A 107,372-nucleotide genomic window follows, 5' to 3' on the forward strand; every position below is an offset into this window, starting at 1 on the left:
GGCTGTTTCAAATCAAAATACTGGTACAGAATTCAGAATATAAGACAACAGAATAATGTGATATTTCAGATCAATTCAGATCAGGCTGAATTAGTCAATGGAAACTGGCATTTTCCTCAAAAATTATTTTTCGTGGTAATTATTGAGTAATGTGAGATCACAATTTGTATGCTTTTTTTGAATTGTTATAAATAATAAAATTTGTTATTCATTTATACACTTTCATTCATTCATAATTTAACGACTGACATGTTGAATGAGTGATTGCATTGCTTTTATTTTGAAGGGTTGCATTTGCACGAGTCTACCGTAACGCTCCGAAAAAAAGACATAGTACTAAAGAAAGTGGGGGGCTGCTGCTGGCAATACGACCCCCATGCCCATTTTTGAAGTATCCGAGTAGGGGCGGGGTAAAGTACAGCCAACATGGCGACCGCGGCCCCGCCCAATTAAGGCTTCAAACTTTTAAAAAATAATAAAAACTTTTTGTGTGTGTGTGTGATGCTTAATTTAAAGACAACTATAGTAAAGAAACGTTATGCAGCACTCAGTCATGCCAGCTCATAAACGGGGTTAAAGTATTGAACACAACCTTCTTTTGGCTTTAGGCTCGCTCTGCAGGTGACGTCACAGTGGGTTTGTCCATTGCTTATAGAGTCAGGGGTTTAGAGCAGAGAGGAGTCGGTGTGCAGGGGAGCGAGAGGCAGAGGGAAAGTTAGTCAAGATGGCAAATCTCACTGACATGGAGTGAAGGGGCACCGCTCCTCCCCACGGGAAAAAACACACACACACACACACTCAAAACAAAGCAAAAAACCTCAGAGTCTGTCGGCCGTCCTGAGAAGAAGAAGAAGAAGAAGAAGATGATGATGGTGATGATGATGAACGGTGCAGACCCCGCAGGTAGGAACTAACAAACTCAACCATAAACACACTCACAGGTCAAACATTCAGACTGAAGTTGTCTCTCTTTTCCCCCCTCTCTGTCTGCTTTGTCCGCTTTGTTAACTTCTCTGCTTCTTATACGAACAAAAATGGGTCTCAGGGGGTTCACGAGAACCATCCTTTGTGTTAAAGTTACACTAGTTTAAGAGCTTTAATTGGAAACTGTTACTGGGCATTTATAGCCGTCGATGCTAACGGTGCTGAAAATGTTGAAACTTGTGTCTTTAAAGCTGCTACGCGGCGACTGTTATTATCGACGATGTATAGATAGAAAAAATAGGAGACACGGATAGGGATTGCATTTATATATTCGTTCGTTTTTTACTTTTTCTCCCCCCCCTAAACTGCTCACACACTCGTATCCGTCCCTGTGTGCTGATGAAGCACAGTGACAGTTTTAGACGGGGGGCTGAGCCTCTGGAGTCCGCTCCCATAAAAACTACATCGCCGCCGTCCACCATTGGGTTAAAATGCGGCACTTTCAACAGTGACCTGTCATTAAAGGACCGGAGGCCGACCGTCGTGTCGGTAACCCGGCGTCCTTTGGAAAATTCCGGGATGCAGCGCCAGGAGCACCGACGTCTGTATTTTTAGGAATGGGTGGATACCAGAAACGAGAAATTGTTTATTTTTGTCTCGGCGGTGAATGCCACAACCCTGTGCGCACAGGAGACGCCGAGGAGGCGACCTATAAATGCATGTATGAGTTTTTTGGTTGTTGTTGTTTTTTCTTTTTTTTTTTTTCTTTTTTTTTCTGGAGGCTGGCTTCTTTAAAACCATCTGCAGAGCTGAAGCAACAGGGACTCTGTCGCATTTCTAGTGAGGCTTTCGCTTTAGATTTTTCCCCGCATGTGTGTAGAAGATTTACTCAAGTGTGCCTCTTTGTCCCCTGACATCCTCCTGCAGACCTGTGAGGGATTCCCCGAAGAAAAATGAAGCTGATGTGACACAGAGTGTGCTGGAAGAAAGCTGACTCATCAAATATCAATCCCTCTGAGAGCCACTAAGCAGCTGAGAGCAGCTGGATCACCTAATGCCTAGCTAGAAGAGCAGCTCACCCCCCCCCCCCCCTCCTCAGCCTCAACGTCGGAGATTATCAGACAGGAGAAGGCGACGCGGAATCCCACCAGCAGGAATATATCCAACACCGGCTGCTGGCTTTAACTCAGCCCAGCAGAGACTCCCGTCCCAGCTAATGATGCACAGATCCGGCTGAACTTCCCCCGACTGACCCCCTCCACACCTACGGGCGACAACAACCACCACCACCACCACCACCCCAAAACCATCCGTTGATTGTTACCTAAAAACTCTCTGAGCACCCCTCAGCCCGGCCCAGCCTGGCCCGGCGCCGCCGCCGCCGCCACAGTCAGCCCGCCTTCATCCCACCTCGCAGACCATGATGTTTCGCGATCAGGTGGGCGTGCTAGCCAGCTGGTTCAAGGGGTGGAATGAGTGCGAGCAGACGGTGGCTCTGCTGTCGCTGCTGAAGAGGGTGAGCCGGACCCAGGCTCGCTTCCTGCAGCTGTGTCTGGAGCACTCCCTCGCCGAGTGCACCGAGCTGCAGGTCTTGGAGGGAGAGGCCAACAATCCAGGTAGGAGAAACCCTCAAAACGCATCATCGCCCGCGACACAGCGGCGATACGTTTACAGACACACTGCTCAGATTCGGTGGCTGCACTGTTCGTTGTGGCAACGCTGAAAATTAAGCGGTTTAACTTCAGCCTCTGTTTCAACTTCTGTGAATCAGCAGCAGTTGTAACAGAAGAGACGAGCGGCACTGCGTTCACTTGCCAGTTCACTCGTGAGGACAAATGCCTTCTAGTGTAACAGTCCCGCACTAAATCGATGTTTTCGAGATCATTTTGGAGGATGCAGTCTGTGGTGTTGGGTCTAAAATATGCTCGACACAATATAATGTGAACATGTGTCGGTGCAACACGGCGCAGTTTAATAATACTACCGGCTAAAGCCTCCAAAATAGAAACACAGCTGAATCAACAGCTCTGTTATTTGAAAAAAGAAATGCCTTAAAATACCATAGCCTCCTTGAAGAAGAGGTTTAACGCGGGGCTGTTACAATAGACGGCCTTCATTTTCACCAGTGTACCCAGTGAAGGCAAGTGACCGTAATTGCCTCTCTTGTCAGCAAGCAGTGCATCTTGTGCACCTGATTAGTTGAGATCGTCCTGTGTTTTCCAGTTGCAGCTGTTAGCATCACATTACTCCAGCGTTTCAGACCTCATCTCTTTTCTGGCCACAGAGACAAAGAGCATCAGACTGTCAGATCTTACAGTTTTGTTCCACGCTTTGCACATCAGTTTATGGAATGAGACACTCCGGGGGGGTGGGTTGGGGGTGAGGGGGTGAGAGGCGGGTGTGTGTGTGGGGGTGGGGGGGGGGGTGGGGAGGTGGGGGGGGGGCGAGATCTCTGGGTGCGTTTTGTTGCATCAGACTGCAGCGTGGCCATGGAAACAAAAACCCTGGCAACGGACTGGGCTCATGAAAAATAGAAAGAAGTGCTGCTGCTGCTGCTGCGGAGCGAGCGTCTCCGTGTGCCTATGGCAACATCTGCGGGCGGTAACACATCTGCTTACTTCCACTGGGACGACATGATGGCACTCACACATAGCCTCACACGACGGAGAGTTTCCACCAAGGTTTAAATGGCCACTGTCTGGTCCTTCTTCTTATTAGATAGAAGTGGAGACTTAAAGTACGCCGTATGAAACTTCTCGGTGGACCCCTCCCAAAGTAAGGGCTTGTTCACGCAGCCATACATCAAAGAAAACTGTGGGGAGGCAGTCGTTCTTACTCAACAACAGCTTTTGTTCGCTCTTTCGCTTTTTATTTTTTTTTTTTGAGAATAGATCTTGGTCATGGTTGAGTCAAAGGGAGACTGCCCTGATGAGCTTTGTGGTGATACACCGTCATATTTCACTCCTTTTATGTCTCAGCTAGCAGTACTCGGAAATTGATACTAAAATATGAACCCTTGTTTCCGAAGCCATTCATTTGAAATAACACCGTCGTTGGCATTCTGTGGTTTTATCTGAATGATCTCCTGAACCGTGCTGATCAGTTGGTCGACACTTCGCTCCGTGGTTGGGAAAATATTTGTCGATCTGAATGTTCAGATGAGATAGATATGACACGATGAATGACGTTTTGTTCATTTTTTTTTTTTTTTGTTCTTCTAATGCTCCGGTTCTCATGTGATCAACTAGTCAGAGCGATCTCTCCGACGGCCTCGTCCCGCCTCCGATTCAATATGCTGAATCTGCTGAAAAGCAGAAGACGGGGCTTCGGCTTGTGCGGCGGCGTGTGATGTTCGCGGACGGCGCAAAGCATTTGTCAGGCAGCTTGTTGTGTCACGGTCCTTAGAATGAGTCTGGTTCACCAGCATAAAGCCTCATTGAGAAATTCAACAAACAAACTGATGACTGCCTGCTCTGTCTGTGTGTCATCAGAGAGGGAAGGCTGTACAACCTGTAAACCACATATGTAGAGTTACTGTTGTATTTAACTTGCTATTATTATTATTATTTTTGTATTTATTTGAATCTTTACTTTCCCGTCTTGTGTGCACTGTCCTCCTATCACACAATTCTTAATAATTCATCTTTTTTTTCCTGTCTGTGCACATCAAAGATCTTAATGCACTTACAAGGCAAACAACACAATGCAGTGGACAAATAAAAGAGTATGACTGTGTAAATCTCTGGTCCAGTGGAACCAGTCTGGAGAGTTGAACACCTCCCTACCTCTCTGTAGCACCAGATTAAATTTTTGGGGGCACACCCTGATGTTTTTGTCACCCGCGCGAGCTCGTGCTTACTTTCTGCGCACTGATTCAGCAGAGTAAGGTGGCCTGTTTCAGCGCTGCAGACTTCACGTCAGAACACATGGAGCTGAAAAGGCGGCCTAGAAGGTTGTCTGGTTACGTGATCCCTCTGGTATGTTGTGGTAGCTTGTTTGAGTGCTTTTGCGCTTGGTTAGGGGCTGATATATCAGTCTGTAGTTTCACTGGAGAAGTACTGGTATTTCATTGATTTCTCGCTGCTGCTATTCAAGGAGGTGTATTCATTATCGTTTTTTACTACTGCAGATGTGTTTTTAGCTTTTTGCGGGACTAAAGGCTCAGGAAAACGTGTCGTTTAGTCAGTGGTTTCATTGTTTGCACGAAAACTATTCAATTGAAAACACACAACATTTGAATTTTAAGTCTCATGAAGCAAAATGCAGTAAACCAAACATCTAAAGGCATTTAGTATCAAATAATTTAGTTTAGAACCAAAACCGCACTGCTTCTTGTAAAGCTTTTCTCCGATCAGGATCCCCCTTGTACGGGTTTATTAATATACTAACTTATCAGTAATGATACTTACAAAGAAAGAGAGACCTGCATGTTCTTTAAGGGTTAACATACAGCTGGAAATCTAAGGCTGAGTGGAAAAGCGCAACTATTTGGAAAGCGCTGTACAAATGAATGGAATCCTCAATGACCTACTTCTCCGGGCTGCTCAGAGGCTGCCTTGTTTTGGGTCCCGGCAAGTGATGCGACTTTATTGGGACTTGAGATGTAATCCTGCTCAATGGGATCAGTATCTCGGCGAAAGCCACGCGCGGTCTCAGATCGGACGTGTTATTATTTAGCTTTCCGCGTTCATTTGGGATTGTCACGGTTCTGTTGACTCTGGTTTTTGGTTGCTTTCAGGAGTTTGTGTATTTTTAAGCCCCGGCCTTTCTGTTTAAATACAGATGTGTAAATACAGACGTATTTTTGATTCAGACAGTCAACAAGGGAGATGCCATCCCAAATAATTTCGAGCTGAATCACCTCAGAGTTTGGCGTGAAATCCGCGAAGCTTACAACAGCGGTATTTGTTATTTTTTTTAAAGCGGGAGTAATATGAAACCTGCTGCATTTCTGTTGTGATTATTCCAAAATGCAGCTTCCTGTTTTTCCTCCCACCCACCCCCTAAGCAGAACAAAACTTCTTTTGAGACTATCTCAAGAGGGACAATATTGGATTAAGCTGAGAGGAGGACTTGAATAGGGAGCCGAGCGCTGTCTGAAGGATGACATGTGCGCACACACTCACACACGGGGTGTAGGGTTAGTGTAAGGGGTGGGGTTAGGACAGGACAGTGGGGCTGGTGTTCTGAATGACTAGCTTCATTTTGGTGTGGTGTACTGCTGACCTGGCCCGCGCGGCTGTTTGAGCTGGAAGGAGGCTCGCGGGGATCTGATATGTACAAGCAGCTGTGTTGTCCGACCGAAGTTGACGGAGGTACATCATGTCTGTATTTGGTACGAGTTGCGGCAGTCAACAGCTCTGTATTAAACTGGAAAATTGATCCACGTCCGTGGGGCGATCCTGCGTTTGAAGATTTTATAAACTACTCTACTTGCAATGTGCCACGCTAGCAGATGGCCGCTGGTATTTTATCAGATGCGTTTCAAACTTGGCTCTAAGTTTAATCGTCGTTGTCTTGCGTAGTTGGAGATAGTAGGCAGCTAAACTGATACCGCCGTAGCATTTGGTTTATTTAGTGAATTATGTTTTAATCCTGTTGACCCTGTTATAGTTTTATTCCTCATCAATATGTAACCTGATAGAAGAATCCTTTGGTAAATCACTAATATTAAACTAATACACAGAAATAACACTCATAAACTTTTACCATGTCTTTACCATGATATCTCTGAGTGAAGGAACAGTTTCCAACTTAAACTTCCATCGGATGACGCTATCAAATTCAACTTTTAAATCTATTCCCGCATAAATTAGGAGGCGCTTGATATTTTTTAACTTGAATGACAGGTTTTAATAATAATGGAAACCCATGTTGTTCAGTTGTATAGGTCTATATGTGCTCAAACCAACTATATATTAGCTATATGTACTATAGAGCTTTGATTCCCACTCATCGGCCACCAACCGAGAGTCAGACAAAACTCATACAAACAGTTTAAAAACCGGTGCTGATGGTTTGAGATTGAGCAGATAAGGGGCGCGCACTTGCCGATTGTGTTGTCGCGGTGGGCTGATTCATATTTAGTTAGTAAGGGTTTGACTTCCTGCTTTTTTTGTTCCCTTCTCTTTCGATTTTCAGGGTCTTTTGTTCATTTCTTCCATTCCCGACAACAGGAGCAGCTATAAGTTGGGTTGGGCATAAACATTGCAACTTATTCCATGCAAACAGCACTCGTGGTTGATCACAGGTACTGATACTGATACCACTGACAGGGGATTCATTCATACAAGGAGTGAAATTAAAGGTTACATAAATCTCAAATATAGTCACATATACATGGGTAATTATGATTTACGAATGGGCACAGTGCAAGCAGGAATTTGTATTCTTTCTGTTGTCAGCCAAAGCACATAAAAGGAACAACGCTTTTAAACAAATGAGCGTGTCAGAGCCTCAGAAATGTCACAACTACACAAAAGATGAGAGCCAGTGAAGCATTAGAATTCAAAAAGCTGTTTGTATGTAGGTCAGAATATGACTTGCAGCAAAAATATTTCTTTTCTTTGGAGCTGTTGGCATTAGCTCTGCATCTAATATGTATAGTTCCGTTTGTATGTATGCGAGATGACTGACATGGAGGGAAAGTCTGCATTTTATAATAGCTGGTATTACTCATTGAATTCCTGTAGCGCTCTTTCCCTAAACTAGGCCTGATGAAAAACCTGGACTGGAAATCAGCATTCCTGGCCGAGGCGGTAAACGGTTCCGGTGTTGGGGATACTGTCTAGGAATGTGGGTACGTCGCAGCACACTTGAGTCAGGCGAGAGTTGAACAGGGACTTTTCCAGTGTGGGGGGAAAAAGACACATTGGAAAAGGAAAGCTGATTCCACCCTCAGTGAAGCTAAGGTCTCCTGAGTACACCACGGTATTAAAGAGGGGAGAGTGAGAGAGGATGGGGTGGGGCGAGGAAAGGAAAAGATGAAGGTTCGGGAATACTGAAACTCATTCACCATTTTCTCAGTCCAGTCTTTGTTTTAAATATTTACTTGTTTTTGAAAGTCTCCTCCTGAAATTTGTCATCCCAATGCCCGGTTAACACCTATTCAAGGAGGGCGTTGTGGATTCTTTTCTTTCTTTGTGGGGGGGTGGGGGGGGGCATCCAGGGCTCAAGTGATTAGCATAAAGCTAACTCTAGCATAGCTAACTCTAGTGTAACATTTATTGGCTTTGACGTTTTGTCTATTTTTGAAAGCTTGCTCAGCACTGTACAAACAACCATTATGACGACGATCTTGAGTCTTGAAGTTCAAGGGATGTGATCACTTTTTTTTTTCATACACTTGTGCCAGTTTGTCAACAGCCTTTGCGACTTTCGTTACCCATTCTGCCAGAGAGGGGGAGATAGGAAGGGAGAAAACTAACTCTGGTTTGGGAGCCAAACTATTTCATCGCACCCACGCATGAGCAACCAGTTTATTTCTGGAAGTTGACGGCGTGTTCTCTGAACTCATACTGAACCTCAGGAATGGGGACAGACAACCTGCCAAAATGAGCAGAGGGTAAAATAAACTAATGCTCATCTTTTCTCCCAGGCCTCAAAGCGAGGGCTTTCCTTTTTATTCGATTCCGGGTGTGCCTGTGGATTTTTCCTCTTCCAGGTTAAAGTGAAAACGTTGTGATTGGCTGGAAAGCGTAGTCTTTGAAGGACCCGTCAGGTCCGCGATGTTCTCGTATGGGACGGACGAGGTGTTGCTGATAGCATGGATTATGTAATGAAGCTCTCCATAAACCCTGGAGGTTTAGTTTCTCACTGAACCTTTCTGTGGGTCTTTATAATGTTGATCCTGGCTTTGCTTTCCCAGCACGTTGGATTACTGCGCAATGTTTGTATCTGTGTTTATTGACACCGAGCCTCTCATATCAGTATGATTGAGTGATCAGTCTGAGTGTTAAGGAAGTGTTTCAAAAAGACACAATATATTTTGAGTATTTTTTTTTGGCTGTTGGACTAAAGGCGTACAAAATTAATAGTTTTTCATGTTGGGGCTTTTGGTCTGAAAACAAATGCTCATTTAGTATTTTTTAAACCTGACAAACGCTAAACTTTGCTTATAGTTCACATTTCTTGCCTCAGATGTTTGCAAATTATGTTGTAGACATCAAGGTTTTGTAAAGTAGATCCCGTCATTTTCATCACTACGGGGATGGTTCAGTCTCTTGTGAATTGATTGGACTGGATCGAGCGAATAGCCAAACTGCCCTAAACCAAACGCTAACGTGTCTCCTGTGTGGAGATACTTTACACCGTGTTACCAAGGCCACGCGTGTGACGTAAGTGGCTGTATTCTTGTTGTGGGAAGAGCTAACAGCGCTAGCGTCATGAAACTGACACTGCTTTATGTACACAGGGTGACGTTTATGTGTGAGTAACTGACAACATTGTTTCGCGGTGTCGTCGAGCAGTGCGCTAATCTGCTGGTCCGCGAAGGAAAAATAAAATGTCCAACGCACAAAGCTTTGACAGTGTCCCTTGGCCTAGTAGTCACTAGTGTTGTTTTACCAAAACTTACTGTTATTATCAGATATGATGTCATGGCTCTGCTACTCTCTTCTCCCACTCCACTACATGACATCTTCTGCGACTTTGGTATTTTTGGAAACAAATTAAACTTGAAATTGCAGAACAAACTGCACTATAAGTCAAGGCATATAATTAATTTAAACAAACTGACACAGTATCTGTCATATTTAAACATACTCCCTGATAGACGTTTTGCTCATAGATGGTGATATGCAACAGTTCAGTTCATCCTACTGAATTGTGAAGGCTAAAGACAATCGAGTATGTCTATGAAGCTACGTTGAATAGTTAAGTTTTAAAGTACATCCTTGGTTAATAAGAGAGAAGAGAGAACGTAGCTGGGTGATTCACATACGTAAGTGCGCGCATGTGTTTTTAAAAAAGAATGAGGGAGGGTGCGAACAGGTGAAGGATACCAGTCTGTCTCATAGATGCACGCTCGGTCTCGTCCTGACCAGACCAGACATAGAGGCGTATAATGTTTCCCCATATAGCCCGTCAGACTCTCGGCCTAGCCCCTCACCATCCCCGCCCCGCTCCTGGGCAGCTGGCTGTGCTATACAGTGCACGTCTTGTGTATGGAGACTGATTAAGCTCTGGTGCCATCCAGTCCCAACTGCACAGGCGAGCAGATCTGTACAGAGACGGCAGCACGCAGCTTTGACTTGAAACTAATAATTATTAACTGCTCTTTATTTAGCCCAATTTGACCAATCACAGTTGTGTTATGATCCTAATGTTGTTCTAGCCAGAAGCTAAACATCTACAGGCCTCCTTAGCTACAATTTAACAGCATCAGCAACTTTATTAGCAATTTAATTGAAATATTGTCTCACTTGCTCTTATTAACAAATCATATCAAATACCTATGTTGTGAATCAGAACCGTTGCTATTTGAAGCACATGACTCAACAACACATAAAACCACAGAAACATCTGTAGTAAACCAGTAAATCTGTGGACATTGTAACGGTGATAAAGCCAAGGAATCTTTTTAACGTGCAGAGATTACTGCAGGAAATCGAGTTTGCCAGCAAAAAACCTTAACGTGGGGCTCCGCTGCAGTCCCAGCTGCGTCTCTGATTGTCCTCTCTGTCCTCACATGAATGGACGATGACAGCGGAGACACAGCGAGGCGCCACCGGCCGCACTCATTTACTTTGAATTGGCTGACGCGCTGTTGGCTGCAGTGGACAGAGTGACATCAGCAGTAACAGTCGCCATGAGGACACCATGGAAGTGGTTGCTGTGACGGACGGACAACAGGAGTCTTTGAGGACCTCGGGGGGGTAGAAATGACTTCATCCAAACCAGGCTCGTCCAGGAAGCGGTGTCCACCCACCTCTAGGCCAGGTGTTACTGTAAGACTTATCGGTTTTCGTGAAATTAAATAAATTAAGTTTTAAGATGAGATATAATTTTATATATATAAACTGTATAAATATACAGTGAAAACAGAAAATCTTTGTTCCTTGTTTGTTTTTGACCAAACCAAAGGAAATGCCAGTTGCCATCTTTAACTAGTGATAATCTCGTGAACGTAAACTAGAGCTCCTGTGGCTTCAGGCTGCCACTGTCTTAGTTTTTTTTTGAATGGGGCCCTCTCCGTGTTTGTTTTGCATCCAGCCTGCACTTGATGCTCGAACGTACATCACATGATGTATCAGACACACGCGCTTTGTTTATCAACTAGCCCCGACGCACTGGCTTGTAGTCAGGAGACACGCCGGCTCTAGTAACAACCAGCTGGTGCGGCGCTACATGTGTTGTTTTCCACACGTGGAGACGCAAAGATGCCGCTCCGCTCCGCTCACAAGGTCCGTCCATCCGCGACTTCAAATGTTTATTCGTCTGATATGAGAGATTCATTTGGTGCCAGTAGTACTCAGCACTGAGATTAAAATGTTCGCGAGCTTCAGATGTTTGCCTTTAATTTATGGCCCCGTATTCAGATCACGATGTCTAATTAAATACTCATCTTGGGTTAGTGGGGTCATAGCTCTTCTTTTAATGCACGGGTATGACAAATGATCAGATGAATTAAATAATGGTCATATATATATTTTACTTGAAGGAGACTTTCATGTTTTTTGACTTTCCCTCTCTTTTTTGATGGACCACGCTAATCACACCACACGTTCCCCTTTGTCCCAGCAGGTATGGCGTTTCTTACGCCAAGGAAAATAATTATCAGTTTATTACGAGTGTAGAAAGAGGGCATAAAACAGAATTAAAGACAAGAGAGAAACGAAGAGGCAGAGGGAGCGTCTGATGGGCCTCCGACTGCCATTTCCTTAAATAGAGTTGTGGGCTTCTCTGGCCCAGTCCTGGCAGAGCGGAGGTTCACATTCCCGGCATAGTTGCGACTGCCACATTCAGAGCCTCCCCAACACTGCGGCGCTACGTACACGTCCACAGGTAGACTGCAGATTATTTACCCAGTCCTCAGCCCCCACCCTGCCTCCTACGCGAGTCACTACTACAGCGGGGGAGAAGAGGGGATGTTGAGGAAAAGGCTTCAGAGGAAGTAGGAAAGCAGGAGGGTGGAGTAAAGGACAGCAAGGAATTGTCCTCCATTCATGCAACGACTCTGATGTTCTGGTTGGAAATTTCCTCCCCTTCGGTGATGCATGTCTTTTACACTCAAAACACACCATGGAATAAATGAGGCCAATATGGAACCAGAGTTTATCACTGTGCTGCTCTTATCTCCACTAGAGCCTGAGCTTTGTTTGCACGTGAGAAACCCTGTAACTGAGTATGAACCGGTGAATTTCATGGTACTTTTTCATCTAGTTATTTTAAATTGAGTATTTGAGGGAAAAAAAGGTTCTTGGTGTCATTGAAGTAGCCTCTTCAGCTTGAACGGAGTTTTGGGGAGTTTGCACGTATTATTGGAGAAATTAATGAATGTGTAGATTTATATATAATGCTTTATAATAAACGTACACTACTCAAAAGAAATTTAAAGTAGAAGAACACTTTGTTAATCCAAGTGCAGCGTCAAGTCAGTTAAACCTCTGGAATATTTTTCTGGTTGGTTAAGTTGCAGAGGGGGTTGTTAATCACTTGCATCTGTTTTTGGGGGTTAATGAAAATGACAACAGGCACATTGGAGGAGCAACAATGACATGGCTCCGAAAGCAAGAATGAGTTTACTGACATTTTTTCCATCTTGGATTTTTCGCACTGTTTTATTTTTTTTTGCCAGTTTTGCATTTGGCTAAGGTCAGTGTCACAACACGTGCTATTGCTGCGTCTCCCAGCACAGTCTGAAGACCATGGAGGAGATTCCTGGAGGCAGGCGGTAACTGGTGGGGAGCTGAACAGGGCCGTACAGTGTCCTCTACAGGTCCTCACGCTGCGAAATGTACTGGCCTGCTGTTCCTTTTTATTTTTTCACTTTGGTTTTCAGGTTGTCTACGAAGCGTTTAAAAGTGTTCCTTTACTTTTTTTGAGGACTGTGTAATAAAAAACCTAAACTCCCCACTAGTCTTTAAGAACTAGAAGAAGAAGCTGCTTGGATGACTGGTGAAACGTCTTTGTCTAAGATTTTTTTTTAGTGATATCCAGTGAATTGGATGACTAAGAATCTTAACATACGCTTGAATGAGGTTCAGAGAGGATGAGGAAAGGTGTCCGACACTCCTCCTATAAAGCAGGATGTCAGCATCTGCTGTAGCCACGATGATGCTTTTCCCTTTCCTGTGGGAGGAGGAGACGCACACAGACGCACACTGACAAACAAATTCAATGTAACATCAGGCAGGTGCTTCCCTTGACGAGAATAAACATATGCACGCACTCATATCTGCTTCTGTTTAAAACATTACGCAGTATAAATAGAACAATACCTAATTTACACACGCTGCATTTACACATATGATTACATGCAGTGTGAAAAACTTATGAAAGCTTTGTTTTTATAAAATGATCTGTAATTAGTTCGGTGTCCTGTCAATGAAAAGGTGTTCCACTTCCTGTTACCTCTTATTCTTAAAATAATAATTATCCGGAGACGTAGGTGACTTAGTGACGCGCAGTTAATTCTTCTACGGTGTTAACGCAGACACCTACGCAGAGACTAGCGCCGTAGCTGACGTGCACCTTGATTAGTTCGCTTGCTAAGTAGCATGTTTCTGCTTTAGCATTTCTGGCTGCTTCTCCATCTCTGCCATTTTCAAATTGAAAAACATAATTGATCAATGGAGACTGGTTTTCAGATTCTTTATTATTGAAAGTGAAGCAGGAACTGGAAACCAAATTAACCAGACTGTCAAAAAAAGACACAGCGCCCTCTAGTGCTTGGGTGGTGTTGCTACAGAGTGAGTGCACGAGTGTAAAGGTCTCACGCGGGCGGAGGTCGCTGCGTCATGGTCCAACAGGACTTCCCTTGAGTCATCTGAACAAAGCAAGTCTCATGCACAGTGATTCCCTGTGGAAGTACAATAGTTTTCCACATTTCCTCTGAATAGAGCATCCAACAGCTGCTATCCATGCATACATCACGCACACACACACGCGCGCCTCAGTCAGCTCGCTGCAGAAAATCGATTTCAGTAAGTGCACGCTTACATGAAACGGATGTATGTCGTTGACGTCCGTATAAATTGGCCGATTGTCCACAGATCGACATCAGGAGGGCGCGTGTGAAAGACGGAGTTGTCCGGTGAGAACAGTGTAAATCCGCCGCCGACTGGCGTCCTGACAGTTTGATTGCCTGTTTCCGCTCATTGAACTTCACCTGAGTGACATGAACACTGACACAACAATTATTTGGACGGACAGGGATGGATTTCTCTCTCCGCGCTCTCAGTTTCAGGACTCTCTCAGTGGACATGTTGTGGTGTAACTCCGACAATTATCCGTTCATCTTACACAAAGCAGGAGACCTGTCTGTGGCGTTTAGTCCTTTATAATCTCGTCTTTTTTCTTTTTTCTTTTTTTTAAATGAGATTATATGTTAGCAAAGGCACCTCCTCTCTCCTCATCCATTTATGTGTCAGTGGGTCATGCTGAGGACACGGCCAGGCTCATACATGTATTATTCATTTTGTCTTTTTCTCTCTCCGTCTTATTTTCTCCCTTCTTGTTTACTGTGTTTACGATGATCCTGTGTTCGTTATTTTGCAATCTTCCTCCTCCCTCTATTCTCCCCCTTCAGTCGAAACCCGATGACGCTGGTGAACTTTCCAGTCCGTTTTTTTTTTTTCTGTTTCGTACCGGGCCCCTTCATTTGTGTGTTAGGGCCTGTGGGAGCCTGCCTGAAGTTCTTGTCAGGACATGGACCCGCTCTTTTTTTTTTTTTTTTTTTTTTTTCCTCCTTCTCTCCTCTCAATCTTTCTCCGCAGCATAAAATATTTGATTGTTTAATCATATAATTTGTTGGACCACAACTCCTTCACTGTATACAACCCCTCTGTGCCTTCACTCTTGTGTCTTTGCCTCGGTTGCTTATTTTACCTTGTTGCTCTTTGTTTTGTTTAGTTTTTAATCATTTGTGGTTTGTTTCTTGTCTCTTGTTGTTTTCTCTCTTTCCCTGTCTTTCGTTTTTTAGTCTCAGTCACCGCCACCAAGAATAAGTCACCAGCAGCTTTATGTTGTCCCATTTTGCGCAATACCACAGATATGATGAGGATGCGTGTCTGGTTAAGGCCGAGGAGGTTGAAAGAGGTTGAAGCTGAGGCGCCACCAGCTGTAACGTGCTAGCAGGACGAGCGTTGTTCGGTCCCTGCGACGGATTCGTTAAACATATAGGATCTGATAACTTGGGTTGTTCGTTGAGGGAATCCTTTAAACGGAGACCCTGATGTTTTTGGAGATGCTGTTGTTGTAGATAATTATATCCCGAGGTGGTCGCACATTTCCCGAAATTAAAACCGCTCCCCACTGTAGCTGCAGATTGTCTTGTCTGACGAAGCTTCTTTGTTGGTTGATGATCAGACCCCGGGACTCATTGTGGGTGAAGTTATTCTCTTAAATGGATGAAAGCAACAATTGCACTTCCGGCTTTAAAGTTAAGAATATGTTGGTATTGCTCTAATATGCGTTTTTATTTTATATACCTAAAATTATCATTTCTGATCGAAAGGAGAAACATTTGAAAGCCTTAATTCTCACTTTTATTTTGACTAAATGCATCAAAACATGACTCTAAAACTTTAGTACACACGAAATTTTTTTCAAGCACATGGTGCCGAAGCCTTGACTGATCAGAGCTCCCGCTGAAGGTGATCGGTGGCATATCTCCGTTTCTGTCGTAGCAAAACTGCACAACCACCGGAATCAGCAGTTGTCACAGTTGTAAAGATAAGCCCATTGCCTGGCCTGCGCCGTGTGTTTTGTAAGTGACAGGATGTTTTATGGGACCTGAAAAAGAAAACTTGGGCCATGTGAAATGGAGCTTTAGTACAGATAGGACTGAGGGCTTGGTCTTTGTGTGTGAGCTTGGATCCATTAGGAGTCACTACATTCTTCAGCAGCAGGCTCGGTGGTGCCAGCACATTCCCCACTGCTGAGCTGGAGAAACCACTTGGAAAGCAGGAACTTTTCCTCACTCCCGCCCCTTACTCCGCCCATCTACTACTTCCTTTCTTGACTTTGCTCTCCTCAAGTAACCCCCACCAGACACTTTGTTTAAACTGTGAGTGTCTAAATTTGCAGCTAAAAGTAGGTGTTGTTTTTTTTTAGCTAGTGTTCGGTGTTGGGGCTTCACCTAAACTCGGGCCTACGCTACGGTCGCAGAGAGAGCCCAGCGGACTCCAGGTCAAGAACAAAATATGCAAATGGCTCAGGAGGTAGAGCGGCCCTCCAATAACTAAAAGGTTTTCTCCGTTGTGTCCTTGGGCAAGACACCTTGCTCCCACTTAAGGGAGTGACTAATGTTTACAATGTAAAATGGCTGAGACTTGCACTAAAAATGCGCAAAACCCAAACATTGCCATAAAAAATGGTGATGGAAACACAGACATTTCGAAAAAACCTCTCGAAAAAGTTTTACGCTCTCATGAGGTGGTTTTTCAGACACATCGATAAAAAGGTGTAACGCAAAAGTGCAATGGAAACACTTTTTTGGCGTTTCCCCGTCACCAGCGTCACCGGAGGTGATGCAGGGGGTCATGTGACCAGTTTATTTGAAGTCCATCCTCGTCAAAGTGAAGTCTCGAAAATTTAAAAGAATTGTGCGTATCGTGATATCGAGTTGCAGCTCATTCGTGAAAATCTTTTCAATGGAAACACATACAAAGCGCATTGAAACTTAATCGAAATTCCAGAAATATCACTTTTATTTTGCGATAAACTGATGGAAACGGCGCTATTGATAAAGTGCTATATAAAAACGATGCGTTATTATTATTTAAGACATGTAATTTCTAGTTCACTGTGAGATTATAACTAGACTGTCATTATTATACTATGGTGGACCACCATAAAATATGGATTAATAGGAAACATTAATGTAAACACTCACAACAACAGCAAGGGACAACAGAAATGTTTCCAGGGGATCCATAAAAACTGATGAAAACTCTTGGAATAAATGTCTAAATATGATTAAAGCCGTAAGTCTCTGGATGGATTGTGTCCTCAGATTATTTCCATTAACCATCTTATAAACAATCAGGATGTTAAAAACTAAGAGAACTCAATTCGTTCACCACTGACGAATACCAAATATCAAATATTTCCGTGATCTGCACCGTTGCGGGTAACCTCTGTCTATAATTTCACTCTGATTTCTATCTTCTTGTCGGTAACAGGAACACGTAGTCGTTTGTGTGTTGAATCAACAGAAGCCATTGAAAGTTGCCAGTAGTAGGACAAAGTGAACCAGTCTCATGTTTGTTTTGCTAACAGGACAGAGGTTCAGACGGCAGACACTTACACAGGAAGCCACACACTCTGCTCACATAGTACAGTACATGCAACTGGAGACTTGTTATGTACCACATCAGTTCACTAACATAGATTTAATGTCAGCCAACTTTACAAAATGTGATTGGAAATTTGTCCGGATGTAAATTGGGATTAAGTGTACATGTACACCTTTCCACACTCATCACGACGCTCTTTATCTCCGTTTCTCCAACACAAAAACACACACAGCTGGTGGGTTATTGTGACTGGGAGTTGAAGTGTGCCTTTACTAACCACTAATATGATGTTATCCGTTGTGCTTGCTGCCTTGTTGCGGCTTTGTGCGCTGTTGACCCGTTTATATTTAGAACGAGAGGAATCATGTGTCTCCACAAGTGTGTGTGTGTGTGTGTGTGTGTGTGTGTGTGTGTCCATCGGGGTTGTGTTTGTATTTGCACATAACCAATGTGTAACAAATGAGCTAAAACAATCACATTGTTTCCACCACTGTGTCTTGTGATCACAGAGTTAGATGTGAGGGGACGTGTTGCGTTCAGGGTCGGAGTTAAACCGGGACATCTGCTGCTGCTCTGAGGTTCCTGTTTGCATGTTAAATTTGAGATGTGATTTGGTTTATATTGACAAAGGCGATCTTCAGTGGTTTGTAGCTGGTTGTACTGGTTTTTAGCAAAAAAAAAAGAGGAAAAAAGCCTGGGACCTGTGGAAAATGTGCAGCAAACATCTCAAACCACTGAGCCTTTGCTACACCCATGTTTGTCACTATTACTGGAGAAAAAAAATGTGGTTTAAAAAGGCTGTGAAACTTAGATGGCTTACTTCTATTAGTATTACCACTACTTTAACCCTAATTTAAAAAAAAAAAAAAAGGAAAGCTTATGGTATTTGAATTACTGTAACTCACAATGGAGAAAAATCAAAGTGTGGCTGAACACTGGCAAGTTGCGATTTCAGGGAAAAAATGCTGCCATCATTACAGTAATCATGACGCGGCGCTGCTGTCGGCTGCCGGTTGGAGAGCGACGCAAAACCGGGGAGCCCCACAAAGGGAGAGTTGTTTGGGGGAATTTGTTGGTAAAAACGAAACTAGTTATACCCTTGAGATGTCACAAAGGTCGTCCAGACAAAAGCACAACTTCCCAGTGTTCAGCCGCACTTTGATTTTTGTCAATAGAGCAAACCACTGTGAGTTACGGTAATTCAGATACCGTGAGCTTTTAACGTATCACCAGCGATACGTTGAGGCTTTAAAGAGTTAAAAACAAAACGTTGGAAAGCCGGCATGAACTTCAAGAAAATTCAGTGCAGGATTTTAAGATAAGATAAGAAAGTACTTTATTGATCCCAAAATTCAAAATTTTCCGTCTGGAGTCATTATGCCCGGTGAAGATCTACCAGGTCAATCAAAGCCTTTGGACTTAATACAGAGATGTTTAGATTCTGCTGTTGTGTCTGTTATTAGATGGATATTGTCAAAAAAGAATTTAACCCTTTAAAACCAAACAGATCGCCTGCAATCCATTAAAGCTCGCTGTATTTAAATTACCATAACTCACATTGGTTTGCGAAACTGACAAAATTCAAAGTGTGGCTGAACACTGGGAAGTTGTGCTTTTGTCTAGAAGATCTTTGTGACATCTCAAGGCTATAACTAACTTAATTTTTACCACAAAGTTCCTCTAAACAGCTCTCTCTTCCTGGGTCTCCCTGGTCTTGCATCGCTCCCCAGCGATGCGGTGCGACACCATTACCGTAATGGCAGTTTTTTTGTGTGTGTGTGGAAGCACAGTTTCCCATTGTTTAGCCACATTTTGAATTTTGTGCGAATTTTATGCGCAGGCGGATGTTTAGATCTTAAAGGGTTAAAAGAAAAAGAAGTGAACGGCGATTTAGGCATTTATCAATACGTTTTTACTCTGACTGGTTGTAGTCCTACCATTTGCATAAACTGTAAGTATTTTATATTTTTCCGTGTTGATTTAGATGCGCCTCATAACGAAATCAAATGTTATCATACTCATATTCTAGCACAGAACCACAATATAAATATTAGTTCAGTTGAGACTTTTGTGTGTATAAATTAGATTTAATTAGGTAGTGAAATAATTGCAAGCAAGCAAAAAATCTAATATCAAATTGAGCCATGTGTTTTGGATAAAATCATTACACATTAGAGTGTGTTTTAGTTCAGTATCTACAGTCTATTTAATAAATTGCATACGTTTAATTACTCAGACTGTGCGTTTCACCCTTCATATTAGCGCTCTCTCAAAAAGAACCCAACACTTTGAAGCCAAAGCGACTGCGGCAGGCCTGCTTTTCCATGTCGATGGCTGATTTCGTTGACCCAGTTACATTATTCTGGGGTTTTCCAGGGATGTGGTCATGTTCAGTTACATGTTCACGTTACAGAGAAATGTCTTAAATTGTAAAGAAGGGCTTTAATTTTCCTCACTTAAGCGTTCGCTTGAACAGACTTGCCTGTGTGAGCGAGAGGGAACGTGTTGCGTTCAGATGTGTTGGACTCTCTTCTGTTGATAAATAAAGCTGATTAAGACGCGAGACGTTTTGGGGGAAAACATGACTCACATCCCTTCAAAAGCGTCCTGTTTTGTGTGCCAGATCCAGACTTGGAATTTGCTGTTTCTACGGTTTCGGATGTCGCTGGTGTCGTCTTAATTGGTAGATGAATAAAAAGGGCTTTATACGCAAATTTAAGATCGGAAAGAGATTTTGAACATCACCAAAAAAGTGAAAAAAGCTCTGCTGTGCCGACGCAGTGGTCAGGTTTTGGGGGAAAGGTGGACGATGTGATTGAAGATTGACAGAGGAGGACTTATTCTTAGAGAGGCTGGGCTGCACCCTTGTCTTGATGCCAGAGTGGGTGTCAGGGTTGGGTTCGGGTGGGGGGGAGGGGTGGGGGGGGGGGGGGCAGTGCCAGGGCAGGATGGCACAAGGAGTTCACCAGCAGACATTGTTCACATCGGGAAAATGCCGTGTCAGCCCTCGGACAAATGACTCCCTCTGTCTGAGGTTTGACTGTGTCTTTTCCAGCGTTCCTTGTCAGCATTGCTCCAGTGATTCATCAGCTCCCAGAATGCCCCGGCCTCTCCCTCTGGCGTGAACAAGCAAAATCGTCTCGTTTTGTCTCGTTTCCTACATCACGGTGACCTTTTACTTACTTATTTTTTTTTTTTGGTGTTTTCAGTTAGATAAGGAGCTGACAGCCTATTGTAAATCCATCCTCTTTGTCAGAGGAGTTACAAAAGATCATAGAGTTCCAGCGAAGTCCATATAGAAAGTCTGAGTCAGAAAGGAAAATGAATTGTTGGTGTTGTTGTGTAACCCCGCCTTTTTACTCCACTTGGATGAGGTTAACACTTTTTCCCCTTTGATGCTCGGGGCAGGAGCGAACCACGCTAAGAGAGGAGTCTGACATGCACGGGAAAACCTTTGAGTTTCATTGTTATGTGGGAATTTTAATGAACACTTAATGGCGTCTTTGGTTGTGTGTGTGTGTGTGTGTGTTTGCTGTTTTGCTTTCCTTTTCCTGTTTATTTACGTGCTCAGCTCCTCATGCAGTCTGCCTGTGTCTCTGCCCGGCCAGGTACAACCACTTGTGTGATAGTATTTCTCCGAGCTGTTGACCTTTGACGTGTGCAGGGTGTGACTGCTTTGACTGCGCTTTGTGTGCTGATAGATGGCTCATATTCGCTGTGAGGTGTGACTCGCTGACCTTTTAACCTAAGCCTGAAGCGCCATCCGCGTTTGTCGTTTTTGTACCTTTTTTTGTTCTGCGTTTTATCGGGGGACACAGGTAATTAGCCAGCAGTCATTTGCTCTTTTTATTGGCTGTGATCTTCACTGGGCTAAAAACAGCAACAACACAAATCTCAGACGTTTGTGTGCACATGTGTGTATATGTGGTATTATTTCCTCTACTTGTGGAACATTATAATTCTATTCATCCAAAACATCTTTGCCAACCAACCATGCCTTAATTGTTTGAACTGTTAACAATTGGAAAAACCACTCGATGTGAACGCGTAAGCAAACTTATAGTTGTTTATAGATATCTTAAGGCCTCTCTTTCACCATCCGCGCAATAGTAGTTTGTTTATGAGCGCCTTGACGTAATGTGGTCTGTTGTCTTTGAATTCTTTGGATAGTTTGGAGGGACGATGCGAGACCTTTCTGGATCACTGGGCAGTTTTATTACGAGCGTCCGCGCAGATAATCAGCAAACGTACTGTATCTGTGGTAACTTGATATAAAATCAGAGTTACAGTAGATTCCTTTACACAATGTGACCCCTGAGTAGATTTAACTCGGGTTTCATTTCAGAGAAAAAAAAAAAAAGAAAAACGCAGCAGGAGTACTCTGTTCTATTTTTAGATATTGCTAACATTTGATCACAGCATTGCTTTTTACCCAAGTGGTGACTGCGGGGGAAGGACTAGTGAGTTGGTTTTTGGAGCAGTCTATTTGGAGAAAATGATTCATTTTATTTTAACCACAGTTTCATTAGAGGCCGATGACCTGTAACTATGAATTGTTGTGGTTTTATGTTAAGATTCTACATAGGGACAGAGTCTTGTTCCTTGTTTCTGCTGAAGCCAACTACAAGTAATTCAGAAAGAACAAATCAATTTTTACAGGATTTTGCAAATATATAGCCACATATTTAAAGATTTTGCAACAGCAAATGCAGGAATCGTTAAAGCTATATCTGTTTTTATGTTTTGAATGTGTTACATTTACGGTAATGGGAGTTTTATTGTCACTTTGACGGATGTGTTGGAGACATTTTTGTTGTAGTTACTGAATCAGAGATGAACGGAGATGATTGGTCAAACTTTCTGGTCTCTGTTTAACTTGTGACAGTTCCCTTAGACTTCTAAGAGTTCACAGTTCACCAGTGTTTCTGAAAGCTTGCTCTAAATATTTATCAGAGTTTTCCAGTCATTTGGATATAAATGGAATCATGGAACAATTCCTGGTCCCAGATAGACCAAGGCTTGCTTCATTCAGAAAAAATGGAGGATTACATCATCCTTGGAACTGAGCGCAGCAACTCCCCAGCTCCCCTCACACACCTCGCTCCGTCATTCCCTCCGTTTATTTCTCAAACCGGTTTCTACCCCCATCTTCCTGTCTCTCCCAGAGCACTGAGCCTCTCTTATTGTGGGCTTTCCGAGCTTTGGGGCAGCCCAGTCTAGTTCGGTCTGCGTCCTCCGTTCACATGAGCCGGCCTGGATCTGAAGGCTGTGTAGCTCGATGTCAGCTAATGGGAGATATATATTTGCTTTATTTGCCAAACATTCTGCTGATATTAATGAAAGGAATCATGGTTATATTTAGGACTGGCTGCTTGAATATGTCAAGGTTTTGCAATGTCTGCTGAAATAAAACCGTACCGGAACGGCAAAAGTGAGGAAATTAAGTAAACAGAGACTCAGGCACGTGCAGTACCCTTGTCATGATATTTTCTTTGTGCAGAGGGCCAGTACCCCAGTTGAAACTACTCCCAAACTGTTCATACTGCCGCCGAATGTCTGGACTAGCTGGTTGGTGGTCAGAGTCAGGTTGTGTCTTTGTTGCTGTGTCTTTATGAGTTATTTTTTTTTAAAAAAATGAACGGAACAAAGAGTAGATGCTAATCGCTAGCATGGCAGCGCTGCCCTTCCAGCACACTGACAAATTGTAAGCAGTATACATTCTTCCATCTCCCTCCGCAGTGGAGGAAGAGCTGTACATCATCACAGTGATCCGCTTCACAGAGACACATCTCACGAGAAGAAAGCGGAGCCAGGTGCATCTTGTCTCTATTTGCGTTGCTGACCTGACCTGTTGGTATCTTTAGCCGTGTCCAAGACTACAGGAATGGACCCCTCATGGGCCACTGACTCTGACCACAATACGGCTCAGTAGCCTCTAAGTGATACAGCTCTGTGCGGCCACAATCCGCAACCGTCAGACTAGAGATCGACCGATATGGATTTTTTTAGGGCCGATACGTGCTGCCAATTTTTCTGAGCTGATACTGCTCCATTTACGTGATAAAAACTGACACAATGGTAACAAAAGTCTCAGTTTAACCAAAAACATGAACATGTGTTGAACGCTGTTAGTGGAGGAGGGGTAATGTATGGGCTGCACATGCGCCTGTCTGCAAATTTTGCTTGGGAAAAAAAATTATATGCATGTGCGTGTGTAACAGGCTGATATCGATACCAGTAAAAAACAGAATTATCGACCCGATATGTCCATCTCTACTTCAGAGAATGACAAAAATAGGAGAATGATGGTGCAGCAGCAGGACATCACTTGTTCACTAATTAACCTACGCATCTATCAATTGTTGCCACCTTGAGTATTGTGAATTAGTATTGTTTGAACTTGACATGAACTTCTTTTGTTGGTTTTTAATGCATGTTGTGTCTTCTTGAACTTTTTCCCGCAGGCATAATCAGCCAGTGGCAAAGTGAGCCGAAGGACCGCGTCATCTCCCTGGTTCTCACCCATCTACCGCTGCTCAAACCGGGCAACGTCGAAGCCAAGGGCGAGTACATGCGCCTGCTGCCGCGCATCCTGGCCCACACCATCGAGCATGGCCACCACCTGGAGGAGTCGCGCCAGCTCCTGTCCTACGCTCTCATCCACCCCGCCACCTCGCTGGAGGACCGCGCCGCCCTGGCGCTCTGGCTCAACCACCTGGAGGAGAGAGCGGCCGCACGGGGGGACTCGCTGGAAAGGCCCCCTCCCGCTGGCCCACACCACCACCATCACCACATCCAGTCCACGCCTCCATCCACCCTCACCTCATCAGGATCCTCCTCCTCCACCAACACCTCTTCGCCAAGCAACGTGTACCCCTTGCATCACCAGCGCTACGGCTCGGACGACCGCCTCAATGGGTGGCAGAGCTCCAGGGATTCGGGGTTGGGCACAGGCTGGCATCAGCAGCAGGGCTGTGAGAACGGACACCTCCCTCTTTACCCGTCATCCTCTGTGCCCGCAACCATTAACACAGTTGGAACTGGCGGAGGCAGTAACACAAGTAAGTAAAGTCCTGTGGGTCCTCGGTGACTTTTACAGCATTCAGCCCAAATTCAGAATGAATGGTTATTTTTTTTTTGTTGGAGCTGTGTTGCAACTATTGATACACATAAAAGACTATATTGTGATATTACAGCAAGTACTTAGATCAAAATATGACCAGTTTTAACCATTTAAAGCCTGAACGGATCCTTTAAAGCACGCTGTATTTGAATTACCGAAACTCACGTTAAAAAATGTTGCTGAACACTGGGAAATTGTGCTTTTGTCTGGAAGACCTTCATGACATCTCATCGGTACAACTAACTTTGTTTTTTTTCCAACAAATACCTCCAAACACAAACAACTCTCTCTTCCTGCGACTCCCCGGTCTTGTGTTGCTCCCCAACCCGCAGCTGTCAGCAGCGTTGCGTCATCATTACCGTAATGGGAACTTCTTCTTTTTTTTTTTTTTTTTTTTCCCCAGAAAGCACAACTTCCCAGTGTTCAGCTTAAATTTATATTTTGCCCATTGGTGAGTTATGGTAATTCAAATACTGCGACCTTTTTTTTATGCGCAGGCGGAAGTTCAAGTCTTAAAGGGTTGAAATTGTCATAATTAGACATATATTTTAAATTTGCAGAAATTGAAAGACCACGAGCATCAGTATTACTTCCTCCTACTTCTCACTGCAACTTATAAGTTTGAATGTGCGACAGTAGATCTTGATTAACTGGAGCAGTTAAGATCAGCGGGGAGATGTTTAAGATAAAATGTTTTGATTTTGTTATTTTGCCATAAACAGTTTGAGTTAGATGTGTGTAATTTTCATGTAAATTAACGTAAATGAAATCAAATGTGAAATCTCAACTAAGTTAGTTTGCTGCCATTTTCCTACATTAAGGAAATATAGAGAAATAACAGAGAATGCATCCAACTAGTGAAAGATGACGGCAGTATGGATGCAGTAAATGTTTAAGTCACAGGTTCAAGCTAATTTAGAATGGACACCAGTACGGGCCTGGGGGCGTGCTCATCTATTTGTATTTGTAAAACCGCACCTGATACCCTGATAATGTGCTGGCCTGACGATAGCCTCCGTGTCTGGGGTGACCACACGACATCACATTAGGGTCTCAGCGTGGCATCAACCCAAACAAGGCAGGATATGACACAGACACAATGTTCTGTGTAGCTTTTTTTGTAGCACGATGACACTGATGAATATTTAAATTTCTTTTAGATACTGGTTTCGTAAATCTATGAAAGACAATTTTAAGACACAAAGTACCCCAAAATTAACACACAGAATTATCTCTGATCTCAAGTGGACACTAAACGCACTAAGTGAACAAAAGCACTAAGACCAACTGCACTCTCAACAACCATCACAGCAACTACAGCGTGTTAGGTGGAAGACAACACACATGGAGGGCACTGGCTGTTGAAATTCAACATAACTATGGTCAGAGCAGGATATTTCCAGACAAGAATTCAAGGGCTCTGTGTTTTTTTTTTTTTTTTTTTTCTGGGAGATGAAAGAAACAGCTGAAGGTTTATAAATAAAGGCACATTTAAAGCCCTCCTCGCTGGTCCAAGAAAGATCCTCTTGTATTTTTGACTGCGAGCAGCTTCGGTCCCGCACAAAATGCCTCAGGATTTCACAACTGATAAACTAGAGTTTCACCGGGCGCCAGCACAGGTTTGATGAGGAGCCGCTTTTAACAGAATGAAAGTGAACGGGAGGCAAAGATGAAGCGGTTTGTGGATTTTTTTAGAGAAAAGTCGGAGGATGATGGCAAAATGTTTATCGGTGCTTATTCCATCGTAGTCTTTCTTCTCTCATTAAACCGTGATTGAGAAAGTATTTACTAAAAAACTATTTATCACAGTCAGTCAGAGTCTTTGCTGTGACCGTCTGCCGTTGATGATGACGACTCCGTGAATATAATTGTCACATCAACCTGTGTGTGCCACTGATAGAACATCCTGACGACCCCCCAACCACCCGCCCACGCTCTCAGCCTTAGTCCAAGCCACAGGCGCACATACCATCCATCCTTTCCCTTGTAAGGTATTCTTTGTGGGAGACTGTATTTAGGGAAAATGGTTAATATTTAGGGACTGGAACTTGAAATGTTAGCTGGGCACCTATTTTAAACGGGCCCCATGAAGTCCTATACATAGCGCCAACAGTAAGAGGACCACATATAGGAGGATAAGGAGACGGCGGTATTGGTGGCAGCTCACCCCGTCAGAGGGGCGACACAAAAAGCTCTTTGGCTCTCCACCTTTTCATTCTTTCACCCCCCTCAGCAAAACCCTAAGATGCTGTAGCTGCTTTTACTGAGATTAAGATTCTAATACTGGTATGTCCGTAGTAACGGTTGCCTTGTTTTGACTCCATCGTCGTACGCCCGTCCTAATGAGCTCAGTCATAAAGATGGAGACAGAGAGTCATTATTTAATCCGTTCATTCGGGAGGTTGTTGCGTCTTGAATCAGTCCTTCATTCACTCGTTTGCTAGGACATTTAAAGATATTTCAGTTTCTGAATAATTTTGCTTAGTCCTGGAAGATATTTTCACTTCATCGCCCACACATGTAGACTAATGTTGTAGTTTTCTGAGACTTGTGTGAAACGTGTCTTGTGAGACTGCAGTGACATTTCTAACAGGAGGATGCAGGGGGGAAAAAAATGGCATATGTTTCAAATATCAGTCTCAGGATTTTATGAATTGATATCAGATCTTTCAAATTAGGAGCGATTTGAATTGGAGAACTTGTTATTTTTAAACCCGAACCAAAATGTACAGCTGTGGACTAACTCATGCACATTCTTTGCTCGAAAGATGAACATCAGCTCGAGTGCCTGGATAATGGCTGACAAGTCCACCTTTGCAGTGTGAGAGGAGCAGAGATCTGACCGTTGCTATTGGCCAATCACACGTTGCAGTTAATAACACCTGATTTTATCACAGGCGTGTCCAGTGGTGTGTAGGAAAGAGGAGTCGTCTTATTTGAACCTAAACTTAGCCATAACGTAGCTGTTGTCGTTGTTGTTGTGTAAAAGTTTAACTCAGTCGACTCCATGTTGGAAGCAGGTTTTCCAGTCTTGATTTCTTTCCAGTCAGTCTGACCTGACGAGTCTTGCTGCTGTTTTGCAGTTCTGACAAGTGGAGGTGGCAGCCAGCAGCACAGTCACCTGAAGCGCTCCGTGTCCCTCACGCCTCCCATGAGCGGCCCTAGCAACCAGCCCCTGGGCCACGTCTGGCTGTCCCAGGAGGACTTGCGCACTGCTAGAGGCCCGGCCCCAGACCATGCGCCTTTGTCGCCCCAGAGCAGCATTGCCTCCTCGGGCAGTGGAGGCAGCGAGCATCTGGAGGATGCTGGTTTAGGAGGAGGTTCTGGTCTGCATCGCAGCTCCTTCCACGAGGAGGGCAGTGGCATGAGGGGTAAGAAAGACCTGTGTTCATCTCTCCATAAGTGTAAATGAGCTATGAGCGGCAAAACTGTACTGTTATCTGAGTGTGGTGCTCACACAGGATTAAATTGTGGCTACAGAAGTTTTCAATGTGACATTGCTGCTGTTGTCTTTTAAGGTAACTTCGCCAGTTTCGTTTTGTGAAGAGACAAATCCAGTGTCTTTGTGAGCACATGAGTCACCAGCATTCCTCAGTGAACCCGTGTTCCCCACTGCAGGATTAGCAGAACCGTCTTCTGTGTTTCAGGAGGGATTTTAAGGCTGTGCCTTGCTTCGAAGCCACCTTTGTTAAGTAGAGTTGTTTGTATAATGTATGGCCCTTAGTAAACGGTGACTACATTGAGCAAGTATGGTTAAATAAGCATGGCATTGTTAAAAAAAAAAAGTTTTTTTTTCCTGAAATAGTCAGGCCTCCTAAAGACTGTGTTATACTGTGTTTCTGGGCGGATATGTTTTTACTGTCCCACCGACTGTGAAGCAAAACTGTTGGTTTTTTATTGCTTTAAAATGTTTAATTCACTTGGCTAAACCCTCCCGAGCATAGGTGCTATTAGACCATTAGAAGCGTCAACAAGGACCACTTAAGGAAAAGTATATGACTGTCTGCTGTGTGGACCTCGTAGGTATTCAGCCCAGAGGGTTTGGCAAGTTGTTAATCCGGTCAGAGCAGTTTGTCAGGGGAAGCTCAGACCAGAGCTGCTGACCCAAGTGACCTTACTCTAATAAGTCTGTCACCCTCTGGACTGGAGTTAACACTTCGTCTGTCCTCTTTTTTTTTTGTATTTAAATGTCTATTTAACACAGTTTTCCAGTTGTCTCTTATTTTCAGTAGTTGCTTCCCTTGGAGGTAGTTACGAGCGTTAGAGAGAATTAACATCCTCAGATTTCACCCTAATTTCTGCAGTCGCTTCGCGTTATGTGGGCTTGGTGGAAACGTAGGGAGGATGCGCGCGGTGTCCGTGTCATTCCTGGTTGTACTGTCGTCAAAAATAAGCAAAAGGAACAATAAAAGATAAAACGTCCCACAACATGTATAAATACCAAACAAATGACGAACCATAAATTTATAGTGTTTATTATTCGCCTCTTAAGTTTGTTGGCCCTGCAGTCCTCCATGTGTGACCAAAGAAACTAAGCCAGCACCAGGTATCACTCTAAACTGCAAAGTAGTACAAAGATGTCTCAGCAACACTGTCAGCAGTTTGGACGTGAAGTCCAGACAAGGTGAAACATCGCAACGATTGAGCGTTTCCAGTCAGCAACGTCCAGCGAAACATTAGGAAGAATTAGTTCAATTGATCCTTCTGCCAACAGCGTTAATCTCTAAACCTGATGTTAAAACACTATATACTGTGTATATATTTGAGCAAAATGGAAATTTTGAAATAGAAAACTGAGAAAAGAAACATTATTTAAGTGGATTTGTGGATTTCTTAGAATTAAAGCTGATCTTTTAAATCTGTGGCCATGTTGTTTGACCCTCAGACGTTCCTGCGTGGCTCAAGAGTCTCCGTCTCCATAAGTACGCCGTTCTGTTCTCCACCATGACCTACGATGAGATGATGTCACTGACCGAAGAGCAACTAGAGACACAGGTACGTCCACGTATACACTCATCTGCCAAATAGGGCTGGGCGGTATACGGGTTCACACACAATACCGGTGTTATTTTTGTTATGTTATTAATTTTTAATATACCGGTGTATTTGACTACATAGCGTTTGGAACGTTGCACCGCGAGACACTGTTTCAGACCGGACCATTTTCAATGTAGTGCTTCTAAACACACATGGACACCAATTTAATTTTTAGAGATAAAAAATGTTGTGCGCATATTACAGTTATTACGGTAGCCGGTCATGCTGCTATTGACATTACAGACGTAGAAGTTCAAATGATTCAAATAAATATGAATAAATATGTCAAAATAAATGAAACTGTAATTGTCCCCGTTTCTTCATTTCATCTTTAAAACACGTATTTTATTTTTTAATCTCGCTGTCTGGGGATTTCCACATCAGCAAACCTGTTTTACTACTTGTGTGGGATTATTCTACAGTATTTACTCATCGTCACAATATTGTAAAACACGTGATTGTGCATTAAAAGAAAAAAATACTGTGATGTACTGTGATACCGTCAGAATTTTGAAGAATACCGTGATGAACATTTTTTGGTGAAACCGCCCAGTCCCACTGCTGAGACATTAGGGACACTAGTGAAAGCTTTAATGTTCAGATGTTCAGTTGATGTTGAAATAGCATCAGAAGGGCGGATGATCATTGTGAAGGCTGTGGTTTATGGTGCTGTTAAACTGGATTGAATTAAAAGTGTTTCTGTTATAGCCCAAAAATTCTGTAGTACTACAAACCACAGCCCCTGGAATTAAAAGTTGAATCAACAGCTCTCTTAGTTATTTGAATACCATAACCTTCATGAAGATAAGATGTAGTGAAGATGTTATATTAGACCATTCTCTACTGAACCTAATGAAGTGGCAAGTGGGTGTACGTGCACTCGGATTCATACAATCTTTATACCAATGCAGCAAATCAGAAGTTAATAATTATTTGCATGGCAACAAAGTGTCAAAAGTTCACTGCATTTTGTGCAACACTGCAAAACACAATAGCAGTTTGAGTTGACAATATTGGAACATGTGACATGAGACAAACTTATCCGCAGTCGCTCTTCTTGTGCAAAAAGACGCTGGGGAGTCTATTCTGAAACGGAGGATGTAGCTAAATTTAACACTCACTGGGAAGCCGTACACTTCCTCCAGGTGCTGCTGCCTCCTCCGCAGTCGGACCCTAATGTAACGCACAGCTACGCTAACACATCCTGAACAGAAGCGCCGAGAGGTGTCCTGCGCAACAATAGGTTTGATGTCTGGATTGTCGGTTTCGGTCCTACGCGGGTAATGAGAGCGAAATCGTGCCATCGGCATCTAAAATTAGTTCAATTAGTCGTAGCCTTGACTTCCCAGCTGAAGATAAGTGGAGTTTCTCTTAGTGGGCGACACCTGCAGTCGGAGCGCATCTTTCTCAGAGAGGCCGGGCACGTGCTTCGCTTCGTTTGAAAGAACTTGTGCATATATGAAAAAGATCAAGTGAGAGCTGATGCCAAACTGTTTCCCTCAACAGAAAGTCACTAAAGGAGCCAGACACAAGATCGTTATCAGCATTCAGAAGCTCAAAGAGAGGCAGCATCTACTTCGCAGCCTGGAAAAGGTCAGTGGGACGTCCTCATACACCACACCCCCCCTTTCTCCCACTTCTCCCACTTCATCTTCACACGAGAAACGTGGTCGTGAAGCTTTTAGTTTTTTGACCTCCACCTCATCTCTTGTCCCTTGTGCGAGAGTCTGTCCTCAGATGGTGTTATGTGTCCGAGGCGGCAGCAAAGGGAACACCTAATCCACGAAGGAGAGTTTTAGGCTCCGCATTTAAACTCCTCCGCCTGCCCCTCAGTTTCTGCCCCCGCTCCGTTTCAGCCTTCAAAGCAAGACAATGGCGCTCAAGGGCACGCCGCAGGAGGGACCGCTCGGGGCCGGCTAAATTCAGGCTTAACCTTTTCACAGACGCTTCATTTTAAAATGTTGTTACCACTACATTTGCTCGGCTTGGGAAACAAGACACCTGTTGCTTAGTATTTTGGGTTTACACAGACTCGCGTACAGCGTCGATCTGTGAAGGGTGGGGGGGGGGGGTATGTTTGCGTAGTCAAGGAAAAGTGGATCACTTTATTCTCTGCTCGGTCACATGGTAGCGTGATCAGTATCTAGGTCAAAAGCAGCGTTTGTTTTATTCAAAAGTTTTCTCTGAGAAGTGAAACTGGATTGTTTCAAAATGTCAAATAAACCCTCGTTAACTCTGCTCCCCTGGTATAATCCACTGCCTCCAGGATGTGTTGGAGGGCAGTAATCTACGTGCCCCACTGCAGGAGCTTCACCAGATGATCATGACCCCTATCAAGGCTTTCAGTGGTGGCGAGGAGGCCTCCCTGCAGCGCCCCCTGCTGAGCCCAGAGGGTAAGAGCGCCGCACCAGGTTCCCACCTGACTGGAGGAGGAGGAGGAGGCGGCGGCGGAGGAGGAGGAGGAGAGGGCGAGTCCGGCACAAGCGTCATCGCCGAGGGGGATCTGCCCGGTCAGTTTACTCGTGTCATGGGCAAAGGTGAGCTGCGTGCATCAACTCTTACGTTGAGGTTCTTGTCACCGTCTGGGAGGAGGTTTTGGTTTTAATGCCTCGTGTTCCCCATCGTCAGTTTGCACCCAGCTGCTGGTGTCGAGGTCAGACGAGGACAACATCAGCTCCTACCTACAACTCATCGACAAGTGCCTTATCCACGAGGTAAACCCCTCCCTCCCTGGATGTTTTCTTATCTTAGTCAGTGGAACTTTTTACTTTTTAATTTACTTGTAAAAGTTTTTTGGTTTCTTCTTGAACTTTGCTCTTTGAGTGACGGTAGGGACATTATGGTGACTTTAAGTACATTTGTACGCAATGTTGCAAGACAGAAAATGAGAAAACTGCTGTTTAAATAGCATCATATTTTATTTATAAAGCGCTTTTAATTAAAGTGCTGTACAGGCAGTGTAAAACAGAAATAAAAGTAACACACAGACTAAAGCAACAAGGAACGTGATTTTTAACAAAAGTTAATAATCGTGTTCTGTATATTAAAATGCAAAGGAAAAATTGTGACACAGTCAGTCTGATGAATTATTAATAATGTCCCAACATGCATGCCAATTAGCGCTGACTGCTCTCCTCAGGAGCAGGGCGTCCTCCTTACATCGGAGTTTATAGGAAATACGTAAATATGCTTAAGCGAATAGTACCCGCATTAGTAATCGCAGTGTCCTGAGCTGCACTCTTCAGCAGTCACGCTTCATTTCACCCCTGATCTGTACTCCTTCTTACCCCCACTTCTCCTCCTCCTCCTTGTCAGTCCTTCACCGAAACACAGAAGAAGAGGCTGTTGTCGTGGAAACAGCAGGTCCAGAGGCTGTTCCGATCCATTCCAAGGAAAACTCTCCTGGACATAGCAGGGTATCGACCGCAGAGGAGGTAACTGTTGTAGTCACTGTAACTTTTGTAAAGGAAAGTGGGAAATGTCAGAATGGTTGTAAATACATATTAGACAGAAGGATGCATCATTCAATGTGCAGCATATATGACATTCCTGATTCCTCTTATTTTTTTTCTGATTGCACTCACTACAAAAGCATAAATACAGATGAACAGAGAAGCAAGTTTTAATTTTTAGACAAACTGTTTCTTTTACATTCATTTGCAGTGTTTTATTTTATCAAGTAAACATAGTTTTCCTTGGCTTTCCTGTGAGATTCATCATTTATCACTTTTCTAACATCCCACCACCTACAGTTATGTCTAACTTCTCGTCTCGCCTTGCCGCAGCCGTTTTGGCCAGTCTAACTCCCTCCCCACCGCTGGCTGTGTTGGGGGCAGCGTGTCGACGAGGAGGAGCCTTCACCAGTTCCAGATGCCCTCCAGGAGCTTGCCGGGTGCCAGGCTGGGCCTGCTGGGCAGCGGGGGGCTGCTGGGACCCACACCTCGCAGCTCCAGCAGCACACCCACCGGTCCAAAACAGGGGAGACATGTGAGTCAAAGCAGCAAAAAAAAACAAAAAAAACAGGGATTTGTTTGATTACTACTGAAGGAAATATGTTAAACTATAACTAGGATATATGAGCACGGTTTCCAATAACATTAGTGTTAATCTGTTTACTGATTTCATATTCATGATAAGATAAATATAAAAAACAGCCCATATTGGTTTAGAATCATCCAAAGAAATCCAGAATCAAAGCTGCAATTTTTACTCATTTGAGAAACTGCAACCCGACCATATTTGGTGACTAATTAATAAAAAATTAAATAAAAACCTTATCAATTTATTGTTTCTGTGGTTTAAAGACATATGTTTTGGTTTTAGTCGTCTTGTAGAGGATTTCAAGCCTTGATTCTCTTACTCGTTCATTTTAAAGTTCACTGTATCACTGCTCTAGTCTAGTGTCAGATGAGGAACTAAAATTCCTTCTTAAATTGCCCCCCGGGGACAAATTAAGTTTTTCTGAACATAAATTGATCTCAGCTGCGTGTGAAGCGATCGTAATGCCGAGCGGTGGTGTTGTGTTGTTATTCTCGACTGTACACGGGAACATTTTGAAACGCGTAGTAATGCATTCCAGGATGTTGACAATAACCTGGTCTGCGAAACTCCCTCTCCGGCGCATTATTCCGCTCGGAGTAGAAAGGCTTTTTAATTCACGTCAAAAGAAATGCAGGCAGAGGACGAGGAGCGGTGGGGGCGTCTGGCCAATGAAGTGAGGTGGATGGAACTCGTAGACAGGTCACCCCACATACCAGAGGCCCTGCGTCAGTGCTGAACATTGAAACAGGAGGAGCCGCGGAGCTGTTTCAGGCCCATCCTGGCACACTTTATTGACCCAGTTCATTGGAAACCTCTCTGTCCCTCCTTCTCTTCCTCTCCCTCCTTTTCTCATCCTTTACAATGGGAGGAAATACCTCGGCCACACTGGACTTTCTTGTGTCAGACTGTAGTGTGTAGACTGGATGAGCGCAGAGAACGGAGGAGAAGGAGGAGGAGGAGGAGGAGGGTGGGAGGGAGGGAAATATGTGAGTCATATTTTGGAAGAGGTAGCTGTGGTGTTGGGAGGAGGAGGAGGGGCGATAGGAGAGGGAGTTTATGTGAGTGTGTATATATGTGAGAGAGGGAGAAAGCCAGTCAGAGGCAGTGAGAACAGTGCACAGGCATTTCCTGTTTTTCCCTGGCCCGCGGCGCTGGAGGGCCGCGAGGGGTGAGGGGGGGAGAGAGAGAGAGGTGAGATGAGGGGAGGGGAGGGGCGCGTGGCAGTGGTGTTGGGGGTATAATGGGCAGGTTACAGTGAGGAATTCATGTGGTGAATGTCTGAGACTGTCATTAGGGGTGGGGCCAGACATCCAGACAGGAGTTTGGTGGGGGGGGGCAGAAAGAAGCTGCGGTCTTACACAACTTCTTTCAAGCCTCCACACTTCAGTGTTTGAAAGCAGCAGGGATGAGCGCTAAATTAAGGTCTTTGACCACCAAATTAGATTTGAGAAACTGGACTTTGCCTTTTGAATGTCTGTATGTGAATTGAACCGAGCGAAGTTCATCTACAAAAGATCTTCATGTTCATCCATTAATACACAGGATAAGATGTTACGGTCCAACTGAAAGCCGACCAGCAGGCTAGCAGTCAGCTAACCGCTAGCAACCAACAAGAAGACACCAGCTAACTAGCCTAGCCAATGACAGTTGGCGGTAAAAGCAGTAGTGATACAACCGATTTCCTTCCCAATTCGATACTGAGTCTAGGCTGGTATCGCGATACCGATCCGATAGCGTTACTGTGAGTAAATACAGTAAATGTGTGTGGTAAACTTAAAAGAAAAAAAAAAGTAGTGAATTCAACTCATAGTTTCATAAAGAATACAAGACATCAGAGTAGTTTATTTATTTATCTTAAACTAGGAAGTATATTAACATAGTGGCCTCATTTACTTTGTAGCTGAGCTAATACAACAACAGAAAAACCAAACAGGATGCAATCACACAAAATATGTGAAAATGTTGTTTCAAACACTAAAAAAAAGTATTAGTAAAGGTAAAATAATAAGACCGTTAAAATAAGTTATTGTTTAAATATTAAGAACTACTATAAAATGAAAGCTTACATCTTAATTCAGACACTGTGTCCTCATCTTGTGTCCTCCTCATCATCAATGTCTCATATTCTGTGTTGTGGTTTAACCTGAGGTGTTTGTTGTGTAGCTAAAACTCAATAGTTTAGTTACTTTCCACTGTGTTACTACATTAACTTGAATGTCTGAAGTATCAGAAGTATCTATATTTAAATTTTTATTTAATTTGAGAGTCTTTGAGAATTTAGAGGTATCGAAAGTATCGGAAAGAACATTTCATTATCAATCCATGCATCATTAGTATGCGACACATCATTTTCATTAAGTTCGGCCCACAACACCTAGAGAAGTCTTAACAGTGAGTCAAAATACACCGTTTCGTCAGTCGAGTGTCCTGGCTCCCTCTTTCCCCAGAAGGTTAGGGGTTGGGATGAGGATACAGACCCTGTTTTGGGTTGGTGATGGGGATTGGAGGAACAGGACTGAACCACGACCCACACACCTAAACACAAAATTAAACTACGAGACAGTTTTGTGGTTTGACCCGCACATGTAGACCAAACCAAAAATAATTAAATCACCTCATTTTATTTTGCTCTGTCCTGTATATAATAGAGAGTTTTTATTTTGAAATAACAAAAATGAATAAGGTGGCAGAGTTCATGGTGAAAGCAACAGTTTTGTCTCTGAAAAAAACAACCCAGGAACTACTGAACATATGAAAACAGTAGATGGGATTTTGGTGATTTTAGAGAACAAACGATCATAATAACTATGACACAGAACTTAAGGATCTTGTTTGCATCCTCTCGATGTTAATTATATGTCTAAAACCTTCTCCTCAGGGCCCGTGGTTTGCCAACCCCGGAGGAAGCAACAGCATGCCCAGTCGGACCCACAGCTCTGTGCAGAGGACCCGCTCCCTACCAGTTCACACCACGCCGCAAACTATGGTCATGTTCCAGCAAGCCGGTAAGAGGCGCTGGGAAATGCACACAAACACGCAGAAAGCGGCAGAAGCAAAGCTAGCACTGAAGTGCCAAAAACTTGCACTAACTTCCACATTTCTCCATCCAAGACAAGTGTAAAGGGGCACATTTTTTAATTATAGTCAAGGTTTTTCCCAGATTTTCCCAGCTGTCTGCAAGGATTCTGCACGGGATTCGGATTCAGTTTGATGCCCTTCATATTTCAGTTCGTTCCACTGAACTGAGCATTTGCAGTAAGAGCAAGTGGACGGCCGTTGTCTGCAGTCGAACCTAAAATAGCGAAGGGCCTCCGTGCACAGGCTGGGTCACAGTAACCATCAGCGCCAGCGAGTGTGACCTGTAGTAGCCTCTGCTGACTGGACCTTGTCCCAGAGGAACAGTGGACAGTAATAGGACAAACTGGGACTTCCTCTCCCCCGCCAGAAATATTCTCCTTTCAGAACGAAGAGGAAAACAGATTTAAAAATAAAAAAAAAAGCAAAGGAGACTAGGTGGAGGAGGGCAAGTAGAGAGAGTATGTGTGAGAGGAAGAGATGGAGGCAGGGAGGGAGGAAAGAGTCAGAGGAGTCTCACAATGAGGCTCTTTGTGCAGCGAGGATGGGGCTCCCTGGCCCACTTCCCTTCCCTCTTCTTTCTTTACTTTCCCATCTCTCTTTCTGCCTCCCTTCCTTTTTCTCCCCCGTCTCTGCCATGCTTCCCCTCAACTGTCCCTTTTTCTTTCTTTTTTTTTGTTGACTCTGCAGAGTCATGCACACATAACAGTAGCGACCATAGCTGGGTCTGAGCCAGGGTCTCTGTGTGTACGTGTGGTATTTGCCAACAGATTTATAAAGACCCATTAAAAAAAAAAAAAAAAGACACATTAAAGAAAACAAGAGTGTGACGGAACAAGTGTGTGTGTGTGTGTGTGTGTTACAGGGGGGTTATTTTTCACTATAAGTGTGTATGTTCATGGGATGGAGGGGGTGTGTGGGCAGGGGGGTGATGGGGGAGGATTTCAAGTCTATAAATAGCCCAGTGTGGACTACTGGGCCTAACTCGGCTTGTCCCTCCGGCCACAAGGGATTTTCGCTGCCCGGCCTGTGCTGAAGACTCAGCGAAGGACTAAATGGCTCCAGAGGGTTGCTAGGCTGCACTGCGGCCCAAATACACCGAAGCCTCGGCCCAACGCACTCTACAACAAAACTGTCTCCACCCTGCTAAGGCTAAAAGAGACGGCGAGCACCTAAGAGTTTTTAGAAGAGACAGATACTGTAACTACAGGTCATGTTTTCCATCACAAATTAAGCCCCATCTACTTAATTGAGACCCAATAGGGAAAACCATAAGTTCATTATGTTCAAGAAAAGCAAATATTTAATAAGAACATGAACGTATATGTGACTGTCCCCCAGTTTAGGGAAGCTTGGTCTGGTTTAAGTCAAAGGTCTTCAACAGGGGGTCCGGGGAGGTACTGCGGGGGGGGGGGTCGCAAAATCTTTGGTTGATTAGACATTTATATATATATATATATATATATATATATATATCCCCCCACAAATATAAAGAGAGTCTATTCACTTTGCTTTAATTAAATAAAATGAATATTTGATTATGTGCATTATTAGTTTAATATTGAATGCAAAATGATAGTAATAATGTATATTGTTTAATATATAACACATATAGTAGGTAGGGGGTCCCTATGTGATCTGTCCATCAGTTTGGGGGTCTATGGCCTAAAAAACATTGAAGACCTCTGGTCTAATTCAATTTGAGTAAATTGTTTTGTTTCTTGAACTTCCGCGTCCCTCATCAGGATTTTGTGTGTTTGTGTTTGCATTCATTTTTTTTAATTTATTTGTTTAATCTCTTGACACTGATTTGCTTCATATGTGTTTTTGTTTCTGTGCAGATCTTCAGTTACCAGTGACAGAGCCAGACATCAACAATCGTCTCGAGTCTCTGTGTCTCAGTATGACAGAACACGCCTTGGGAGGTAAGTTTTTTTTTTTTTTTTTTTCAATTGTTCAACCACAATAGTTTCTCCAGATTAAACCTAGTTTAGGAACACGTCGGTCTTCCCACCAGTCTCTCCGTGTTTCTCTATTTATTTGATTTGATTTGTATTTGTCTCAAACAAGCACAAGCAGCACAACAAACAGTAATAGAGAAAAGAAAAAAAAAATTACACACTGCGATAAAGTGCAAGTTGGAGAAGGGGCTGAAGGAAGCAGAGTTTATCAAGTTCAGTCCTCCATTTCATTGTCACATAACCTTGAGATCCATGAGAACTTTAATCTTTTTAATCTTTTTAATCTTTTTAATCTTAGACGATTAAAACATTCAACTTCAATGTGAAACAGAACCCTGATTATAAACATACTAACAAAATAAAATCCTTTTTAAAAAAGTATCTAATTAGCTGTCTAGCTCATTATAACTGACCAAGACTTTGTTTGTATTTACTTTTAAATTGATTTAATGTAATGCACATTTTTATGTCCTCGTGTAGTTTATTCCACAGTTTTACACCACAACAAAGACATGTACTGCAGTCTCTGTCCTCTTTATACCACCTGAATCCTCTCATATTTGATTTTCTTCTTTCACTGTCAAGGATTTAAGAAGTCAGTAAAGGGTCACAGTAGACTAATGGTTCTCGAACATTTTATTGGGACTTGTGTTAAGTGAAATTAAAAGGAAAACATTTTGTTTTATGCAGATTAAATTGGTAGCTTTCAGAGTGCCAGCGTTTCTACTTGTTACAAACTGCCTTCAGCTTTGAGGATCTGATTTTCTTTGAGCTCTGTTTACAGGAACAGTCGATATTTATGGTGATCACACCAAAACTTTGGATTACACAAGACAAGGACTAAAAACTGTGACCTGTCGTACATTTAGAAGCAGCTGAATACTTAAAAAAATACTGTATTAATACATATAAGTGCAGTATTAGGTAGCTGGATCTTTTTCCAAATGGTCTGGTTGCAGCCTTTACCATAACAAACTCAAGCTGGTATGGAGTTGAACAAGTTGGTCAAGTCACTCGTTCGTGTTTCTGACTAATGGACGATGTTATTATAGAGTGATTTAAATATATTACGCTGACATGCCTATACCTAAATCTGTAATCAAGACAATTCTTGCTTCAGTTTTATTCAGTTCACAAAGGGAAAATTCCAAAAGTTGAGTTAGTGTCTCATGTCCAGTCGTGGTCCCTTTAGTTAATTTTACCACTCAACTCAACTGCTGTTGTGTGAGGGGCTTAAAGTCTGAATATTTGGGTTCAATGACAACTCTGGCCAAGTTTGAGATCTGACAATTCTGGCAACAGTGGAGGCAAGTCAGCCAAAACGGGAAGAGGCCCTGGAGAAAAGCTGCTTTTAGAAAGAACTTTTACAAATGTAATTTACATCATCAGATATGACCTGCAGTTCAACTTTATTTGTAGGAATGCATCACATCACCATAAGTCTCCTTCTCATAGTATGACAGGAAATACTGGGGCTGAATAACAAATGCCAGTTTATTCTAATTCTCATTATTAATATTATTATTATTGATACTATGTACTATACTTTTTTCCTTTTTTCTTTCCATAGCACTTTTCAGTGCTTAAAAAAACATAAAAATCTGCAATTTTTAAAACGGAAACTAAATGCAAAGTTAATAAAAAATAAAACCACAAAACTACAATAAATAACATTAAATTCTCCCATAAAAGTATGGTTTAAGTAGAGATTTAAAGGAAATCACAGCTGACCTGATTTCCTCGGGCAGATCATCCCATATCTGTGGGGCCATAACCACGAAGGCCCTGTCCCCTTTTGTTTTCAGCCAGTAGACATCTGCCCGAGGATGTCGAGGTAAATGACGGCCTGTATGTTGCTAAAATGGCAGTGATATAGCCATGGGCCATGAAAAGATATTTAAAAATAAACAAGATCTTTAAATCTATTCTAAAACATACTGGAGACCAGAAGTTAAACAGTAAAGTAAAACAGTCTCTGTGCCTGTAAAAAGTTTGAACTAACTTAGTAATATGGGACATAAAACTTAGATCAGAGTCAAACCTGACACCATGCGTAAATTTTTCAGGTTTCGTATTTCTGGCGTTTTAAAAAGCAGATACATGTGTCATCAGTGTCATCAGCTTAAAAATGGAATGACACCATGTCGGCTAATTATGTGTCCAAGTATACATGGAGAAAATAAAACAGGTCCTAGAACTAACCCCTGAGGCACACCACGCATCACATTACATAGATACCAATGATTTTAAATTATTCCTTGTATCTGATAAGTATGAGGGGCCCAGTGCCTGAGCCTAGGAGAAACAGTGATTGCAGGTCTGGGGGTACCAGGACTGTGCACATCCCGTTGTTATCAGACTGAAGTCTTTCAAAAATTTTATTAGCTAGAAGAATTTTTACAATGAAAGGTGGACTGGCCTGTAATTTTGAGGCTGTGAGGGATCCAGGTTTTTGTTTTTAGCAATGGGTTCACAAAGATAGTTTTAAAACGATCAGGCGCACACAGCCAGTAGACAGGGACCTGGTAAAGGTGGACACCAAGGAGGACACAACACGGTCCACGTTAGAGCAGGAACCTTCAACGGTTTCCAGGTCATGGACCCACAAACTGATGGAGAGATAAAGAAGGGACCCTAGCCCTAACCTACTATATGTGTTCTATATTAAACTCAGCATAAACATAATAAACACACCTGACATAAACATACATACAAACATGGGGTTTCACCTGGGGGCTGAATAGGCTTTCTTTAAATTTTTGTGGGGGGGGATTAAAAAAATATAAAAATATCTAATCACTCTCACACGTGATACTGTTTCTAAAACAACCGTAATGCGGTGAAAGTGATTAGGAGGATGTGAGATCTCTGGATAAGTGGGGTGTGCGGCGACAGACCTTCGTATTGATTTCACTTTATCAGTGAAGTAAGATAAAACGTGTTTTTATGTGAAAAGAAAACCTGGAACAACTTGGGTCTGTGCAGAACATTTCCGTGTACAGTGAATATCAGTCTGGGTTAAAGTCAGTGCCAAACTCCTCTCGTCCCAAAACTCAACCGGGCAGCAGACAGTGGGCCTCAGTGAACGCCGGACAAGTGCTGCTTTGTGTTTGTGTTTTTAGGTTGAGAGCTGAACTGTGCAGTAGAACCAAGAAGTGCATTCACCTAAAGAACCCCCCCCCTCTCTTAATCAGCATTTATGCCTTTTTCTAGTCTCCTCCGCCGGCTGTCCTGAACCGCCACGATTTGGTCGTTGAAGTCAAGCCAGCTTCAGGAAGTGACCCAAAACGCAGTGTTTGATGGGTATAAGGAAAAGGATATTAGGGTTTGGTTGGCAGGCGGTTGTTTTTGGACAGACCAGTACAATGAACTTAGAACAAACTGCTTCTGGGCTTGTAAACATTGTTTGTTAAACAGCACAGATTACAAAGACAGGGATCAGATTTCAGTTGGTTTCACAAATAAGATGAAAACTAATTTAATTTCTATTCACAAGTCAAGGCTCTAGAGCTCAACTAAATAGAAAATCAGCTGCTTAAAAGTTTTTGTGCCCTTCAAACTTTTATACGTATCTGCATTAAAAAAAAAAAAAAAAAAAAGGTGACAAAGAAAATCTTATCAGATCAATTAGCTCATCTGTTTCCACTTGAGTTATTATATTATTGATATATTCTTGTGTGTATTATGATAGAGGCTCTATTTTTGTGGAATAAAAGTCTCCAGCAGCGAGCAGCTTAATAACATTTTCCTCATCCGTCACACCAGAGGCGGCAGCTGTCAGACTGTTGTTTTCCTCTCAAATGCTCCATCAGTATTTTGACAGATGTGTTGTTCTCTCACCAGGACCGCGTGGGCTCGGACCCCTCGCTGTTCACCAAGTCAGGAAGGCTTTTAGGCTTTTAGGCCGTCAGTTCATGGCTCAGTGAGATCGCTGCTACGCTTCAAATGAGATAAAACTGCTTTCTGATTAGACCAGATAACAATGAGTCATAGTGGACAGCAGCATTCCTTAGAGAGTCTTTTTATTTTTTTTAACGCTGCTTCAAAGAAGTGCACCAGCAGTTCACATTTGAATACAGTTCACTGACGCCAACAGACTGGAGGAAAAAATAAGAAAATAACACAATAATACATTTAAGAAGTCAAATTAATAAGAGCTTTTCTGAACCTCAGAGCAGATTTTAGCTAACAGACGTAAATGAAGGCTGCTCTTAAAGACGAGCTCTGATAGTCACTTGTTCAGCTGTAGTTGTTTCACATGCAACAGTCATATAAGTCTTTGTACATATTTTTTTGTATTGTTTCTTTTTCCCAATCTTACATTGCCTTATATACTATAGCCTGTATTTCTGTTTATGTTTTTTCTTATACTGATATACTGAGTTATATATTTTAATACCTGCTTATGAATTGTTAGAATGACTCATATTGTTCATTTCTTTATTTCAGTCTCCATTGCAGGGTCCATAGCATCGTAAAATGTTAAAACAGAATAAGTACATTAAAAAGTACATCAAGGAGCTCCTGGTTGGATTAAGTGGGGCTTCAATTGTACCATTTCCTGACTTATCTAAGCCACACATACATTTGTACATTCAGTTTCTCATGACTCCCTCACAAACTCTTTTTACTTTATTCCTATCGCTTTATATTTTTACAACATTGCCTAATATTTGCACAAAAAAAAAAAATCTCTTAATTGCAAAAGCCTTTGCATTCAAAGCGTAAATTTGAATTGTGTTGGACCGCTGACGTCTCAGATCTCCTTCTTTATCAGTTTATTATTATTCAGAGAAGGATTCAGTCCCGTCCCAGCATGCACTGACTCTTCAGATTTATTTCCTCGCCATTAATTCCACGCCTGCGTCGACTCTTAAGTTAGATTTATGTTTCTGCCTCTTATCTAATATAAGCTGTGAGACATATAATGACACTTTGTGGTGACGCAGAAGGCAACAACAGTCTGAAAAATTGTCCTCGTCCCTCCGCACAGAAACTCCTCCCTCCTTCCTAGACATCCCCTCTCTCTGTTCTGTGTTGCGTTGCTTTCAGTTCAACATTTATTAACGTCAATGCGATCCACCGAAACTAAACCTCCAGAGTCTAAAGCGCAAAGACAAACTCATCCCATTTTTTTTAGTGGTGTAACTGTAGAAAAAGAGAGCACACAGGTGTGAGCTGCCCCCTGCAGGAGTATAAACAAAGCTTATCTTGTTGCTGTCGCCGCTGATAATGTTGTTACCAAGTTAAACACTGATGCCTTTTTTTTTTTTTTTCTCCCCTCAGATGGCGCCGACCGCACATCGACGATATGAAATGAGGACGCGAGCGAGAGCAGCAGGATGGCGCAGGTTCATGAGGCTCTCTCACCGTACGTCACCTCGAGGTCACCAGCCCTCCAGCCCCCGTCCCCCCCTCCCCCCACCTCGCTCTGTAGCCAATGGTAGAGCTCAGCCAAAGGACCGGGCGGGATCCAAGAAACACAAGATAGGCGATCATCAAACAGCGAACACAAGCTATCACACTGGCACCGTCCATCGGGGTTGAAAACACACACTTCCTGCACCGCCAGCGCGCCCCCCGCCGTCACCTGTGTCCGGGCTGAGGAGAGAGAAAAGCATCGGCTCGGACAGTGTGTGAACAGCGTCCCCCCCCTTTCCCCCACCTTCCCCTCCCCCCCTCCCCTTCCTTTGCCTGGGGGGAGTCCAGAAGCAGCGGTGCAGTCCGGTCCGCCCCGGCAGAGGGAGACGCTGGCCTTGTGGATCAGGGCTCGGTGAGAGACCGAGGCCCCCCCTCCCTCTCCGGCACCGTCTGATCCCCGCACATCGACCACAGCTAGTGGCGTCTTTTAAACCCATGACCGTACCTCAGACCCCAAAAAGAAGACGAGGCGAGCAGAGCCGCGAGGACGCGGAAAGGAAGTTTGGGATTTCCTTTACTGTTTTCAGTGAAGGTCGAGCGTCAGTAAGGATGCTCGCAGAGTTCGGGAAGCCCTCCCGCTCAGCATTGGGTGGCAAAACAAACAAAAAACAAACAAAAAAAAGCATTTATTTGTTTTGTATGTATTTATTGTTTACAAACTGATGCTACTTTCAGAGGGTACAGAAACATGTATGAATTTCAGGTATGACGTATGTAACCCGTAAAGCCTTGGTCTCTACGAGCTTTACGCCCCACGAGTAGCCATCACGCTAGTTTACAACTAATGTGCATATTCTTTATATCAGCGGACAAAGAGACGGAGACGGAGGTGGGACGGGGGTGAGGAGAGGAAGAGGAGGGGAGTGTATGTGAAGAAAGACAGAGGAAGTGGCAGAAGAGAGAAACCGAGCGAGGAGCGATTAGAGGAAGGGAGAGCGCACGTTTTTAAAGGAGAAGGGCGTCAGAGGCCGGACCTTTGATCGGGAGGAGACGATGTCTGATCGTGTTGTGAGTGTTCATGTGAATGAGTGCAGGAGGAAGTGGAAGCTCGGCCACGTGTGGTTCGTCCATAGCATGTACTGTATGAACTCATTTAAAGAGCCCTTTTTCCGGCTCAGCAGATTAAAAATGTAGGTTTTATAAATGCAAACGGAAGATCTATATATATATATACATCAGTGGGATCGGTCTGCATGTTCAGATGCCGGGCTTAGTTATTTTTTCTAAAGCAGGGTGATGTGCTTAAGCTGCATGTTACTACTAAGTCTCTTCGTCGGGGGTCGGGGGGAAGAAGATTGGGAAATGAGGAGTGGGCAAGACTGCCGAAGAAACGGGAGGCGGATCCGGTTTCCACTCAGAACTGGGTGAATTGCAACATTGGAGAAATCACATAGCGTCAATCCATGAAGGGTAGTCGTCCCAGAGATTGTCTCATTAGTGCTTACCTCCACCTGCTGGCCAAACGCAGTCACGGCAGGACAGTCTCACAGGTACACGGATGTCACCGGTGAAACTAAAACCGTCGTGGCTGCAGGTTACCTGTGAGTCTGTTTAGTCACTGCAGGCCTATATGGAATTTATGTGTGTTTTTTTGTTTTTTTTTTCATTTTGAATCTCATGGTTATTCTGTGTCTTAATATTTATCCTCATTGTATTTGTGTCTGGAATAGAGACATTATAAGAATACGTTTATATTGAAATAAGCTCCCCTCTGTGTGGCTTTCAACTGAGCACACGAGTCCTGACCTTGAACGCTGAGGGCTGTTTGTTATTGTTATTATTATTATTGTTTAGTTTCTTCATTAGTTTTTTTTTTTTTTTTTTGCAATTCTATAGTACTTCATCTTTATCCTGCACTTGATGATAATGTGAGACACTAAAATGCATGGAGAACATTGGTGTGCTTTGGACCGGGGTGAGGCTCTGGACTGTACAGCTACTGGATCAGGCTAAAGTGGAGCGTCACGACGCCACGGCAGGTGGAAACGTTGAATCCGGAGCAGAGATGGAGAAACTCCTGATGCTTCTCACTGACCTCTAATGATAGCTGTCTGTGTGAGGGTGAGCGCTGAGTAGAAAATACTCTATTTCCATATCGAGGCGGCCCAGGCTGTAGGATCAAACCAGTGTTTGTGCATGTTTTGGTTTATTTTCTTTGATTTGCACACGTTTTTCCAACCTTCCAGTTTCCGCTGTTCTTTGGGATGATGTTAAATTACAATTATTCTGTAACAGAGTTTAAGCTTTATTCTCATTTGCAGCTGCAGATTTTTATTCTCTGCTGATTGTTTAAAATACAGACATGTATAAAAGGTTTAGAACTATACTCTGTGTAGTTCCTCTGTTCATGGGAAGCCCTGGCAGGTTTGGAAAAACTTAAAGGAGAAGCGGCAGCAAAGTCGGTGTCAGACTTGCGTTAAAAGAACAAAAACATGCATAAACTCTGTCACGGCGCCTGTTTGGTGGTGTCTTGGTTTGATTGTGGCTTCACACACAGTTTGAGATCTGTGCGCGCACGCACACACACACGTACACACACACACACACCACAGATGAAGTGTTTAGTGTGTCCTTTCTGCTCTTTGTCTGTGAGAGTAACTCAGACACTATGTGAACAAATATTCCACCAAAGTGTATTGTGTTTAATCCTGAGTGGGAAACCAGACGTTGAACCTTTCAGCATCAGGATCTTGGCACGTTCAGCAAACTCATTGCCATTTTTTTTTTTTTTTTTTTTTGAATCAGTACTTAAAGTAGAAACAATTATTTATTCTTTTTTTTTCTTTTTTTTGCATAATTTTTTGCAGAGGTGATGCTGATCATTTAGGTGTATTATTATTATTTAAAGTACCGTATGTATTAACATGTTATGGCTGGTGACCATACGTACATCTCAAATATTAACATAGTTATTGTTTACTATTTTTCTGTTTGTTTCGTTGCCGTTGAACTATATTCGTGTTTGTATCGATCAGTGTCATGTTGAGATTTTTTTTTTTTTTTTTATTTTTTTCTCCTCCCCGGTTGAAGTTTCGTTGTTGGAGCTGCTCTCCGTCACAGATGTTCAGTTACAGGTTTCTGAACTTGGTGCCGTTGGCGTCTCACCACCTGACTCCTGCTCGGCAGAGGCTTGTAGGTTTCTGTGCGCGTGTGTGTTGCTTCACAGGACAAGGTCGGCGTCGCTGTATCGGTTTCTTAATTTTAACAGATCCCATGAAAGGACGTTAACTCCCATGAAATGAAAGCTCACTTGAAACAGCTGGACGCTAGTTCTCAACAAAACATAGGGGACTACTTTCAGCTGCGGATTAATACGCGTCTGTTGCACTAGATGGAGCCTCAGATAGGTTAGGTTTGTTTTTGTTTTTTGTCTGTTCATGGGATTTTTTTTTAAATTTTAAGAATCAGATCCGCGGTCATTAATGTAATCAAAGGAATTTTCACAAAGTTCTTTGTGACTTTCATATTGCTGTGCCATTTGATAAAAGGTGTTTGTTAAGGTGTTCAAAAGAAAAAAAACAAACCCAGGACAAAATAAGTGCATAAAGCCCCATAAGGGATGGAAAGAGGTGTGAGATCTCAAGGAAGTTTAGTGGGATCCTAAAAGAAACTAAAAGATCTTAAAAAGCTTTTGCAAGATTTTAAGAAACATTTGCAAATGTTGAGAAACTTTAATCTGAAACTTAAGTAACCGTTTTATCATTTAGTGTCAGATTGACTCTCGTCTGCCAGGTGTAGTCAGATTCATGAGAACCAGGAGTAGATTTACTAAAACTGTGTTTGTGAGATTTTGCAAAACTTTTTCTCAAGATCTTAGTAAAGTGCGTCTTTTTCCCTCCCCTCTTCTGTTCTAGTTTTCCTTTGTGTCACATTTTCTGTTCGTACTGTTCTGTTGGAAGCAGGTTCCAGGTTCTGCTGAGCCCTGGTTTCATGCAGCACCTGTGACGGGTCAGCGAGGTCAGGATCATTACACATCTCTTCAAACCAAATGCTTTTTAAAAAGGAAAGGAAAAAAAAAATGTTTTAAATGCATATCAGCTCAGTGGAGTACTTCTAACGCTGTGTACGCTGCAGTATTAACAGTTAGAGGATGCCTTGATATTCCAAAAACATTTAAAGATCTTTAAGACGAGACGTATATGCTGTTTTGTATCTTTTATTTCTGCAGTTTAGTCGGTTTGGGATGCCAAGACCTTTTTGTTTTGTTTTTGTAAAGTTGGCAAGCATCCGTTGTGTAACTTAAGTGTTACCGCTTGACTGTGCTCCTTTTACTTCATTTAGTTTTATTTTATCAAAGAGCCGATGTCCTGTATTGACTGCAGGCTTACGTATATATTTGACAAAAGAATATTGTATGTTTAATAATAAAAAATAAAAAAAACACAAAACGGACAAAAATTGCAGAAAACGCAGAAAAAAATAAAAAGAATAAAATGGGGAAAAAAAGTGTAATTTATATTTTAAAACTGCATGCACAAGGCTGGGAAAGTCATATTTAGAATAACAAATGGCAGTGCCTTTTTTTTTTTCTTTTTTTTTTTTTTTTTTTGTACTCAGACATTTACCCCAGATGTAAATGGTTTTATATGGACGTTAAAAACTATAATGGGACAGGATGAAAGTACCGACAGCTTCATCGAGTCACGTTCACACTTCAGTCAAGAGTGTTTAGATTAAACACCTTCACTGTGGATGTCTTTAAACCATCCGAGGTAATTCATTAGTTTGATTCACTTTCCAAAATGTCTTTATTTTAATGTCAGTTTGGCTTCAGCTTCCGCAAATTCACCCACACACGTAATTTTGTCCTTGTTTGGCCAAATCACTGATCATTTCTTTTTTATCTGTTCATCTGACAGTTATTTTCTTTAATTACTTAAAACAGGAAATAAGATCCACAAATTTTCCCAGAGATACTCGCTTTAGCGTTCAAAGGATCCATCTTTTGTGTGAAATAAGTGATTTCTCAAATGTCGTAGCGTCACCTGTAATACTGAAGCCAAACTGTAAAATTCAGAGATTCCTCGCTTTATTTATCAAAGTGTCGTTCTTCTGGACAGAGGCGTGCAGTGTGAACGTGAACTCATCTGTCGTCGTCGTTTCTGTGCTCTGTAGGTACTTCTTAATTCTTAATGAAGTCATGAATTATCCTGAACAAAAAAGTGTGTGAATGGCTGTGTGTGTGAGAGAGAAAGAGAGAAAGAAAGAGTGAATACATTCAAGTGTTTTTTTGTTTTTGTTTTTTTGTTTTTTTTTTGAATGTGTCTTCTTGTACTTTTGTCACGATGTACCAGAATGCTGTGACTTGGCATGCCCCCGTTATACATTAAAAAAACAAAACAAAAAAACAAACAAATTTGTAAGTCATTCAGTGTGTCTGTGTTATAAACCATTCAACGTAATTTTTATTTTGTTTTATGTGTCTTTGTAGTTCTATAATGTCACTCAGAAGTAGATTTCTGGATGGTGGTACTGCTCCTGTGAAGTGAAGCCAAAGTAAGTAGAGCTCCCCCTGGTGGCTGGCTGTGGTATACGTCACAAACTCCGCTAAAATACACATCAAATTTTGTTAGTTTTTAAAAAAAAGGTTCAAGGTTGGTTTCTGTCATTTTAAGAAGTTAATATAACATGTATGCATGTTCAAGTGTCATTTTCTTTTGTATAAGTTTAGTTTTAGTTAGTTATTTGACATAGAAACAGGGTGTTGTGGTGACCCACAATAGTTAGCGTAGTTAAGACATTCACCCAGATCCAGAGGGCCTGTACCTTCAAGAACCGTTAAGAGTTAGAGTTTACGGTTGCTTAACAACCAGAGAGTTTATGCCGGTTGCGCGTTATAGTTTATGCAGGTTTCCTAGCAACCTTACTTTGTTAAGTGTCACAATGTGACATATTACATGGCAACCACTCCATAAAGCTGTGAGAGCTGTAAGTATAGTGTAAGTACAGTGTAAAACACAACATTTCCTTGTAACTGGTGGAGATAGAGCAGAGCGTAGCCTTATGGTATTAATTAAACAAATACATGATCGGACTCTGGCTCCAAAATTGCAAGATGGCCCATATCCACAGGAAAAAAGCATCCGTTTAGCCAATGAGAGGAAGCGGAGGCACATTCGTATTTATTATTGTTTAACCAAAAAATAAAGAAACATAAAAACCTAGAAAGAAATAAGTTCCTGAAGCAAGTCAGACTAAATGTTTCAGTCTGTTTCAGTCCATCCACATGAAGAATAAGATTTAGAGTAAATGAAAGTCACACATGTGATGTTATAAAACTGAGCTGCTGAGTCATTCCTTTGTCAGACGTCCAGACCATGAACAGCTCCTCACGCTGGGCCCAGGGCCAGTTTAACCCTGTCAGTGGCCCCGGGGCTAAAATGAGCTGTGGGCCCCACCTCGTCTGTTTCCACTTTAGACCGTATATTGGTTTTCCCTCATTTTTTCTCTGTCTCTCTCTGAGTTTTGAGCTTATTGTGTTTGGCTGTGGAGGTTCGACCAGTGAGTGTCGGCCTCAAAGTGCTCTTGGTTTAAAGGCGGCTTTAACTTTTTAACAAGTTTATCACAGAACTTATTTTATTTTAGTTCCTTTTGACATTGAGGAATTTTACTGCCTATCAACTTTAACCACTCTTTATACCTCTGCATGTGTCTTTTTTTTTTTTTGCCAGTCTGGTTCATGTTTGTTTCTACAAATTGTGCTCCATCTTTATTGATCCAATATAATCAATTTGAATATTGCAGAGATGGAGAAGCAGGTGGAACTACTAAAGCAGAAACATGCTACAACCAAGCGGACCAATCAGAGCTCTTCCGGTCCGTGTTGCCATAGCTACAGAAGCATTAACTACACATTACAGTCTGTGAAGGTTGTAAAACAAGAACAACTGGACGTTAACGGACACCTCTGAGGCTGTTGTAGAACGCTACGGTATTGTATGGCTAACGTTACCTCTCAGTAAAGCTCCTAGCGTTAGCATCTATTGTTAGCCACATTTATCATAACTGAAATTACCTTAAACTAACTGAAACTGAGGCAGATCCACTTTTCCAAACCCATACTGGTTCGTATGGATCATTGTCAAGTCCAGTTGTCCCCAATTCAATCTGATAATCCACATTTTTCCCGGTCTCGCTGTATTTACTGATACGTTTCACTGTGTTTGCCACTGAGGAGGGCATGGCCCAAGGCAGCAGTGACGTCAATGCATACACTCTATTGTCACTATACAGTGTACAACGAGATTGGAGAGCTTCTCCTTTTCAGTGCAAAAAAAAAAAAACACAAGTATGTACAAACGATGAAGAAGAAGGAGGACGGGAAGAAAGTGTAGAAGAAGCAGGAGGCAGAGAGGAGGACGAAGAAGACAACGAGGAGAAAGAAAAAGGAAGGGGAGATCAGATGTGATGTGTTTCTTAACACACGTGTCGGTTGCGTGCGCCGTGAATAAACACACAGTGGTCCCTGTCATGTAGAGATTTATTTTCTTTGATTAAAAAGTCTCTGAATGAAACACAGTACATGAAGTGACAGGCCGTCCTTCTCAACAAGGCCACAAAAACAACACATTTGTTAGCGCTCATCTTCACTTAAAACCTCCCGAAATCCGTTTGGACATTATGGTGCATTGAGATGCAAAAACAAAAAAATGAAATTGCAACAAGAGTTAACACAAAGTCACTCACTACTCAGCTTCCTCACACTCTTCATCAGCTGGGATGAAGAGTGTAAAGACGACAACACACACACACACACACACACATTTCCTTTGCCTCTCATGGAAATGTAAATCTGCTTGTTGGGGTTTCAGTTGTTGTTTTTTTTTTATTATTATTATTATTTTGGCACATGAAAGCGGATCCTTGTACAGGATCATGAAAATATAATGAACAGTGACAACGGTGGTGTCGTTTTCAGTAGCTTCGATTTTAACCCCCCATGACTTTAAAGAAAAGAAAAGTCGAAAAGGAAATGATAACGTCTGAGGTTTCTGAGGTCTGACGGAGTCTTAAAGTTCTGCACGGCGCAGAAACGTGAAGCGAAAAGATCTTGAACAGGTGAAAACCATTAGTTGATGCTGCTGCTAATTAAACCTTCAATAAAACACAGGAGGATAAATCAGACAAAAGTCTTCAGATTAGATTAGATAAATTCTTTAAAACAAAAATCTAACTTTTGGCAATTTTGCTTCATTAATCGCATAAATAATAGAAAGTCAACATGAGTCTCTTCTGCCTTTCTGCTTGAAGAAATTAAGCTTTTCTTGGAATTTTCTAATTTCACTACAAACAGAAACCTTGTAGTTTCTGTGTTATTTGAAAGACATTCTCCATAAAAGACTTAAAGACATAAAAGACTATGCTAAAGGATCGATTAAAGTTGCGTTTCAGTCTTATTTCTCGAGGCCGGAGTCTGGTGTTTGATTAACGACACACACAGACGCACACACACACACACATAACATGCATGGACAAAAGATTAAAGTCTGTCAACTGATTTAAAAGTAAACAACGTGTCAGTCAATGTCCTGAAATCACCGAGGTAACGTTGCACTTTATCTGCACGCTACGACGACGGACAACACAATAAACACTCTGCCTTTGGCGAGATGGAAACACACACACACACACACGCACATGCACACAGACACACACACAGAGACACAAGTGGCACGACACATGGTCCGTGCAGGTGGAGGTAACCCCAGGCAACAGGAGGAGGAGGAGCAGGAGGGAGAGGAAGAGCTTGGTCCTCCTCAGCTCCTGATGAGTGTCAGGAATTCGTCGCGGGTTTTTGGATCTTCCCTGAAAACTCCCAGCATGGTGCTGGTGACGGTTTTACTGTTCATCTTCTGAACTCCTCGCATCACCATGCACATGTGGCTGCAGAGAGGAACAGAGAGAAAGAAACAGCGACGTGGGATTAAACTCTCATTTCCTGCTCAAGTCAAACGTCTCAGACCACATTTGGAGGTGGTCTGGGTAGTCCTGGGCCACATTAGAGACCAACCTAGGAGCAGGGCTGCCCACATATAAGCAGTGTTTTACCTCATTGATTCAGAGGCCAAGGACTCCAAACTGAGGGAGAGATCAAGTAGGGACCCTGTACCTACCTGCATTAAACTTGGCCTAGTGCTATTTATAAATATACATTATTATTATAATTTTGTATTCAATATTAAGCTATCCCTTATCCCTTTACTAAAATGTGTTGGATTAATGTTAATGTGTATTTAAAGAAATTTAAATTTGTGGAGGTAAATTAAAAAAAAAAAATATGAAAAATGTCTAATCAACCAAAGATTTTGCAGTACCTCCACAGACCCCTAGGGGTCACAGGCGGCCTGTTGAAGACCTATGGTTTGTTCATTTGAACTTCGAAAGCTCTTTTGTTTACTTTTATAACTAGCTCATCTTTCTGACATACTGGTTCTGCTGTTGCATCAATAGCTCAATCAGCTGAATAGTCAGGCAACTTCACTGCTGCCGCTATCCGCCACATTTAAATAAATTTTGTTCTGTACAAATAAGACCATTGTGTTCATGTCAGCTGACTGATATGCCCACTTTTTTATTTAGTCATTTAGAAAATGAAGTTAAAAACATTAAGTCTAAATATACATTTCGGGTCATGACTATCATATAATTGCCAAGCTTTGTTGCTGGCTGTGTTGCAAGAGAAAGCAAGAGAAAAGAGATGGGTTTTGAATTTTTTTGATTTAGATTTTTTTTTTTTTTTTTTTTGGGGTGGACATAGTGTACATACGTTGCCTCGATGACGACTCCGACTCCGGTGGGGTGCAGAGCCTCAGTGATCGCCACAGCAATCTGTTTGGTCAACCTCTCCTGAACTGTGGACGCACAACACGAACATGGACAAACAGTCCAGTCAGTGATCAAGGACAATGTTATATAAGCATTCATATCCCTTAGTTTAGTGAAGGTTCCAGGAGTATACTAATATTATCCCACTCAACGCTAAGTCCTACGTACTATTACGTAACTATCAGTGTTTTAATTACTCTTCATTGTAAATAAAATAGTATGTCATATTTACTCTTATGTCCATCTGATTGGACCTGTAGCTCTTTGCTGGAGCACAATCAGTTCGCAACGGAGCGACTCCAGATTTTTTAACTATTAACTAGCAGACATAGTTTTTAAAAATGGCAACTTTACATTAGTTGTCATGGTATACTGACGTGTAATAAGGAGAATTCTTATTGCATTACGACTCTAAGGCACACGCCGCCAATTTTGCTCAGAGTAATCAGTCCACAATGAAGAGACTCCAGAACAACTTTCTAGCACAAACAGATCTTTATGAAATACTGGATAATCTGATCCCTCCAGGCTAAATAATCTGAGAAGTTCAGAAGGTAAAGTTGTTTTACTTAAAGAGGGAATCACGTTTAATGTTTTGATAAATTGAATCAGATGCGTTTTTATGTCAAATCCAGAGCCACAAACGCCAACTGTTTGAGAAACTGCCGTAAAGTAAGGAGTGCTACATCCCATCTCACTTCCCTTAAATAAAATTTGAATACTAAAACACTTAATTGGGCGGCACGGTGTAGTGGTGGTTAGCACTGCCATGCCTCACAGCGAGAAGGTTCTGGGTTCACAGCCGTTCTTTGTGTCTCTGTGGGTTTTCTCCGGGTTCCTCCCCAACCTCCAAAGACATGCTTGTTGGGCTAATTGGTGATTTTAATTTAGCTGTAAGTGTCAGTGTCAATTGTTGTTTGTCTCTGTTTTAGTCCTTCAATAGACCGGTGACCTGACCAGTGTGTACCCCGCCTCTCGTCCATCGACAGCTGGGATAGGCTCCAGCCGCCGCCCCCCATCAACCCTCCAGAGGACAAGGAGGTATAGACAATGAATGAATGAAAAACTGTGGTACCTTGTAGTCGGCGGCTGTAGATTTCAACGATCCTAAAGAGGAGACAAAGAGCATAAGACCCATCTAAACACCATACAGTATTAATACTGTATAATTCTTTGGAATATATAAGGTTATTTGATTATATAGCTCATTATGAAAGCACAATAATCACAACTGTGTAATATAAGTCATGTAGTCTATCAGTAGAAAAATTTCTTTAAGGGTCGGTTTTTGAAGTCTACTATAGGCTAGGAAGAGCTACAAACACACACAGTGCTGAGATGAGATGACTGAGATAATAACAATGGAACCATTTACCGTTTTAAGACAGAAAAGAGACACTTGCTGTAGCATCTAGTTTTTAAAAAAAATATGGATTATCTTTACTACTAAGATCGACCCACCAACACCATTCACATCACATCGGATGTGACAGAAGAATGGTACGAGTTGACTTCATCAGTCTTCACTGGATGCGAGGAAGGACAACATTTCCTAAAATACTCCTGAGGGTTGCTGTGAGACTTAAGCTACATCTTTCGCTTTCCTCATCCATGCTGCCTTTCCTTTATGCGCCCTCTCAGTCCTCCTGCTAACCGTTCGATCTTGTGACATTTTCACGCGGGTGAATCAGGTCAAATTTGTCCAAAGTGGTTTTGCTCACAGAGAAGTTCACCGGGTTGAAGGTGAAGACCGGATTTCATTTTTGAAGATCTGCACGAGCTGCACCTGCTTCTAAATGTCTGACATTGGTGTGGTTTATTGTGGTGACTAACAAATGGAGTTGGGTTTAGCCGCGATAGTTCATGACTGAACTAAGTTTATGAGCAGACGTTTAAAAACGTGGTGGAAGGTGGTCGCCTTGGTGACTGGCTCCTTTCTTGGCTCGTTTCACTTCCTGTTCCTGTACTGTGAGGTGCTGCTGGATGTAGATTGAAAACTCATGAAAACATTTGTTGCCTTCCATAGCTCCGTGTTAATTTTACACCTAATCAACTTTGGTCTGTTAGCTTAAGCTAAGATCTGAATAGGTCCTCTGCTAATCTTAAAACGAAGTACTGGTTTGTTGCTTTACTTACAGTATCATTCTTATGTTTTTTCGTTTACTGCCACACCATAATTTCTAAGTAGCTCCCCCCAGTTTACTAGGAAGAACTTCTTTTGTGTCTTAAAGCTATGAATGGTTTAGCTGTTGTCATCTCAGCTCAGTGTCCAGTGTCAGTGTCCAGTACTGGTTTAGTAAGGGGTGTTAGCACGATAAGCCCAGAGGTATTGGGGTCAGCGGGATCAGATTCTACCCTTGTACACACACAACTTTTATTAATCAGCTTAAACACACACTCACACATACCCTTATGAGGGTAAAGTCACTCACCTGGCCAGTTTGCTGAGTCCCAGGACTCTCTTGTTGGGGAGGTAGCCGATGTGAACCTGCACAAAGTGAAAAAATACAGGTTAGGTCAGATCTCGTATACGATGTCAATGAACTCAGTTCACTTGAAATGTTCTCCTGTAACACAAAGTGGGGCACAAACATGGATTTCTCTAAACAGTAAATAATTAACAACTTATGTTTGCATTGTTTAAAAGAGCCTCTCTACTGTGCCATAAAACTGACTCCAAGTTGCTCTTGTCATCGTGATTTTCAAACAGAGGTGCAAATCAATATTTTATTGTGCAGCAGATAAACATTTTTACATCCAGATGGTTTAATACAGACAATACAGTGTTCTTTTGATATTTTGAGTTTTACCACATAATGCTCTCGCTTTTGTTGCTTTTTGTAAATTAAAAGTGATTTCTCTAACCTAAATAAATTCATTTTAAGTGCTCCCATGGTGTATGTGTCATGAGCACAACTGAAGATTTGAGCGTACTGCAAGTGTCACAAAATATGGTGCGTTCACACCACGAGCAACAGAAGTGACAACTCAGGTCAGTGACAATCTCTGCGACCACACCAGTAGGGGTAGTCCGGCTCTGCCAAGACGTCGACAGCCAGGCAATGCGACAAACTGCTCTTCGGGAAACATGTCTCATGTCACGTCGACCATCCTCCCGAACCCAGCGCGTAAAAACTGCTCTGGTGTTGTGACTCAGTCGCTGAGCTATATGAACCAGCTGCGTTATGACCACCAGGCACCACACAGAAAACGCAAGGGCGGAAGCAAAAGCCCAACACAAAGAGCAGAGCCGAGAATGAGACGCGGGGAGGAAGCATTGGAGTCATCCACCGGAGAATCACCGCTGTGGACGGCCCCAGGCTTTAATTCTCTTACACACAAACACACATATGTGCGCTCCACTCAAATGTCAGACGCAATTTGCGAACGAGACGAGAGAAAGGGCAGCGGCAACAAGCGTGCAGAGATCTCTTCCTCCTCTTTCAGTTCTTTTCTCTGCCTCCATCTCTGCTGCAGCGTCCTGATATACAGACATCAAACAGGCCGACTGCTTTCCCGCTTATCTGCTTATTTGTATTTACTGCCACTTGCTGCAAGTAAAGGGGGAAAGGAAAGAAAAAAAATCAGGGTCACAGCAGCCAATGCATCATATATATATATTTAAACTTATTTAGACATGTTTATTTCGAAGCTTTGGCTCTGATAAAATTGAGTCCTTCAGCGTTCCAGTGGCACAAAGACATGAATTAATGTGGCTTAAAGTTCAACTGGAAATTAAATTTCATATTTGGCCTGTTGTAGTTGACATACAGTGTGTCTGTTTTATACAATAACAATACAATAAGTTGTAAAGATTTTCATTAACTTACAATCTGTTTCCAAATTATTTAACAAAAATTATAATTGAGATTATGGCGCACCAATGTTTGTGGAGACATTCCTGCTCAAAATCACAAGTAACACACAGGTAAAGGGGGTCAGAGACCGGAGACCGTGAAATGGTTAAATTAGAGTGTCAATCCTACTTTCTTTTGATGCATTCACTTCTTTTAACGTGAAATTAACACACGTGGGTGCGTTCTGTCTTTATGACGACGACCAAACCGTGGTTTCAGAAATGTGTGGTTGCAGCAAAGACATTTTACCCTGCGGAGGGAAGCACTGCGCCCTAGATCATCAAAACTGGCAAAAATCCCCAGACAAGCAGCAGAAGAAGGCAAGCAGAGATGGATGAAGATTGTCGGGATTTGTGGACACGTTTTTTTTTTCTTGACAAAAACAAAATTGTCTGCATTTACTGTCAATGTTAGTTTTGAACTGAGGTGTTGTTCTCGAAAAGGACGCGTCTTGAGGACAAATCTCAATTTCACATACAAATAAGAAATAAAAGTTTTAAATGGGATAAACTGAGGGCTCAGGTTTTTTCTAAAGTTCAAATTTTGAATATTCTGCAACCAGTCTAGAAACTTTTATTGCAAGAAACTCAGAAATTCAACTCTGATTTTGTCATTGTCACATTAAGAAAATGTTTGTTAAACAATGAAATATGATCGTGTGACTTTCTTAGCCAGTCACCTTTAAATTCCTGTATCTACATGACACGATCTCCATTTTCTTTCCTTTCATGCCCTGATAAAGGCCACCGAACCAAAATGTTAGCATGTGAATCGACAGTGCCAAATAAATTAGTGAAACTGAGATTTGTCGTCAAGATTTGTGTGTGTGTTACCTCCCTACGAATGTAAGAGTAAATTAACATATCCCTTAAATACACCTTCGATGGCAGATTTAAAACAGATACAGTTTATTAAAATTATTGTTCACCAGGGAGTTTTTACTGAATGTGGGTTGAAAACCCATCAACAAGTCAATAAAGATGATATGCCAGTAATGTCAGTGTCCTTCTTGAAAAACTAACAAGTGTAATTCTGAACCTCTTACTGATGTCAGTTTTCAGCCTAGATTAATTAGCTGCTCGTCAATTACCACTTTGCTCTAATTGGAGGCTGCTGTGCTCCTCTGTCTCATAAACCACTGGTGTCTGAAAACCACATGAAGTTGAAGTTTGTTCCTCATGGTGTAACAATGTAGCTGCTTGTCGTCAGCCTTGTCTCTTCCCTATGATAACACATAGTATATTACAAATACATCTGGGGATTAAAAGAAAAGATTCTTAGATTACACAACATTTTAGTGCATTTTCTGTGCCGAAATTGCACAGAAAGTGGTCTGAAATATACAGAATAAAAAAAATCCTAATCCACCACAGCGTCCCCATCCTGCCTTGCGTCTTGTTCTTCTAATAATAATAATAAATCTTCTGTAAAGTTCGACACCTCAATTAGCCTGTTTCATCAGCAATTAGATTACATTAAATACAAGACCAGGTGTTTTTTTGGTTGTTGTTTTTTTTCTCTCTCTTTGGAACGTGTGTTCTCTGAATAGTTAATATAACCACAGAGTGAACCAGAGCCTGCTATGAAGTGCTCTCGTGCAGCAGACACTGCTTATCAAACAGCCATCGGTTGACAGAGGAGGATGGATAAAGAGGGGAAACTGTGACACTGCTGCTGCTGGGGGTGGACGGGGGAGGTTTAGCGTTAGGTTTAGGGACACGATCAGACCGGCACGAGAGGCGTAGGGTAAGTGTTTGTGTGATTCACTGCTGTCATCAGGGCCCATTTACACCGGTGGAAAAGCATCAGCTGCCAGCCCCTATTGTCTTAAAAGACATGCACCTGCAGGGGAAGATGGAGGATAAAGAGAAGCAGAGGAGAACAAAAAAAAAAAAAAAAAAACAGGCAAAAAGAAGGAAGAGGCCGAATCAGGCTTTAGTGGAGAGTAATGATGTCAAAGGAAATAAAAGCAGATCTCAGCTAATCTGATTGTTTCTCATGTTCTCTGTTGTCCAGAGCGGCAGCCTCAAGACAAACCTTAGAGAGAGAAATGGCTTCTGAGATACACATCTGCTCACATGTTTTGATGTTTCGGACGGGTTTAATTATTTAACAAATACATACACATGAGTGCGATGGCTGTTTACTGACTGTAGGACTTTTCTGTCATGTGTGACATATATGAACAGTGCAGACTCTGCAGCATTCGCAGGCAATTATTTCCTCTTAAGCAACTTGAAGTTACTTTTTTTCAATGCTAAGCTTGGAAACATTTCTTTGGAATGAATGAACCACCTTCCAACACAACCACAACATGGGATGCAGTGTACCCAAAATGCTTGACATTCATGAGCTTACATTTGATCACAATGCTATGTTCACAACACAACAAGCGACAAAAGTGGTTCATATCACTGGATGGCACGACTCATACCACCTTGCTTTGAAAATGTATTGCAGCTCGTGTGGTGAACATAGCGTTAAAGTTGTGAGAACACCACCATTGTTAGCACACATAGGGAATATGTACCATTTCCTCAGACATGTTATGAAATTAATAATATAAGAATTAAATATTAATATATTAGAATACATTAGTCTGCTTCCTTAGATGTAAAAATAAAGTCTACCCCACAGCTTTAACAGTTTAACAAAGCTCCAGATACATCGGTGCATTGAGCTAAATGCTAATGGAGGATACTTAAATGTTCACAAGTCAGAGTAGAACACAGAGTTTGGTTTTAATGACAAAAATAAAATGTCAGTATAATTCAACTTACAGTTGTACACATCCTCTTTTAGCAGGTTAGCATGCTAACACGATTAGCTAACACAAAGCATGAGCACAGAACGAAGCATAAACTTACGACATTAATTCTTTATTCAGTAAATTAGAGCGACACCAGTTAGTCAATCAGTCGATTTGATTATTGACATAAAAATAACTGGAAACTTGGGTTTCACACAATCTTCACACCATTCACCTCCAGTGTTTCTGAAACACGTCTTGAATGTGGCCTAAGTTATGAGAACAACAGTGACACCAGTGACTCTTGGCTAAACTAAATTTTAATTTGTTTTCCCAATGTTTGCTGGATCTGATATTTTCGTTGTTATCCAACATAATTTGACAAAATGGCAGCTACATTTGAGAAGCTAACTTGTGTAAACATAAGGTACATTCTCAAGCATGGACCTCATAAGATCATAAGATAAGATTAGTTGGTTAACTTGACTTAAAATCCCATTTAATCAAATTGTAAATGAATGAATGATGACCTGTGTGTGTGTGTTTGTGTGTGTTTCTCTCACCCTGCCGAAGATGGGCACCAGATGATGTTCACACATGGAGAACATGTCAATGTCTTTGACGATCACCATCTCATCATGGTCTTCATCAAAGATGGCATCGTTCAGCACGTCTGCCGAGGAGAAAGGAAATTAAATTTAACCTTTCACTGCAGCTATTGTATTTACTCATTCCTTTAACCTTACATTTGCCTTTTTCCCCACAAATTCAATGATCAGCGTCTGTTTTCAACTTTTTCAGTTTTAATCATGTCAGCGACGTTTTGCAGATGTTTATCTGCTTTATTTTCAGTCCTCTGTATAAAAACTGATACGGACAGATGGAGCTCAAACAGCCCGGTTCACCTCGACCTTCCCCACTTTATCACAGGCTCCTGAGTTTCTCTGTGGAAAACACGGCCGTCTAATTATAGCTCTGTGTTCATACTCTCCTTCCTGCTGTTGCTTTTTGCAATTTTCTGTTGCCGGCGTTCAATAAACTGCTTTATCTGTTTGTGACGACGTAGACGGCTCTCGCTCTCACCGCAGCAGTTTTTTAATTTCCTGACTGGCTATCTGTTTGAGCGAACAAGGAGGGTGAGGTCACCAAAACAACAGAACACGCCGACTTGTTGCTTCAGGTTCTGCGGTTTATTTTATGACAGTGTGCAAACATGTGGTCTGCGTGTCTGATTATGCAGTTCATCATCTGGGATTTTTTTTCCCCCCTGCAATAGGAGCACGTTTGAGTTTTGTCTCTTGATTTTATTGATGATTTTTGACGGATTTTTCTCTTCACATGAGGCACCGTGAGCCAACACATGAGCCCAGTAGCTTTGATTTATCTGATGTTCATTCATTTTTTTGCTCCATTTACTGTGACAAATCTTCCAACCGATGGATCTGATAGCAGTTGTTCTTGACTGCACGGCAGCTGATGACTCACGATGACAATAAATGTTAGTCGCCATCTTACAGACACAAACTGACGTTTGAACATTTGAAATACTTTAAATCGTGACATTTAGTGTGGTTCATTAGATGTCATCATATTATTTAAAAAAAGAAAGTCTATTGTTCCGGTCTAAGACCAAGTGGTGGAGCTGGTAACCAATGCAGACCATCCACAGACACGTTCTTAAAGGATACTACTGGAACAACTGAAGCAGGTCTGAGGTGAGGGTGGTATCGGTGTCTCCTGGATGCAGTTTGCCCTCAGGTTTACACTGTGGTAATCCTATTTAAAACTAGTATAATCTAGAAGAAAGTAAAGGCTGACTTTGTAGCAGCTGTTAACGCAGTTATTGCCAAATTAATGATGTGGGAAAACAGCAACGCTAGAATGAAGCGCCAGGAGCAAAGTTGAAGTTTGTGTTCGAGCTAATGCTGTAGTTCCTGTTTGTCGTGTGCTCATGGATGCAGAGGCAACAATGACTTGACTACTTTATGGTTAAAGAAAACCTGATGAGCATCTCTTTGACAGATTTTGATCAAACCAGTTCGGTCAATGGAAATAGATTAAAATGTTGTGCTGCAGTAACATCCCTGCCTACCTCTCAGCAATCAGGCTGATGTGTGCAACATTCATTAGCGACGGGAATGGCGAACAACACTATAGGAATAGAGCCCATTCTAGTGTAATTATTACCTACATTTCACTCCACCCACCTTCTCATCACAGCTTCTTTCACTAACAAAAGCTGCACGTCACACACATACACACGCAACCGTACTCCCTGCAGAAAGATAACATTAGTCAACCTTAAGTAGATAAAGGGCAGCTGGTGAGGACGGTCGGCTTGGACGCCCTGGGTGACAGAAAGACGAGGCGACTATCAGGTAATGACAGTACGCTACTCATCATCGGTTGCTTGCATTCAACGGCGCTGCCTTCTTTGTGTTTGTATGAACACATGCTGACATGTATGAAACAGGAAGTGGTGACTGAGTAAACAAAAACATGGCTCCTCTTTGGAAAGGTTTTACGCACTTTATAAAAAAAAATCAGATTAAAAAAAAACTATTCATGGATAAATTATTGCACATCGACAGCAGCACAAACACATTTCGCATCAACTTGACCGCAAGCGTGTATTCATGAGTCACTGCTGTACACATCTTTAAGTGGAGAAGCACACAATCTGCAGTTAAGCTACACGTTTCATAACATGCCCACCTCAACATCCCATAATATTCAGTTCATGATGCTTTCATATCTGAGAAATCTCAGGAAATTGTGTTTCTGTTTAATTTAAAAAAGAAAAAGAAAAAGAATAAAAGGAGGCATTTATTGACTACTGAAACTGAAGCCTCCCTCACGCACTTGCTCTGCTGCATTTTGGTTGGAGGAGGCTACATGGGCTTAGATGTTGCTAGGCAACCAGACGAACAGCTGGCTGCCAGTCCCTCAAACAGACGTTGGGTGCTGGGCTAGCTGGAAGCACGCAAGCATAAATTAGCGCAGCGTTTGGAAGCGCTCAAGACTCAGATTGAAGCTCAGCGTGGTGCCTGTGGTCGTCGCCATCTTGGAAGTCCACACAGTCAGCTAGCAACATGCGAGGACACCCCCCTGACCCTCCGTTTGATATAATTTAGGAGCTGATATAATTTAAAGGTATTTAGAGACTATAAAAGGTTTTTCCACGAGCCTGTGAATATGTTTATTTCTGGTTTTGAGGTGGATATTTTAACATGTAGGTCTATGGAGATTCAATCACATTTTGAGCCGGCCTCCAGTGTCCATTTGAGGAACTGCAGCTTTTGACAAATTTTATATACTCTGATATGTCTGCTTCTTTCGCAGCTGCTTTCTAAAACTGTACAACAACAAAAAAATAATAACAATGACATTCTGTCATTTTGAGATTCTTTCTCCCGCTTTTTCCTCACCATCGTCTGACAAACAATTAAGAAAGACAATAGCATGCTTCAAATTCTTAGTCAAACAGAAACCAGCTCTCGTGCAACATTACAAATCAAAGGTCCTGTTTAATCTCTACATAACTTTTCCTCTGTACAGCCGCATTGGTCATGTGCTCAACAACAAGAGGATTTTAAGCTCCGGTTGCTCAGAAAGCTGGACCCGTGACCCGTGCAGACTCACACACACGTGAACACACTGATCAAACACTTCCTTCAAAAAAAAAAGCTATAACTCTCCACAAACACACAACACTCTGCTCCCAGCTTCAGTCTACATGTGTTTTTTGTGTTCTCTGTTTTCCACCAAATCAGAGGGGAGGCTCCTGTAGCAGCCAATCAACATTGAGATGCGGCACTGTCACCGCTTTGAACTACGCACACGTAAACCGTCATTATCCGCACAGCCCGGGGCTACAGAAGACTGCACGTGGGTGTAGGTGCAACCGTGTCGTATGATGTTGTGCACAACAAGGATTGCAAACATTTCTCGTCGCTAGTGCCCTCACATTTTTCCCATTCCTTCCTTTAGCTTCACAGCATACTCAGTGACCCCCTGCTCCCCCCCTCAACAAACTACCTCCAGATGGAGTTCTGGGAAGAGGGGGCAGATCCACAACTTAAAGCCCTCTAGTGTGGAGAAGCTTGACGGCACACTTCTACCAGTCTCCGGGTGCTGAATGTGACGCGTCAAATATTCATGGGGCACAGGGTCGGCCGGTTTGGCTAGATCAAACATAGAAACCTCAGACCTGTTTTTTATTTTTTTATTTCTAGTTTTGCACTGCTCGACATGAACACACAAGACCAGACAAGTGGTGGCATTCAGGAAAAGCATCTTTGTCTCTACTTCATTGTTTTTGACTGAGGGCCGGCTGCTTTGAATATAATGTTCATAATCACCAGTTGTTCAAACCTCAAAGTAGGATTACAAAATGAGATATGACCCGGGCTGCAACAAGTGATCCTCTTCTTTACGGATTTATCTGGTTAATCATTTGACAATAAACTACTACCAAAGGTTGACATCCTCAAGCCGATTGATTTATTGACTGGCGAACAGGAATAAGGAGGTCATGGGTTACAACATTTCAATAAATAAAAGTGGAATGACAAAGCACGAAAATACAGAAAATATCAAGGTTAAAATGGCAAATGTGCGCTCATATTGACTGCTTTTTGTTTTTGTCATTTTAATTTGAAAAAAGATACTACACAGTAACATTATTCTAATTTTACATATCTGCACACATCTGGAGCCTAGTAACCAATAACTAATGACAGAGAGTACTTTTTCTTTGTGTTTATTTACTTTTACTTTGGCTGGAAACCAGATAACACAGAAGACGAAGCAGGAAGTTTCTCAGAATGGAACAAAAAAGCACAAATATTTTTCAGTGCTCGGACACTCTGACATCCTTAGAGTCACCTCCGTGTTGGCATGAAAGGCTGCGAATGTAGGAAAGAAAGATGTTCCAGCGTTTTCCAATGATTCCACAGGAAAAGGAACATGGTTTTACAAAGTAACATAGCTCAATGTCTGGCTGGATTTGGATGAGTAACTCACAGCTGGTGAACAGAGTCATCTAAAACAAATTTTTAGTTTCCTTTTTTCTTTTTTCTTTTTTTTAGCAATTTGTTTGATAATTGCAAATGAGCTGCAGCACACATTTAACCAATAAAACTGTTTCATAAAACAGTTGAAAAGTTCAATTCAAGATCCTGTTCATTTACAAAACATGCATGGAAAATGTACTCAGAAATATGAAAAGTAAATCAGTATGCTCCAGAATGAATGAACATTTCAAATTACCGACTGATTAGTCTACTGTGGATGTTTGAATTCATTGAAATATAGAAGCTGGTGGATGAACAGAATGAAGTCTAAAGCAGACTAAGAGGAAAATACTCGATTCTTAAAACCTAAAAACCGAATTAAATGTACTTTCCTCTCTGCTCCTTGATTAGAAAACTCAATTTCAAACTTCAGACTCATAGATGTGCGGCAGCTCTCGCTCTTCCCGGTAAATCCAGCAGTGTGTGTGTGTGTGTGTGTGTCTGGAGCTGTCCCACCTGTTGGACAAATCCCAGCCACCTCTGAGCGGCTTTGTGGATTTAAAACTCACCGATAATTTTCTCCTGGTAGCCCTTGGTGAAGAACTGCATGGCCGTGGCGGCCCTCCAGGGAGTTTTCAGGAGCCCCTGCCGCTGCGGGTCCTCCCCGAGCCCCCGCAGGATGGTGGTGTAGGCTGCGGCCAGGGACGGCAGGCTCATCTCGTTGTCCTCCACGCTCCTGGTGCGCTCCTCCTTCCAGCTCTCCATCACCGACGCGCACTGCCGGTGCGACCCGGACTCGGCTCCGGGCGCCTGGGGAGCGGCGCTCCGCCCGGGGCCGCCCGCCGGCCGCTTCACCACCCCGTCAAAGTGTCCGTTGAGCACGGAGCCGCTGTCCCCGCCGTCCTTCTGCGTCTGTTTGGAGTGATCCATCACTTCTTCGTCTGTCTGACACTTGTTGATCGGGGTTGTCTCGCGGACTCCGGGATTTCCAGCTCAAGTCCTCCCGCAGCCTCAGCATCCTCACACTTTATAAGAGCAGGATAATCCAGGGAGCGCTCCTATTGGCTGGCGGCACCCAGGGGGCGGGGCCTCTTCCCATTTGACTCACACATGGAGCTGCGGGGAGTTCAGAAGGTGTGTATAGACACTATGGGCCCATAAGAAGAGTAAAGGTCTCAAACTGAAGCTTGCAACTTTGCTGCCACTCGTTTTTTTTCCTCTTTTGTAGCTTTGCATCGTTCTAGCTCCTTTAAGTATCTTTGTTTTATTTCAGCATGACTCTGACAGCCCAGGATGCCTGTGAGGTAAAACGATCGACACTATGGCACCTGCTGTGCATTAACAAGGCCCCCGGGCTTTATTTTCAATCAGCTGTGGAGGATCAAACCTGACCAAAATATGTCAGAAGAAGGAAAACAAAGAGGATGAGGAGAAGAATGCAGAGAATACAGATAATAAGGAGAGGGTGGAGTTTAAGTTTTATTGAACTGAAAAAAAAGTAGAGGATGAGACAAAGGACTTCACTGACAATTTAAAACTGGTTGAGTTTAAGAAGATGAATAAGATGTCACCGTCCACATGGATTCCTGCTTCATTCATCTACCCATACAAGAAATGTTTGAAGTGGTTGTTTTGCTTCCTCCGTGTTTCTGACCCTCCTGGGAACTGGAATCTGAAGTTTATCCCACCTGGAGAAAGTGCACACGTCCCCTCTTAATCTGAATGAGGTCAGTCTGTTCTGACTGAGGTTGAAACCAGAGGCATTGTTATTCTGATTATTAAATGAATTATAATTTTAAACCTGATCAGATTTAAGTAGTCTGAAATATTTATTATATTAATATTTTTTTTTATAGTAAACCATATCTGAAGGGTTTGTATGACTAATTTCTACAATTTACATTTTTTTTTTTTCGAAACTCAGATTTCAAAAAGCGCCACGCCACAAAAAACAAATCCAGCCAAAATGTGAATACATTTACATTTATTAAATTGTTAAAATAGAGAAACGTGTAAAAACAAACCAGATCTGTACAAACGGTTCAATTTCCAGGATAAACTGTCTCGGGTTCATCAGGAGGGACGCTTAATTTTTGTTAAAGGCAAACGCCGAGAGCTTGGAGGAAGGATCCAGAGACTTCTTCTTCTTGGCACTATTATCATCAGCTTCTACCGTTTCATTCTCCACATCTTCACCTCCATCCCCTCCTTCAGCCCTCTTCCTCTTCTTCAAATCAGCCGTGCCTCCAGAATGGCCTTTGGCTCTTTCTGTCCACGACTACAAAGGGGAGAAAAAAAGAAGCGTTAATTGCCAGACAACCAGGACAAACTGTATTGTTCTTCCGTTTTCCATCCAGGCTCTAAACACCTACAAGACGATGACTAAACCCAAACGGATGCCCAGTTTGAAATTGCATCCTGTCATGTATAATCACTATTGACAGGCTGCATCTCTTCGGCCTGCTGGCTCTTTCCCTCCTCTCTCTCATCCGAGCCGAAACAAAGGGAAACGCTTTCCTGCGACGTAATGGAGCCGGGATGAATCATCATACCACACAAACACACACTCTTCACCTCCCTTTACCCCATGCATATTCACACGAGCGAGCTGTGACGTCTCGACCATTCAGCTTTATGGGATTTGGACAGAATGATGTGATTAGGAGAAAACCTCAGGGTCGGACGTTAACGAGGTTTAGGGCTAAACGCGAGTCTGCAGGAGGGTGGTTTTCTATGTTGTTCTTCAACAACCACCTCACAAAAGAAATGCACTTGGTATTTAAACTGCCAAGAATGGACATGACCAGGTCAACACCTTGTGCTGTTTTTCATGTTGTTGTTTTTTTAGTAGTTCCCAAACTGTTTTTGTGTGTGTGTCTGTGTCAGGCTGTTATTTACTTCGCTTGTCAGTGGTCACAATGTTGTGGCTGATCTGTGTACATTCTGCCCCTGACAGGAAATAGCTGTTCATACCAGCAGGTGGCAGTAGTCTGTGGTAATTATTCAAAAGGGGAAAACGGAAAGAGCTACTATTAGCGTCTGGGAATAACAGTAGGTCTGATTAGATTAGATTACTTTTTGTAATCCAATGATTTGATTGGATGAGGAATACCTGTGATGTTTGGTGTGAGATTTAATTTAAATCCATAAATGTTAGTGTCTTGTTCAACAGGTCACAGAAGAGTTTTCTCTAACAGTTTTTTTAAGCTCCTCCATGGCAGCAGAGGTTCTTCCATTCTGCAGTGAATTTAAACACTGATTTATTTTAACTGCGGCAACAAACCAAACGAGCATCAAGGCCGACTGTGACATCCCTCGTCTTTGGACCAACACCAAAATATTTGGTTGATTAGACATTTTTTTATATATATATATATTTTTTTTTAATTCCCGCCAAAAATTTAAATTACATGAATCCAACATATTTTAGTAAACACAATATAGCACAATATTTAATGGAAAATGATAATAATGTATATTCATAAACAGAACTAGGCCGAGTTTAATATAGAACATATAATAGGTAGAGGGTCACTACTTAATCTCTCCATCAGTTTGGGGTCCTTGGTCTGAAAAACGTCGAAACCCCTGAATTAGAGCAATAGAAACACTTTTTTTTGTATTTATTGGATACTTAACGTCCAAATAATGCAAAAAGACTGAGCTTTTTAAAAAACGGTTTTAAATGTATGTAGTAGAAGGGAAATTTTTACTATGGAGCGTATTCCTCATTTTTTGATGTTGGAAAAAACTGGAAACAGAGATTCAACAAAAATACCAAGTCACACTCCAGCCCAGTGGGTGGCGATAATAAACCTACAAACTGGTTTTCAAACGACCAACCAAAACAAATGAAGAGACGAATACTCAAACATGTTTGATTTTCCTCAAAAGAGCCCGGATCAGTCTGTTAGCAGTTCAGGAAGTGAAAGAATGGATTTATAAACCCTTCATATTACCAGATAATCAGGGCTGAACCTCGGTACCAAGCGATCGACAGGAACTGTTGTAGTCTGAGCTCAACCTCAGAGGCACAGTTTTATTCCATTTTGTGGTAACTTACAATCAAATATAAAATATTTAATGGCTAGCTCTCTCTCTCTATAGATATATATATCTATAGAGAGAGAAAGATGTAGATACATATATAGATGGGACTGATTGATAGATCAGATGTTGAAAACAATCATTAGCTGCAGCTCTTCATAAAAGACACAAAGGTCTAGTGCTGGAGATAACACAGGAAATAAACAGCATTTTAAGATTTTATCTTCTCCGCTGAGGTGAGCACCGATATTAACGGCCACGTGTGGCAGCAACACACTGAAGGACACCTCATCTGGAAAGACTTCTAGGGAGTTGTGTTCAGAAAATCAACTGATTTAGTTGTTTCACTTGTATTCTGATTTTAACCTTCGTTAATAATCTAACCCTTATCAATTGTCCTGCTGTCATACGGGAAGATTTACATCAACATTAATGACTTAAAAAAGAACTTAGTTGGACTGATTGACTCTTAAATGTGCTTAAAAATGTCTCTCGGGATAAAAGTATTTTTCTTGGAATACGAGGTATAAATTTCTCCAAACTACACTTGCATCTTCTTCAAATAATGAATTAACACCCACTGACTCCAAAAAAAATGTATTTAAAAATAAACGACTGGATTTTGCTCCTTTAAAATAACTAAAAATCCAGTTTTCACCATGCTCTCGCAGACTGACCATGTCGCCGTCTCTCCCTCTATTTTATCATAAGATCAATGCTTACACACTCAAACACACTCCACCATGTTCCCAGGCAACGGGCATCCCTCCCCCACCCACTTCCTCTCCCCTCCCTCCCTGTCGAGTGTCATCCAGCTCTGTGCTGAGGGTCTTGATGTATGCAGGGTCAGGACCAGGCGGCCGTATCAGGCTGATGAATGGAGGAGTTGAGCCGCTGACCAGAACCACCGTCGTCATTTATTCACCCGTCAACTGATCGCAGTCGACACCGTGTGTGGACAGATTTGCCAAATCTTTTTTTTTTTTTTTTAATTTTTTTATTAAATTTTTTCTCTGGCCAGGAAATCCAGATAAATCTCCAACAGCAGCACATTTTTTCTGGTCACAAGTTGCTCTGGCGTCTCTGGTTTGGGTGGACTTTAAGTAGTGATGGACGGAAGAGACAGCGTCATAGTCATACACGTCATCCATCATTGAGTTGATTTTGTTTACGACAATTTTTTTTTATGTTTGTATATTTTTTTATTTCCCCCACAAATTTAAATTTCTTTAAATAAACATTAACACAAATCCAACATATCTTAGTAAAGGGATAAGGGATAGCTTAACACTGAATGAAAAATGATAATAATAATGTATATTTATAAATAGCACTAGACCAAGTTAAATATAGAACACATATAGTAGGTAGGGGGGTCCCTACTTAACCTCTCCATCAGTTTGGGGTCCTTGGTCTGAAAAACGTGTTGTAAGTGTTGAGAGTGTTGTAAGAGTTGACACTGTCAAGGTGTTTGACGTCAAAGAAAGGGGCCTTTTCCTATTTTTGTGTGACACGTTGTAGCAGGAATGTGGTTTAGTTAGGGATGTACAGTAGTGGTTATCTTCATAAACAACATAAGTCTAGACATAAGTCTAGTAGTGGTCACATGTATTCTTAGCTGTGGGAAGCTAGTCAATCGGCATGACAAACTCTGTCTTTGTTAACACTATAAGAGATGAATGTTTCTCTGAAGTACCTTTGAGATCCTCCCCACCACTTCGTGTGGTGAAGTGTTGCAGTTATAATTACAATAATATCTAAACTTTAAACCTTTCAGTTTTGATTGATTATTTATTTGTCCAGAGTGCCATCTTTCAGACAATTTCCACGACCACACCACGTTAGAACGATGGTGAATCAGGTTTTAATGTTTAATTTCATGGTGCTCAGGTGTTACCGAGGGCTCGTCCTTTAAATGATCTGATCCATGTTAGTTTTATTTTTTTGGTTCTTCTGTTGCACATAGGGTTTAGTTAGTGGTTTGGAAACAATGTAGCTGTAATATATAAATCACTTGTTAGTAGTTGTGTGTTGGGGTGTAAAAAAAAGCTTTTTATTGAATGTTTCTGCACATCGTATTCCTCACCTTCCTTTTTTAAGTTACGTCCTCAAACCCCTAGACCGGGGCGTAACATAACGTGGGGCGAGTCCGGGATCAAGATTTAGCCCTCTGTTGTTTTTCAGTTAATTTTTATAAAGTATTTGACCATTCAAACAGGACATAGTATTAACAGAACAGCTGCTAGAAGAAAATTACCAAAGAATAAGAAAAGGTATCAGTGACGGGGTCATGTAACCGAGTTTTTCGAACACAAACTTCTCTTTTTGTATCTCAATCTTCATGCTGGTTAGCAGTTTTTGGATTGAGAGGTAAAATATGAGTGCACTCACGCTGTTGGTTTGGGTTGGTTTAGGTAACACTTTAGGAGAACTGAGGTACTTGTCAGCAGTGATTCACTGTGTAAACCAGATTAGACAGGAAATGAGATAATGCATTTACAAAACACACGCCTGACATCCTGCTTTTCTGCCGTCTTTGTTGCAACGTGGACAAACTCAGGGAGCTGTGATATCTGCAGAAATCTGGCAAAGTCAATTTGGCACCACGTTTGGTAAGAGGAGTCAAAACTGTTGGTGGGACCTGGATTTGACCTCGGTAGCATCTACAAGTCTGTGTCATGGTGCCAGATATCTGCGTGAGGATTGAAGAACTGCTTCAAGTTGTGAAGAGAAGCTGAATTTCCTGACAAAACTACAGGTAACACTGGCTGGTAGTTTCTCTATTAATATTTAGATTATTTTTTTATGAGAAGTCAAGCAGTCCTTTGGCCAAAACACTAAAAAAAAAAGTAACTCTTGAACTTTGATTAAAACTTTTTCTCATAATATATTTTAACATAAAAACTTTGAATGGATGAAGTTTGGAGGGAAAGATCCCATTTCAACCTTTTTTTTTTCCTGATACTATTCAACAAACCTTTAAAGAGGAAAGTCGTTTTTTACTATATTGTGTCATTAATTACCAAAAACATCTTACACAGACATATCTCAAAGTGCATTTAACTGAATAAAAACTTTTTAGTACCCAAACACACTCATGGCACAATAAACACATAGGTTTAGTGTTTGAACTTTGATGGCAAAGTAAGGAAGTATTACTTGGACAGGGTTAAATCTATGGTTTTGCTGTGTCATTAACTAAAGGCTGTCTGCAAATGTGCACACTAATAACCTTGACGCTACCTCACGAGGTGTCCTTCCACCACCTCCATCCTAAAGGCACTTGTGTTGTTAACAAGCCTCCCAAAAAAAATGTGACATCATCTGCAAACTGGCAGAATGAGCTGAGTTCGGTCCTGTGCGAAAAGTGTGAAGGGCTCCTTATATTAATGTAAGTATGTCCTTTAGTATTCTTGTGCCATTTCAGGACCTGTGTGTTGGAGCCAGACAGCTGAAAGAACAATTTGACCTACACTAGATAATAAGTGTAAAACAGATCTAGACTGTGTATTCTTTGCTTATTGCCTGGTCTCAATGCCTCGTCTGTACCGTGAAACCACCTGCAGATGCTGAATTAATCAAATAGATGCTGGTTGGTTAAAAGAAATATCCACCACAGAGCCAAAACATGCAAATGAAACTGCATTTGACGTCAATTTATCTCAAGTAGACACAGTGCAGGTTTAATGCTACGATAAGCTGCCATGTATCCACTATTTAAGCCGAATGCTGGGTTTCCACAAGAAGATTTATAAGCAATAATAATTAATCGATGCGGTGCACCAGATGAGACTTTTCAGTAGAGGACACACCTGGCAAGTTTATATTAATCCAAGGGCTGTTTTCAGTTTGTGTCTGCTGAGTCAGTCTCATGTGTTGTCTTCTCATGCACCACACCGAACCTAATCAATTAATAAGAAAAAGTCTAAGACTGTAAGTCTGTGGGGATGTGAGAGGATTTGAGGCGAGCGTGGAGCGCAGCACGGAGTGATCTGCAGCTGATAATCACTGCTGTCTCACAGACTCCAATTGACGCTCCTGTTGTGGACAGATTTGGATTAAAGAAAGCCTCAGTGCTGCAACGTGACCTTGAGAACCGTCTTACTGCATCTCATTTGTTCACCTAAATAAAATCAACACGTACGTTTTATTCGCGTACCTTAAAATAACGTCTTAAAACTTTTCAATTCATCAAAAAAGACGAGTGTGACAACTAACGTAAGGAAATGTTTGAAGATGAGGTCGGTGTATTATGTTGGCAGAAGCATTAATGTTTCATTAATGTTTACAGTGAGTCTTTCAGAATAAAATGACTATTGTCCGTTTCTCCATGTTCTCCATGTTCTCCATCTCCATGCCATTAGTGAGGAGGGTTTGGTTTAAAAACAAATAAATACATTTTCCATTTCAAATCCATCTAGATTTGAAAGATCTGATATTAATTCATAAAATCTTTGTACAGATGTCTTTTTAAAATACAAGCCATTTCCTGAATCCCCATTATAAATCTCCCTCTATATACCCTCTACATCGCAGTACTCCCTTTATACCCCGGTATACCCTGGTATTCCCCCCATACCTCGGTATACCCTCTCCCCTCTCTAGCCTGGTATTTCCCCCTGCAACCATCTGTTCAACCAACCAACTGTGAATATGTAACTCCACAATCGCAAGAGCACAAGAGCTGTGATTGTTTTGGATCAATAAAGACAGAGCATATAGAGGAAAGGTTAACTGAGGGGGTTCGGAGACGCAAAACATTTGCATGACTCGTCTTTGTCCCACATTATTTTAAAAGAGTCCTTTTAGGTTGGAGAAACAACAATTATTTTCTCAACGATGACAGAAAATCAGTTTCTGCTAACTGGGTTAAGACAACAAATATCTGAAAGTGGCCGTTGCCTTTTAGATTTCACAGAGCGAAAGGAGTTAATTTTGAGTTCAATAATGAATTAGAATAATTGTTAACCCTTCAACTGGCCACACGGTTAATCTTATTTGTACCGTGTGAATCTGTACAATCGCGTGAACTTTTTACTAATGATATATGAAATACTCAGTTTGCAGTGCACACTATTAATATAGATTAAAAATGAATGATATTTAATCATGATTAATATTATTTCTTAGTGCGGAAGTCAAAGGGTTAAATTTTAATTGAGTCAGTTTAAACTTCACACTGATTCCTCAACATTTTTTTTTTTTTTTTTTTTAATTTTTCTAAGTAACATGGTTTGATTTCCTACCAGTCGCTCCTCGGAGGACAGCGCCCTGAAGAGTCCCATGGCCTCTCTGATGACGTCGGCCTCTTCTAGGTCCGGGTGGTCGGCTGTGATACTCTTCCTGTTCTCCTCCAACCACAGCTGGAAGCCCGTCTTCGACCTGAAAACAATAAAAAAGCTGCCGTTAAAGAAAATAATAACCTGCACATGGACAGAAACTCTCAGCATCTATTAAGTGAATATGAGACCAGCTTTTAAAGGTCTTACCTCTTGTTTTCAGTGTTTTCTGCAGGTGGGGCTGGAGTCGGGACGTCTGGCTGTTTCTGCTGATCTGCAGTCGGCTCTGTGTTCTCCCGACTCTTCTTGCTGGTCGTCTTAGTGCTTGTCATCTGCAGCAGAGTGGACTGAGTCTGCAAGGAGAGGAGTAAACAGCTCAAGGTTTAGTTACAAGACATATGAGAAACCACAGTGCCACATGACGTGCTGCATTTTTGAGGGAACCTTTGTTTTGGGTCTGGGGGCCAGCGGTTTGAGGATGGGGTTTTTGTTTGTTTTCCCTGCAGAGCCCATGTGTGGAGCCGACTTCCTGCTGGACGTCATGTTGTCCAGGATGTTTGTCACTCGAGGTTGATGTGATGAAGCCGCAGGTTTCCCCGCACTGAGGACCTGCACGCATACAGTTTAGAGGAGAACTTTGGTCACTTTGGTTCCTTCCTATTATGTGGTTCACATTTTTATAGCTCCAAACTTTACATCCACAACCAAATAATCGGAGCAACGATGAACAATGTTACTGTAAAAATATTTAAGTCCTTACCTTAAAAGGATTTGCACGTCCGGCTTTACCAACTGAAAAACAAATGTGAGACGTCAGGAGATTGCATTTTAATCATTTCCTATCCTCCCGCTAACATGATCACCATTTACCATCACAAACATGTTATTTTAAACAAAATTAAGTTTCGGAAGAAGATTGATGTGAAAGCTGCAAAGATGGTTTACTTGGACAAATGACTGACATTAGATGGGCAATAGTTCATTGGTCTTCGATGTGAGCAGCAAATATTTGAAATATCTGGAAAAAAAATGTCTTTATCAAACTTTTAAGTATCTAACAATTGAAGAGTTAACTCACTCTGTGTAAGAGACGGCATCACAGGTGAACTTGATTCTTTAGCGAATGGATTAATGGCTGCAATATGAAAACACACAAGAGACAAGTTAACTGGTATCGATACTGGATGTCATTAGATCTGTAAACATGTTGAAGAAAGATGAAAAAGAACTGACATTTTTGGGTTTCTGTTGCCTCCTCTGTTTCCATCTCCTGCCCGTCGTCTTCCTCCTGGAGCTGTTCCCCTCTTTGCTCCTCTTCCTCCTCCTCCTCCTCCTCATTATTATGTCGGCTGCTGTAACGTCCTCCTGTGGCCTCAGTCTGTTTGTACCTGTCCAAACAATATGGAGGGTGGGTGAGCGTCTGTGGTCCCACTGTCCAATTCAGCAAATTAATCAGCATCACTCAGGAGTTTATTAATTAACAGTAACCTTTTAACAGGTTAGGGCATAGTCAGGCCCAGATCTTCTCAGAATACGACTCTAATAACACACTTTTTGGATTTCATTCAGTCCGCGAAAAAAAAAATTATTGCCTTAATCCGACTTTAACTGGACAACTTGTAAACACGTTATTCCGACTAAAATTGGAGTTCTCCTTATCCGATAAAGACACGCAGATAATGTGATTTTCCTCAGCATGTATATGTTTAATCATGTGCTAGCATATGACCCTGGAACTAAAACATCTTAGAAAGCCAGTTGCAGAAGAAGAAAAAGGTAAACAGAGCCGGTAACCACCTGAGAGATCGTGCTCTTATCTGCGCTATAAGTAGCGCACACATTACGTGCAGGATTAAAAATTTTGTACTATTATCCATCTTGTCGTTGTTTGAAATGCCGGCCTGCCGCATTAATGACTCGTTTATTGTATGACCAAATAGGTCGACCGGAAAGGGGGCCGTATTAACCCGCTGACAAGACACATATTGCCACCTAGTGTGGAGGAGGAGGACATGTCCCCGTCAGTTATTCGATTCTCTCTGTTGCATGTGAATGCACTGATTGTGCAGCCATCTGGATCGTCCACCAACCGCTCATTTTGTCATTTTGTTGTAAATACACTAAACTCCACAGCGCCCAGATAACATGTATGACTATGACGCCCTTACCCCTATGCCCATCGCCACTTTAAACCCACCCAAATGGTTTGATTGGACCAGCAGATCTTAAACCATAATTAGTAAAGGTTTGCTGGGTGAGGGAAGTTGGCCTGTTTCTGGTCCGGTTACACAGTCAACATGTCAAAAACCAGTTAATCAAAGAGCTGCTTTTACCCCGAGGTCCTCCTGACGCTGGAGTAGTCCGGCTCCTCCTCCTGCTCCTCTGGCTCTTCCTCTTGGATCTGGTTGGCTTTCTCCAGCGCAATCTCACTGAGCCGCTGGGCGAGGGCCATGCGTCTGGATCTGGACGCGTATCGAATGCCAAGAGTCACCACGTTCTGGGTCATGAGCTCCGCCAGCTCCACGCAGCGGAACTCCCTCTCTAGCTTACAGGACAACTGGAGGAAATCATGGTATCATCATGTTATGCATCAGCAGACTCTGAACACGTCATGGGCAGGAAACAAAGCCTCTCTACCTTTAAATTGGTGGACGCAGGGTCGCTCCGAGTGTTCAAACTTACCGCAAACATTTTCATGAGCAGCTCCTGTTGCTCCTTCTGGGACCGGTTCTGTCCGTCCTCGTCTATCTCGTAGCCGCTGGAGGACAGGAAGCCGTAGTGGTTGTGGAAGAGGACTGAACGCCAGAACTGCTCCTGGAGGAGGACAGAGGACGACAGGCTGCGTGGTTCACATGTACACAACAAACAATCCCTAACACCAAGTTCATATCAGATCACACAGCAGATTTATTATCATTTTAGCTCTACTCTTTAAAGACGAACCCTTTGGCTGCCTCACGTCTGTTCATTTACCTCCATCTGGCCCTTTTCTGTGGTGGTCTGACACAGAGGCAGCTTGAAGGGCAGGATGGCCACAGCAGGTCTGGGGAGGGTCGGTGGATACCTGGAGCCTTTACATGGAATACACCTGAGGGGACAAGAAGAGACGAGACATCGGAGATCAGGATCAAGACTCAGGTGAGTAGGTGAGAAAACAACAACACTGATTAAACCTTTTGCGAATTTGATGAGCAGCTACCCCTAGAAAACGGTCGTAGCATGAAGTTCACCTGAGCTGCTGAGGGTTCTCGTGCACGCCGACCACCCAGTAGTGATCAGACTTGCTCTTGCAGGTGTCCTTGGTGTTGCACACTGGTGTCCAGGTGTTGCCCAGCGACCGGTTCAGCATCCGCACCACCCCCTCTGAATCCACGTAGCATGGGGTGCCTGAAACGCATTAGCACAACAGCCCAAGCTGTTCAGCTGCTTCTGTCCACTGAATATAGTAAAAAAAAGTGAAACGTAAACACAGAAATGTCGCCACACTGACCCTCTGCAGTGAATCCCAGCCAGGACAGGTAGGACTTGTGAGAGAGGGGGAGGGGCTCGCTGTTGATGAGCTGTCTCGTCCTTCGGCTCAACTGCAGCAGCTGGACGCCCAGAGCCTGTTCTCCATCAAAACCGGTAGCTGAGGATGTAAAATGAGAATAGTCAGACATTTATTCCAGCTTCAGTTTCAGTTGCCTTCAAAGGCTCTGACATCAGCCATAACAATATGACCACTGACAGGTCAAGAGAAGATTATCTGCCACCTGTCAGTGGGCGGGATATATTAGGCAGCAAATGTCCTTATGTCATAAACAGAAAAATGGTCAAGTGGAAGAATTAGAGAGACTAAAGACCAAACGGGGACAGGATCATGGTCGTACCAAGGCAACACTGTTGCACCTGGCGGGAAAAGGCAGGTCCGTGCGGTCTAGTCCAACCAACAATGGACAATCACACTTTCTTTCTCATCATGAGGATGGCTGAGAGCCTCTTTTTCCATGTAATGAGTGTGTATGTTTTACTCTGTGATTTTGTAGCATTGTAGATCACGACTGGTTTCAGCCGAAACATGTCGCTCTAATAAAAGTTATTCAATTTGGTTGTTGGTGAAGTTGTGGCAGATGTACAGTTTCTTCTAGAGCAGACTGCAGGTTCCAAACATGGTGAACTATAGGTTGTCAGGCACATGGTCATTATGTTATGGCTGACTGGTGTATATGAGAAAAAACAGACATAAGTAAAGCAGACATGACTCTCACTGACAATGTTGCCCCAAAAACAATGATGAAAATGAAGGCAAAGAAGAAGCAGCAGCAAAAGAAGAAGCAGCAGCAGAAGAAGCAGCAGAAGAAGAAGAAGAAGCAGAAGAAGAAGAAGCAGCAGCAGAAGAAGCAGCAGAAGAAGAAGAAGCAGCAGCAGCAGCAGAAGAAGAAGAAGAAGCAGAAGAAGAAGCAGCAGAGGAAGAAGAAGAAGCAGAATCAGCAGAAGAAGCAGCAGAAGAAGAAGAAGAAGTAGAAGTAGAAGAAGAAGAAGAAGAAGAAGCAGCAGCAGCAGCAGCAGCAGCAGCATCAGCAGGAGGAGGAGGAGGAGGAGGAGGTATTCGTGTATGTGTCTCACCGCGGTGGTAGACGATGAGCAGCTGCTCTCCATGTCCGGCCATGCAGACCACGGGCCCCGGCAGGCTGAAGATTTCCCTCTGGACTCCTCCGATGGAGAAGAGTCTCAGCGTCAGCGAGCTGGTGGCGACCGCCGCCCAGCCCTGACCCAGACACATCGCCTTCACGTCCTCGCCCTTCGGCAGATCCACCATCCACTCCTTGTTGGTGTCCCAGGACGAGAAGTGGAGGCACTGCAGCTTACTGAGGAGAGAGGGGAGCAGGTTCACTGGAAGAACTGATAAAAAAAATAAATAACCACGCGGCAGGTGGAGAGGAGGTTTACCTGGCGAGCTCGTCCGTGCTGGGGCAGGCCAGCAGCACGGCCTCCTGGGAGAGAGCAGCCATGGTGTGACCCAGGGAGTTGGTGAGGTGCATCGCGTGGTGCACGGCGGAGTCGTGGAACTCCACGTCGATGGCGTTGTCCTGGTCGTCGTTGTAGCCTCGCACGATCCCCACGGAGTTCCACATCTGTGGTTACACGTCAGGCGTTACAACACGTGAGGCTGGAAACCACTCACAAACCTTCAGCGTGTCCTCGGGCGTCCTACCATGAAGCGGTGTGTGAGATGCGCAGGGGTTGAGCCGGGCTGGAAGGCCTTCTGCGGAGGAGTGGGAAGAGGCCCCTCGTAGACGGGATGCCCAGGTAGAGCCACGGCGGGCACCACGGCGCTTCCTGCATCGTCGTCATCCCCAAATTTGTCCTGACCGAGCTTCAGCGATCCAGTGTCTGAATGAAACAAATTATATAAATTGATATATTCTGTCTGATACCATTTAACAAGCAAAGACAGACCATAATCTCAAGTCTTCACCTCCTCAATGTTAAGAATTGCTGCTTTCTGTTCATTTATTACTTTTGGTCTGTTTAGGTTGTGAAGCGCATTTTACCATTTTATGACTCAGCGATAAAATAGTAAATAAACAAAAACCTGTGGTTCTGACAAAACAGATTTTTTTAGAGCAATACAAGGTTTTATCATTTAGAAAAAGAGCAAAAAATATGAGAAAATAAATAAATAAATTAAACAGATAAGAGCAAAAGCTAAAAGCAGAAATATATTGAGCATGATTCAATTTATAAAAGCAATAAAATATTGTGAATAGTTTTTTATAGCCACCATTGAACAAATCTTAACTTTTGTGTCATTGTATTAAAGTTTGAGTCTTCTTACGGATTTCATGTTAAAATATGACAGTATGAGAAACACTATGGCTGTTAAGGAAAGTCAGAAAAAGGATTAAAAGACTATTTAGGATGAAATCAAATGCTGAAAATGGTTTATAAAATTCTTCATTGTTTTTGTTAACTCTACACATCAACACTTTCTAATAATATAAAGTCGTACAGTTCTTCAGCCATGATTCTACTAACTCTGGACTCACTGAGAGCAGAGCTGCCATCTTTAGACTGTAGGACAAATGAACTTGTACACGTTGTCGTTCAGAGAAGCACTCATCTCATTATTTTCCGACATTTTAAAGACCAGACCAGTCCCTTAGATGACTCAACGGCATCTAAAAAAACGTTCACCCACCTCGTGAGTTTTCATCATCCAGGATGGCCCCTCTGTTCCTCACGCGCCCGGTTGCGGGCACCAAGAAATCGTCGTCATCGTCGTCGTCCCCGACAACCGGCTGCTTGGCTGGCGAGTTGGTATCACTCCGACCCTCGTCCATGAGTCGGTCGTCGTCATCGTCGTCATCGAAGAGGGCGTCGTAGTCTTTGGCCGCCTTCTTCGCCGGCTGAAAAAAGTTGAATCAGAAGCCGGTGATTAACACAATATTTTCCAGATGGTTTAGTTTTTATTTATTTCATGCTGCAAGGGTGAGTACTTTACAGAATCACACTGATCAGCATGATTTGACGTGTTTGTGCCCTGCAGGTAATCGGAGCGGTACCTTGGAGGTGTTGGAGGAGTCGGAGGAGTCGGCTGAGGAGGTGCTGAGTCCGTCCAGTAGTCCCAGACAGCCCTCGGTGTCTGTGTAGGCGATCTGGTTTCCTGACGGATGCCACGCCAAACCGCACACCGTGAAACCTTTCTCATGCTTCTGCCTGCAACATTTCAGATCATCTCCATTTATTTAGTCGCTTTCTTGCAAGAAAGTACAAAGGAAGTACTTTTCATACTTGTCGACCAAATACTGAGCTCTGATTTGTTTTTATTATCTGGAGTTTGTGGAGAAGGAGGAAAAAAAGGGAGTTGAAGGAGGTAAAGAAAATGGATGAGGGGAAAAGAAAGAAAAAGAATAAAAAGGAGAATGAGAAGTATTTGGCAGAAGAGGAGAAGAAGAAAACAGACAAAGGAGAAGAATGAGAAGGAGGAGGGAAAAGAGGAACGTAAAAAGGAAGGAGACGAAGCAGTAGGAAAAGTGAAAGGAGGAGAAGAAGAAAGGCAAGAACAGTAAAAGGGAAAATGAGAAGCAGTAGAAGAGGAGGAGAAGAAATAAGGAAAAAAAATGCAGGAGGAGTAGGAGGTTGAGAAATGAGAAGAAGAAAAAAGAAAATGATGAGGATGAAGAGGAGAAATAGATGAGAAGTAAGAACTATACGGAGGGGGGAGGGAGGGCGGAAAATAAGGAGAATGAAGAAGAGAACAAGGAGGATGAGCAGGATGAAAATGTAGGAAAGGAAGAACAATAAAAAAAAAGTTCTGATCAAGTCAGTCAACGTCGTTCTTTAATTAATAAAACTCGACTTTTAAAGCCTCAACCAACAACTCGTGGCTGCTCATCGTGGTTACAAACCTTTCCACGCAGAGTTTGCTGTCGACGTCCCACACCGTCAGTAAACCCCCGACGCTGCCGGCCGCCAGGAACTGACCGCACGGAGACCACGCCACCACGTTGATGGGCTGCAGACCAGAAGGTAAAGAGAAACCTTTAATAGCGCTCAACAGGGACGTCTGACGCCTCACATGGAGGAGAGACGACGCAGGGGATCGAAGTAAAGTGGACGGAAAGGAGACGTCAGCAACAGGAGGTTGATTTTATGAAGCCGTAACTGTCGACAGCTCAACACTTCCAGTAAAAACAAAGCATCAAGAGGGCTGTAAAAATAATGAAAACTTTAACAAATCCAACATCCGATCTTCGACCAACCGCGGGGACGCCTGATATAAGGAGCTGGTTTATCAGCTTTAAGGTGAAAAATAACAATATTCCTCCACGTGACCAACATTTGACTTTTTTTAAATCAGTGGAAGCAGTTTATGTTCAGACATGACGACTACGAGGCATGAAAGATGATGCAATAAAAGGAAAATGTATCTCCACATGGTAAAATGAAACATATACCTCAACAGAAGAGACGATTAATGACCAGGCATAAGGGACAGATTAATTCCTGCCTGTTCATCATGAGTTTGAATGTGTGTTGTAGATGTTACATCATGTTGTGGTTGACTGGTTCACATACCAGTCGCTTTACCCCAAGAAAAAGCAGAAACAATTGCAGTTGTTTTTATGGACGTCCCAGGCATTTTTTATAAAAACTTCTCCTTAATCTACCGTCAAAGCCGCCGAAAACAATAAAGAAGAAGACAAAGATTAGATAAGAAAAGACTTTATGAATCTACAGGGGAGGAAATTTCATTTATTTAAGATCAGGGTCAGGATAGGGGGCAAAGAAACTTAATCGGGACGTCCCTATTTTCTACATCGTAGCTTAAAACTGAATGAATAGAGGGGATGAAATGTGGATTCCTATAAGATTGCTGAAATAGACAAATACAGCCTACATTGTTTGATTGATTTTACACTAATTATTGTTTGTCTTATAAGAGGATCTTCCCTGGGATGAGTGCAGTTTGGGCCTAATGAGAGCCAACATGTACTAGTGCCCATAGCCAGTTTTCTTTTTTTGCAAATTAAGTTGTCTTTCAATACATCTTATAGTATTTAGCTTTTTTTTTCGTTTGATATTTTTTTGTGTTTTTCTACAAATGCACATTATTACACATCAGCACCTGCACTTGACATGGTTTTCAATAAAAAGGAAAAACGGTGAATCCTGGCTCTCCTTCTCCTTCTTCAACCACTGGGCCAAACCTTACAGGAAACTTAACTCTGAGACAGCGATTCCCAACCCGTGGGCCCGGCCCCCTGGTGGGCCATATTAGAAGTAGGCCATCATTTCATTTGATATTTGGGGTTCAGTCATGTTCTGCGAAATCTTAACATGATCCACTGCAGTTTTTATTTTAAAAGGAAAAAAGCCAGAAATGAGAGTGCAACATTTTAATTTTGTTTCTTTGATGTTATTGCTTTTGTTTAAATTTAAGTTTCATCTGGTTGGACTCGATCAAAATTTACATCATCGGGTCTGTGTTTATTTGTAAGACTATCACTTTAATGGGTTTCTCTGGATATTTGTATTTAGTTTCTGTCCTCCCTCGACCAATGGTAAAGCGTCTTTACAACACGTGAGTGTGAGAAAAACAGTGAGGGGGAAAAGCAGAGAGAAGTCAGCGGTAAAGAGAATTAAATGGATGCCTAACAAGCTAACAAGCCTGTTGTTCAAACGTATGCTCTAAACTCTAAGGAAATCTCAATGTTTGATACACTACTTGAATGACCATTTGAATGTTTTTTTTGTTTTGTTTTGTTAAAGTTCATCAGTGCAATAAACGATTTGTAAAAAAAAAAAAATCGTGCCAAAGAATCGTGACCTCCATTCTAAGCCTCATCACTGATACATGGTGACACTCTATTCGACTGCTGTTCTAATGCACGTCGTGGCAAAAGAACCACTGAACCACCACTAAACTGCGGTTCTTCTCATATGACAGTAACGGTGCTGAAGTTAAATATATTTACCCCTCAAGTATTTGTCAGTAATAAAGACAACATGGGAGAAAATGCGAATAATTCCCCTGCAGGTCCATTTAAGATGAACCTCTAAGTACTCTGCTGGGGCTCCTAATTATTTCCTAGATTCCTGGCAGAGAAACACATCCATTGAGCTTTTTAATCAGTGTGTTGCTCCTGTTGACATCAACACTGACTAAATAATTACAAAAATTTCCTCTTCAACTGTGTGTAATTGACTGGACCTCACCTGTGTCAGCAGATCATCAGACAGAGTGCTCACATGATCCCAGGACTCGCGCGCATACAGGTGCACCTTGGTTTCTACAGGAACTGCTAAAAACTGAAACACAAGCGTAATTATTTATTATTATTATTCAACGGTGAATAAAATACTGTCTGTACTGTAAACTGACTGAACACTGACCTTTGCCGTCCCAGGCTGCCAGGCCAAGCGACACAGGCTCTTGGCATTAGTGACGTCGTTCGTCTTCTGCAGCAGAGGCCAGCTGATCACCTGAGTCTGTGAGAGAAATAAAATCCATGTATGTTGATCACATTTGGAAAAACTTCCCAGCTTAAAAAAAAAAAAAAAAAAAAAAAAAAAAAAACAGTGGCGTACCTCCTCCTCAATGTTCCACACCACAACGGAGCCGTCACAGCTGGCAGAGGCCTGAAAGCAGAGACAGACGTGATGTGTGTCCAAAAGGATGGTTAAAAAATTAATTCAGCGTATTTGAGAAGCTGAGACACTCTGCGCTTCATAATCTATGATAACTGAATGTCTACAATCTGTAAAAGAGTAGATGATGCAAGATACAAGAAAAAAAAGTCTGATCTGAGGATGATGCGAATTGATACCGGAATCGTTTGAATCGGAAAATATGTTATCCTTTTAAAACCCGGCCCCATTACCCACCAAGAAGTCATCTTTAGGGTCGAAGGTGACGCTGAGGACCGGAGCCTCGTGACCCCGGAGAGTTTTCTGCTGGCTGCTGTCCGCCACGACCACCACCTTAACCATGAAGTCACTGAGGAACAGAGGGGAACAGAGAATTAACATGTGCAAACGGACACGTGTGGGCAGTCTGGAGAAAGAGCCGAGGGAAAGGACAGCTGTGAAGCAGCACGAGTGCAAATTGTCAAATCAGTAAAAAAGATTTCCTCAGACACCTGAATTCTGATCATCGACATCACAACTGAAATTACCAGGGTGAAAATAGCAGCATCAATACGGAGCCATGCTCCGAGCTGCTATTGCCGTGATCAAGCTGTTCAGTGCAAATCGATACTGGCAGCCAACAGACGTTTATCTCCAATCAGGGCTAATCAAAAAGTGTTGCTCTCTCTCTCTGAAGTGGAAATATCATTCAGTCTGGTCTAGTCGCAGCATGACAGAACACAACAGGCACGTGTTACACACGACAGCCTCGCCACCAGCAGCTGAGGAGGAGAAGACGAGGCGGATTTGAGTAAAAGTGACATTCGTTCGTCTTTCAACTCATCTCAGGAGAGCAGATGAATCCGCCTGATCAGCTTATGAATTAAAACTCATCTCTGGGCAATCAGTTAAAATCCAAAGGTGATATGTGCACTGATTTTTCTCTCTGAGTTTTCACTTAATCTACATTTGCCACCAACAACCTAGAGAGTTAAAGACTTAAATGACATAAATGAAGATAAAACTGCAAATAAATGAGCACTTTTTGTGCTGATTTTTACCACCTTCTCCTGCTTCAATTCAAATCCTTTTCTATAAACACATGTCGAGAAAGTTCCAGTTCAGCCTACTCTTCCTCGTACCTTGATCCAGCAGCAACTCTGGAGCCGCTGCTGTTGAAGGCAACATGTGTGGCGTTGGTGGTGAACCGGGTCAGGATGCCGTCCGGGTCGCCGTCGGGAAACGTGTGAATCTGCACCGTGTTGTTGGAGCTGGCCGTCACCAGCTTTCCGTTCTGCGGAGGAGAGGGCAAATGTTTAATCCACCACCGGCGGGTGCTGTTGCTGTGACGTCAGCGAATTCAGTGAAAAAGGCCTCAAGGAGCCGGGTGGTGACCGACCTTCAGCGCCAGAGAGTAAGCCTTCTCCCCGACAGTGATGAACTTCGGATCGTCGTCATCCAGACCCTCCCAAATACGAACATCTCCATCATTTCCACAGGTTACCATGAACCTGTGGACAATTTTTTTGAAAGGAGAAAGTAAAAACTCTCAGTAAATTTAAATGAACGTATTAATCTGTCCACGACTCCTCTGAGTTACTGTTTAGTGAAATGTTAAAAATATCATTTATTTTTAGCTGACATTCACATCAAGGCCAAGTATGAAGATGTTTGGACATTAAGCATTTTTAATGCTGTGGGATTTTCTTGACACGACATAGTGCACACTGATCAGCCATAACATTATGACCACTTACAAGTAAATAAGACAGATCCTGCACCATGGGTGACGTCTATTAGGCAGTAAGTTAACATTTTGTCGTAAAAGTTAAATTAAACTGTAAAGGTGACCAGGTAGCGCTTGTTAAATGTTTTTAAAATTCGGGAAGAACTTAATTATCTTTATATGGACTTTATAATCATCGCCGTGTTAATCTACTCTGACATGCACATGAAATTATCTGTCAGATCACATTTTCTTTAAATATGAACCTTCATAGGCAGACAAGCCTTTCTAACACTTAACACTTACTTTCCGGTGTCATCGTAGCAAACCTCGGTGTGTCCCTCCGAGTGGCCGTAGCGCATCGGCTTCCTTTCACAAGGCATTTTCACAAACTGATCACAGACACACACACAAAAAACAAAACACAGTCAATAAATGTAATGTCAGCATTACATACGCCTGACACGTCTATACGACAGAGTCAGCATCTGGTAACTTGCTACTGGTAAAGATAAATGCTAGCTGAACACATGAGCTAATGCTATCAAAACAGGGTAAATGGCTCCTTTAAACTGCACGTCTGGGGCGATAGACGGTATTTACGATGTTAGACGTTCACCTTGCACTGACCGTACGCGTTATCTATACAGCAATGACTTGAAAACAAGGTATGAAGGCAGCTTACAACTTCTCCGATTGACTCCTCTTCTCCTGGATCTCCCGCGCTGTGTTGAAAACAAGGAACCGCAGCGTCACAACTCCCGCCACCTACGTCATGACGCTGCCGTGGAAACCCCTCCCACTTCTCAAACTACCAAGCGGAAGTCAGATTTATATATATTTTACATTTTTCATTTTCGGCGCAAACTTGAGGATATTGAGACACATATTATTAAATATTAAAACATAAAGTTAATTTGAAAAACTATTTATTTCGTTTTTTTTTTATTTTAACCCACTAACTGTATTTGATTTGCCCTGCCAGGCTCTCACCACCAGGTAGCAGGTAGGACATTTTCTTTTTGCATTTATTTGTCTTATTCATTAAATTATTCCGCTAACTAAATTGAAACTAAACTAAAAGTTTTCACGATACAATTTAAGGTGCTTCCTTTGATAAAACAGCTTCAACGACGCTAGTCTCCTTGGTATAAAATCGATATATATATACATATATGCATACATCGTTTTCTGCGTAGAACATTTCCCGGGAAATGTGAGAAAATAATTGTAAGATGAAAAAAAATATATTTTGATTTAAGGGTTTGATTTTGGGCGCTTGGAAAACAAAATAGTTGCTAAGGCATTTTTCTTTGGTAACCATGGAGATGATGGAACTATTGGGAGAAGCGCTACAGGCTGACGTCAGTGAACAAACCAGCGTACATTAAATGCATTGTCGCAATACAAAAACAAATAAATATATAATAACTTTATTGATTCAGATTGAACTTTTAAGTTGCATTCTCATGAAATTATTTTTAACCAACAAACTATATTAAGTTACAGGAATTGTCTAGCCTAGTCCACTGTCAGTCATAACATGACTGAGAGTGTTCCCACATACACCAGTCTAATTACTCATGAATTTAATTATACTAACTTTGAAATTTGCTTTCCATCGATGTTGTTCAGGATACACATTCCTTCATCTCTGATGCATGGTCAAAAACTCAACTACTCAACTATTTTTTGCACATCTACCATTTTATTTTGTTTTACTTGACTATCATCAGCAGGGAAAGAGTCTGCAGACCCCGGAGCAGGGGAAGTGTGATTTTGGAGCTGGAGTGGCGGCTGTCAACACAGAAGCTGTGGTGGCACCTGCAGACCTTGGAAAAAAAAGAAAGCTGGTGACTGACAGACCGAGAGACAGGAGCCTGGTGTCAAACACGCTCAGGTACTGGAACTGAAATCTAGACATATCAAAACGTCTGTCCATTACTACCTATGTCATTACAATAATAGAACTTCCCCACCGACTTTTAGGGTTCTGGAGAGATACTTTTGTTGATTCAAGTCTGATTTCAGGACATAGGCTGCATACGGGATACTGACTCATTCAGAGTCTCTTATCTAATGTTATGTAATTATGTTATCTCTACGTGCATGCCGTTTCAGTATAAGATTACTCACACTGATTTTTTGCAAGCTGGTCATCTCAAGAAGCATCTCATGTAGCTCTTCAGCAGGATCACAAGGTGGTCCTTGTGATGTTTTCATCAATATCATGATGAAAACGAAACAAGTTCCTGAAACTAAGGCCATAATGTTGCATTCGTCAGTCTTGTATTAAGTACTCAAAAGCCATACCTGAGTAAAAGTATAGATAGAAAGATATCTCACTAGAAAATGACTTTGGTAAAAGTGAAAGTCTATTAGAACATTACTTGAGTAAAAGTCTGATATTTACTGTATTTAAGTATCAAAAGTACAGTGAATTATAATGTACTAAAGTATCGTAAGTAAAAGTAAAATGTATATGTGAAATCGCTGTTAGAGAGCAGTCAGTTTTGACTTTCTAAAAACAGTTTATTCTTCATGTGTAAGGACAGAATTTTACCATTACAAAAAGTAAATAAAGTGTTTCCAGACAGCTTTTTGTTCATCCTCAAACAGAATTGGTTTCCAGATTTTTTACCATGTAGTCTCACTAACATTAACTACACAGTCCTGGAGTTGCCTTTGAAATAGCCAAGCTGATCTCATGATGATAACATTAGTAGATGATGTTACCTGAATGCTGCAGCTTGATTGTGTTTCTGGACATTTGCTGGTGCTGGAGTGACATATTGAATGAAAATGTTTTTGTCATTTAGCCTAGCGCACTGACTAAAATGTGCTGGTCAAAAGATTTGCTTTGGTGTTTTATAAAAACAATACAATTCAACAGTGCAAAGGCAGCCCTTAGTTATTTTAAAGTGCCAGATGGTTTTATTTGAAGGCATTAGTTTTACTAGCGTACCTACTGAACTGGCAAATGTGTGTATGTCTGAAGCATGTAGTTTTGTTTAGTTTTAATGGGTAATGATCAATATCTTCTTTTTAAATTGAAATTAAAAGACAATCTTTGCTGTAACAGAGTTACATACACTAGTAGCCGATCCTGCTTTACTTTTCTTTTATTGTATTTTTATCTGAAGAACTTGTTTCATTTACTCTTACGATGACATTTTGTTTTTAGGTGCCGTTTTTTTTACACTACAATAGGACCTAAAAAGAACCATTCATTTAATTATATGGTTCACTAAGTAGTTACATGCACCTCTTGGCCTTTTCTCACTCTGCCAGAGAAGACGGTACACTGGCTGGCTCTCCGCCTGTTTGAGCAGCCGGCATCTCTGGGGAGAATTTGATTAGTGCAACAGGAAGTCTGTCGGCAGACAGCTGGTGTCTAAACATCGAAACACTGAGCTTGAACTGGAATCAGAAGTGAGTTCAGACTCTGAACAGTCCTGTGACACGACTGCATGAAGGAGGCACTTGTTTCATTTGTCCGATTTGGATATCAAATGTATCATGGATCAAACGTGAAACTAAATATTGACCTAGAGCTGCTGTAATATGATGCTCTCTAACCGGATCATACAAGGCGACATTAATATTTCATGTATGTGGTTCAAGAAGATCAATAGATGTGACTCCCGAGTCTGTCCATCCTGCAGAGTGAGCATGTAGGCAAACGCAATGGTAGCACAAATAAGTGTGAGGGTATTCACATGTTTTGAAATAGTTTAATTTTTGTTAAATAATAAATATTATTTTGATTTTTGGAAATTGGAAACGTCGAATCATTTGCCAGAAACATATTTAGAATGATTTAGTACACGATAAATAAAAGGATTGTGTAAAGAAAATGGAAATAGTTGATGAACAAAGCATCTTAAACAAGATGCGATTTTTAACTTTTGTCATGGCCAAAAGAAACAATGATGACCCAAAAAAATAATAAATCCCAGCCACATTCATGTTATAAGTCTGAAGTTTTATTGACCCGCCCATTCACCCTGGTCTTGATTAAACCTGATTTCCTCCTTTGCTGCTTTAATCACATGTGGTCTTGTTTTGAGACCTGAAACTCATCACGTTGGGGTTGTATTTTGAGACAGAACATTCTTCCTGCAGGTATGTAACAAATCCTTAGTGTCACTCTGCAAACTAGGCTATAATCGCTGATATCTAAACAAAAACTGCAACATTCATTGATTTTCTGTAACTGCTTGTCCTCTGGAGGGGCACGGATAAGCTGGAGCCCAGTCACCAAACCACTGTGCCGCTCGAAACTGTAACAGTGAGGAAAATATTCACCAACATGTAAAAAAAGAGACCCTAAAGAAAACCTTTTATGCCTGAAACCTTACAATAAAAATTTTCATGCACATTTTGTTCTTGTGCACCTCGGGGCATTCTTTTCCCTCTGCTTGTTGGACAGAGAGGAACAATGAGACGCAGATCAATTGAGAAATCTGAAGTCCTCTCGAGTTCCGGGAGTAAACAGTCCTTTTTCATGCCCTTATCTCTCCGGTTTTGAAGCTGTGACATTTAGAGGTGTCCTTTGCAGCGAGCGGAATGATTTGTTTTCGCAGCGATAATTTCAAAGGCAGCATTTTCCATATCATTAGCTTGTCTAAGTGCGACACATCCCTCAGCTGCAGCGTGAACAGACGTGTTTTAGGCCTGACTTGTGCATCACCATTAAAATGCTCCAAAGATGACAGGAAGAAAAAACAATAATAATAATAAAAAACAAAAACTGATAGCGTCACACTACAGACTCAGTTTAAATAGCATTTATTGGTTTGTGCATCAGTGTAGTGAATATAATATAAATCGGAGCCATCAAAGTGATTCACATACTTTGAAGGGAATTCTTTGTAGCTTACTCCCCTCCAGCATGTAAACAGTTAAACGGGGAGGCACAGTTGATGTTAAAATACCGAGTGGCGATTGGTGCAGCTGTGACGCCATCTTGTGGCTGCAGACAGGAATGCAAGAAAGTGTTTTGCACTATTTTGTCTAGAAGACAAATATTCAGAAGCACACTGGAGAGGTAAAAGGTTACAGAGATGTCTAAACATCTGTTTGAAAGAAAAGTTATTGATTAATTAATCATGTATACTTGATGCATATGGAGTCTCTGTACCTGATTCTATGCAGGGAAATGTCATGATTAAACACGACAAGAGGTTTTACTCTCCATGTGTGCCAGGAAAGGTGCACACATGATGGGGAAAAGAAGTAATGTCTTGGTGATTTTAATCACTTGATTTGTTTTAGAACTTTTTTGTTCAGTTCTGAGTGTCTCCGTCATCTCTAGTAACTCCTTTCTTATCCTGTGAGCTCGACTGAATAAATCCAAGTTTTAAACAGCCTGTAAGACTGAAGGAGACGTCCTGTCCATTTTTGCTTTAAACGTCGACGCATCACGATCAACGGACATTCTTGACTCTTCTTCATCCTTAAACTTCAAAGGTGCCGGCGTAAGGTGCCTTTGTTTGGCCTGTCTTATGAGTTTCGGACATTCACATGGCACAGGCCCCATCGCACTTAATGTGGTACTGTCTGAGAAAGTCCCTGAGCTGTGGGGGCAGCGGCAGGCTGTCTATGCCCTGGTAAGTGGTGCAACTGCAAATCACGGCCCTGCACAGGTGCTGGAGGGAGAAAGGGAAGGTCCTCGGCAGCGGCTTGGAAAGCAGGGGCTCGAAGAAGAGGCAGGTGGCCGGGTCGCTGTAGTGCCTCAGCAGTCCCGTCACGCTGGGGTCCTGGTACATGCACGGGTCGCGCACGTCGAAGCTGAAGCGCTTGCCGTTCTGCTCGATGCGCGCGTGCAGGGAGCGGCTGTAGCGGCGGAAGCTGACTGAGAAGAGGAACTCATCCTGGGCAGAGTCCCGGAGCAGAAACGTGCCCTCCGGCTGGCCCTCCAGCAGCTCCTCCGCCTCAAAGCGGTTTAACACCCCCCAGTAGCAGGAGCTGTTGTTGATCTGGAGGAGATCTGGGACCAGGATGTAGTCAGTGTGGCCGCAGCTGCCCGCCGCCCCCCCGTGAGGACAAGAAGGGTCCCAGTCGTCCAGGCTGGTGCTCCCGGGCCCAGGGGAGCAGCATATGTCCTCCCAGGAGAGCGGGGTGTGTGGCGGGGAGGTAGAAGAAGACACACTGGCTTTCAGGGGAACCTCCATGTCTTTCAGGGCGTTCGGGTGGGCGGCATGACTTTTTATCAGGTGCCAGCATCGGGCCATTTCAGATTTGGGCGAGAACGGACACTTGTCCTGCATGAGCTCCGAGACGTGGATCTTTCGTTTGGACCAGAAGAGCACCGAGAAGGGCCGCGAGGAGCCCGGCGGGTGGTGGTGGTGATGGTGGTGGTGGTGGTGGTGGGAGCGCAGGGGAAGACACTGACCCACGGCATCCTGAAACTTCTGCCTCAAAGACCGCCGAGACAAGGCCTTCCTGCACACCACGTCGATGTCCCCGCACGTCAGCGCGTCCCCGAGAGCGCTGCAGCTGCACTTCCTCTCCCTGCGTCGCCTCGGACACGACGTGGACCTCACACCCAGCTCCTCCGCCGCCTCCGCCTCGGACCCTCCGGGGCTCGACCCGTTGCGAGAGCTCCGAGAGCGTTTCTTCCCCCGCCAGACGTGGCTGTCTGCGCTCCAGCTGCGGAGGCCACATTTGGGACGAGTGTCTGAGCCACGTGGCTTCTTCTCTGACATGTCTGCTTCCTGCTTTTCCTCTGGGACAAAGAACAGACCATTGGTTAAAAGGATTATGGGAAACTGAATAAAAAGACTTTTTTTAAAACTTTTTTTTTTCTCACCACAAATCGTTCAGCCTGAAAATATCTTGTAATGCTTCGATTATTGTCCAAGAAACAACCATTTTAGGACGATTCACCATTTTATTTGGGATCTTAAAAGCTGCCATAAACTCATTACAGCCACACTGGATTTTCACTCTTTAACAATAAAATAAAACCTTTTAGAGCAGCCTTTAATCTGCTCTTGCAGAACTGATATGTAATCGTGTGCAAACCCATGGCTGATGTGGACTCCTACTGATCATCTCCAGTGGCAATAAATCTAATTAAGAGCCCAGAGTTCAGAAACAGCCTGAAGATGGAAACAGATCACTTTCAGCCGAAACGCAGAAAGTGCTTTAGAATCTACACAGAAATTTGTTTCGAGTTTTGCAGAGATGCTCGCTGACAATGCACAAACACCCAGTCTGATCGAAGTGAACAGACTGTGAGCAGCAGGAGGTTTAACATCGCGGGCTGCTAATCGCTCTCTGTTGTCAGTAACTCTGCAGATTAAAAAGAGATTATCTTACCTCGCAAACAGTTTCAGAAACAGAGCTCCATGTCATGACCACTGCATATTAGCGGACGTGTGTGAGCAGCTCGCAGCCTCTCTTCCCTCTGACAGCCAGCAGCCTGCTCTGCTTCCTATATAATTACGATTCGAAGTCCCCGAGGGGGGCAGCAGCTTCCTCCCCACCAGGGCCAGGGCCGGGTCTGAATGGATGGACGAATGAATGAAGGGAGGGTGGGGCGGTCTCAGGTTAATGGCGGGCACGACATCCTCTTCTCCTGCCTCGCATCCTCTTTTACACGTTCATTGACAAGTTGCAATCAGATGGGTTCTCTTTGTCTCTTTATCTATATTTACATTATTAAACCATTTTTAAGGAATAAAAGTAAGTTTATAGTGGTGAGTAATAATTAACGCAGGAGAAGGTTAGTAGGCACAGATGCAACTTTTGGTTTTATTATGCAAAAAACAAACAAAAAAACAAGTAAAAAGTATTCAAATGAAAGAAGTCTTTCTTAAAATAAGCACAATTCTTTTGTTTTTAAGAGGAGGGAATATAACTAGACTCCAAGAACCCACAGATACCTCAAATCTAGGGATTTTAGACTAAAAACAAGATTTGGATTGACACAGTAACAGTATTTAAAAATTTTACAGTCCTTAAAATCTAATATACGCAAAGCAACATATATTTATTAAAACCATTGCAGCTACACTAATTTAATGAATTTAAGTTTTGAGTTAATTTAGTTGTAGTGTTCCTCTTTTCCTCTCGTTTTTTAAATATATATTTTTTTTAATTAATAAGCTTATATTGTTGGTTTATTGCAGTTTATTGTTTTCTCTTGAGCTCCTGGGTCAGTCTATCTCTTTTACCAGCAGTCTGCCCGTGGTCGATGGTCTAATTAACGATTGGGTCCAGTAGAGGAAACGAGCAAACACTTTAAAAAGCTTCACTTATTGATCGTCCGACCCTTGAGTTTCCCAGTTAAAACTTCCAGCAAGAGCTGCTGAAAGGACCCCTCCATCGAGATGATGTCATGCACACAGTGTCGAGTTGGACACAGACGTTTCGGAGGATCTATAATTCATGAAACAAACAGACTACATCTATCAGACAAATAATATTACTCCCAGTTGTTTGGTGTGTGTTCTTTGCTGTGCCCCCTCGGCTCTATCAGAAGAGGGAGACTCATCAATAAACGCCTGGCATCTTGGATAATGTAGTGGCGCTGAGCTTCCTCTTCGCTGAATATTTAATACATCTTCACATAATGACGCAGCCGAGCAGGTTAAAAGCGACGCATGTTCTGGCAAAAAAAAAAAAAAAAGTGCAAACTTGACTCCAGGAGATCTAAAGTGATCATTCATGCACCTCTGTGCCCTCTGTGGTGCAGATTGATATGGTGTGAATAAAGATTTAATGGGTAAAACAAGACAGCAGACACCCGTCATAATGATTCTTTGAGTATAAATGCTCTTAACATGCTATATGACAGGGATCAATATTTAATACGTCCCTGTTTCAATGCTAAAACAACCCTGACCAGGCATGGACTCCACTAGACGTCTGAAGGTGTGTGTGTGATATCTGTACCAGGACGTTAGCAGCATTAGCTTTTAAATGCTGCCACTGGCAAAGTGTTTCCACGAGGGTTTGGACTAGTTGTTTCTGCACATCCCACAGATGCTGGACTAGATTGAGATCTATGGGGAATTTAAACACCAAGAACAAGAGCTGCAGTGGTGGTGATCTGACCCAATCATCTAGCCATCTAGTTTTTCAAAGTGACTCAAATCATCCTTCCTCTTGTCCTATTTTCTGCATCAGATGGCCGCCTGATATAATCGAGAAAACCAGATATTGTGCGACATTCACTTCCCCTCTCTGTGGTAATAATGTTATAGCTGACAACCATGTTCACTGTCTCACTGTAGCTTGTTAGCACGCCATTAACATCAGCTATTTAGGTGTAAACCTCCGTGATCACAATAGTATGTAAAGGCAGCACTTTGACTATCGGGTATTTCTGATGTAATCTGAATACATCAAGCTGCTGTTTCTAGGCAACACTTCCATCGCCTCTTTCACAGATTCTGAGAAACTCGCCATTTACCGCACAACTCTTCACTGAGTGGCAGCACTAAACGACCGGGTAGAATAATGGATTAAGGAAAAACACTTTCTTTCTTTCTTTGTGAGGACGCTCCTATTGACACTATCCATTTCCTAACCTCTTACCTCAAACCTAAACATAACCGTTACACTAAAACAAGGTCTCAGCAGAATTTAACCCTCAAAAAGTTACGTGGCCTAAAAAAATATGTTGTTTTTGCAGCAGTGGAAGATAATCAATGGGACAATGTTAGTATATTAACACTGGGCTCCACAACTTATACAATAAAACAACACAATAAAAGCAAGACACACACAACTACACATTCACAGTTTTAGGCATAAGACAAATTTACCAGATGAAAAATGTGTAAAAAAAAAAAGAAAGAAAGAAAAAGATTTTGAATTAAAAACTATTTCATAGAGTCTGTTAATAATATACACTTTATTTTGTTTTCTGTTATTTTCTAATATGATTTTAGACAAAACTACACTTTATTTACTACTTTAATTACTAAATCAATTATGAAATCATGAGTTTTGAACCTTTTCTTTTCTTCTATGGTGTTTTGGACTTCTTTCCTGTCTCACTGGTCTCGCCTCGACTTTAGTCTGTACCAGTGTTTCCCCTGGATGTGTTTCACAGTTTCTTAAAGCACTCAGGTTTCGTATTTCTGACGTTTTAAAAGGCAAGTTTATCTGTCATCAGTGCCATCGGCATAAAAAATGAAATGAGAAACCATCCCGGTTAATTATGAAGCAGCATACACAAAGAAAATAGAATTGGTCCAATCCCTGAAGCACACAATACGTACTTTACATACAGATGTTTAAGAATTAGTCACAGAAACATAAAACCTTCTATCGGGCAAGTACGCTTAAAGCGTGTCCACGGGTCGTGGTGAGGAGTTTTGTCCAGGAAGAGCCTCCAGCAGTGGATGAAATCCAGTCGGCCCATTAACCTGCTGCAGCCAGAACTCGACCAGGGGCTCATCTCAGTCCACATAACAGATGCATCGATCCCTGGAGCAGTGCAGTCGGCAAGGGCATTTATGAATAATTGATGCAGCTTTGAATGAACGGAGACGCTGCTCCGTTTGTATTTCTGTATGAAGGCTGTAACAGTTTTTTCATTGATGAGCAGAAATGGGGAGTGAAACTACAAAATCCATGTGTTACAGTTTGTTTTCGCTCAGACACAGATGCATATGCATGATTACATGGTCAGGGAAACCAAATAATTTTGATTAGCTTTTTTTTTTAACCTCTTTATTGGTGGTCTGCGAACTAATCAACATTTTAACATTAACAATGAGCCGGCAGGTTCATTTAATTGTCTTTCAGATCATTGTTTTTGGTTTCCAGCTTCCAAATTTACAGTTTTGGTTCGAAATAAGGGAGCTGATTTGGCGGGAAGCTCTAAAAGCTCACTGTACAGTACCCACCAACATATACAGGCGATTTACTGCACAACAGAAAGAGAGATAAATATTAATAAGAAAAGTGTCATCACAGTGCAGAATTTAGTAACATGAACCAATTACCGCACCAACAATTTGTCAACTGGAGTCCCTGCCGGGGACTGATTATGATCCTGCAAAGATCTGCTGGACTAATCATTTGGGCAGACTTTATGTGGCGCTGGGCAGAAAAGTAACAGCAACATAGTCGTACACGTCATCTGAGCACCGTGGAGTTGAATTTGTTTCCACCAAAATGGCCGTGGTTAGTTTGAGGACTATCCAGTTCTGTACAAAGGCATTTTAATTTCTCTGTTGGCTGAAACATATCCCGTACTACTTCTGATACAAACTGGGTCTGAATTTTAGTTTTTTGTGGGGTCAGACATTTCCCCTGTGAGCTGGTGGCTAAACAGACTAAAGGGAGATTTGTACAGAAAATAATAATTATTTGAACTGAAACAGGTCCAAAACAAATGCTCGTGTTACTTTGGGCGTATGTTAAATTACAGAACAAAGCTGGTTGTAAACACGTTAACTTTAAAAGGGTGTTAATATCAGGAGATTCTTTGAAAGACTTCCAAATAAATAAATATATAAATAATCAATGTTAAATAATGCAGGTTGAATTCAAATGGCCTGTCACAGAGGTGGTAACACAACAAACACCCAGGCACTTATTCAAACACTGTGGGTATATAGTTTTTAAAATCTGTTATACTTTACCTTTAAGACATTTCAAATGTAAATTAAAGCATTAAAGTATTTAATTAAAGTAAAAATGTCTGCCTTGGCTCATATGAGCACACCAGGGAACACTGATTACTTTGAGTCTGGGTGTGACTAGTGATGGAGTGTGGGGAGGCCCGAGTGGGGACCTCTGGACCTACTTAGAGCTACAGCTTTTAGGCAGAGCTCATCGTTGGCAGATTAAAAAAAAAAAAAAAACTAAACGATGCATCACCCCTTCTTATAAAAAAAAAAAAAGCGCTACCAATTATGTTATATCATGCTGAGATATTCTAGAAAGATTATTTTTCCTTATTAGTTAAATGGGTATTTGATAAACATTTGATCTCTAACTACTGTCTTTTAAGTTTAATTTGTTTTTTTTTTGTTTTTTTGAATATATGGTGACCAGCCGACACTGCATATTAATAAATATCAGCGTGCGTCTCACAAGGTTGAAAGACGTCTTTCTGCCTTTCTGTGATGACGAAATTAAAAAAAGGAGTAACCGTTTATATCCATGACTCAGGACATTTAGCCATTTCTATGGAAAAGAGTAAACAGAATGCTAATTATTTATTAATGACTGTACCATGTATTTTTACCATTAGAAACTGAATTACAGTCTCATTTTTTAAACGATAATTTTTCCTTACAACAGTCTCCCATAGTTTCTGTTCCTGTGTGTGTGTGTGTTTACAATCAGGCAGAATGATCATGTGAATTACAGAGATGGTAAATTGAATCAGCGCAGAGTCTCTGGCTCCACTGGTCTCAGTTGTTTCCATTGATCTGTATCAGAAGACTGCCCTGCACCTCTTACTTTATGGACTCATTACATCCCACTTTAAGACATATTTCCCCTTTCTTTTTTGGATATTCAGCAATTTTCCTCAAAGTCAATACAGTTGTTTTTTTTTCACCCTTTAGGCCTTTCATGTTCTTAATACAATGCCTGTCATTGTTGCTGCTTTTTTCATTTGTTATTTTGGTGTTTGTTGATCAGTGTGATAATTTGGGTCAGTTATGATATCAACTTTGAAAAAAATCTTCTGATTTTGCATTACTTTGTTTATTAATGGTTATTCACCATTAGTTGACGTACTGCTGACGTTTTCACATTCTATGTCTCGACCAAGTGATTAATTTTTTGCCTCCGGTTGTTTGTTCTTTTGCCTCCAGCTAACCGTAGCTACATAGTCACTATGATGTAAAGTTTCTACAGCTGATATACAACTTCCCTAACTTCTAATAAAGCTAACTAGCTAATATGTTGCTAATACGGCATTACAAGTAGGCTAACTGATAACATTTGGACTAACTTGTGTATTTTACATTCTTGTTTTTATTCTTTGTGTGTTCATTTACTTTGAGTAAAAAGTAAATGCAAAAACTGATACTAATATTTCTGTCAGGGGAAGTTGCAGCTAACAGTTGTGTAGCTTAGCTTAAGATGACCACTGGAAACTGGTCTACAGCATTTCTAGTGTTCAACCACTGACATATATATATACATGGTAAGTCCTTTTTCTCAACCAATCTGAAGACAAACTTTTTATCTTTTCATCACACTTTTCCATGAGCACATAAACATGCTTGCGAAACGTTTTTGAAATCGGTGACTTTATCACTTCTTCCTGCTGCTATTGTTCCTTCTTTTTTGCTTACTCCTTCTATATTCTATATTAATATGTTGGTGTGTATCAAATGCACTGTGCTTTGTAGCCATTAAGAAGCAGACAGGCCTGGATATTCATCAGCTGTGGACATGTGAGCCTCTGTATCGACTTTCCTCGGGGGGGATTTATTTATGCCTGCAGCCGCTCGGCTTCCCGCAAGCAAGGTGCATCCAGAGAGGCTCCTCCGCTCCGTCATATTAGAACAAGCGTAACCTAAGCTAGGTTGGTCACTGGGCTCTCTGGGACTCACACACATATACATATTGGTTAATATGTCTGTAGCATATACCATACCCTATATCTATGCATTGCCCTGCAGTGGCAGTTATAGAAAATGTGGTTGTGTTTCGAAAAAGTGAACTCTCTGGTACTTTCTCTTTTTTTTTGCAGATTAACATTTGCTAATAAACACAGTTGAGTTATGGCTGATGAGAAAAATTTGTGAAAATTTTGACTTTTGATGAGAAGTGAGAGGAGAGTTAATTCATCCAATGAGGATCGTGAATAAAAAAGCAATGATGTTATTTAAACTTTTGACTGAGATAACAGTGGTTATTTACACACGTATTTAATCGCTTTATGACAAAAGTTTTGAGGGTTAAATTTGGTCAAACATTTAAATAGGGCTCTTAAAGACTACTTCAGTTGCACCCATATTGTCCTTCAGTAAATACTAATACCACACAATAAAAATATATTACAAGTGCATGCACTGAAAAAGTACACTTAATATGTAGAATCAGGTAAATGTAGGAAATACTTAGTATCAGTGTAATTGAAACATCATCCTGGATAAAACTTAAGATTATTTTATTAAATTACAAAGATAAAATAAACATAATAAGAATTTTTATATGGAAAAAATGATCTACTAGTTGTTTCAGCTAAACTCATACACACAGGTCATTTCGGTCATTTAATTTATGACAAAGCGTCCGGTAATTTACTTGTAATATACGCAATCAAACCAATACAGTAAAAAGTTGAATATTTGTGTCGAAATTAAACATTTCATTGACTTTCCTCACTCAACAAACGGAGGCTGGAAGCAGCTGAAATGCGATTTGAAAACGGGATGTGAGTCGACAGCATCTAACGCTCCATCAGCTCATCATGTAAAGACGCCCTGACGGGCCGACACAGCTGTGCATCTGAATCAATATTAAGAGGATGAAGAGGATGCGACTCCCAACAAGATAACACGATTACTTCTTATTACTGCCACTAAATCGCAAGTACACAAAGGAAACGGGAATCTGGTTACACCTCCTTAGCATCGCACCCCCCTTCTGATTAAATACCGATCCTTGCTTTTATTTTATTTACTGATGGATGATGGACTATTTGGTGTTTACCTAACATTTATTTTAAAGGAAGCACTCCTCTCACTCCTGCCACGCCTGATTTGACCTCCTGCCCTCTGGGGTGGAGGGTTACAGCTCAGCATACTTCTCAACAGTCTCTTCCCCAGATCCGTCTAGTTCCTTAATAAACACAAAAACATTAAAAACCACCTGAATATTTTAAAGTCTCAGGCATATAATGACAATAAAGGCTTTTCTGATTTTTGCCTCCATATGATATTATCCACCTATTGTACAAATTCTGTCACATTTGGGTTTTCTGTTTCTCTAGTTTTGACATTTCTGGTATATTGCCATGAGTTTTGCTCTGAGGCTGCAGTTCTTTTGGTTCCTAATTTGTTATTGACATTAAAGTGACTTCTCATTGCAACATGCCTCTTCCCTCTTTGTGTGTCGTGTTTTTGGGTATATTTTTGATACTGAAAATGAATAGTATTTTATCATTTAAATTGCTTTAAAGGTCCAAAGGTAAACTTGTGTTTCTGACATTATCACTGTTGAGGCTTTACGTTTCTAGTGCAGAAATACTTCAAACATACATTTTTGGATTAATAGTTGTTTTATTAATTTATTCTCAGTACAGGGCCATTTCTATTGAACTAGATTTTAAACCAATTTGTGTCTGGTTTTTAAGTAGGAGGACAAAATTAGGGAACGCAGTGAAAGCAGAGCTCTTTTCCAACACTGCTGATGAGAAGCAAATGTCTGCAGCATGTTTTTTGTATTTGCTGGGGCTGTGTGGACATGCAGTATTTGTGGTGCTAGTGTTGTCACACTGATGAAGGCGTTTCCTCTTTGTGTGTATTTTCTTAAGTTGCATCACATCATAGGCTGTTTTGCGTAAGTAAGAACAGATAACTGTAAGCAATGAATAGCTTCTTTTAATTCATGTGTTGAATCTGTTTTTATTCATGTCATTTTTTAGCTTCCTGTAATTCAAACTACCTTAATATCATTGTTGCAGGAAAACTACAAGAGGTGAGGGTGATGAAGTCACCGTTGTTCACGTGAAACATGAACCTGAACAGAAAAGCTGTGTCACGTAAGTTGCACGTAAGGTAATCTGATCTCAGAAGCCTCCTGTCATGTTCCTGTGACTAACATCTTCTTTGAATTCTTAACTGTGATCTGTGCCGAGCGTTGCAGTGGTTTTCAGAGGTGCAATACTCTGACACTGTATTGATTCCAGGAAGGAAGTTCCTTTCCTCCGGCCAGTCAGAGGTCAGAGGTCGAGGTCAACTTGGTGACATGGTGAAAGCAATGCCAGAGAAATACTTCTCAACCACACATGGTATCTTTCATTTTAGATTGATGTTTTATATTTTGAACAAACACAGTAGGAGAGTCGACAGAGCAACATTCAAGCTTCTGTAAAAATAAGCCAGATTTCTTTTCAGGTCTTTAGTCAGCCTGACAAAGAGTTGTTCATCTAGCCCTCAGTAGTAAGGAAAACTGGGTGTTAGAGGATGAAATTCAAGGCATCTGTCCAATGTAAATACAGTGGCATTAGAAATGTGTGTAGGACCTAATCAATATTTGAAATCCTTCCCTCTTATAGATCTTTGTGAGCTCATTTCAGTAATTACAGCATCTAAACCACCAACTTGTCCTCTAGATCCCATCCCAGCAAAATTGCTCAAGGAGGTTTTTCCATTAATTATCACCTCCACATTAAACCAGATTAACGTATCTTTATTAACAGGATATGTGCCTCAGTCTTTTAAGACCGTTGTAATTAGGTCTTTACTTTAAAAAGGAAAATAGACCCAGACTTTAACCAGCTGTAAACTGACATTTAAACAGAAACAGTTTAGAGTTCATCATGGTACAGAAACACTACTTATTAAAGGCACTAACTATCTCTATTTCAAAGTTTTTCATATTCTCATAACATTTAAATAATTAATTTCAGCTCTATTTTTCTATGTTAATCTGACCATGCAAAACTCTTTATTTCGTTCCAGCATCTCTTAAACGTCACACTGCATCCTCACAGTATCTCCCATCTTCCATCTTCCATTCTTTGCTACATACAAATGACTGGTGGAGAGTGCAGGTGTTTCAATTGGTGTCCACCTGAAACTCGCCCAGTTACCTTTTTCTTTATAGTTTATGAGTTTTATTTGTAAGTTCTCAAATGGTCAGTAGCAGACATTTGGATTACAAGGTCAATACCATCTCCTTTTTCAAATTACTTTGAAATTTAAGATATTTCAATAGAAACATGACACCCTTCAGTATCTTTAAAGAAGTGACAGTAACTCATCAAATCCTGAATGAATGGTTCCCAACAGCAACGTACCACAAGATTTATAGGCAGCTTCACCATAAAAAGTAATCAACATAACAATGTCTTACATGTAGGAGCAGTGGTCTGACCCGGTCTGTCGTATTTATACTTTAGCTATAAGTACCATTAGGAGGTATGAACCAGCAGATCGGCTCTGTGGTTTGCTGTGTTGTGGTGTAAACCACAGTCTGAGTATTATTGATTAACTCTGGATTTAATTCTTGAAGCACGACATCCTTTTAAGCTCATTCAGGATACACAGGAAAACTGATTTTGGCAGAATTTTAGACAGTGATTTTCCGTCCTTTATTTATTTTGACCGAGTATATACTTGTACACTTTTCTCTCCGCGCATGTTATTGGACGGTGACAAACTGACCAGCAGAGGCTCTCCGACAGCCTCTCTTTCTGTCTGCAGCTTATCGTCCGGCTCACATCCTGCCTGTCTCTGGACCTCTAATGCACGGAGGAAAGAGGGAGAGCAGGGGAGGGGATCGTTTGAAAAAGCTTGTATGTCTCTTGCTAGTCGTACAAGCATTTGCGAAGCCCCACTGAAAATCAATAGCAGAGAGAAGAAATTCCAGTAACTCAGTATCTGTGCACGCAGCTTGTTTTACAGCGGAAGTGTGAGCCTCGGTGACACAAACATACAGATGTAACATGGTCCGGATGCACGCAGGGGTTAGAGCAGTCGCACAGTGTGGGTTTAAATTTAGCTGTTCAGAGACGTCAAATTATATTTAAAGGGTCACGATGTAGCTTAGCGCCTGTAAAACTTCCCCAACCACGTAGATGTTAACAACTGATCAAATTTACTACACGTGAAGGAGCTTTGAAGCTAACATTAGCAGCAGTGTATTAATTGCTTTCATATTTTTTCAGGTACCTCTTCCTGATCAGCAACAATCAATCATGCAATTAGGAAAGAAAACAGAAAGACTGACAGATAAATGCTTTACACAAGAGCCTTAAAACCGCAATGACTGGAAACATTGTGGAAGTTATAAAGATTGATTAACTGGAAAACGAGAATGGCAATGGGCTGGTGAAAGTAAATAAAAATAGAAAGTAATGTCAAAGTAAACTGACTAAAGTAAAGATTCATTTAGTTCCACATCCATTACGTGGACTCACAGAGACTAACACAATAAGCATGGCGATTTAAGATGGCTTGGACTGATGAATTATGCTAACTTAGATGGCTGGCTGCACTGTTCTCCCGAGGACACGTGTAACCCCTCTTCTGCTGCTATTCTGGGGGTTTTGTAAAAAGCCCTACGTGTTTCATGGGGGGAGTGGATTCGAGGCTGGCACCATAAGCTGTGTCGTGCCAAGTGAAACACAGTGCAGCCGTCAGCATGTTTATGATCAGCTGTTAATCACCACTAAAACCATTAACTGCTCTGTTGTGGCAGCAGGCGGTCATGTCCCATCTGTTATCTGAAGATGTTTTAAAGCACACAGACTTGATGACTACTCTCTTTAATGTGTTTATTTATCTTGATTAATCTGTATTGCTTCAAGCACGGAAGCAGGAACGCTCTTCGAAATCTGGAAAACTGTTTTACCAATGCTGCAATGGCAACTTTTGCCCCTGAATACTCAATAAAAATGAACTGCTGCCGTGTATTTAAAAAATAGACAATTAATACTGAACATACTCGTAACAAAACCCAGAGGTGCAGTTTGTGTTTGGCCGCAGTCGACAGCAGATGGCAGCAGTGAAACATGACTCGGTAAATCTGGCTGGCGTATGGCGTATTTAATATGTGTCACTGAATACTTTTTGGAAAGCAAAATTTTTTTGAGCATGCTTTCAATTACAACTTCAGGGACACAGAAAGATGAAATGATGCTTAAAAATGGAAAGTATAAAAGTATAAATCCACATAAAACATAATGTGCAACATTAAATAATTGCAGGATATCATATTTGGATGATGGTCAAAAGGACATAGAATAAGCTACTACAAGGTTGAAAACATATGAATTGAATCCATAAACCACCATGTAAAACACTAACTGTTGCTCATATTAATCAATCTTAGATGTGGTCATACACTGTGTACTTGATCACATTTTATTGTGGAAGACAAGTTTTGGAACAACACATCAAAATGATCATGATGTTGCTGATTTGAGGTCAGTCTGTTCCACCTGCGCAGAACTACTTAAAACATGTAGTTCAGGTAGTGAGAGTCTAGAGGGCAGCATCAGATGTCACGTAGGCAACTAAAACCCCCACACATACATTTACATATTACATACTGTATGCACGTGCAGCTTTTACAGAACGCTGACCATCTGCACATTTTAAATATTCATAGAGGCCCTTCCTGCAAACTGGTGCATCTAACTTCTGAGTTAAGATATATATTTAAAGGGAGTTATGACTCTGCAAGACTGTGTGGTAATACCTTGTCAGCTCTCCACCCACATCAACACCAAACCAACCTCACACCTACTCACAGCTGAGCTGTTTCAACCAGTTTCATCATATATCCTGCTTTTCAACATAAACTTAAGTTGAGACTGGATTAATTCAACCTGAAAAAAATGAGCTGCTGGCGAATAGCTTATACGTGAGATGTCGCTTGCGATCAGTGAAACGATTCAGCACCGGTCGGGACGCAGAGGTTGTCAGGAGAATGTGTCAGCTCGCATCATTCGTTCATCAGTTTTCCATTAGCACTTATTCATTTGCGTTCGCACATGGAGGAGACATGCGATCCCACGTGGCACTATAGGGTCAAGGCAGGTGGGAAAACACTCTGACCAGGTCACCACTGGGTAAACAACACTTATGCGTGAGAGGAAACGAAGACGATGACTGGACTGTAAATGTAAGATGGCAGCAGCCATCATAATATGACAAGATTTGATGTTGTAGCTTATTTCTTTTCCAATGTATTTGGAACAGAAGCAAGTGACATGACAAACCATGTTGCAAGCTTTCATTGTAATTCCGTGTTATGATATAGGTTGTGGTTGGGACAACATTTATCACGCTGGTGCAGTGCTTTTGCCTCTAACCAAGAAGGTTCTGAGTTGAAACTTGCCGGCTCTGAGTGGAGTCAGGGAGAAACGTGGGAAACATGTGTAACAAGCCTCAGAAGCGGTGCTGCGTTCAGAAAACGAAATGGTCGTATCTGTGAGAATAAATCAAAGGAACATTTTCCCTGGTGTAACTCTACTCATCTTTCTGATGAGGCCTTGAGGCATACAGTATAGGAAAGGATAAGAAAGCAGAATAGCAGGTGATAAAATATCTCTATTTCTTTTGCTATCCATATTTGAAAATAGATATGTAGCTTCATAGTAGAATGACCTGCGATTGAAAGATGACTTTGATAAGCATCTTATCATCCAATATCAGTGTTTTCTGTCCTTAAACTTTCCCATCTGTGACTCAAAAAGAAAACAAAATGTGTTTTGTTATGATTCAAAAATAGCAGACATACTATAGTCTGTAGTCAACAGTGTAATTAATCTTCAGGTATAATCAAATGTATTATGCAATGGTGTGTATCATTAAATAAGGACAGAATTAGGTCATTAGACAAAATCTAAGTGACTGAGCAGATAATGTTGAAGTCATTTCATTACAAACATTGTCAGCAACAGGTAGATTAAACGAGCTCCTTCCCACTGAGCGAGGCTGACTGGTTTACAAAATGAGGAGTGTATCTGCATGTATTCCTTACTTTGTGGGGACATACATCTCCTCTGACAGTCACACTGGGAGGACTTCCTCATGGAGATAAATAAAAACAA

At 41.9% G+C, this 107,372-nt stretch overlaps 4 protein-coding genes across 6 annotated transcripts; 1 reads left to right on the forward strand and 3 right to left on the reverse strand.

Annotated features, from left to right (window-relative positions):
• Nucleotides 1-652: 652 nt before the first annotated feature.
• Nucleotides 653-49,394, forward strand: samd4a (sterile alpha motif domain containing 4A). 2 transcript variants are annotated; one of them, XM_047580582.1, is made up of 13 exons: nucleotides 653-903; nucleotides 1,852-2,540; nucleotides 23,849-24,445; nucleotides 27,591-27,878; nucleotides 29,393-29,502; nucleotides 31,051-31,137; nucleotides 31,811-32,081; nucleotides 32,173-32,258; nucleotides 32,860-32,978; nucleotides 33,330-33,531; nucleotides 36,464-36,590; nucleotides 38,502-38,585; nucleotides 43,908-49,394. In XM_047580582.1, exons 2-13 carry the CDS (start codon nucleotides 2,345-2,347, stop codon nucleotides 43,934-43,936), a joined length of 2,196 nt encoding a protein of 731 aa, XP_047436538.1. In that variant the 5' UTR covers nucleotides 653-903; nucleotides 1,852-2,344; the 3' UTR covers nucleotides 43,937-49,394. The 2 variants fall into 2 exon arrangements, with proteins under 2 accessions (XP_047436538.1, XP_047436539.1); XM_047580583.1 differs by lacking the exon at nucleotides 27,591-27,878.
• A 2,110-nt stretch (nucleotides 49,395-51,504) lies between these two features.
• Nucleotides 51,505-66,502, reverse strand: gch1 (GTP cyclohydrolase 1). The gene is made up of 6 exons (XM_047581728.1): nucleotides 66,058-66,502; nucleotides 61,037-61,146; nucleotides 56,300-56,355; nucleotides 54,943-54,974; nucleotides 53,809-53,893; nucleotides 51,505-52,925 (listed from the first exon to the last, which is right to left on the reverse strand). The coding sequence occupies exons 1-6, from the start codon at nucleotides 66,416-66,418 to the stop codon at nucleotides 52,799-52,801; spliced, it is 771 nt and encodes a 256-aa protein (XP_047437684.1). The 5' UTR covers nucleotides 66,419-66,502; the 3' UTR covers nucleotides 51,505-52,798.
• A 953-nt stretch (nucleotides 66,503-67,455) lies between these two features.
• wdhd1 (WD repeat and HMG-box DNA binding protein 1) lies at nucleotides 67,456-87,475 on the reverse strand. Of its 2 annotated transcripts, none has more exons than XM_047579728.1 (26): nucleotides 87,339-87,475; nucleotides 86,960-87,045; nucleotides 86,327-86,438; nucleotides 86,070-86,221; nucleotides 85,186-85,297; nucleotides 84,889-84,939; nucleotides 84,694-84,789; nucleotides 84,517-84,609; nucleotides 82,206-82,312; nucleotides 81,360-81,513; nucleotides 80,996-81,203; nucleotides 80,009-80,187; nucleotides 79,744-79,928; nucleotides 79,420-79,661; nucleotides 78,305-78,442; nucleotides 78,045-78,201; nucleotides 77,788-77,902; nucleotides 77,497-77,628; nucleotides 77,148-77,371; nucleotides 76,048-76,202; nucleotides 75,893-75,949; nucleotides 75,575-75,606; nucleotides 75,259-75,423; nucleotides 75,025-75,167; nucleotides 74,782-74,917; nucleotides 67,456-67,766 (listed from the first exon to the last, which is right to left on the reverse strand). In XM_047579728.1, exons 2-26 carry the CDS (start codon nucleotides 87,034-87,036, stop codon nucleotides 67,575-67,577), a joined length of 3,414 nt encoding a protein of 1,137 aa, XP_047435684.1. In that variant the 5' UTR covers nucleotides 87,037-87,045; nucleotides 87,339-87,475; the 3' UTR covers nucleotides 67,456-67,574. The 2 variants fall into 2 exon arrangements, with proteins under 2 accessions (XP_047435684.1, XP_047435685.1); XM_047579729.1 differs by lacking the exon at nucleotides 87,339-87,475 and adding an exon at nucleotides 87,273-87,331.
• Nucleotides 87,476-91,428: 3,953 nt separating this feature from the next.
• Nucleotides 91,429-94,072, reverse strand: socs4 (suppressor of cytokine signaling 4). Its single transcript, XM_047581040.1, has 2 exons — nucleotides 93,980-94,072; nucleotides 91,429-93,383 (listed from the first exon to the last, which is right to left on the reverse strand). Exon 2 carries the CDS (start codon nucleotides 93,361-93,363, stop codon nucleotides 92,176-92,178), a length of 1,188 nt encoding a protein of 395 aa, XP_047436996.1. The 5' UTR covers nucleotides 93,364-93,383; nucleotides 93,980-94,072; the 3' UTR covers nucleotides 91,429-92,175.
• Nucleotides 94,073-107,372: the final 13,300 nt, after the last annotated feature.

This window comes from Mugil cephalus, chromosome 3 (assembly GCF_022458985.1).
Source record: "Mugil cephalus isolate CIBA_MC_2020 chromosome 3, CIBA_Mcephalus_1.1, whole genome shotgun sequence".
Lineage (NCBI taxonomy): Eukaryota > Metazoa > Chordata > Actinopteri > Mugiliformes > Mugilidae > Mugil > Mugil cephalus.

Excerpts from the sequence above, each read along its gene's own strand:
- wdhd1 (XM_047579728.1), bottom strand. The coding sequence starts at position 87,036 with ATGCCTTGTGAAAGGAAGCCGATGCGCTACGGCCACTCGGAGGGACAC. Across the intron at positions 79,662-79,743 it reads AGCACGGACGAGCTCGCCAG|TAAGCTGCAGTGCCTCCACT; the intron begins GTAAACCTCCTC and ends CTCTCTCCTCAG. Across the intron at positions 74,918-75,024 it reads GAAAACACTGAAAACAAGAG|GTCGAAGACGGGCTTCCAGC; the intron begins GTAAGACCTTTA and ends TATTGTTTTCAG.
- socs4 (XM_047581040.1), bottom strand. The coding sequence starts at position 93,363 with ATGTCAGAGAAGAAGCCACGTGGCTCAGACACTCGTCCCAAATGTGGC.
- gch1 (XM_047581728.1), bottom strand. The coding sequence starts at position 66,418 with ATGGATCACTCCAAACAGACGCAGAAGGACGGCGGGGACAGCGGCTCC. Across the intron at positions 61,147-66,057 it reads CTACCAGGAGAAAATTATCG|ACGTGCTGAACGATGCCATC; the intron begins GTGAGTTTTAAA and ends TCTCCTCGGCAG. Across the intron at positions 54,975-56,299 it reads GGACTCAGCAAACTGGCCAG|GATCGTTGAAATCTACAGCC; the intron begins GTGAGTGACTTT and ends TCTCCTCTTTAG.
- samd4a (XM_047580582.1), top strand. The coding sequence starts at position 2,345 with ATGATGTTTCGCGATCAGGTGGGCGTGCTAGCCAGCTGGTTCAAGGGG. Across the intron at positions 27,879-29,392 it reads GGAGGGCAGTGGCATGAGGG|ACGTTCCTGCGTGGCTCAAG; the intron begins GTAAGAAAGACC and ends TTTGACCCTCAG. Across the intron at positions 32,259-32,859 it reads ACAAGTGCCTTATCCACGAG|TCCTTCACCGAAACACAGAA; the intron begins GTAAACCCCTCC and ends CCTCCTTGTCAG.